This window comes from Homalodisca vitripennis, chromosome 6, assembly GCF_021130785.1.
Source record: "Homalodisca vitripennis isolate AUS2020 chromosome 6, UT_GWSS_2.1, whole genome shotgun sequence".
NCBI lineage: Eukaryota > Metazoa > Arthropoda > Insecta > Hemiptera > Cicadellidae > Homalodisca > Homalodisca vitripennis.
This window is the reverse complement of record NC_060212.1, coordinates 29275763-29419941: the sequence shown is the minus strand read 5'-3', so window position 1 is coordinate 29419941 and position 144179 is coordinate 29275763. Positions and strand designations below refer to the sequence as shown.

General features: G+C 32.9%; 1 protein-coding gene across 1 annotated transcript; it reads left to right on the top strand.

The window, feature by feature from the left end:
- The first annotated feature begins 37436 nt into the window (after positions 1 to 37436).
- Positions 37437 to 86436, top strand: LOC124365334. The gene is made up of 3 exons (XM_046821308.1): positions 37437 to 37449; positions 85618 to 85913; positions 86002 to 86436. The coding sequence occupies exons 1-3, from the start codon at positions 37437 to 37439 to the stop codon at positions 86434 to 86436; spliced, it is 744 nt and encodes a 247-aa protein (XP_046677264.1).
- Positions 86437 to 144179: the final 57743 nt, after the last annotated feature.

Genomic DNA, 144179 nt, shown 5'->3' with positions numbered 1-144179 from the left:
AGAACTAAAACTTGTCCAGCCTCTCAAGTGGTAGTACCTTTTGGTCTGTGTTATTTTAAAATTTAACAATGTTCTTTATCACATGGAAACAAATGTAACAAATCAATGTGCAGTTGATAGATACATCATAATCGAATATAGGATATTGCTGCACGGAACAAAGTGATATGTTCTTATCTACATATAAGTGTCACCGTTTAAGAAGTCTAGTACAGTGACAGTCCTCAAGCTCCTTTATAAGGTCGCTCGTTTATTATAATTTTGTTAAATATTACTAAAGTTGTTAGTTATTTGAAATACCTACGTGTATAGTTGAAGTGTTATACTTACAACTAAATTCTCAATATAGGGAGTGAGTAATGCATGAAGTACTAAGCTTCTCTTCCAAGTTACAACTTGTTCAACTTTATTCATATATTTAAATACATTTTCATTGGAGTACCCAATTACGTATATATTTTTTACTAAAATGTTATGCAATAACTGATTTTTTAGTTACGTAGCTATCTATGGTGGAAAGGGTTGACTTTAGCTCAATTTCCCATTTCTATTAGTGTAGCGTTTGTAATTACTACAATCAGTGAGCTAATCTGAACATCCACATTGATTCAACCCTTCCCACCATAGCTACGTTGTATGGAGAAAAGTAGGTTCCTACCCCGTGCTTAGACATCGTGTCTAAAACATCGTAGTACTATCAATTGTGCGTGCACCTGATGAGACAATGAGAATGAATCTTCAATTAGATTACATTACATCTTGTAGTCTAGGTGTCTCTGATGACGGAAAGATGTAAAGAGTTTATCTTGAACTACTTCCTGGCTGATTTAAAAAAAATATATTCAGACAAATATATCTCCAGATGCCAGGAGGCTAGTCTATTACAGCTTCAGAGTGCAGACGGTGCACTAAAAGGAAAGTCAACTCAAATTGATTTGGTTGACTTCTTGTAAAAATATCATTTTTACATATTGTTCAAACAATTTAAGATGTAACTGCTATAAATAATATATTTTTGATAATTTATTTAGTGAAGTATTTTGGTTTGCTACCAATTCTATAAACAAATTTTTTGCTGGCTAGAAGGTAAATATTACTGTTTTCTAGGTGATTTATTTAACTTATTTTTTTTAAGTTTTAAAAAGTTAGAAAATTTATCTAGTTAAAATTATACAAAAACATGTAATTTACGTAAAAATTACAAGATCTGCCGATAAAACAATTTAGTCCGCGCTTCCAGATGGAGGATTCAATATGGCGCTGGTAGTTTATCAATTCAAAAACTGTATTTTATTGTATTAGAGTAAAACTTTTTTGTAGTGAACCTCCCGGTTTCTTCCAAATGAGTTACACCATGAGCGGGCACAAACTATGAACAATATGAAGTTTTGTTCATATTGTTCACAATATTACAGAATATAATAATAAATTGCACAAACCCTAATTTGATAATTAGCTTCCTCGAGAGGAACCAATACAATCGCATGATTATACAAACGAAATGAACATTGAATTTGCTGAGACGGCCTTTGTGAAATCATTGCTTTGTGGTTGTCCTTTCAGTTGAAGAAAGGCGTTCATGCATAAAGCCGTCCTTTGCCAATGAGGTTTCTTAGATCTGCATAGTACCAGTGAGTCCAATCTAATTGGCTATTCATCTCTCAAAGACTTCTGGTGCAAAAGGGATCTGCACATAAAGCAATGTGAGATTTATACGAGTGTCAATTATCTTTATAGGTGGTTGGTCAACGAATGCAAACATACTGTGATCTGAATTCTGTGGTTTAGTTTTAATAATTAGTGTTGTGTTTAGTTTTTTATTAAATGCATGTTTTATGGTTTAGTGAAGTTGACATACAACATAGTGGTTGTGATTCCTGACTTACGCGTGTCACAACGCTCTGATATGATTTGTTTATTTTAACCTAGTTGGTAATTATGTGTTAGATTAGTTATTTACCTGAAGAAGAGATCAGATTGCACATCTCGAAACGTAGTGTTACTGATATTTTGCATCAGTGGACGATGGCAAATGTCCTGAAAATCCTGTTCTCACAATCCTAAAAAACAAACTTCAAACAAAGAATAAACAAACTTTTTTATTTATACCAATGTATTTAACTATTTCCCGAAATTTGAAACTTATTTCAGAATGATCCTGTGTACAAATCCTATTTTTTACTCACGTTGAAAAATTAAAAATGCTTGCAGTGTGTGTGGAAAATGTTTTTAAGAACTGTAATTCTTTATAAATTGTATTATACGATTACAATGTCAATTTTATGAACTTAATATTTAACTAGTACACAGAAAGAATTTCATACGCAAATACAAGGTTGTGGTTAAAAAAGAAGTATCCTGAATTTCAGCATGTTTTTCTGAGGAAGTCGGTAAAAGAGGCACTCTAAGAATATATTTAACTATAGTCTTTGATTATAGCTCTGACAAAGGCAAAGTCATATGTGGCTAAACGACACTTCCAACATATCTTTCGGAAATTGAAGATATCGATACTATTTGCATAGTTATGATACATTTAAAAGTAACAAAAAAATAGTTAACTGGCTATAAGTAGAAGTGTGAATTATTCAAGCACTTTGAGAATTAGTTGCTCATTATAGGTAGTCAGAAAAAAACTCTAGCTATTGAAATAATATTACAATATATGTCTCTGCTGAATACTTGGGTGACGTGAATGAAGAATAATTAAAGGGTAATATTAAAACCTACCAGGCCGAACTGACCGCGTGATGTGGCATTTGATTCGACCTGAAGCTTAATTTTCTTTTCTTACCGTTTGAACCGATAACTTTTTCAAATTGAAAATTTAACGGAAAATCTAAAAATGATGCAGTTTGCTCACATACTTTGCTGAGAAATATCAGATTTACGTACAAAAACACGGGTTTTTTTTAGAAAAACTGAAAATAATTAATTTCAGACCTAATTTTTGGAGTTAGACTTTTTTATAACCACCATTGTATCACATTTACACTGCATTATAACCCAAAAAATGTTGTCACACCAAGAGCCACTCACCCTGTATACTGGATTAGATGCAAAATGAATTAAATGTCTCTAACATCTTTCTTCAAATTTTGGAAACAACTCATTTTAGTTATAAAAATACAATTTCTATTACCCTCATTACGCAAAAATATTAATGTTGCATTGAAATTAATAACACATACGGACCTATCTGTTATATTTAATTGTGTAGTTTGTTTTTTACCACTAGTCTCCATGACTGTAAGGGATAATATAGGTATACATGTGAATTAAATGAATTACTATATCAGTTGTTCTCAGTGGCGTAGCGAAGGGGGGGGTCCAGGGGGTCCGGACCCCCCCCCGAAATTTTAAGACATATTAAAAAATAAAGCATAGAGTAGGAGAAAAAAGGAGAGTTATCATTACTCTTGTCTACAAAGATTAAATTGATTGATTTAATTGATTAAATTGACCGCTGTTAAAAATATAATTGTCCTTTCGTTTAAATCATAAAGTATCAAACGAGTAAAAGTATAAATCGCAAAGTAACCTGAACCGTAACACGACGAACAGTTTAAATTAGCGACCACTTCGTTCAAATTCGTCTTGGGGACGTAAAATGACAGCTTAGAATTAAGTTACGACGTTGATTTTAGGTGTCATTAAACTGTAGACGTGTATATAATTATCGAAAAAATATAGAAAATCACTTTCGGTCGGAAAATACACTTGAAAAACTCTACTGATTAGAACTTCAACTTATTTGGACTTCAGTGTTTGAGGTAAACGTGGTGTTTTCAATTGAGTTAGGACGACGATTTTTGTTATCATTAAACTGTACACTGTACCTATATAATTATCGAGAAAAAAATCACTTTCTGTCGGTAAATACCGAAGAAAAGCTCTCTATAGATTAAAGTTTTGACGATTTTGGATTTCAATAGTTGAGTGGTTGAGGTAAATAAAAGTGGTACTTAGAATTATGTTAGGACGTTGATTTTATGTATTAATTCTACGCCGACTAATACATATATAATTATCGAGAAAAAGCATTAAAATCACTTCCGGTTGGAAAATACCGAGGAAAAGCTCTACTGATTCAGATTTTGGCGATTTTGGATTTCACTGGTTGAGTCGTTGAGGTAAAAGTGGTACTTAGAATTATGATAGAACATTGATTTTGGATATCAATTGAACACCGACTGATACCTATATAGTTATCGAAGAAAAATTGAAAAAATCCCTTCCGGTCGGATAATACACCGGAAAACCTCTACTGATAAGAAGTTCCGTCTACTTTGGATTTCATTGACTGAGGTATTATTTCATTTTCCGAGGTATATTCCGTTCGGAAGTGATTATTTTTGTTTTTTATTCGATAATTATATATTTATTAGTCGGCGTAGAATTATTACATAAAATTAATGTCCTAACAAAATTATAAGTACCACTTTTACCTCAACCACTCAACCAGTGAAATCCAAAATCGTCAAAACTTGAATCTGTAGAGAGCGTTTCTTCGGTATTTACCGACCGGAAGTGATTTTTTTCTCGATAATTATATAGGTAGTCGAGTACAGTTTAATGATAACAAAAAATCGTCGTCCTAACTCAATCAAAAATATCACGTTTACCTCAATAACGGAAGTCCGAAATAGTTGAAGTTCTAATCATTAGAGTTTTTAAGGTGCATTTTATTGCACTGTTATTTAGTCTGTCTCTCACAGGAAGCCCTCGAGGGTATCTTGGGTTAACTAGTTCTGGCAATATGCATTTGTAGTAAAAAGTGGAATTTTAATTAAAATGTTCCTTTATTTTATAATGGGTAATAGCTGCTCATGTAATGAGATTTGTTTAACAATCAAATGAAGCAATCATACATTAAGTCAAATAAAACCTATTATATTTAGACTATAATATTGCACTAAACAAAATACCTCATAATGAGGTATGTCACTCATATTTTGAAAATATTGACATTATTCAATAATTTATTGTTCCCCAGGAGGTAGAGGTAGTTGTTAAACGTTACGAATTTATTGTTACGGAAAGAGTTCGCCAACACTATTTCGGTGATATGAAGATGTACGAGGGTCGTCCATAAAGTAACCGCCGTTTGGGCGTGGCGCGATAAGTAGTGGGGGTAGCGCCGCCATTCTCACATCGGCGTGCGCAGCCGTTCAGTACGCTTCTAGCTGTGCAAAGGAGAGCATCGTGCAATCACGCGTTCTTTTGTTACAACGTAAAAACATGAGCGCCGTGATAGAAAATCCCGCCAAGTGTGAAGTGCGTGGTGTAATAAGATTTCTGTAGTCGAAAAGTTACATAGCAGCTGAAATTCATCGTAAATAGAGTGCGGTGTATGGCCCAAACATTATGAGCGAAGGTGTAGTCCGTCAATAGGTTCGTTTTTTTTTTTTAAATGGAAGAACGAACGTTCACGATGAAGACCGGAGTGGTAGGCCATCTCTCGTCAGTGATGACTTGGCGAACAAAGTGGATGAGAAAGTTCGCGAGAACCAGAATTTATGGAGCGTGGTACGACCATTACAGCTGCAGCTTACTGTGAAACCTTAAAGCGGCTACGACGAGCGATTCAAAACAAGCGTCGTGGTCTTCTGACATCTGGTGTTGTGTTTGTCCATGACAACGCCCGCCCTCATATAGCTCAAAGAACAACAGAATTTTTGGAAAAGTTCAAATGGGACGTTTTTTGACCACCGTCCCCTACAGCCCGGACTTGGCTCCCAGTAATTTCCATCTTTTCCCGTACATGAAGTGGTGGCTTGCATCTCAGAGGTTTGCGAGTGATGAAGAGCTTCAAAACGCTGTGACAGATTGGCTACGTTTTCAGGTGGCAGATTTTTTTAAAGACGGAATTTCAAAAACTGTTAAAAGATATGATAAGTGCTTGAATTTGTATAGTGAATATGTAGAAAAGTAGTGAAAAGCTGTAGTTTTCAAATTTATATAATAAACTTTTTGTATCTCAACTGGTTAATTTTTTATTTCAAAACGGAGGTTACTTTGTGGACGACCCTCGTATATGAGAGCTTCCACACGACACGATCATTCATAGCATGGGCGCGCAACGGTGGCGCGTAAGTAGTGTTTCGTCCATGGCCGTTGGAAAGACCCGACGCCGCGCGGGGTAGATATTATAAATCAACAAATTGAAGGAACACCAACACTGAAAGGCCACACGTTATAACCTAGCGAAAGCGGGTGAGGGGAAATATCCAGCAGGTAGTGGTGGGAGAGTTGCTTAATGTTTCCGGTTGTAGCCACCACGCGCGCCACCTGACAGAGCGTTGAATAGGGCTTTGCAGACCTTTCATGTCTGCCTTATTGTACCTTAACTTCAGAACTTTTTAATAAACCGTTTGCAGTTTTACCCTTACTATATTCCAATCTACGAATGTCTGTATTTTATTCTTTAATAAAAATTCGCGTTTTTATTTTATGAAACGTTGAAAATACCCTTTTTTTTAAAAAACTTTCCACTTGATGTGCAGCTTAAGTTGAATCGAAATTGAAATTTCAAAAACTAATACACCTATACAAATATTTAGTTACTTAAATGACATCAATATGTTTGTAATAGCTCAAAAAATGAACCTACAATGAGGCAGATTCAAAACCCTTGCATCAGCGTTCACCAGAGTGGTAGAGCGCACCCTTAACCCATTTTTAGAAAAATGTGCTATTCTTTAACCACACGAATACATACAGATTATGATGGAAAGATTAGAGTAGCTATGCCAGAATTTGCGGTGATGTATCTTCTGATCACAAGACCTAATAAACTATAAACTTTCTTGGTGAAAATAAGTTCAGTCAAAGGGCTAAAACAACTTAGTAAAACACCTCACATTATAGGTTACAAATTCAAATTGGTATATATAATATTTTAAAATACCTAAGTTTCATGATTAAGCAGCTTTGGTGTTCGGTTAGTGAAACAAAATTTCATTCTAAATTAATTTGTAGAGGAATGTTTGAACATTTAAACCAGACAAAGTAATATAAGCGAATTTAATTACAACCATTTCAAATGAAAATGTCTGTAACAAGTGCTGAGTCGGTCAGACGATTAATCACAATAGAAAATAAATTGAGCCGAAGAAGTGACGGATTGTCGCTTCCATAATAACTCTTTCTAAACAAGTCTTCAGAGTGAATGTTACAAAGCTGCCGTCTTCAAACTAATTTAGAGTTCAATTTCTTAACAAGCGCTGATGACACAGCTCTTCGATCGCAGTAGAATCTGAAAAGTCTGGAGGACTGTACTGTTATTAATTTGTTGTATTGTTATAGTCTAAGTACTTTCTATTTTTCTTTTCAGAGAATAGGTCATAGACAAATGACATGATTTGTTCATTTATCTTTTTATGTGTCTCACAGATATTCACTTTAATCACTAAACATATGACTTGTATACGATTACATATAAACTTCCAAAACAAAAAACGCAACATTAGCAATATATAGGTATTTTACTGAACGATGTATTAAAAACGTAATATAATTTTATATTTATTTTTAGATAATTAATTTTTGTTAGGAAAGACTGTTTAATTGTATAGAAATTAGCTTCATTTATTCGGAGTTAATTGATATTTTAAAAGATATGTCCCTGTATAAATTAAAGTCTAGAAAGTCTTATTTTACCAGACGAAATTAGAGCTAGGGAACCCCTCTGTAACCTGGGGATTAAAGTCTTTTAATTTTGAACATTTTTTAAATGCCTCCAAAATCAAGGAAAGGTTTCCCATTTAAATTTCGCAGTCAGATTTATAGTTCATAATATCACAACTGTAGCCCATTAAAAAAAGCTTTAGCGTCGAATGATGAGAGTAAATATTGAATTGAATTATTAATGGTCAAGACATTAATACGTGACATAGCCTATAATGAGAATGAAGTGAGCTACTCACTTGAAACGCTGCATGTAACTTAAGTGAAGCCTGTTACGTGACACCTAGTGCTGCTATAGTGACTGAATGTTGAGAAAGTTTTGTAGTAGATGTCTCCGCTGGGGTTTATTTAATCTCTTTTGATAATCCAATAACAATGAAGCCCGAGGCGAAAATCTTGTCTTCATTGTCCAGTCATCTGCTTGTTGATCGCATTACCATGGATATTGAATAAATCAACTAGTTTATTTCATAAAAGGAAGACTCTAAGAATATTTCGACGTAAGTATGATGAGACAACCTGTATTAAATGTTATTGGAATTCCTAATATGCCCTAATATGAGATACAAAGATTACTTAGGAAATCATAAGAATGCAAACTTCATGAAAAGATAAAGTAATATACTATTATAGGCAGAGTAACATTGTACAAACGTACTAATAAGAACTAGTTAGACACTTTTATGGATGTTTTCTTACAGATATGGTCAGTATTTCTAAATTATAACGTACAGATATAAAGATACATAATTTTATATATATATATATATATACAATAATTGAAACATTACATGGAAATACTACAATGACAGCTTTTTCAACACACTGTAGAAAATAATTCAAATATAATTGAATACTACTCTAGCACAAAAGGAGAGTTGATGAATAACGAAGGGGATGACAATATTTGTTTGAAAATTCTGGATCCATCCACTCCATCAACGCATGTTATAGCATCACAAGCTGTCAATAACAGCTGATGCTGATCGGCTCATCATGAATACATTCTGTGGCAATTATTTATTGTTTTGCCAAAGGCGTTTTATATAACCTGTTTCTATTATTTTTAATGAAACTCGCCGTACAACAATAATTAAATCGATAACAACAAATAGATTTTCCACAAAGATAGTCGAACAAAACATTGCATTAAAATACTCCATGTATCGATTCTACTAGAGAAATTGAAAGGACACCAATAAATATTTCGTTAGAATAATCATTAACAAACATTTTACATCGGATTTTAGCAAGCATTATTTTATATAAGTACCAAAAGTAGGAAAGTCTATTAAAATCTAATTTTAATAATGAATAAAATAAATGTATAATAATTAAACTGTTTTATTATTCCTACAATTTTGCGAGGTACAAATTCCTCAGGTTTTGTTATTGAAGTGTGCTTGGTGTGTTTGAATTAAACATGATATACTATGAACACGATGATGACTAATAATTAAATTACATGAAAAACATAAAACCAATATTTAAGAATTTTATTGTTTTGTTTACATTACAAAACAATAAAAGTCTTAAATATTGGTTTTATGTTTTTCATGTAATTTAACAGTGACCAATATAAGCTCCATCTACAGTATGACTAATAATGTTCCGGCAAAACAATATTTGATGATTTGACCTTATATCGTGATATCCTGATACCAATGTCTGCAAGTATCCGTTCGATAGCATGTAAAATGTATAGGTACCCCTTGTGTGGAGCAGGGATTATCCTAGGCATTGGAGTCACCTTTGAGCAGCCTACAAGAACCCAACATCTGATTTCCCATAGTTCGGAATATACCTAACACTGTAAGACTTGGCTGTATTCACTTTTGGGCAATTAATTAATAACACACCTCAGAAACATTGGATTTTTGAAAATAGCAAATCTACTCAGTAATCACCCATTACACTCATCTTATTCATCTATTATTTTCTAAGATTGTTAATATGGCAACATTTTGAACATACAACCTAGTTTTCGTTAAACCTGGTATCAATTATATCCGTTAAAAGTTTGTTAATGATCAACGAAGAGCAATCGATCTAATTTTACTCATACGTTTGATTACACTAGTTGCTCAGTAGATAAAGCATTGACAAGGACAACTTGTGCTGGTGTTCCGAGCATCATTTCAGATGATTCTCAGGGTCGAGAATTATAGTATATAGTTCTATATAGAAACTATAATAGTTTCGCAACTGTAAGGGTTTCTATTATAACATGATTAGTATCTTAAAAAGTAATAAATTAAAGCTTTCCAAATTTGGGTGAGGTATCTATGGTAACAAGGCCAGCCAATACAAATAATATTAAGACATTATCTTTCATACTTTCAAAGTAACGGCCATTAAAACTTTGTAACCTCTAATATGTTCCAAACCATAAATTTTACTGAAGAATGACCAAATTACCATTTCTTGTGTGGATTATACACAAAATCTAATGACACAAAAGTAATTTAAATCGAAAAATAACTGAATTGCAGCCGATTTACTGTGACAAGGCTTGGCCCACAATGAGGTTTTCAGGGAATAGCCAACAATAAAAAATGAATAAACGTCAGCTCCAGAATATATACCTATTTGGACCTTTGTCCAGAGTTACGGGACTCCCGTGTTATTAACCTTAATACTGTTAAGAAAAATACTGTGTTGGTGGCAAAACTCAGTATCATGGACAATGTTAACTAATGATACTCTCCATCATATCTCCTGTTGGAGACAGCAACATCACGTATATCAGAGATGAAATTTTTCTTATATTTGACTGGTCGTCGCACTCTATAGGTGGAATAAAACACTATAAACAATACCACAGTAAAAAAAAAAACAGTTTTTACCGATCCTTATTAGGAATTTATGGAACGAAAATTGGAAAAAGTGGACTTATTCTTCGTTTAAATTATCTGATAACTGTTTAAATCACCATATATTTAATGACATAATTAACTTTACGGGAATTGAATTGAAGTTCTAAGAAACCGCAATAAAAACTAATTTCAATTTAACGTTTGATTTTTCGTTATTAAAATCAAGTATAATAATTCTTTATTCATTTCCAAGTCTATTCAATTAGTACTTATAAAACAATAAACCATGAAACTGGTAAGGAGGATATTTCAAGATTGAATTATATTTGAGGGGTTTGATTACCTTATGAGATTTATTTTTTTGAGAATTATGTTTTTCTTCCATTATGGAATAAAGACCTAGCAAATTCTTTCACTCATATAAAGTGGGTTATATAATAATCTATCGCATATGTTTGAGATTACCAGACATGATAGCCATAGCTCTTATTAATTATTTATACCTCTTTGTACCAGTGTAATATAACTCTTTTTATACAAAAGACCCCGTTGAAATTCTAATAAGTGAAATCTGTTATTCCCATCACAAGCTGTCCATCTGGTATGTCACAATGACGTCACATGTCAGCTAAAACTGACGTCGACCGATAATGGGTATGATAAGAAGGTCCATGTGTCAAGCTTGTGTCAGATTTAATTTGAGTGACAGTGAAGTGCGTAGTAATGCGTATTTGTTTCATAACCTACCACTTGAATTATCCTTGCCATCTACATAATTTATTATACTGAATAATGGATTTCTCAAAGGTACATGTCTATAAATTATAAAAGGAATAAATACCCACGTATTAACAAAATTATAGTAATACATTTAATTAATGTTTTTAATTTACAAACAATATACACTGATGTACTGTAGAAATTAGAATAAAGAATTTGTATCGTCAAATAATGAGCCATTTTTTTTTTTTATTTGAGACTCAAATGATTACTTGATAGCCTGTAAAAATGTATCGGCATACCTGAATCGGCATTTGATCCTAAGTCCTTGGCGTGATAAGCAGATATGATATCTCTGTTACTTAGTTTTCTTAATAATTGCAATTTGTATTTATTCCAGTCCTAACGATTCTGTTTTTATAATTTCCTGTTTTTTGTTTTTAATAATGTTATTGTCAACAACAGCAATATTTAACAATAATATTCTTATACTTGAATTACCCTTTTAGTGATTATTTCATTTTAATTTATGAATTGTGATTTATCTCAAAGGTGCAGGTTAGCTTATTCCAGTTTTCACTGTTTTTTTTTCTTTTCATTAATCTTTCTAAATAACCGTCTGACGTATTTAGTTTTTTTTAATAAGATAATTTGTTAAAATGAGACACGTTGTTCAATACAATTTCAATAGGAATTTCTTTGTAATAGCAAACTATTAAATATAACCGTGTACTGTATGTAAATTTGATCCAAAAAATTAAACTTATGTTTGAATTATTTAAGTAATAGATTGCTAAAGATATAATTTAGGCTCATCTAGATCAAAAATATTTTTTTATTTTAAAGACATTTTTTAACGTGAAGAGGAGAAAAATAGTAAAATAACTTTTGTAGTCAAGTAGTCTAAATAAGCAATTTACAAAACCATTTATGATTAGATTGAGTTGCAATTAAGCCTGTAGTCACTCTAAGTGTCCTAGGACAATTTCTTTAAAATTTCAATAAACTACGAAGAAATAATGATAATTTCTATAAGATTCTACAATTTTTCCTAACACATTTAATTACTTAAACCTTAAATGTAATATGATATAACTTTTTAATTCATAGTTTAGTAAAAAGCCTATAGAACCTTAAAGTTGCGTTGCTACTTTTTGGAGATTTGTTTTTAACCATATAAAAACAATTAGACAAGTAAGTGGTCATTGAAATAATTATAGAAGCACATAAAAATTAATAAACAAATTATGCTATTTTTCCGTGACCCATTCCCTGAAAGGAACGAAAATACTCAAACTGTAACAATACGACAAATTAATAACAGCAGAGTCCTCCAGACATTTCCGATGCTAATGCGATCCAAAATCTGTGCCATCAGCGCTTGTCAAGAAATTGATCTCTAAATTAGTTTGAGAACAGCAGCTTTGTAATATTCGCTCTGAAGACTTGTTCAGTAAGAGTTATTAGGGAGGCCACAATCCGTCACTTCTTCGACTCAATTTATTTCTATTGTGATTAATCGTCTGACCGACTCAGCACTTGTTACAGACATTTTCATTTGAAACGGTTGTAATTAAATTCACTTATATTTCCTTATCTGGTTTACGTTTTCTAATACTCTTGCAAAAAATTAATTTTGAATGAAACTATTCTTGATTGCCTTCAAACAAAAGCTACTTAAACCCGAATTTAATTTTTTTAAATATAATACACTAAGTTGTACTTTTAAACTACAATGGGAGTTGATAATCTTGTTTTTAGATTACATTTGTTTGTAGTCTAGGCGTCTCTAATGACGAAACGATGAAGAGTTCGTTGTGAACTTTTTCGTCGCTGACCGTATTCGATCTACTCAGACGGATTTTGATTTGAAAGACTTTGAAAAATTAATACCTTATTAAATTGGATTAACCGGTATTATGCAGATCCAAGAAACCACATTTATAAAGGGCGGCTTTTTGCATGAACGCTCTTCTTCAACTAAAAAGACAACCACAAAGCAATGATTTCACAAAGGCCGCACAAAAGGAGTAAAGGTTTTAATCTTAATAAGTACATTACTCACGTCCTATATTAGGAACTGGTTTTAGTTGTATCACTTAAATTATACATGTATGTATTTCAAGTAATCAATTACTTTAGTAATATTTAACAAAATTATAATAAACGAGTGACCTTTTAAAGGAGTTTGAGGACTGTAACTGGAATAGACCACAAACTGTGCGATTAACCATTCGATACAAACATATCGCTTTGTTCTGTGCGATACATTGTATTCGATTGTGATGTCTCTATAAACTGTGTGTATACTTGTTATATTCATTACCAGATCATATAGAACAGCGTTCAATTTTGAAGTAACAGATATCAGGAGTCATACATATGAGTTACTTTACATTTTAGTACAATATTTCGTTGATACACTTATTGGCTGAACATTAGCAATGCCTATCACTCGAGAAGTCTGTCTGTATTCTGTCCGTATGATATAATGAAAACGAACTGAATAATAGACTAGACGTTTTGCTAGAAGTCCATTTCAATAAAGGTAACACTGATTTGGCTGAGAGGTAGTAAATGTATTTACATCGGTGTTACTGGTAACCATTTTGGTAAAGAGAGGATAGTAGAATAAATAAATTTGGAAATAAATTGTATACTGTAATCATATGAAATTTTAACATGTGGCATTATATAAAACTTTTATTTGTGGAGTAAAATAAAAAAAGGAGTCTAAAGTGTGAAGGGCTCATGGTTATTTGTGGTGTGGAAAACATAGAAATACGAACTTCTCCAGCCTAGTAGTGGAGAACCCACTTAGATTCATTCACTCATTTCCATAAATGTAAATGTAAACATTTCAGGTTTCATATTGCAAAGTGTACTACGAATGAATTTTGATGCCATAGTGCGAAAAAGCACTAACTGTTTGCTTCTTGAAATTATAAGGTTTAACCAGTGTGTAACTGTTGATACATAATATTTCCCTATAACAGATTCCTTGTTGTTACGTAGAAATATGAATCTTGAGTGGAACATTGAAAAATCTTAATACCACTTTTCATATCCCTTATCAATAATTTATAGTTGCCTTTCAATATGTGTTCACTTATCTAACCGGTAATACGAAATTATGAGATAATTCTATTTTACAGCAGTTTCCCTGTAAAAGCTTTAGATCCAATAGCAATGTTCTAAAATATGTTGTACATTTATAAAGAGTGTTTGCACCGAGCCGTAGTATTCAAAGAAGCATTCTTTGCCCACCTGGTAAACAAATCTTGAACAGTAAAGAGGACGGGTGACAGTAAGTGATCCTTTTAGGTCACATCCTGCAGGATTACTCTCGTTTGTAGCAGCTGTGGAAGAACATTATTCTTAAACCACCAAGAAGAAAGAATATCCAATAATGGACTGAAAAGAGTGAGTACGTTCTGCTTCGAGGGATTAGAGAACAATTTGAGAGTAAAGTTGTTGGTTAGGAAGATTATTCTATGTGAAATAATATGTTAAGCAAGTTTACTCTATAATCACTCTCTTCTAGTAATGAGATAGGTCCGTTCTTAGAAAAAACAAAACATTAGATATATTTTCTAATAATGGGATAGCTTTCTAAGTTAGTAGATCTATAAGATACTAGCTGACCCGACAGGACTTCGTCCTGTCAAAAAAGATTTGTAATATGGCAGTTTTTTTGCCTACGTATTTAAAAAAATTCTCCTGAACAGAACCGTCACCCTGGTGATAGGGCGTTGTGAATAAAAAATAATTAAATAAAACATATATAAGGATTTAAAAGTAAGTAATCGCTTTATTATTAATCATGTGAATCATAATTATTATTATTATCATTGTAGTGCTTTGTGGTATACGATGTTTTTTGTTTGATTACCTGGCGCATAGATAAACAAATCTGATGGTTTTTCCAACACGGGAACAGGCAACATACAATTGACCATGTGAGAAACATGGGTTTTCTAGATTAATACCACAAACACTTAATGATTGCCCCTGGGACTTGTTTATAGTCCATAGCAAAAGCAAGCCGCACTGGAAACTGTAGTCGTTTAAACTCATATGGCACATCAGTCGCAATCATTGGGATGCGCGGTATGAGAACATCCTCTCCTTTATACTTTCCTTTGAGTATAGTTGCTTCTATCACATTGTTTAGTAATTTTTTTTATCGCTAACCGTGTACCGTTGCAAAGACGCGGTTGGTTGATATTTCGCAACATTATAACCACCGATCCAACCTTTAATTGAAGATTGTGAGGTGGCAATCCTGGCAAATCCAGCGAGTTTAAAAATTCCGGGTGGATAGTTGACTACATCATCTTGATTAGTAGCCGAATCAACTGATTTATATATCCTCAATTCGCCTGTAATTTGTTCTTGAATTTTGAAATTTAATTAATTTACATCTATGTTTTTTGCAGCCAGTATAGCTCGTTCGCTCAACCAATCATGGTTTCTGTAATTTTGAGAAACATCTGGAAACACCTTCTGAAAAAGTTCATCTTTTGATCGAGTTAACTGACAAAAACTTTGAGGAAAGTTAATGCAGCCAGTCAACATGTCTATAGGAAATTTGCCATTACCCAATGTCAATGAGTTGTTTAGAGAATATGTTTCCAGATTGGTCATTTTGCAACTCGACACGCATATTCTTGCTTAAATGAAGTACTTTGACATGTTTTCCACAAATTGGAGGACTTTAGACATGCATTGAGTTCATCACTGGCGTTGATCGTGGAATCACTGGCAATGTTTGACGAAAATCTCCTGCTAATAAAATCATTGCACCACCAAATCGGTTATTATTGCTCCGTAGATCTTTTAAAGGTTCTGTCTAAAGCCTCCAAAGATTTTTTATGTGCCATCGTGCATTCATCCCAAACAATCAATTTACATTGCTGCAAAACCTTTGCCATTGCAGAGTTCTTCGAAACGTTGCATGTTGGAGTTTCATTGCTTTGCATATTTAATGGCAATTTTAGTGCTGAATGGGCTGTTCGACCACCTTCAAGCAAAGTTTGCTGCGATTCCCGACGAAAGCGAGTGCAAGTGCAATTTTATTTTGTGAGCGAATTGTTGCTAATATTAATGAAATCAAAAAAGTTTTTCCTGTACCACCAGGTGCATCTAAGAAGTAAATCCCTCCAGTTTCATCATTTGTTACTTTCATAAGAGTTTCAAATACATACTTCTGTTGTTCATTTAACAGTGGAAGATTTGTTTGAATTAATTCTTTCAAAGCGTTGAAATCATACAGTTTTTCTCGATGCAACTCTTGGTTAAAACCGTCATGCATTGGACGATTGGGCGCGGTCAGGCCTAATTGAATTAATAGTTTTGTTTGACATTATCAAGCACATGTCCTCAATTGAAATCAATGGCTTCATTGTAAATTTCTTCACTGATTTGTATATTTGGATTTCCCATTCTATTCCGTATTTGATACAAAATACATCACACACATATATTCTTTGTACTTGATCCACAAATCAATTGGGTTTGATGGGAAGCATGTAGATATGATTATAGAAAACAATGTTCGTATTTGATGAGCGTGTGATATTACAGCATCATTGAGAGTTTGATCCCAATGAGCGTCATTTTCAAGCAATTGCAAACGTTGACAGGCTTCTCTGTAGGATCCACACAATTCACCATCAACAGTTCGTAACTGTTGGAATGATGTTGGGCCACGTACATTGACTAATAGCAGTCGTAAATAAAAACATTCATCATTGCTTGGATGTACTGAATAAATCCGGCCAATCGCATCGGTGGAATATACATCTGTATATCCTGGAACTGGTTTTCCTTGTCTCCGTCGTATAAATCTCCTTGAGGATTGATTCCAGGTATAATATTTTGGCATTTCAGAATATAGCAATGTTTGTGCGAAATCATCGTTTTGGCATGTCTCAAAAAAACTGGTTAATGTAGTAGATGGTGGCTGAGCAGCTCTTTGTACTGCGTTCTGTGCTGTAAAATACACTCTTTGTCCATTTTCTAAATGCACAGCTAAGTGAACAACAGAAGGGTGTCTCTCATGAATAGGAAAAGAAAATATTCGCCAAACTGCTTCATTACTACTGACATAGCGGCCCATTTGGTATTGGGTAACTTCATCATTGGAATTCTCTGCACCAATTCCAATCACAGCCATATCACTCCCTTTGGTTACATATTTGCAAATGTATTTAATAGATTTCACTGAATGGCAAGATTCAACGTTGATGTGTGCTTTGAATGTCTTTGATAAAATGGGTGAATATGGAACAATCCAACGATTATCTATTTCAATATCTTGTTGATTTAATTTGACAATTGTTGATTTTCCATTGTCTGCTGTCGATCTGCGACGATACAATGGATAACCGTCATTACAGTAATTGTTTCCGATATTAATGTCCGTGGATATCGTTTTGAACATTTACCATCCATCATACACGGTGAATTTTGATTAAGAGTTCCACAGGGACCATGTATCATGTTTTTGATAACTACCTTCATGCAATCCAGGATCTACTTGTACATTAGGGATTTCAGCTGATATCACTGCATCAACTTCATTTGGCCTTATCTTTTCAACCAACCAAATCAAAATGTGTGCATGTGGCAATCCTCGTTTCTGCCACTTCCACAGAATACATCCAGCAGCGTGTCTCACCAAACACATTATGTTTTACGATGAAATCCATTAAAGATTTCAATTTTTGTCTAAAGACTCTGGCTGTAATATCATGACGATCAATGGGTGATTGCCCAGGGAATAACTCCTGCTTGATTTCTATCCATTGCGGATTGCATGTAAAATGTGATGAACAAATCTGCTGTACCATAATGACGAACATACGACATGGCATCTTGAGCATATTCGTGCATATGCCGAGGGCTTCCGATGTATGTTGCTGGAAGAATAGTCATCCGACCGACATTCTGTGCATTTCCATCAGTATTAATCGCATCTCGAAGGTGAATATACTCTTCAGATCGGAGTTTTGGTTTGATTCAACCTGATGAATGTTAATCTCTCCGTTTCAATTTTAACATACATGTCAACAAACATATTTGTGATATAATCGCCGACATTTCAATACGTGATTTTCTTCATTTTCCCGAATCATTAGGCGGTATGAATAATAGTTCATTGAACTTACTTTTTTGTTGGTTTCATAACCTGTAAATATATTTTTGTTTTAATAACATTCAAATATAAAATTAAAATATATATAATATAATGACTGAGATATTATCGCCATAGATAAACTAATATTTTAGTTACCTGTAATGGGATTTATCATTTTTATTGAGAAATCGTAGCCATCTTCACCTTGCCAAAATATAATGGGATATTGCAGTGCATCATATGAGCATGTGTGTTTCCTTTATACGTTGTAATTGATCATTCCGACGATGTAAAACAATATCACGGGATTCCAAGTTTTCTCCAACTACAACGATAGCAACTTCAATCAATAGTTGGTGCATTAAAACGTCTTGTATGTTGACCTGCAGGTGTTTTATCAGCTCTGATTACAATTTTGTGATTTATCGGATGGCATCAGATCCAGGGCAGTTTTAAACAATATAAATCAATTTGATTGTGTTGATGAAATAAAGTTTGTAATTGTTCTACAATAGACCTCTTTACTAAATTGTTATGTGCACAACGCAGATCAATTTCTTGTGGTGAATTGCCCATAAAATAAATTTGCAGGAATTTGTTTGTCGCTATCTGACACTGGTAACAGTGAACCTGCTCTGTGATATATTTGCCTTGTATCTGTAAATAAAAAAAAATATTATGGTGTGGTATAAATTAATGGATTGTCAGTGATCAAACTTAAATAATATTTTTATCTTAAAAAGTATATATTTAGTTTTAACTAATATCTATCAAATATAAAATAATAATAAAAGTGTCACTGAAACTGAATCACCATATAATATGATGACTAAGTGATATATAAGTGATTAAGAAATTAAAGATTATGACACATCTTAACTTTGGTGACAGAAAATTTTGTTCGCTAAAAATAATTATGAGTAACTGCTATAATACATACCTTGAAAGTTGGGCGTAAAATTTTCCCGAACTACATTTGTTGTTCCAAATGAAGTCATTTGAAAGCAATTGTTATATTGTTGGATATGTGTCAAAAAGTGTATATAATCTGTTCCTATTCCTGAAACCAATGAGTACAATGGTTCTGGTGGTGGATCCAATGGTATCAATTTTACTTTACCATTTGCGCAACACAATCCATTGGCTTCGTTTTTGTATTTTAATTGCCTTACAGTGTGAGCAAACCGAGTTCATAGAACCAATAACAACACATTGGTAGTTACTGTAGTCAATTGACACATCGTAACTGAAAGCAGCTCGATTCAAACTTGCGCGATTATTAGTTGAATGTCGCGCTCGCGATTCACGCGTTTGTAATATCCGAATTCTTTCACGTTCATTTTCCGTCGTCACGTTCTTGTGCAGTACGATTAGATCGGTAATTAGCTTGGTTTGTAGCATTTCTGGTTTCTTCTACCTAAATTGCTTCGTCTTATAGGAGGCATATCAAATATAAATTATTTTTTCACTAATCACGAACTAAAACAAACACTAACTAAGTAAACACTCTGCATAAAAACACACGATATACGAATTTGTTTCGTGTATCAGTTGACAAAAGCAAACTCAATAGATTAGGTCACAGATATATTAATGTTTTATTTACTATCTGCATTACACGATCACGCACTGTTTTATTTATTATTTATTGGTAACATTTAAATGTAAGCAGATGTTTCAGAAAGTTTGTCGAACTATAGCTGTCAACAGCTGTTTAGTGCCAGTTTATAATTTTAAATTATGAAACGTGCAAAACTACAATTTTTCCTGAATTCCAAAATATTCCAGATATATTTTCTTAACTTTTTCTTCATAAAACCTTCCTCGGATTTCAATGAACATTTTACAAAAAGAATTAACCGAATCCGTCCACCCGTTATCGAGTTTAGCGCTTACCAACACATTTCGACATTCATTTTTATTTATAAGAAGATGTATTATTAAAACTCAAAAACCCGAACAAAAACATATAAAAGTGTTACTAAGTGAAAAATTGTGATTGTATTTCACCTTTGTTAGCTACTATCTCACATACTGATACTGCCCATATGATACTGGGGTAATAATTTTAACTTACATGTTTTGTTTCGTATATAAATGTCCTATAAATATGTTTTTTTGTAACTAAATACAAACAGAATTAAAACATTCTTGAATAATGGAATGAAATTTGAATTAATGCTGAGTTAAAATAAGGCTTAATACTGATTATGATTGTACAATATATTCTTGATATCTTTTACAGTATTTATAGGTACTCAAATGGAACACTATTTTAGCAATCTTAACTAAATAAACACAAGGTTTAATATTATTTTTGTCTGTTCATATATTATATTTATTGACACAACTAAAAAGAGTAGATTTTAATCCTCAAAAATTGGTGTTATGGTACTAGTATAATAGTAACATATAACGATGCCAAACTATTTCGAAATCCTATTATTCTTTCAAACCATCCATCGTCAATAATAAACTTAGAACAAAGAATGAGCGCAATAACAAATGTAACACCACGTTATGTATAAAATTATATGGTCGTGAAATGTACATAACCAAATCCATTGTACATAAAATAGGATATTCCAATTTGGTAAGGATTAAAGGATACTTATCATCATCAAACTTTAGGACACTACTATTTAGAACTTTGTTAACATTTAGAGCGGAACAAAGTAAAAAAAGAAGTTTATTTTTTTTTGTTGTAAATAAAAAATTTATTAATTTTTTGTAAAATAATTTATAATTATAATTTTTTTAATAAAAATTTAAAATTTTTATAATGTTTTCCGCTCTAAATGTTAACAAAGGTCTAAATAGTAGTGTCCTAAAGTTTGATGATGATAGCTTTAAAGGTTTCTGAGAAAAAGGTACATAAAATTGGCCAAATTAACATGGGAAGGATAGGGCATACCGAACCCCCTTAATGAAATAAACAGAAGGTTTAATATTATTTTTGTCTATTCATTTATTATATTTATTGACAAAATTAAATAGAGTAGATTTTAATCTTCAAAAATTGGTGTTATGGTACTAGTAACACATAACGATGCCAAACTATTTCAAAATCCTACCATTCTTTAAACCACCCATCGTTAATAACTAACATAAAACAAAGAATGAGCGCAATAACATATTTAACACCACATTATACATGACATTATATGATCGTGAAATGCACTTGACCAAATCCATTGTATATGAAATAGGATATTCCCATTTGGTAAGGATTAAAGGATACTTAGATAGGCGATAATAATTAGCCGAGCGTCATTGAATGTAACTCAGTTTAAATTAAATTTTCTTTAAAAATATATCATAAAATATATTTTTAAATTAAAAATAGTAAATTTTCTGAAACAAATTTAACGTGATTATCATTAAATTGCAAAATGATTGATTGGTTTACTTACATTTATAATAATTAAAAGTCTACTTATTTTGAATTTGTATTTACTGCAAGGTGTGGTAGAAGTAATCTCATTTGTTAGAGAGCAGAGTACGTGAGATAAGATTCAAGCAGATTTACGAAGTTTGTGGAAGTTGGTAGCTCACAAACTGGCAGGAAAACTGGCAAACTTATAAAGGTCAGGACTGACTCTATTTGCTCCGGGCGATATCTTTATACAGGTGGTAACCTCTGACTTTGGTATACAGAAGTTGGATGTTGTTGGTTTGAGTTCCTCACACGTACGAACTAAAATTTCAATACCTTTAGAATAAAAAGTGATTCCAACATCCCTTTTAAAGCTTAAAATTTTACACATATTACAGAACACACAATAAAATAAACAACTAGTGAACTTTGAAGAAAATGTTTGGAACAGTTCTTTTAAAATTAGTGTGAACGTATGAAGAAACGAACTTTGCTTTCATTTTTTATTATTAACAGTAAATTGATTAAGGCAGCAAGTTGAAAAATCAAATATTTGAATCTCTAGAACTTTTGAGAATTCTATAACACCTTTTCCAGAAAAGTATCTCTACCAAATTGCTGAAACTGTTTCATTAATCGTATTTTTGGTCTATTTTGGGATATTTTTATGTAAACAATAATTGCAGGTTAATATGTTTTTTACAAATGCGAACAACAAAATAATATCTTAATTCCTTTATAGGCGGGAACATCAAAACTGTTCCACTCTAGCACCCGGTCAGTCAAATTCTGTGGCTTACCAGTGGTGCAAAATGAATGCGTCTGCGCTGTAAAATGATTTCGAAATCGAAGGCATTTTCAGGTGAGCTTTAAAAGCCATAAAGCACTAGGGCATGCTTGTATATTTGCGGATCATGATGGTGATACATATGAAAAAACTTTTATTGCAGACCCTACATGGAATATCCTTAAAAACAGCAGCAATTGCTAGTAATATAATGTCTCAAATTTATATTTTATATTCTGGAAACCACTTCAAAAACTAAAGATAAATTTTATTAATATCCAAATAATACTACATCCTGGGCTGAACTGAAATCATAATTCATATACTCTATCTATATCATATAATTATAGAGCTATTGTGAAATTAGCCATCAGTAACTCCGGATTACGAAGCCTTACGGCCGATATTGTACCGTAATGTGTATAATCCTCAGTCCCAGAGGAGTGTAAATTCAGTTAGTCCTGTACTAAGATCAACAAAATATTGTGTTATTTTCGCAGGTAAACCCACAAAAGCTCTCTCATTAACGTCACGTGAAGCCCTTGGAGGCCCACAAATCCTGGAAAAAGTATAGATAAATAACGTGCTTAACATAATGTTTAGTAATACCTTTAGGTATTTTACCTGTTTTTTAGCTGTTTTTGAAATTATTACTAGTGCTGGAGTAAATTAAAATACATTATTTAGTAGAAAATAAGTACACAAAGTTGTGTAAAATAGTGGACTAAGTCGGTTTAAATTATCATGCGTAATGACATAATAATAATTATTGACCTTTTGTAAACTTTTAATTAATTGATCTCTTGAATCTCATGAGACGGAGGTTTGTGTACACTTTCCCTTTGCCATAAAAATAATAATCTTTCAAAAAAATACATTATTACTTCTTTTTGTAGTTTTTATAGTAGTAAAACACATAAAAAATAGTGTTATCTAATTTTCCTTTGGTATTTTGAGAATTATTTGGCCAATACTCCTATAAAAAAGAACTCTTGTTTAAGACAACGATAAAATCAGAGCTGGTGCTTAATAGGAGTTTCAAAAATATTAAATAATTCGTTAGTGTAAGAGAATTTTAAATAATAAGAGATGGGGGACACGCCCTAAAGCGTTAAATTTGCTTAGGTACACTATTCAACAATATTCATTATTTTTATTCTTTATAATTAGTTGTAGGCATGATTTAGTATGATCCTTTATTTATTTGCACTATATTTGGTATAAAAAGTGTATATATACAATACTATATAAAGAACCTTAGAGCAACCCTTGATATATCTATTTTGGCAGCAAGGTGGCATAACTATTATTTTTATTTAAGAACTAGAAGTGGTGCATATAATTTACACAATTAAACTTGCTTGTAAAATTTGAAATAGAGTATGTATTAACTACGACCTCAGAAACCTCCACCAAAAGTGTCTCGTCTATTTGGTACAAGTAGTACAAGTCTCGGACATGTAGAGTAGAGGCCACAGAAGTCAGAAAGTCGCAAGGACGAGAAGACCATTACATATAAGAGATCCAAGTATCTAGCAGTTAAAGTCTTTTAAGATTTGGTTTCAAAAAATCCCATCTCATACTCCCGAAGCTTAAAAACAATAATTTTTCTTTGCAAATTATATTAAAGGACACAATGAAAAATTCATGACAGGCCAGAAGATCACCTATTCCCAGCCCCTAGAGCCTTAGTCCTTATTCACTCAAGTAGCGATGATGAAAGGCCTTAGCATAACATTTGGTTGGGAAAATACTTTTAATTTTACATTCATAGCACATTTCATAGACAGAAAATATGGCAACAAGTATTTTATTATTTCAAGAAGAACATAGGTGTTTAAGACAGAAAAAATAGAAATGTTTTAATTAGGTCTAAAACCGTCTGAAGGAAAAATTCCATTTAGTTAAAGGGTTAATGTTCTTAGTTAGAGTATTTAGTATGGATTTAGTAAATAAACTAAACTTTAAGTTAATTATGGTTAAGATATTTAAGGCTTGCATTACATTGGTAATCACAGAGTTTCTCTATTGAAGGTCTGAGAGTTGTATGAAGAATAGGGATTCTATTAGGTCCAAACCGAAAAGGTTTTGTAAAGGATACAGGATATATTCTAAACATTTCCTTTTGTTCAATGATATTGAATCTTTGCTTGCGTTGAAAAAAACTTTAAACATAGAACTGACTCTCCTATATATTTAATTAGCTAGAACTAGACTACAATAAAGTTTCACAGAATAAGAATAAGGCCATAAAATTAAATATATCGTATTACATCGACTCATATATTTAGAGTCATAGATTAAAGAAATTCTAAATAGAAGATTATTTAGTTAAGTATATATTAAACTGCCATCGATATAAAGTACTTTATCTATACTGGTAATTGAGGAATTTAATTCAAATTAGATAAATAATTTCTTCTAACTAAATAATTTAATAACAAAGTGAATAAAATTGTTTAGAAACATGACTTTATCATCAAGGAATGTTTTAATTGTTTCTGAAGTAAAATAACATTTGTACAGCTTGTCTTTAACAACCACACTCGTATTGAGGCTTTGTAAGGTTAAATCTGATTAGTGCACCAATTAATTAGATACCCTTTGGTTGACATAACGAGATGAAATGATTGGTGGACCGCAATGATTAGATTGTGGTGTGACAAAGGAAACATGAACGATTCGTAGTAGTTGAAACTTGTGTTGGTATGCAGATACATTGGTAATGGATAATGAAGCATTCCAACTTTGTTATTAAAAGCAATAACTGGTTTTTAATGTTATAAAACAATTTGCAGCAAGTTATCTATAAATCACTCTTAACAATTTCGCACTTAATTTTTTCATATGAAATGTGCCAAAAAAAGTGAAAAAACTGCTTTTGTATATTAAATATGATAGTAAAAAATGAATATCTGCGTGGTTTTAAATACAATTTTAATTTAGAAGAAGGACGGGAATGTAAGCTTAGAACACATTTTATTCAAAACCAAGAATACTCGTAATTAAAGTCTGGATGATTTCTAAATAAACAGTTGTAATAAACAATAAAGCACTTATACAAATATGTTTACTTTATAACATTTTTTAATTCACCTTTTTCCTTGTTAAACTTTTCGTCATAAATGAGCAGGCCTGCCCCCTAAGTGTGATTCTGGATACGCCCATGCTTAGACCATTTATCATTACTCACCGTTGTTGGATAGCACTATACGTACGTAATAAAAAACTCTGTGTGTGTGTGTGTGTGTGTGTGTGTGTGTGTGTGTGTGTGTGTGTGTGTGTGTGTGTGTGTGTGTGTGTGTGTGTGTGTGTGTGTGTGGATTTGTGTCTATGCGTGCTTGTAAATTACTTATCGAACATTTAAGTCAAGTTTGGTTCTGGCAGGGATAAATAAAGGCCAATATAGTCGTAAACGTACCATACGGACTTATCCACGAAATTAGTGGATAATTTAACAAAATTTTTTATGTAAAACTATAAAATCTCTCCCGTAATTTTATAAGATCCTGCATATAAAAATTATATTTTCGTTATCCTTAAATTGAAATTTCCTTCTAAAAGAAATTGTTGTCTAAGGAATGGTTATTTTTTACAAAACCGTCATATCAACCACCCACACCATTTTACAGGCTTCAAACTTGGAGTCTTGTTCACAAAGACGGGATGTAGAACTGGTAATTTTGTACATAATAAATTAGCAGCAAGGTTGTTACAAAATATTGATAAGTAAATGCTTTTATAATGGTCAACGTTACGCTCAAGTAAGTAATCTGTTATTAAAAATCGGGTGAAATAAGTACTTTTTTGAGAAAGGTATAGACTTACATACAAAATTTTATGTTCATACAGACAGTTGTAAGCTTTAATTATACAATTTGCATTTAAAGCTCGAAATAATTGATAAAATCGCTTTAATTTTAAGTTCTGTCTAGTTTAAAAAAATCATTGACAATCACAAATATATTTCCAAGTTCTAAGCGAAGTGTTTTTATAAAGAGTTATGAAGAATTACGGAAATATTCCAGTTTAAAACAGAAATAACAACACATATTCCTTGTATTATAAGATCTGCTGCCGGTTTTGTACAGTATAAAACAATAGGAGACTCGAACACTAAACGGATAGTCCTCTAGGGAATAAGGAGATTAAGTGCTGAGCAACCTAATTATATCCTATATCGTTAATCGCACACTAGTAGTGATACAAAGAGTATTTGAGGACAATCTTCCAAATTTTGTTTATTACAAATTATGTTTTGTACGTGATATATCAATCTAATTTCTTTGTAAGTAAAAAAGTTTTCATAAATATTTTTAACATCGTAACGGCTCAACTCTAGTGGAAAAGGATAAGAGTATTAGATGAATATAAATATTACTTAAATAATTAAAGAAATGTTGTGTTTTCATTATTTATACTAGATGTATAACGAACTAACTTCAATGAGACTTATTTTTGTCTGAAAAAATAAGTACACAATCTGACAGTTAAATATCTATTACAATATACGTAACTATCCATCATAAAGCCCAGTTTCATGATGTATGATGTCCTTTTGGAAGGAGCAGATTGCACGAAATTCCTGCAATGCATCTCACTAGAGGAATTTCAAAATGGAATGTTCGCTCGACCTACTGTAGTCTACCTAGCCTTCTAAAGTCCCAAACATGCAATAAGTACATTATCTTTGGGACTCGCATTGGGCTAACCGAATCATGGGCTGAGAGAGTTGTGCCTAAAAATAAATCTGACCGAATAAATTTTAAACTTACGTTTTGGAGAGTTATCTATAAATGAGTTTAAGAGACTTGGGTTGCTGGTTTTCCCATGTAATTGTATTTTTGATGTGATACTGTGCTTCATTATTACCAGTCTGGTATGGTGTAGGGTGTAATGTTTTAGTGTATTCGCAAACACGGTGTCAGAAATAATCAGTTCTGGAGCTCTATCCATGTTGTCACGAAGTTGATTACAAGTCGTCTATTGGTATTAAGCTTTATTCCGTAACCAAATACATGAAGAACTGGTGCACAGATATCAATTAGTTGCTCATTCAGTATGTACTCAGATAGCCAATTGGTAATTAGAGAAGCGGAGTTTAATGGTAAGTAAAAGTGTATCATTTCTGACGAAGCAGCACAAGTGTTAAAGTGAGTGAATGTGAAAGTCCAACAATTATGTTAATGGATATGCACTTTAATCCTATAGCAAGAGAAATAAAAATGTATTTAATGGGGAATTGTATTTGACCCTTTTTCGCAACAGTTCTAACTTATTATTCTGTTACACCGCTCTTTAAATTTACACATGCACTTTAAAATTAGTATTGGAAAATGCGTATTTATTTACCGATGATATTAAATTAAACTTTTCCAGTGCTCCAAGATTCTTCATTACACATTCACTGATTATAAAGTAGATCTGGAGAATTCTTTGTATTCCACTTTAATAATAAATCTCGATGCCGCTCCTTTTATATTACAGTATATTGTGTGCAGTCAAGTCAAAAGTATTGAATAGTTTTAATTACATAAATAAAATATTATTTGTAAATTTTGTTCCCAACTCATATTAAGCACTTAGGAGAAGGTATTAATTATTATTTTATATTGTTTTGTTCTAGAAATAAACAATTTGAACGATTAAAAGAAACGTTAATAAAACTACAAGACAGACTGCATTGTTTTCATTCCACTGTTTTTATGTTAATTACCTTACTAACTAATCTTATAAACTCTGAATCTATGAAAGGCAAATTTAAACTGCACCTTCGATGAACCGTACTATAGTTTTGTTGTTTTACTTCAAAGTTATTACTTACTTTAATTTACTGGATTTTAAACCTTATCGTTATACTCATTAATTTAAATAAGATACAGTTATTTTTGCTTATCACTTTTATTTCTAAGACAAAGTAAGAACTAATAAGCAAAATTGAAATAATCAGTTACATTTACAACTTTAATGAATTTGTTCTAGAAGACACATTTTAAAATATATTGACTCAAGAAAATTGACTTTGTTTGTGTAGATTAAAACATTCTCCGTTAGAAAATGGCCGTTTATATATTATTAAGATGAATTTTGCACCCTCTTGACTTTTGCACTAATCTCCCTTATCAGATTAAATGTAATGTAGAAAATACACTTATAGTATTCTCAATACGATATCTCCTCATATGGATTTATATTTGATGGAGGTGTGGGGTGAAGCTTTGGTACTTAGGCGGTGGATATTAGACGAAAATTTAGTAATTTTGCCTTAGAGTTCATTAAAAGTTGTTCTAAAGAATTTATGCCGAATAAATTTCAACAATAAACGTCTCAGGGGGAAGTTAGAAACTAGAACCGTCAACAGAATTCTTTCCTTGTGTTCCAAGGAATCCCTTCCCTCAATATTTGCAAGTTTTTCAGTTTAAAGTTAAGTTCAGTTAAGTACTAACTTACACAAACATTCTTTCATGTGAAATGAAAACTTAGTTTGTTGTTGCACAGGCTCCATTATTCGGCTCATTGTCTTTCTTGTTTATATAAAACATTTGACTTTATCAAAACACATTTTAATGATAATAATTGAATTTGCTGAAAAAATTACTCTTTTTAATACCGAAACATATTTTTTCGTAAATATTTGAATATTTGATCTACAATTATATCTGTAATACTTTTTGTATTGTAACCTAACAATTCTTTGCAACATTGAAGCTTCAAGGACATCCTTTTTTGTCTTGTATATTCTTATTTGGATAATGAAATTACAATTTTTAAGATTTTTGTCTGAAAAGAAATCTGTTAAAATAATCTTAAATATACAATTTAGAGTATCAAGTGGAAATACAATTAGAATATTTTGGTTTGCTGATTTTACTCTGCAGTTTGTTTTTGGTGTCTGCACTGAAAGTAAATCAAAGTATGCTTTGGTGTAGAAGAGAAACGTGTTTGTGTAGGTATTTACAAACACCGGGTCAGAAATATAAATTACTAACTACTAAAGCTGTTACTAAGGTGATTACAAGTAGTATATTTGTATTAAAGTTGTATTCGTTAGGCGAATACTTGGAAGATTGGTACAGAGACATCAGTTTCATAAATCTTATTTGATGAAGTAACACATGCGCCAAATTGAGTCAATGTGAAAGAAAGGTAATTATGTGAATTAAATGACAAGAGAAATTAAAATGTATATTGCTTTGTTATCTATATTGTAAACTGGTTTGAAATACTTACCGAACTCAATGCTCCAACACCACTGATCTTTAAATTTACAACATTAATTATTTGTAAAATAGCTCCAATTTGTTCTTTATAAACACTCAAACTAATTTTGCTTGGAATCGAAAGAAATATTTCATGTAAGGAAAAAATGAATAACCAGCCACGCTAGTTTTTGTGGTAGATCGTACTGGTTAGTTCTTAAAAATATTAAAGATAATTTGTTATTATATCACATTTTTTAAACTTTATATACATAAATAATAATTTTATAATATTAAATCAGCGTCAGCTGATTTAAGTGTATCAAGCTTAAAATACATAATATGAGATAAATAACGTTTCATGTATTCACCCTTCTTATTCATATTCGAAAATGGTAGCGTCAACAGTTGTTTTATTTTCGTGAAAACCTTATATAGTGATTTAAAGAAAAAAATAAGTTGAGTGTTTATAAAGGGAAAATTGGCTCTCGGCTCTCAAAGTAGGTCTGGATATTTGAATTTCTTCCGGAAACTAAAAATTGCTTTAAATTTCACTTAAAAGAAATTATGATCGTGACCCTTTAATATTAAAGATAATTGAGCACAATGGTGAAATCTATAATGTATTAAGGACTACTTCGAACAAAATATTTTTGTGTAAGTATTTAGTATTTTTTAAATAATATTATTTTTAAATATTGATCACTATCTCATGTTTTGCTTTAAAAGAAGGTACATTTTACTATTTTATATTGTTTCTGAAGTGAAACAATCTGAAAAATTGCAATGAAACTTGTTAAAGCTACAAGACAAAATACATTGTTTTCATTTAATTGTATTGAAATTAATTACTTTACTAACTAATCTTATGAACTCAGTCTATGAAAAGCAAATTAAAAGTGCACCTCCGGTGCCATTATTTTGTTGCTTTCCTTCAACTTCATTACTCCCTTCAGCATAAAAGAATAAAACTCTTATCCTTATGTTCATTAATTTAAATAAAATATTGTATTTATTGTTTATCCATTATATTTTCAGGAACAATGTAACAACTAATGAGGAAATTAAAAATTAAAATATTATAATTATAATATTAGTTACAATTACCACTTTAATGAGCTTATTAATTAGAGTCATTTAACTTGGTTTACATAGATAAAAACGTTCTCTGTTTCAAAGATGACCATTTATAAGTTTTTACGATGTATTTTGCATCCTTTTTTTAAAATTTTAAAAATCTCTTTTCTCAGGTAAAACGTAACGTAAGAAAGTACGTTTTTAGTCAATTAGTCAATTAGTCAATTTTGTCAATATGACATCCTCTCGTTTAAATTAATTTGGTGAGATATGGTTGAGATATGGATTGGCCTGTGACCGTTTTTATCAGTTTAGTACCGATTCTCCTCCTTATTCTGTTTGATCATCGTACAGGTTTAACATGTGGATTTGGCTTTCATTTTATAAATATAAAAACATTTCTACAGTATAAATTTGTGTTTTAGATTCAATTTCAAACAAATCCTAACAATTAATGATGTATATGGAGAATGTTAGGGATGATAAATTTCCCAGAACGGTCATCAACACCTGTTACAAACTTCTAGCTTGGAGTCTTGTTCACAAAGGCAGAATGTAGTACTGTGGCTGTCTCCATTGATCAACAATGACGTCAGTGTTGCTTGGGGAAAGTAAAGGCAATTAATTATTAGCGCGCCTGGTACACAATATTGACGAGCAAAGAGTGAATGTTTCCTTGTGTAATGACTACCCGGATAATTTACTGTCCAGTACACAATCCGGTGGAACGTTCAGTTTGTTTTGGAAAAGATATCCAAATAAATAAAAAGCAATATATTCATATATGCGAATTTAAGGTTTTTCAAAAGTAGTTACGTAGTATGGCTAGAGAAGAACTAAAATAATTGCTTTTATTTGTCTTGGTCAATTAAAGGGGTTGCTTGCTACTTTAATGTACTTTTTCTCAGAAATTACTAGATATGATGGTAACATTTATGCTTTTATTTCACCAGCAAGCCTATTTTGCCCACTAACGTGTTTGATACTATAAAACTTTTATGTCTATGATTAAAATGGTTTTGAAATTTCAAAACTATCTTATTTATTTATAAAACATTTTTTTAAACTTTGGCCAACTATAAAGAAACCTAGTAAACTGCCTCTAATTAAATAAAAATTTATAAAACCCTTGCTTAAAAGCCATCTGAGAAAAGACCTATTAAGAATTAAAATTGTAAAGTTTAAAGAATCCTGTATGTGCCAGACGGTTGATTTTAGGTGTACTAGATAATATAATTAATTTTTTTTATTTTAACGCCTTTTAACCCCTTTTCGAATTCATCCATAGGCAGCGAGGCCAACAGTAATTTTTATTTAAAACCAATTTCAAGATTTCAAGAAAGATAAGCAAAATAGTATTTTTATAAAAGCCAAATCGGCTCTTATTTACTAGAGTAAAACTGGATTTATATTTTTGAACTAGATTTGGAAGATTTGAATATCTTTAAAAACTAAAGAATACTAAATATGCCATTCAAACAGAAATTTTGAGTACTATCCTTTAATATTAAAGCTAGTTGCACAAAATGCCTGCAGTTACAATTTGTTTTAGACTACGTTGAACATAATATTATTGTGTAGGTATTGTTTAGTATTTAATTTTTATTATACACCTTGGCCAAGTTATTAATATTTCATATTGTTTATGAATGGAATCAAATAGTTTACACAATTCTTCAGGTACATGGCAGACTACATTGTTTTGTTCCCACAGTTTGGAAGTTAATTAGTTAACTAACTAATCGTATGAACTCTTAGCTTGACAAAGGCAAACTTTAAGCGAACCTCCGATGAACCGTACCATTCTCTTGTTCCTTCTTCCTTCAAGTTTACTACTTCCTGAAAATATACAAGATTTAAAACCTAACCGTCCTATTCATCAATTTAAACGCGCTACACAATGTATTGTTTATTTCTCATATTTCTTGGGACAACTTAAAAATTATTGAGCAATTAAAAATATTATGAGGAAAAATTACTACTTTAATTTACTTATTCTATTTATAGTACACATATTTTAAAGTATACTGAATTGAGGAAATTGACTCGGTTTATTTCTAACTAAGCACTCAGATTAAAAAAATACCCTCTATTCGAAAGTGATGGTTGTATATATATATATATATATTACGAATATGAATAAGAAATATAAAGCAAGAATTATTTTTATAATGAATATCTGTGATTGAAAATAACGTAAGAAAAAGTTTCGTTATCCCCATTTGAAATATCCATATAAGAATTTAGTCTAAATTTTATTACGATATGGGAGTGCCGATTGCCTAGTGGTTTAAGACCTCAGACTTTGGGTCTGAGTTAGAGATAGCGCAGATTCAAATCCTGTCCTGTAACTGTTACAATTGTTGTCAGTATGGATTCTTGTCCTTATTCTGCTTGATTCACACACAGCCCAGATCCCCGAGAGGGCGTGATTAATAAGGATATAAACGGGATCGCAATTCTATTTATAAAAATATAACCGATTCAACAGCATTAAATCGTGTTTTTCAATTCAATTTCACATCAATCCTACTGAACGTGTTTTCTCTTTTTGGGCCATTTATTGCGTAAATGCTGATACATAATATTTCCCTATAATCCCTAGAGATAACGCAGGTTCAAACCCTGTCCGTGACTGTTGCAATTGGTGTCAGTACTGACGAACTTGTACTGCTTGATTCTCACACAGCCCAGCATCCCGTGAAGACGTGTTTAATAAGGGTATAAAAAGGATTGAAACTCCATTTAAAAAAAATAAAACGAATTAAAAAGTATTAAACTATCTTTTTCAATTCCATTTTACACCAATCCTACCGAACCTGTTTCCTCTTTTTGGGACATTTAGGGTCTTAATATTTTGATTCATGAAATTGAACATCTCAGTGTTTTTAAACGAATGTTTATTTTAAACAAAGTGAGTTAGGCAATAAAAACGTTATAATTAAATTCGTGGTTTGCAAATATCAAAATCACTGCTGACTGAAATGTCGACGAACCGGTGATTGATATTTATATGATGCGTTGACCGCAATCGTCACATTTGGGTGATGGATAAATCATATCATATAGGGTGTGACAGAAGTATACGCTGAACATTAATTCATAACCTGATTCATTTATTAGATTGTGACTTAAGTAAAATAAGATTGCAACTATCAAAACAGTGGATGCCGTCTTTATTAATTGACGAAGCAAGACTAGACCATAGGCTAATTTCTTTACTAGTGATGTTTAATTAATATAAAAAAAAACAGTTAATTTTGGCATCGAATATCCATCGACATATATGTAATTATCTTACAATATAAACAAAAATCATAGATTGACACAAAAGCGACAGTAAAAAAACTGGCAAAAATAGTTCTATGTGTTGCATTAAGATTTTAAAAATTATAAACCTAGTAATGCAGTTAACAATGATGTCTGGGATTGTACGAGAATGAGATATATCTGACTATTTCAGCGAGAATCGTCATGTGAATGAAGTCATTGTTCTATACAGAATTAATCTTCCTAACATCATTGTAATAATACGACTATTGAAACTGCAGTTCTACTTTTAATTTATTTATAAAATTGGATTTCATTAATTTAATAGTTTTAAGGTTGATTCATAGTTTTGTAATGTTTCTGTATTGGACTATAAATACTTATCTAACAGATATAATATACTGTTTATTACTTATTTTATTGTTATTTATAAATAGGCTGATATGAATATCAATGCTTTGGTTTTAGAATTTTATTTATACTTATCTAAATAATTTAAACATCAAAAGTCATGAACCAATATTTTTCTAGTATTTTGGAAAAACGCTTTCCAGAAACATACTTTCAAAACTTGTACAAATTGTTATTTAAAATTTATGTCTTCTAATAAGGTCATATTATTTTAATAAAAACAACTATGAAATTAGTCTTTATAAACTTCCTTACGTACACAATTTAATACGCCAGCTTTCTGTGTAAACAAATACAAACCACATGTGAAATAAATATTTAAAATATATGAAATCTCTAAATTCATAGATAGTAACGTATTTAATAAATAATCTATATTATCAAATAATTTATTTACATAGTCAGCTGTTCCTAAAAGGTATCCTAAATGCTGTAGAAAAAGTTTTGGCACAGTAGTCTATGAGATAGTGATTTGAACGATTTCATGCTTTTTTGATGCCCTATGAGACAAAGAGAATTAAGTAACTTTGGAGACTAAAAAAAATGTTGATAATGTTGCAAAAGAAGTTATTTGAATTTCATCAGAATAGAGTTATAATTCTAATAGAATCGGCAGCGGAGACTGTTCAGGCAGTTTAATACCTCATAAATACTGGATTCAATTTCATTTCTTCCTTACGCAAATTTTGAATCACTTTAATGCTTCTCTCTGTTTATTACATCCTGAATAATCGAACTTATTTAGAAATGTTAGAACTTATGATGTATAGCAATGTTTAATTGTGAATAAAAAATAACACACAATTAAATTCTAATTATTTATTTACACAATTGAACATTACAATTATTTTGTGCAATTCCTGTTTCTATCATTCCAATATAAACATTTTATTATTTTTAATATAAAGTAACATAAAATATTAGTACTGTATAACGAGTGCTTTCAAAACCTTTACTTGAAAAGCTTGTAATTAAAAAGTTAACATCACAGTAATATACACATAATATTAAACGCGAACCGTAACAGCGTCATCGTGAGTGTAAGTTACCCGCTCGGCGAGATGGTATCCTAGTCGTGTTATATAAATAAATGTTGATGTAAAATAAATCTTTCGTCCTTGGAAAGTATAATAAAAAAGTTTATATTAGAAAAAAAAGTGCATTTTTTGTAATAATTTACTTTAAAACTACTGGTCGATAAGTTATTTTCATGCTGGGCGGACTATCCAATTTGTAATGAGGGAGGAAAATTATGAAAATATAAATAAATGGAATGGAAAAAAAGAGATAGCGGTGAAAACGCCATCCCTTCAAAGTGCTTTCGACAACCGACCCTCCTATTTGGGCCCCAGACGATCCTTTGGTAGAACAAACACCTTTTTAAATTTACAGCGTTAGAGATTAAAAACCTCAAAATACGCTAATTTGAGGACATCCTATGAGACAAAATCATTCTGGTAACGATGAACATAAAAGTATTGTTGAACTGAGATTTACTATTTTTGCGTATCAATAATTGCCCACGCTATAAAATTTCCACTTGTGTATAATATCTCACAGTGAAATTTCATGTGTAAAATTAAAAAAATCAAACGTTGTTCAAATAATGAATAAAATAAAAAGATAATGAATATTTACTAATTTGTGATTAAATCAAAATAAACATTTGGCATAGTGATGAATTTTTTTTTTATAATTTCCTGATATTTAACAATTTTCAACATGATACTTGTTATTAATACAAAAAAATATCACATAACACAAGATGTCCCGTAAACTCAATTGCAATATGTACAGATGCAATTTTGTAAGCATTCGGGCCTGGGCAGACTAGATATTTAACAATACACATATTTAGGTAGCTCCTGCAGCCCTGTCGGTCATATTATTCTACGCTGCCTACTCAAGTCCTCATGGCGACACACGAAAGTAACATTCTAGTCCAGTATTGATGTTCATAATTTCAAAACAAACCTTAAAGATTAAAAAAGCAGCACAGGCATCCAGGTAATCCTGCAAATATTAATAATTATTATTAGTTAATATTATATACAGTAGAGTCCCGGTAATCCGAGGTGAATGGGACCGAATGTACCTCGAATTGTGAAGAACTCGAATTATACGGAACACTTTGAGAAAAATTGGGGTTATAATTAGAACTGAAGGCAAACAAAAGAAAATATGCTTTTATTACAAATACCAGCATTAAGAAATTACTTACAGAGGTCCAAAGAATGCAATCTTTACTTTAAAAAACTGTCTAGAGTTTTTTGTTTCACCACACTGCAGCGTTTGCGGGCAGCAATGTCTCTCCACCCGCCGAAGCAATAACGTGTCTGTCTGCCGCTGTCGCCTTTGCTTGCTGCTCTACGTAGCGCAGGGCCGCATCCAGTGCCGCGTAGCGTCGTCGCTGTGAGTCATTGCCGGGTCTGTCTCCTGCACACCTTCTTCTTTTTCACACCCGTCAGCTGTCATGCCTGTGACCATCTCAACTATGGTGTCGTCTGTTGTCCTCTAACTGTTCGTCCCCTACTCATCCACTCTCCAATATCAGTTTGATTTGTCCATTGCAACCAGGAAGTCTGTTTATTAAATTTATTAACGGTAGATCGTCATCTTCATCATCATTTTCAATTTTACACTCTCCGATTTTCTTCCATGATTTCTGGATTGTTTCTGGTTTAAATTCGCTCCAAGCTTCATCGATCCAATAAATTTGATTGTGACTCTTTCAGGAAATCTTTTATGGTTGCCTCTCCTTCAATTGTTTGAAATATTGCAATCAATGTCAACAAACGGCGTCTGTACTTTTTTTTTCAAAGTTTCAAGTACGCCTTGGTCCATAGGCTGAATGAGGCTTGTCACGTTTGGTGGCAAAAACATCGTGCGTATGCCATCGCATTGCAGTTCCCCTTTATCTGGGTGTGATCCTGCGTTATCAAGTGTTAAGATGGCTTTAGAGGGTAGGTTGCTTGCTTTCTTCAACAACTTTTTGGTTTCAGGAACAAATTCACTAAAAAAAAAACCAGTTTTTAAAAATTTATTTGTCCATCCATGCGTTTTTTTTTGGTTTATATAAAGTTGCTGGAAGCGGTGAGAAATAGACATGTTTTTTAAACGCACGAGCCTTAGCAGACTTGCCAATGACAGTTAGTTTTAATTTATGGCTTCCCGACGCGTTTGAAGCGGCTAGCACAGTCAGTCCTCTCTTTGCTTTTTTTGTGACCCGGAGCAACTTTTCCTCCCGTGAAGCTAGAGATTTTGATGGCAAAGTTTTAAAATTCAAACCAGTTTCATCACAGTTGTAAATCTGATCAGGTGTTAAATTTTCACTTTAATAATATTTTTTAACTTATCACAGAACTGAACAACTGCCTCGGAATCCGCCGAGAGTTTCTCCCCACAAATTTCTAACTGCCTCACACCATAACCTTTTTTCCAATGGTCAAGCCATCCTACACTTACCGTAAAATCTTCCTCACCTTCATTGATTTCATTGCGAAAGTACAATGCCTTTTCCTGTAAAATAGGTCCGGAAATAGGACAAACCTTTGTTTCTTTGTTGACAAAACCATAAAAAATAGGGCCCTCGCTAGTTTTTTCATACTCTGCTTTCTTCATAGACTTCCGCTCATTAGTACACTTTTCCGAGCACTTTTCTGATGCAAAGTTTTCAATTTTATCGCGATTCCTTCGCCAGTCACCAACTGTCACTTCACCAAACTCCGTACTCGGTAGCTAATTTTTTTAAACGTTTCACCTTTATCAAGTCTTTTTAAGAGCTTCTAGTTTTGTTTTTATCGGTACAAACTTTCTTTTACTTTTTGAAACTCATAGTTCACTGTACAATGAACACATAAACACTTCAGAAAATACTTTTTTACTAAAAACTTAATATTTAGACAAGTACTGTACGTTGCAAATAACAGACGGGTAAGCGCACTGCGATCGTAATCTAGAACAACCGTACCGCAGTCGAACGTGATGAGCAACGGACTGATTTATTTTTAGACAATACGGGGCGCGATGTTCCGTGGCCTTGATAATAGGGTGGGGGTGGGGCGTTGCAAAAGAAGTGGCACTGATGAGTCAGGCTGCCGGCTTCTCTAAGTAGCCTAGCACTCAGTTTACAGACATGCGCTCGGGTGTTTAGAACAAATATGTCTATATCACATTAGATTTTTTTTACATGTGTTGGCTCGGATTTAACGGAACCCCGGACTATCGAGACTCGAACTATCGGGACTCTACTGTACATCATAAATATTTTATTAAATGCATTGACAACGCATTCGATTGAATTGGCTTATTTATTGTGACTAAAATAATCCACTATTTAACTAAATTTGTTTTGTATTATTTTCTGGCATGGAATTGCAATATTATTAATTAAAAGCCCTTTATTGTTCACAGGGTGTTCACAAAAGAGTGCAAAAATCTTCTATAGATGATGGTAATCATTATTCAAAACAAAACCTGTCTTTTAACACTAGGTGAGATACAAGCCATTTAGCCTATTTATTTTTAATAATTTACTGTATATCTACAGAACAAGTATAGCTGCAGATACCGAACTTTGCACATGGGTAGTATCATAAGAGAAAACTAAAATAAATAATGTTGTGATTTGCTTTAATATTAACAAAATGGCACGTGTTGAAACTGTTCAAAGTCAAATTGTTATAAAAACCAGTAATGTTATAAAAAATTAAAAAGATAGCACCTATTTAGTAAGTCTTATAAAAGTTCTAATGGTACCCCTTTCAACGAGATCCGTCAACATTTATAAGCGAGCAGGATTACTTAATTAAAAGGCACGGTTGCACAAGCCGGTAGTAACAAGTAACTGATACCTCTCAACTGCGACATGGAAACACCCTGTTTGTTCTTTGTCCCTTAAAAAAATATTGTTCTTAAGTTATGAAAATAATTTTTGTCAACAATTATGTAATAAAGATGCCATGAAGTTTTTATTAGCAATAATACATTTTTAAATTTATATAAAGAAAGTAATAATCTTAGAAGGTCGAAACTTTAAACCAATAGTGTAATTTAGTTCAATCATAATAAAAAGTAATGTTTGTAAACAACTAAGTAAAAATCATACCATTCAGTTTGTATTAGAAGTGTTACATTTTAAAAATTTAGATAAATAAAGTAATAGTCTTAGAAGGTTAAAACTTTAGAGATTTGCATTAAAATCACGACTACCGGCACGAGATGCTAAACCATCATTACCCGCTTGTTACCTATGCAATCTTGCAAACATGTTCCCTTCTTCACAATAAAAGTTAACTTGTTGGCTACAATTCCATAGTTGGATCATTGAAAAACTTCATGTTACTTTGCGTTTGATATTTTGTTTCTATTTTGAAGAAGAGTTATTAACGTTATTGCCAAAAAAATGTATTAGTAATCCATGTCATCCGTTCAGGGTTAAGTAAAAAAGTAATAAATAACGAAACGAAATTAATGGCGCTCTTTCCAATTAAAAATATGGGTTTTTAAGTTATGGAATGTTAAGGAAGGAGTATAACATATTACATAAGATTTTTCATAGGTTACTGCTATATTCTTGAGAAGGTGGTACCGTTATTTAGTTACATTACAAATAAAATATACTTCTTTAACTCTGTTAATATTGCTGATAAGTAAATTTTCCTGCTATATTCTTGTAACTAGATTCTTGTCAGAATAATAACCTAATTGGCACGCGTAGTCATATTTTTAATCTTAAACTCACCGGTTACAACCTCACGCGCCTTTTTCATAAGTAAAATTTACATTCTTCGATATTATAAAATAGCCCTGTCATGTGAGCCATTAATTTGGAATGTTATACTAAGTTAATTTGTCAATACAGTAGTAAAGTAACTTACCTATGATGATGTTTTATTTGCTAGAGTAACACAGATATAGTGGTGATGTCCTTTCACGACACCTCGTTATCATTACTATAAGATATGTCTCGAAAACCCTTTGGGATATTGTTTTAGACGAGTTCTTGAGTCCTCGAATGACTCTTGTTTGAGGACTACTTTGATCTAATTTTCATTTTTGTGACTGCAGCTGCAATGCCGAGCCGCGAAGCTGACGCCACGGTGTGTGAGCCTTCGTCAACGGAGCGGGAAATTATTTTTTTATTAAGGGGCAAAATGTTCGTAGACAAACTTCCAATGAACATACGAACCACTAGGTCCACCCCAGATATAATTTTAGCTCGATTTTGGCAGCAAAGAAGCAAGTCAATTTTTATTTTAATATCTTAAAGTGGTGCTTGCAGGTTTTAGTCGGTATGATTAAACTTATATGTAAGCTTTGGAATAACGAGGTTAGAATAAAGGATTGTGCTTTAAGTTAAAAAAAAACATAGTTTATTAATCTAGATAAAAATTTTAGTAATTTTATAATTATTAATTATACTAGTTAATGTACAATTTTAAAAATTTTATATCAAGGATGATATTGCTTGGTTACTTGATGACAAACCCAATATAGATGCTAATGTGACGATACGAAGCAGATGTCTTAACAATCTAGTCAAGATGTTCCCTTATTAAAATCACTATCCCGCTGTATAATGAAATTGCAAACTTCCACCACAAGTGCTTGGGTAATATTACAATTAATGTAAGATCTTAACTGGCTTTTCCTAGTCTGGTTGTTGCACACCCAGTAAAGACTATTAAAACAATACAGGGCACTTTTGGAGTTGTCTAGAGTTAACAACATCCACTCTATTAATTTCCGTTGATCTTCAACTCAGCTTGGACGGTTTTACAATCTCTAAAGTGTTTTAAGATAAGTTTGCATATTTAGTCTTATGCTGTCTTAGTTGGCTTGTGATATCGGGGAAAATCTCGAATGAAGGTGTCGCTCCAACTACAGAACTGCAGCCATTGACAATCACAAGAAAATATCATTTCATTGAAAGACACGCGATGTCAGCTCTCTGTCAAGCAATGCCAGACGTAAATTGGGTTATCAAATGAAAAACTCTCACTTTGCTGGCAGAAAATGGCCATGATCTTGTGGTAAAATTCCTAGGTATAAAACGACTGATATCCTATACTATGGGAAAGATATAACTACCAAAATCATCAACACAGAATGACAGCTAATGCACGTTTGTCTCTTCATTGTCATTTCAATTAACTGTCTAAGCATGGTGAAGTTACCGAACTTTCTACACACAATGTACCTTTTGTGTTAAGGGTTGAATCAATGTAAATGTGCGCGCGCGCACACGCACACACACACACACACACACACACACACACACACACACACACACACACACACACACATGGTTGTGTATTAAAGTTGTTATTCCTTTTAGGTTGTATACGTTTACACAGTAAACATTCATAGAACAATTAATTAACTTTTTTAAATTTTGCAACATCTTCTACATCACTTAAATTTCCATGGAAATCGAGTATCATAATTGAATTGGCTCTTAGTAATGTTTAATTAATGAGGATTGTGATTAAGGCTATCCGTTGTATACATTATTAATTATAACTGAACTCCATGATGAGATTACCTCTATTAATTACCTTCAGCGCTAAGTGGTTATTAGTTAATTTAAACTACGTAATTACGGATGTCACCTAATGAATTTATTACAGTATCTTTTGCACTGATAATAAATATAATTTATTTAATTGATAAGATAATTGAGTTTATTTGAAAAGAAGTAGATACTTTCTAACGAGTATACTGCCATAAAAATATATATGTATTTACGGTATCATACTACCTTACAGTTGCTCTTGACCTGGTATTTTACTCACTTACAGGTCATTAATATCAGATTTTGATTGCAAGCTACAGGGTGTAATAGCAGTTTTTGTCCACAAGATCAGTATAAATAGTTTATTTTTTCACCTTCCAAAAACTAAATTGAAAAAAGAATGGTTAGTGAGAATTAACAAAATTATGTAATAGAAAATTATTTATGGGTCCTTCATGAAGAACATTTTTATTTCAGACGCGTTTACTTAAATCATACAATCCCCTGTGTGCTCTTTGCGAGAGTGGGTCATCTACAGCGTGCTTCTATTTTCTGCTTAGACCTTACTTTAAAGCTAATCAAATGGTTCACCAGGATAATAAAAAAATATGGATACTCTGATCGTCTGTTTCTTTGCAGGATCATGCTACCCACCTTGTTTAACTTCAGTGCTCCATAAAACCCAAACATGTTGACAATACCAACAGCTGTGGTACAAAAGAAGTCTCCAATCTGACACTTTATGCACATTTATAATGTTTTATTCTGAACACCTGTTTATTCACTAACTTGCCTAAATTTTTTTTCGTAAACGGATGTTCTATTATTTAACCCTACTAAATTTGTCTTTTGTCTAACATATATTACAGGAGTTGCGCAATTTTTGTAACTTACAGAAAAAAAGATGAAAGAGGCGAAACAGTGAATGTTACACGTTTATAACAGCATAGGAAAATTCAAAACTTTACTGAAAATTTAGCAAATTAAACTACTCTGTCAATAAAACGTCTTTTAAAAATTATATTCAACCGCAGACATTGAATTAGTCGTAGGATATATCACAAATATCCACATATTAGTAGAAGGAAATGATGTCAATCGCCAAGCCACAGATATTTAAAACTCCACTAACTTCAATATTACCGGCTGCAATATGATGTGGAATAAAGTGGAGTGAAATGTTTAACTTATTGCGAATAGTGACATAAAATCGGAATCTGTCACGTTTTATTGCGATTTACATAAAACAATATGTCAGACCAATTTTTAATTTTTAGTTTAAATCATAATATATTAAAATTTCACAATTTAAAATAGACGATTCAAAATGGACGAATGGTTAAGTACTGCGATGATACGACTCTCTGTATTTCATCTAAAACTTTTCCAGATTTGAATCTAAATCAAAAGTTATGAAGTTCACTCTAAACCGTCAGAAAAATTCAACAAAACCTTGTGTGTTTGTGGAGGATGTGTTATAGACTCCACAACATTTCTAGGAATGTACTTTGACCAAGGTCTGACTTGGAATGATCACGTTGACAAAGTTTGTTATGTACAATGACAACAACTGTGTTTATTATCTCCTATCTGGATTGCATCCTGTTTTCGGGTATGTTTGATCCTCCTTTTTTCGCTTTATGTTATTTCTCTTTGTACCTGATGAAGAGGGTATATTTCTATCCTCGAAACGTTGTGTTATACATTTTGCAACATACAAAAACGGTAAATCTACAAATTCTTATAATCCGTTAATTAGTAGCACTGATATCTATGAAATAGTTTTCCCCCAATTCAATATAAAAATGTTTAAATGTAATTGAAATGAGCACTTGTGAAAGGAGAAAACGTCACACCTGTCAGGTTGAGTGTGAACGAAAATAGTTCCGAGCGGGGCGTATCTAGAATTATGTGCTTAGCAATTAAAGGAGCAATAAATCTTCGAAAACGGTATTGTGACAGTAGCAGTTTATTGTTGATATTAGAGCTCTGCCTCATGCAGTCACCTTAAAGGAGCACGTAATGGTTGTTTTATTACTAAGATTTATTACACAAAAACTTCTGCAGCAGCTGCACTTTGTAACGTACTGTCGAAGTAAACCAGTTTGGAATGGTCACAAACATATAAACCTTGAAACGACAAGTTCATATCAAACATATAGCATTCAAAGTAAAAATTATAAAAACCCACTGAGAACCTTAGTAATGGTTAAGTAATAAGTAACTGTATACTAGCAATCTTCATTTATAATTAATGGTCGTTCAAACTGTATTATTAACAAGATACTCTTTTTTATCCTTTTAATTTAGGGGTGTATTTTAATTATTTTTTTCTGCTCAAATTAATACATATTTATTGTAGAAATAGCCCAAACTTTTTAAAATTTGTATACGATTAAATATTCTAGCAGCCTCCTTATACCTATGTCATAGGTAAAATTCTTTTCGAAGGAAAAACTTATTAAATAAGGATGTAATTAAGAGAAATACAGAAAAAGGTCAGGTACCTACAATTTATATTATGATTATATCTATTACAGTTTTAGTAATTGGAAAACAAATTTTATCAACCTCTCAATAAAAATAATCCAGGACACCAACCATCACAGTTAAATGCCCAAAATGAATACTTTAAAGCGACAAGAAATATTCTCCTACCGGGCAGACGGATGTGACTGTCAGAAGGCGGACATTTTTACGAGTCACATTCTTTTCTGTATTTGCCGGAAAACTTTGTCAAAAGATATGTTCATAATACCTAGAGGAACAAAGTGAAAAGTTTTTCATGTCATTTCACAGTAAGTTATTGTTGCTACACAAATATTCATCTTAGACATTAGGAAGTTAGTTGTAATATAATAATTAACTTTATGAACCACGTGAAACATTTTCTGCGGACACGAAATTTAAAGTAAATTTAATTATCTTCTTGGTTTTATTGTTCATAACTGGGAACATTGAGATTTTAAGTCATTCTTTATTAGCTCCTGTACTGCACTAGGTGGACAAAACTGTGCCATAAATTAAATGATTTATGGCATTTTCAAGTCATTCAAGCCAGTCCTTCTTATTACTCCTGTAGAAATTGATTATTCATTACAACTGACCAAAGTTGAACATTTCGGTTTTCGCCACTAATGTTTGTTTTACATACGAATGTATATAATGTATGGGCCATCGTACCATAGATCGTTTACTCGAATAACATACACTTTTGGTCCCCTCTCGGTAAAAGGCGACATAAATAAAATTTTGAGATTTGATATCCCAGTCTTGACTGGCAATTTTAAATTGTTTCTAATGTGGTATTTCCATCAGTTCTCCACCAAAAGAGCCGCAAAAAAAGTAGCATTTGTGGTGATGATGTTACGATCTTTTGTTTGAATTAAACGTTAAACATTAAATAAAAGTATTAGTTTTGTTAATAATATTATAATAATGGTCCTTGAGGGCTACTAACGTTAACTAGATTTGTGTTATTATCAACCTGTGATACAAATTACATTACTCATGAATGTATTTAAGTGGTGGCTGAGAGGATTCAATCCTTCCCCTCAATTCTGAAATACAAACGTTAACTTCCACCAAATAGTTTTTTTTGAGCTAGAACACTATCGTGATGTCTTAAATCTAAAAAAATTCCAGAGAAAGATTCAGAGCCTCTGCTTTTTCAGGATAATGGGTTGGGTTTTATTTCTCCAAAACCAACCCATGAGTAAGCTCCTTCCGAAAATAGTTTTCTATATACAACACTGCATTAATTTAAATTTAATTGTTAAAGTCGAAATGCTCGTTTACTACCTATATGTACACGTATGTTTTAAAACGCCTATTGATTATAATAGTTACAAAAGCCAGCTATGAAATAGCGTGTTTTACCTCTTTCGTAACATAATGGTTCTGTTTTATTCATAGTTTTGAAAGTATAAAATCCTTTAGTAAACCAGGTAAAACAACTCTTTTAATGAGCCATATAAAAAATATAGAACTAATAACTAATTTTTGATTCCGATTTTACGTTTACAAAGTTTAATGGCTCCTATACTTGTACAGTATATACATAATACAACGAGGTATTTTCTATCGTCCAGTTCTCGTCCATTACAAACAGCTGTTTTTAGACACTCTTTGATATAATTTCCTTAGTGTGGGCAAATTTAATGGCAAACTTTCTTTAAATACGGTTGTTTGTGGGTTATGAATTCGGAGTGGACAAATGGGAGGTGAATTGTCACGAGCAATGTTTAATGCGCTAATGTTTTGAAACGAGTACAATTTTTTATGGTATTATTTATACAAGGAATACCTCATTCAATGCTATAGATCCAGACACTTAAAAATAAGTGATAGAACTGCCGTTTATAGAAACATGTCTATGTAGGAAATATTTCAACGGTAACAAGCAATCATGTGGCCCAGCTCTAGTGTCGGACCTCAGAACTAAGTGAAATAATCCCTCGGACCTCACCACACCTCGCCCGTATCAATAATTTACCTTTGGTGACACAATCAAGTCATCGTATACTATCTTTTATTTTCCTGCTATTGCAGACAATTTATTCTTTATCTGAGAAAGTGTACTGACCTTTAAAATTAACAGTAACTTTTTATTAAAGCTAATATCTTGTCCAAGTAGTTAGGATTGGTCACGTTCCACGTTAAGACTCGGCACGTCCTGACTTGTTGCTTAATTAGCAGGATCAGACATGCTCGTCGTGCTACTGGGATATTCACGTTCTGTTAGTGGTCAATAAAAACTAAGTGATTGTAGTTATGTCTCATTACATCTGGGTTATCAAATTGTATGTATTTATACAATGGAATACGGTTTAGTATTCCTCACTAAATAGACGTGAAGGATAGAATATGATATTACCCTGATGGTAGATTGGTTTGATTATAATTTAGTGTAATATTTTCTTTAAACCCGTAATACATCGACGCTACACATAAATTGAAATAGTTTTCAAACAAAAAATTATGTATACATGTGTTTTCACAACCATGTTATATTTTTAATTACTGCAAATTTCAGTGTAAAAGTGTAACACAATGTTGGTAACAACGTAACAGTCCTATTGTGGCCATTGCAAGGTCAACTCTGATTAGTACAACAACAATTAATTAGAAGCCAAAAGGTTGACGTGGCGAGATGAAATGTTCGGTCAGCCACAATAACCAGACTGTGGTGCGATAGACAGAGTGTAAACAATTTGTACTTGATATACCGCATACTGGTATGTACCCTTTCTTGCTATATTGACTAATACAATGTACGAAATTTGTATCAAATACAATTTTAACAGCGTAAACACCTATTTACGGTATTAGTCAACTCCCTATTCCAAAAGCTGTTTCAATAACTTCTTGATTTTATATACTGTGAGATAGAAAAGTCACGTTTTTTAACTTTTTCCTCTCTAATAGATTCCCGGCTTATTTTCCCGTTTTTTATGCGCTAAATTCCCGCCTTTATTCCCGTCGGGTGGCTATCCTGTCGTGGTGTTACGAGATTACATCCTGTCGTCCTTTAATCCCTACTGATCTTACATTTATATTGTTTAAGAGAATATTCCTTCAAAACTATAAACAAGTTAACTTCAAAAGTTGTTACAAGGAAAACTTTTTATTTAAATAAATAAGCTAAATCTTTTGTAAATTATATTTCTGAAAATATTTGTACACGTGTATTCATTTTTAAAATTATTCTCTGAAAGTGAATTCTTTAGAGGATAATAAATTTCAACAAATTAAATTAATTAATAAATGAAAAATAACCATCTTGTTTTACTCAGTTTGTTGAAATCAGAATAATTATAGGTAACTAAAATAACATATAATTAGAAAGACTATAATATTATAGATGAGAGTATACACAACATTAAACAGTAAAAACCTCCTTCAATTTGGTAAAAGAAAAGTAAAACATAAAAGATTTACGAAACAGTAGGTATAATAAATATTCTTGAGCGATTCAGACGATTGCAAAAAATTTTAATGTACAAATGTTTTAATTTTAGGTCTAAGTGTGTGTCATTTACGAAATTGTACGTAAGTGAAGTGTTGTAATTGAATTTGGATAAACACACGCTTAATCTAAGCTTCAACTATTTAACGTCTAACGCTTTAAAGAAATACAAGAAATTCTGCTCAGTCTGGTTTTGCAACATAAGGTAGAGCGCTCTGCTTTTGTGACAAAGCCCCTTTACTAGTGGTATTTTTCATAAAAGGTAAATAAATCTCACATTTAAATTTATCGCATTTTTTTACGTATGAAAATAGCATTTTTTGCAAAGCAATATTAGACAAAATAGTACTAGTAATGAGCTAGTAACAACATTTTACTAGGAAGTAATAACAATGACATCATATTATTTCATTTTCATAGATATTCAAACAAATTATATAATTGTTTCAAATTATGAAGTAATTTGTACTTAAAATAGTTTTTGCGATAAAATTCTTCTATTAAAAATAAGTCGTGTTTGAAGACAAAAACAATGTTTTATTGAAAAACAAAGACTTTTTTCCAATTGTGGCTCTTTCCTGAGAATGAAAGTATTTTTGCATATGAATTATGCAAACTTACCTACTTGTAGTCTGCCCAATCATCACCAACCTTACGGTAGAAACACTAAATATCAAGATCTGTCTGCTTTAGATTTTGATCAAACTGGATCTGCTTTTGTAAACAACCCCATGTTTCATGTAGAATTTTGTAGAATATTAATGCCAAAAGCACAAAATATCATAATCTAAAAAAAAAAACTATCTACCTGTTTTTGAAAGTTAATGATTCATTTAGTGGTAAAAAACTAGAACTCGATCACCACACACGTTTATATTTAAATGGCTTATCTAATAAGGCTTTATAATATTAATAAACAATTAAAATATTACAACAAATTATTTCTTACGAACATCGGAAAACAGTAACTAATACAATAACTTTGGCACAATTGGTGAAAGCAGACAAAGGATAAACGTTTGTCCAATCATTAAGATTATTCTAAATCATGTCGTATTCAATATAAAGTCTCTTTGGAGGTAATATTTCTAGAACCTCAGTCTGTAGGGACACATTTACTGCAGTTATTTCCTCCAGGTAGGCGGCGACTGGCAATGTAAGACCCCATAAATATTGGAATGGAACAATTTATTTTCTTCTTACATTGTCAGATGAAACTTTCCAATATTGCTGAAATGGATTCTTACTTTTGTAAGGTTTAAGAAAAGGATTTAGTAGACGCATTACTAAAATCAAACATGTAATATTTTATGCATACTGAATTATTGCTGATGAGATATGATTATTGTTTGTGTTTACAAATTACAGCATGTCTATCTAAGCGGATCCCATATCTACTACTTCCATAGCTGACGTCTGGTTTCAAAATAAATCGATACAACAGAGTATTGAAGAATTAGATAGTACATTATAAAAGATCTCTGTAAAAAAATACAAGTGATGGGCGCTTTTTGTTGTTTAAACTGCTATTAACAATTGCAAGTTTAAATGAACCTTCGTTTAGAAAAGTGACCAATCAATAAAAATACATTTATCGCTAGTGTTGGTAACCTATTGAAACATGTTATATGATAAAAATACTATATTTATTTTGCGTTTTCATTGTTGTCATCGTAGCAATTGGTAGATCAGAGGATTTTAGAGACCTCAATAGCTGTTATTTGACCATCCAATTTTCGAATATTCAGTAATTGTAAAATCTTCCCGACTTATAACTCTACTTATCAAGAATCAAGAATATTTATTTCCAAAGCATTACAATCATTTTTTAACATAAAAATACATCACAAAAGTTGATAAAAGTACAATGGATAGGCACCGCTGAGCTAATAGATGATTTGAGGTTGCCATCATTAAGGGGAGATGTACGCCCATAAGCCCGCAATGTTAAACATATGCTAATATATAACCCATTATCTCAGAAAGTATCAGAGGTATAAAATTGAAATTTTTACCCTACAATAAACATAGTATTCTAAAGACACCCTACTAATTTCATTGAATTCCATTAACTTTTTGGCATTATTTTTATTTTTTAAATATTTGTAAATTTGTTTCTTATAATTTTGGATTACTATTTTAAAATATGTTTTTATTGTTGAGCTAGAAGTCTAAATCTAGTAGGGGTAGTGTAAACAGACATTCTTAATAACCTGTAAAAATTTGAAATGAATTGGCCTTCTACTTTCTGAGATAATGGGACTTTTGTGTAAAAAAATATATTTTTGGGAAATCGCGAAAACATGATAAACATATATTTACTTACATTTAAAAACATTCCAGCTTCGTAATTCTGACCCTTTTCCTTCTCAGCATCGAGGAGTTTCTTCCTGATCATCCTGGTCCTTTTTCTGGCTAGCTTTGTCTTCTCTTCACATGCTATATCTGATTTTATCATCCGATCTCGATCAATTTCACTAAGGCACTTTGCACAATTTTTGCCAATTTTGACCCCAAGCCCTTTTAAGACTGCTAATCTCCCCTGATTGCCCTCATTTAAATTAATAACTGCATCATATGTGCCTAACTTTAGAGTTTGTAGTCCTACAAAGTTATTTTTTGGCACTCTGGACCAGAGAACAGAATTGAAGCTTTCGTTAATATTTTGAGTGCGGCCGTGCAGACATTTCTCTAAGAACTCAGTTTTTGCCAGGTCCCTGAATATAGGTTTTATCAGATCAATTATGGGCTGGTCCAGTGAATTTTTATGTTCGTATGTTTTAGCATCCCGAATGGCTTGCTTATACCTACACCATGATATGTCGCAAAGCTGATGCTATGGGTTGTCGTCCGTGGACGATTTATGCAAGAAAATTGCCAAGAAAAAATATTATTTTTTATATTATTTAGGATCCGTATATGCATGTATTATATATCATTTTAATCAGAACAAAAAAATAAAAAAATAAATTAACATTTTTTATTTTCGGGCGTACATCTCCCCTTAACTAATTAAAGGCTTATAAACTCACTTTGTTGATAATACTCGTACAAAGATGCGTATTTATATTAAAATGTTGCCTAGGACAAGTCCTATTCCAAAATCTCACATAAAGAATAGAATGCATTTGATACTAAGTAGAGTTTAGATTATAACTAAATTTTTGGGTAGGTGATGGTATTAATTCTTGAGTAAGATAGTTTGTATATCGGACGCTAATGGCTTGTAGTTTGTGGTGTGGACAAGCAGATAAATTCGAAATTCTTCAGCCTTTTAGTGGAGAAGTCCACTTAGATTCATTCAATCATATTTACATAAACGTAAATATAAACAATTCCGGTCTTCTATTGCAAAGTATACTGAGAATGAATTTTGATGCCATAGTGTGAAAATGCACTAACTATTTGCTTCCTGAAATTGTAAGGTTTAACCTGTGTGTAACTGCTGATACTAAAAGTTTTCCTATAACAGACTCCTTTATGATATGTAAGTATGAATCTTGAGTGGAACATTGCAATATTTTAACCTTGCTTGTTAAATTAAAAACAAATTAGTTGGCTATCAATATGTGTTTTACTTACCCAATCAGTAACACAGTATTATGAGCGAAACCTATTTTACAGCAGTTATCCCTGTAAAACCTATAGATCTAGTAGCAGTATTCTAAATGTGTGCTAAGTAAAGGTTTGTTCCATCGGGTCATAGTATCCAAAGTATTCTTTGTCGCATCTGGTAAACAAATCTTGTATAGTAAAGAAGGACGGGTGACAAAGTGATCCTTTTTGGACACATCCAGCAGGATTACTCTCGTTTGTTGCAGCTGTTGTGAACATTATTCTTAAACCACCACGAAACAGGAATATCCAATAATGGGTTGAAAAGAGTGAGAACGTCCTGGTTGGAGGGTTTACAGAGAAATTAGAAAGTAACATTGTTGATTAGGAAGATTATTATATGTGGAATAATATGTTAAGCAAGTGTAATCTAGAATAATCATTCTCTTCTAGTAACGGGATTGGTCCATTCTTAGAGAAAACCAATTAAATATATACATTTTGCTAATAATGAGATAGCTTTCTAAGTTAGTAGATCTATAAGACATTCGTAACAACCAAAACGAAAAAAGAGTTACTAAATGAAAAGTTGTAATTGTATATCACTTTGGTCAGATAATATTCCTCAGGCTGAGCCGTAAGTGCAAATTATATTGTGATCACTATTTGAACTTACATGTTTTTGTTTTCGTATATAAATGTCCTATCAATAGTTTTTTTGTAAATAAAAGGAAAATAAATTAAATCATTCTTGAATGCTGGAATGGAATTTTTATTTACGCTGCGTTAAAAAATGGCCTCATAGTGATTATGATTGTAGAATATATTCTTGATATTGTTAAAAATGTTAATATAGTACTCAGATAGAACTTGTTTTCAGCAATCGTAATTAAATAAAATAAAAGATTAAAAAACACATTTATTATTATTTTTATATTTTTATTTATTATAGTTAATTATTGACATAGTTAGAAGAGTAGTTATAACAATAGTTAGTGTAGATTTTAATCCTCAAAAATTGGTGTTATGGTACTAGTAACATGTAACGATGTAAAACTATTCCGAAATCCTATTATTCTTTCAAAACCATCCATTGTCAATAATAAACTTTAAACAAAGAATTAGCGTAATAACATATTTGTAATTTGTAATACATTATACATGACATTATATGATCGTGAAATGTATATGACTAAATCTGTTGCATATGAAATAGGATGTACCTATTTGGTAAAGGATACTAAGATAGGCGAAGATAATTAACTGAACGTCATTGAACGTTATTCACTTTAAAATTAATTGTATTTTGAACTTAATTATGCAAGATATTTCTAAATTAACAATAATACATTTTCTAACACACATTTAACGTGATTATCCTTAAAATGCAAAATGATTAATAAGTTTACTTACTTTTATAATAATTTAAAATCTAATTATTTTGAATTTGTTTTTACTGCAAAGTGTGGTAGAAGTAATCTCAGTTGTTAAATAGATGAGATTACTAACTCTGGAACGTGAGAGAAGACCCAAGCAGATTTACGAAGTTTGTGGAAGTTAGTAGCTCACAAACTGGCAAGAAAACAGGCACCTTATAAAGGTCAGGAATGACTGTATTTGCCCAATGCGATATTTTTATACAGTTGGTGACCTCTAAGTTTGGTTTACAGGAGTTGGATGTTTTTGGTTTGAGTTCCTCATATATACGAACTAAAATTTAAATATATTTAGAATAACAAGTGCTTTCAAGCCCCCTTTTATAATTTTCAAAATTTAAATGTACATTTTTCACATAATACATATTACAGCGCCCACAATAAAACTAACAAATCATTAAACATTGAATACAAAGTTTGAAATAATTCTTTTGAAATAGGTTTGAACTTATGAAGACACAAAATTTGCTTTAATTTTGTATTAGAAAAAAGTTTCTTTAAAGCAGCAAGTTTAAAAGTCAAATATATAAATCTTTAGAACTTTTGGAGAATTCTAAAACCCCTTTTCCAGAGATTAAAAGAGTGTTTCTACAAAATCGCAAAACTGTTCCAATAATCGTATTTGTTCTATTTTGTGATGTTTGGATGTAAATAATTTTAGGTTGAACATTTTTTTACAAATGCGAACAACACAATAATATCTTAAAACTTTTATAAATCGGAACATAAAAACTTTTCCAGTCTGGCAAAATTCACGGTCAGTCAAATTCTGTGGATTCCCAGTCGTATAAAATGAATGCTTCTGCGCTGTAAAATGATTTTGAAATCAAAGGCGTTTTCAGGTGAACTTTAAAATCCCTACAGCATTAGGGCATGCTTATGCTATATAGGCGGAACATGATGGTGATGCACATTGAAAACACTGCAAATCCCATCTATTATTACGTATACAAAATGTAATTTCATTAACAGAAGCAGTTATTGACAATAATATAATGTCACCAATTTATTGTTTATATTCGTGGAAGCCACTTCAAAAACTAAAGATACATATCATCAATATTCAAATAATACTTCATCCCAGGTTGAATCGTGGTATTGTATCATCTCATTATAGATATATTGTGAAATTAGCCATCAGTTACCTCGGATTACGAAGCCTTACGGCCGATATTGTACCGTAACGAGTATAATCCTCAGTCCCACAGGAGTGTAAATTCAGTTAGTCCTGTACTGAGGCCAACAAAATATTGCGTCATTTTCGCAGGTAAACCCACAAAAGCTCTCTCATTAACGTCACATGAAACCCTTGGAGATTTACAAATCCTGGATATGTATAGATAAATAACGCATATGCTTAACAGAATGTTTAGTAATAACTCTAGGCATTTTACCTGTTTTAAAGCTTATTTTAAAACGAATTCTTGATTTTAGTAGAAAATAAGTACATCAAGTACTGTACAATAGTGGAGAAAGTTGGTTTAACTAATCATGCGTGGTAACTGAATGAAAACAAAGTAAAAATTAGCCTTTTGTAAATTATAAATTATTTGATCTAACTAGTCTCATGTGATGGAGGGTTGTATTAACTTCAAATGAAAATAATCCTCATTCCAAAATAGTTATGACTAATTTTTTGTAGTTTAGGGCAGTATAACGTATAAAAAAGTTACTCACATGCTTTATTCGGAAGTAAAATTAGTATTTTAATATTATAAATGGGCCCATTTCGAGCGAGATGTCTGTTTAAATGTATTATAAAGCAAATTTGTTGAGACTGAAGTAAATTGGATTTACTATCTTTTATTTGCCTTTTCACAAGGCAAATTTTCTGTTATTGTAAGTTGTCTATATAAATTGCTAATTTCGTTGCGATTTTGCTTCAGGCGAGTCCAACCATATTCACTCTTCTTATTACTTCAACTTAGATTATTTTTGGATGCATAAAGTAAAACTCGAGCCAATTCATCCAATTTCGTACTTTGTCAGTCGAATTTTTTGTTTAAGAAAAGTCAATTATAGTGTTTCGATAATGATTATGTTTCTTAGTCACTTCTATGAATAACACTAGAAAAACTAGGCCCACCTTCAAATAACCTTTGTTCACATTTTTGACCGCAAGGTGGAATAATTTTTATTTTTACTTTACACCTATAAGTGATGAGTATGAATTCCATAATTAAATTCGCAAGTAAACTTTGAAATCGAGTATTTATTACTAGGACTCCAGACATCTCCACATCATGTGTTTCGTCTGTATTGTACAAGTAGTTAATATTCATTAGTTAATTTTTTAGATAATATTTCTTCTATTGTCCTCAGACACGTAGATCAGAGTTCACAGAAGCCAGCTACTACCAGGGGTGAGATGACCATTCCATACAAGAGACCCAACTATCAAGCATCAACAGTCTGTTTGGATTTGGTTTCATCAGGTCTAACCTGAAACTCCTGATGCATGTAAAACTATTGGTTTGGTTTGCAACTTATATTAAAGGACCTTATAATTAGCCCTGTAGAACCTAGTCGTTATTCAAGTGATTAAAGGCATTAGAATACCATTCGGTTGGGAAATAATATTTTTAAATTCATACAACTTTAAAGAGGTCGAAAAAGTTAACAACAAATATTTGATCATTCCATAAAAAATATACAATCCTACATAAAAAATAATTCCTTTATAAACGTACGAAGAACATAGGAATTTAAAATACGAAACATTTGAAGATTAAAATTGCATTTAGGTAAAGGATTTGACTTCTTAGTTAGTTATTATGGAGTTAGTAGATAAATCAAACTTTAAGCTAATTATGGTAAAGATATTGATAAGACTTACATTACATTGGTATTCGCAGAAGCTGCCTAGTGAAGGTCTAAGAGTTGTATGAATAATAGGCATTCTATAAGGTCCAAACCGAAAAGGTTTTGTAAAGGATACAGGATATTTTTGACATTTGCTATTGTTTAGTGATACTAAATCTTTGCTCGCCTTGAAAAACTTTAAAGATAGAACTGACTCTCCTAAATATTTAATTAGACAGAACTAGACTATAATAAAGTTCCACAGAACAATAAATAAGGTTCTCAAAGTAAATTTATCGACACACATATATTTAAGTTATAGTTTAAAGAATTTAATAATTTCTTCTAAATCAATAATTTACTAACAATGTGAATGGTAATTTTTAGAAACATGAATTTATATTCCTAGTACGTTTTAATTATATCTGAAGTAAAATAACATTTATACAGATGCCTCTAATAACCAAACTTGTATTCAGGTTTTTTAAGGTTAATTTCGATTAGTACAACAATTAATTAGAGACCCTTTGGTAGACATAACCAGATAAAATGATTGGTGGACCACAGTGATTAGATTGTGGTGTGACAAAGGAAACATGAACGATTCGTAGTAGTTGAAACTTGTGTTGGTATGCAGATACAATGGTAATGGATATTCAAGCATTCCAACTTTCTTAATAAAAGCAAAACTGATTTGTTAATGATATACAACAATTTGCAGCAGGTTATCTAGTAATCACTCTTAACACTTTCGCACTTCATTTTTTCATATGAAATGTGCCAAACAAAAAGTGAAACAACTACATTTGAATATTAGATAGTAAAAAATGAATATTTGAGTGGTTTTAAATACAATTTTAATTTAGAAGAAGGACGGGAACGTAAGCTTAGAAAAAATTTTATTCAAAACTAAGAATACTCGTAACTAATTAAAAGCCTGGATGATTACTAAATAAACAGTAAAGTTGTAATAAACAATAAAGCACTTATACAAATATGTTTACTTTATAACATATTTAATTAATCTTTTTCTTTGTAAAACTTTTCGTCATAAATGAGCAGGCCTGCCCCCTAAGTATGATTCTGGATACGCCCATGCTTAGATGATTGATCATAAAAGGTTGACTCCCCGTTGTCGGATATTACTAAACGTAATGAAAAACTGCGTGTGGATTTGTGTTTACGTATACTTGTAGATTACTTAACGAACATTGAAGTCAAGAATCCGTTGTTTTTCACGGTAATAAAAAAACGGCCAATGCAGACGAAAATGTACCATACGGACTAAGTGGATAGTTTAAAAAGTAAAGTAAAGTAAAGAATGTATTATTTTACCAGGCGAAGTTAGGGCTAAGAAGCCCTCTCTAACACTTAACCTGGGGACCAACGGCTTAAAGGTGACTTCCGAACCACCACCCATGGCCGGGCAGGCGGGCCGCTTGCAAGGACAGGATCGCTCAGCGGTCACCTGTCCAAGCAGCAGCCACGCTCGGCGTTGCTTGATCTGGTTATCTTGCGATAACCGCCGTACCCACTACACTGCGCCACTGGCAAGTTTAACTAAATGTTATTTGTAAAACTATTCAATCCCTCCCATAGTGTTATAAGGTCCTGCATGTAACATTTTATTTTTGTTATCCTTAACTTAAAATTTCCTTCAAAAAAGATATTGTTGCCTAAGGAATGGTTATTTTTTTACAAAACCGTCATTTTAACCACCTACACCATTTTACAGGCTTCAACTTGGAGTCTTGTTCAGAAAAACGGGATGTAGAACTGGTATTTTTGTAAAGAATAAAGTTGCACCAAGGTTGTAACAAAATATTGATAAGCAAATAGTGAATGCTTTTATAAAGGTCAAAGTTATGCTCAAGTAAGTAATCTGGGATTAAAAATCCGTTTAAATATGTAATTTTTGACAAAGGTATACAATTACATACAACATTTTATGTTCATACAGGCGGTTGTAAGCTTTAATTATAAAATTTATATTTAAATCTGGAAATAATTGATAAAATCACTTTAATTTTAAGTTCTGTCCAGTTTAAAAAATCATTGACAATCACAAATATATTTCAAAGTTCTAAGCGAACAGTGTTTTTATAAATGAATAATTACGGAAATATTCCAGTTTAAAACAGAAATAACAACATATTACTTGTATTATAAGATTGGCTGCCGGTTTCTACCGTATAAAACAATAGGAGACTCAAACACTAAACGGATAGTCCTCTAGGGAATAAGGAGATTAAGTGCTAAAGAACCTAATTACTTTATCGTTAAACGCACACCAGTAGTGATACAAAGAGTATTTGAGGACAATCCTCCAAATTTTGTTTATTAAAAATTTTGTTTTGTTCGTGATAGATTAATCTTTTTATTTGTTAGTAAAAAAGTTCTCATACATATTTTTAACATCGTAACGGCTCAAATCTAGTGGAAAAGGATAAAAGTAATAGATCAATATAAATATTACTTAAATAATGCAAGAAATTTTGTGTTTTCCTTACTTATACTAGATGTAAAACTTCAATGTGATTAATTTTTGTCTGAAAAAATAAGTACGGAATCTGACAGTTACATATATATTACAATATAATTATGTTTTATCCAATATATTTAGTCCAGTTACATGATGGACGATGTTCTTTTGGAAGAGGGAGATTGCAAGGAATACCTGGAATGCATCTACCTAGAGGAATGTCAAAGTGGAATGTTCGCTCTAGAGCTACCTACTGTAGCCTACTTAGCCTTGTAATATTGAAAATTTAAGTACAGCCTGTTTTGGACCTGTATTAGGCTAATTAAACCATAATTTGAAAGAGTTGTGCCTCAAAATAAATCTGATCTAATCAGTTTCAAATTTACGTTTAAGACAGTAATTTAGAAATGGCTTTAGGAGACTTGGGTTACTGGTTGTACCATGTAATTGTATTGTTGAGGTGATCCTGTACCGCATTGTTACCAAAGTCTGGTTTGGAGTAGGGTGGAACGTTTTAGTGTATTCGCAAACACGGGGTTAGAAATATAAATGATTAGTTCTGAAGCTCTATCCAAGTTGATTGCAAGTCCTCTATTGATATTAACGTTTTATTCGGTATACAATTACTTCGAAGATTGGTACACATATATAAATTAGTTAATTTATAATTGGAGAAGCGGTGTCTAATGGAAAGTAAAAGTGAAATAATTTCTGACGAAGCAACACAAGTGTCAAAGTGAGTGAATGTGAAAGACCAACAATTATGTTAATGGATATGCACTTTCAACCTGTGTCAAAAGAAATAAAAATGTATTTAATGGGGAAATTGTATTTGACTTTTTTTAGCGATAGTAATAACTTCAATATTCTATTACACCGCTCTTTAAATTTACACATACACTTTAAAATTAGTATTGTAAAATGCGTATTTATTTACCGATGATATTAAATTAAACTTTTCCAGTGCTCTAAGATTCTTCATTACACATTCACTGATTATAAAGTAGATCTGGAGAATTCTTTGTATTCCACTTTAATAATAAATCTCGATGCCGCTCCTTTTATATTACAGTATATTGTGTGCAGTCAAGTCAAAAGTATTGAATAGTTTTAATTACATAAATAAAATATTATTTGTAAATTTTGTTCCCAACTCATATTAAGCACTTAGGAGAAGGTATTAATTATTATTTTATATTGTTTTGTTCTAGAAATAAACAATTTGAACGATTAAAAGAAACGTTAATAAAACTACAAGACAGACTGCATTGTTTTCATTCCACTGTTTTTATGTTAATTACCTTACTAACTAATCTTATAAACTCTGAATCTATGAAAGGCAAATTTAAACTGCACCTTCGATGAACCGTACTATAGTTTTGTTGTTTTACTTCAAAGTTATTACTTACTTTAATTTACTGGATTTTAAACCTTATCGTTATACTCATTAATTTAAATAAGATACAGTTATTTTTGCTTATTACTTTTATTTCTAAGACAAAGTAAGAACTAATAAACAAAATTGAAATAATCAGTTACATTTACCACTTTAATGAATTTGTTCTAGAAGACACATTTTAAAATATATTGACTCAAGAAAATTGACTTTGTTTGTGTAGATTAAAACATTCTCCGTTAGAAAATGGCCGTATATATATTATTAAGATGAATTTTGCACCCTCTTGACTTTTGCAATAATCTCCCTTATCAGATTAAATGTAATGTAGAAAATACACTTATAGTATTCTCAATACGATATCTCCTCATATGGATTTATATTTGATGGAGGTGTGTGGTGAGGCTTTGGTACTTAGGCGGTGGATATTAGACAAAAATTTAGTAATTTTGCCTTAGAGTTCATTAAAAGTTGTTTTAAAGAATTTATGCCGAATAAATTTCAACAATAAACGTCTCAGGGGGAAGTTAGAAACTAGAACCGTCAACAGAATTCTTTCCTTGTGTTCCAAGGAATCCCTTCCCTCAATATTTGCAAGTTTTTCAGTTTAAAGTTAAGTTCAGTTAAGTACTAACTTACACAAACATTCTTTCATGTGAAATGAAAACTTAGTTTGTTGTTGCACAGGCTCCATTATTCGGCTCATTGTCTTTCTTGTTTATATAAAACATTTGACTTTATCAAAACACATTTTAATGATAACTGAATTTGCTGAAAAAATTACTCTTTTTAATATCGAAACATATTTTGTCGTAAATATTTGAATATTTGATCTACAATTATATCTGTAATACTTTTTGTATTGTAACCTAACAATTCTTTGCAATATTGAAGCTTCAAGGACATCCTTTTTTGTCTTGTATATTCTTATTTGGCTAATGAAATTACAATTTGTAAGATTTTTGTCTGAAAAGAAATCTGTTAAAATAATCTTAAATATACAATTTAAAGTATCAAGTGGAAATACAATTAGAATATTTTGGTTTGCTGATTTTACTCTGCAGTTTGTTTTTGGTGTCTGCACTGAAAGTAAATCAAAGTATGCTTTGGTGTAGAAGAGAAACGTGTTTGTGTAGGTATTTACAAACACCGGGTCAGAAATATAAATTACTAACTACTAAAGCTGTATATACTAAGGTGATTACAATTAGTATATTTGTATTAAAGTTGTATTCGTTAGGCGAATACTTGGAAGATTGGTACAGAGACATCAGTTTCATAAATCTTATTTGATGAAGTAACACATGCGCCAAATTGAGCCAATGTGAAAGAAAGGTAATTATGTGAATTAAATGACGAAAGAAATTAAAATGTATATTGCTTTGTTATCTATATTGTAAACTGGTTTGAAATACTACCGAACTCAATGCTCCAACACCACTGATCTTTAAATTTACAACATTAATTATTTGTAAAATAGCTCCAATTTGTTCTTTATAAACACTCAAACTAATTTTGCTTGGAATCGAAAGAAATATTTCATGTAAGGAAAAAATGAATAACCAGCCACGCTAGTTTTTGTGGTAGATCGTACTGGTTAGTTCTTAAAAATATTAAAGATAATTTGTTATTATATCACATTTTTTAAACTTTATATACATAAATAATAATTTTATAATATTAAATCAGCGTCAGCTGATTTAAGTGTATCAAGCTTAAAATACATAATATGAGATAAATAACGTTTCATGTATTCACCCTTCTTATTCATATTCGAAAATGGTAGCGTCAACAGTTGTTTTATTTTCGTGAAAACCTTATATAGTGATTTAATGAAAAAAATAAGTTGAGTGTTTATAAAAGGAAAACTGGCTCTCGGCTCCTAGACTTAAAGTAGATCTGGATATTTGAATTTCTTCCGGAAACTAAAAATTGCTTTAAATTTCACTTAAAAGAAATTATGATCGTGACCCTTTAATATTAAAGATAATTGAGCACAATGGTGAAATCTATAATGTATTAAGGACTACTTCGAACAAAATATTTTTGTGTAAGTTTTTAGTATTTTTTAAATAATATTATTTTTAAATATTGATCACTATCTCATGTTTTGATTTAAAAGAAGGTACATTTTTACTATTTTGTATTGTTTCTGAAGTGAAACAATCTGAAAAATTGCAATGAAACTTGTTAAAGCTACAAGACAAAATACATTGTTTTCATTTAATTGTATTGGAATTAATTACTTTACTAACTAATCTTATGAACTCAGTCTATGAAAAGCAAATTAAAAGTGCACCTCCGGTGCCATTATTTTGTTGCTTTCCTTCAACTTCATTACTCCCTTCAGCATAAAAGAATAAAATTCTTATCCTTATGTTCATTAATTTAAATAAAATATTGTATTTATTGTTTATCCCTTATATTTTCAGGAACAATGTAACAACTAATGAGGAAATTAAAAATTATAATATTATAATTATAATATTAGTTACAATTACCACTTTAATGAGCTTATTAATTAGAGTCATTTAACTTGGTTTACATAGATAAAAACGTTCTCTGTTTCAAAGATGACCATTTATAAGTTTTTACGATGTATTTTGCATCCTTTTTTAAAATTTATCTCTTTTCTCAGGTAAAACGTAACGTAAGAAAGTACGTTTTTAGTCAATTAGTCAATTTTGTCAATATGACATCCTCTCGTTTAAATTAATTTGGTGAGATATGGTTGAGATATGGATTGGTCCGTGACCGTTTCTATCCGTTTAGTACCGATTCTCCTCCTTATTCTGTTTGATCATCGTACAGGTTTAAAATGTGGATTTTGCTTTCATTTTATAAATAGAAAAAAATTCTACAGTATAAATTTGTGTTTTAGATTCAATTTGAAACAAATCCTAACAATTAATTATGTATATGGAGAATGTTAGGGATGATAAATTTCCCAGAACGGTCATCAACACCTGTTACAAACTTCTAGCTTGGAGTCTTGTTCACAAAGGCAGAATGTAGTACTGTGGCTGTCTCCATTGATCAACAATGACGTCAGTGTTGCTTGGGGAAAGTAAAGGCAATTAATTATTAGCGTGCCTGGTACACAATATTGACGAGCAAAGAGTGAATGTTTCCTTGTGTAATGACTACCCGGATGGTTTACTGTCCATTACACAATCCGGTGGAACGTTCAGTTTGTTTTGGAAAAGATATCCAAATAAATAAAAAGCAATATATTCATATATGCGAATTTAAGGTTTTTAAAAAGTAGTTACGTAGTATGGCTAGAGAAGAACTAAAATAATTGCTTTTATTTGTCTTGGTCAATTAAAAGGGTTGCTACTTTAATGTACTTTTTCTCAGAAATTACTAGATATGATGGTCACATTTATGCTTTTATTTCACCAGCAAGCCTATTTTACCCACTAACGTGTTTGATACTATAAAACTTTTATGTCTATGATTAAAATGGTTTTGAAATTTCAAAACTATCTCATTTATTTATAAAAACATTTTTTTAAACTTTGGCCAACTATAAAGAAACCTAGTAAACTGCCTCTAATTAAATAAAAATTTATAAAACCCTTGCTTAAAAGCCATCTGAGAAAAGACCTATTACGAATTAAAATTGTAAAGTTTAAAGAATCCTGTATGTGCCAGACGGTTCATTTTAGGTGTACTAGATAATATAATTAATTTTTTTTATTTTAACGCCTTTTAACCCCTTTTCGAATTCATCCATAGGCAGCGAGGCCAACAGTAATTTTTATTCCTTCTGACTTCTTTAATCTTTAACCTTCTGATTTCAAGAAAGATAAGCAAAATAGTATTTTTATAAAAACCAATTCGGCTCTTATTTACTAGAGTAAAACTGGATTTATATTTTTGAAACTAGATTTGGAAGATTTGAATATCTTTAAAAACTAAAGAATACTAAATATGCCATTCAAACAGAAATTTTGAGTACTATCCTTTAATATTAAAGCTATTTGCACAAAATGCCTGCAGTTACAATTTGTTTTAGACTACGTTGAACATAATATTATTGTGTAGGTATTGTTTAGTATTTAATTTTTATTATACACCTTGGCCAAGTTATTAATATTTCATATTGTTTATGAATGGAATCAATAGTTTACACAATTCTTCAGGTACAAGGCAGACTACATTGTTTTGTTCCCACAGTTTGGAAGTTAATTAGTTAACTAACTAATCGTATGAACTCTTAGCTTGACAAAGGCAAACTTTAAGCGAACCTCCGATGAACCGTACCATTCTCTTGTTCCTTCTTCCTTCAAGTTTACTACTTCCTGAAAATATACAAGATTTAAAACCTAACCGTCCTATTCATCAATTTAAACGCGCTACACAAGGTATTGTTTATTTCTCATGTTTCTTGGGACAACTTAAAAATTATTGAGCAATTAAAAATATTATCAGGAAAAATTACTACTTTAATTAACTTATTCTATTTATAGTACACATATTTTAAAGTATACTGAATTGAGGAAATTGACTCGGTTTATTTTTAACTAAGCACTCAGATAAAAAAATACCCTCTATTCGAAAGTGATGGCGTATATATATTTTTATTATATGAATAATAAATATAAAGCAAGAATTATTTTTATAATGAATATCTGTGAGTGAAAAATAACGTAAGAAAAAGTTTCGTTATCCCCATTTGAAATATCCATATAAGAATTTAGTCTAAATTTTATTACGGTATGGGAGTGCCGATTTCCTAGTGGTTTAAGACCTCAGACTTTGGGTCTGAGTTAGAGATAGCGCAGGTTCAAATCCTGCCTGTAACCATTACAATTGTTGTCAGTATGGATTCTTGTCCTTATTCTGCTTGATTCACACACAGCCCAGATCCCCGAGAGGGCGTGATTAATAAGGATATAAAGGGGATTGCAATTCTATTTATAAAAATATAACCGATTCAACAGCATTAAATCGTGTTTTTCAATTCAATTTCACATTAATCCTACTGAACGTGTTTTCTCTTTTTGGACCATTTATTGCTTAAATGTTGATACATAATATTTCCCTATAATCCCTAGAGATAACGCAGGTTCAAACCCTGTCCGTGACTGTTGCAATTGGTGTCAGTACTGACGAACTTGTACTGCTTGATTCTCACACAGCCCAGTATCCCGTGAAGACGTGTTTAATAAGGGTTTTAAAAGGGATTGAAACTCCATAAAAAAAGAAAATGAATTAAAAAGTATTAAACTATCTTTTTCAATTCCATTTTACACCAATCCTACCGAACCTGTTTCCTCTTTTTGGGACATTTAGGGTCTTAATATTTGGTTTCATGAAATTGAACATCCCAGTGTTTTTAAACGAATGTTTATTTTAAACAAAGTGAGTTAGGCAATAAAACGTTATAATTAAATTCGTGGTTTGCAAATATCAAAATCACTGCTGACTGAAATGTCGACGAACCGGTGATTGATATTTGTATAATGCGTTGACCGCAATCGTCACGTTTTGGTGATGGATGATTTATATAATATAGGGTGTGACAGAAGTATACGCTGAATATTAATTCAAAATTTGATTCATTTATTAGATTGTGACTAAAGTAAAATAAAATGAGATTGCAAATATCAAAACAGTGGATGCCCACTTTATTAATTGACGAAGCAAGACTATACTATAGGCTAATTTCTTTACTAGTGATGTTTAATTAATATAAAAAACAGTTAATTTTGGCGTAGAATATCCATCGACATATATGTAATTATCTTACAATATAAACAAAAAAATCATAGATTGACACAAAAGCGACAATAAAAAAATTGGCAAAAATAGTTAAATGTGTTGCATTAAGATTTTAAAAATTACACACCTAGTAATGGAGTTAACATTGATGTCTGGGATCGTACGAGAATCAGATATATCTGACTATTTCAGCGAGAATCAACATATGAATGAAGTCATTGTTCTATACAGAATTAATCTTTCTAATATCATTGTATTAATACGACAATTGCAACTGCATTTCTACTGGTAATTTTATTTATAAAAATTGGAGTTCATTAATTTAATAGTTTTAAAGTTGATTCATAGTTTTGTAACTTTTTTGTGTTTATAACAAACCTGATATGTATATCAATACTTTGGTTTTAGAATTTTATTTATACTTATCTAAATAATTTAAACAAAACAAATCATGTACTAATATTTTTCTAATATTTTGTAAAACGCTTTCCAGAAACATACTTTCAAAACTTGTACAAATTGCTATTTAAAATTTATGTCTTCTTATACGGTCATATTATTTTAATCAAAACAACAATTAAATTAGTCTTTAAATTTCCCCACGTGCATAATTTAATACGCCAGCTTTCTGTGTAAACAAATACAAACCACCTGTGAAATAAATATTTGCAATATATGAAATCCCTAAATGTATAGATAGTAACATAGTTAATAAAATAATCTATATACTGTCAAATAATTTATTTACATAGTCAGCTGTTCCTAAAGGGTATCCTAAAATGCTGTAGAAAAAGTTTTGGCACAGTTAGTAGTCTATGATAGTGATTTGAACGATTTCATGCTTTTTTGCTGCCCTATGAGTTAACAAATAGAATTAAGTAACTTTAGAGACTAAAAACATACATTTTGGTAATTTTGCAAAGGAAGTTTTTTGAATTTCATCAGAATTGAGTTATAATTCTAATGGAATCGGCAGCAGAGACTGTTAAGGTTGTTTAATACCGCATAAATACCGGATTTAATTTATTTTCTTCTTCACGAAAATTTCGAATCTCTTTAATGCATCTCTCTGTTCATTAGAACCTGATTAATCGAACTTATTTTGAAATGTTATTACCTATAATGTATAGTAATGTTTAATTGTGAATAAAAAATAACACACAATTAAATTCTAATTATTTATTCACGCAATGGAACATACAATTATTTTGTGCAATTCCTGTTACTATCATTCTAATATAAACATTTTATTATTCTAAATATAAAGTAACATAAAATATTAATACTGTATAACTAGTGTTTTTAAAACCTTTATTTGAAACGCTTTGGAATTAAAAAGTTAACATCACAGTAATATACACATAATATTAATCGCGAACCGTAACAGCGTCATTGTGAATGTAAGTTACCCTCTCGACGAGATGGTGTCCTAGTTGTGTTATATAAATGTTGATGTAAGATAAATCTTTGTTTATTTTAACCTAGTTTGTAATTACGTATTAGGTTAGTTCTTTACCTGAAGAAGAGATCAGATTGCAGATCTCGAAACGTAGTGTTACTGTTTTCTTGTTTCACTGAACGATGGCAAATGTCCGGAAAAATCCTGTTTCCTTCAAAATCCTTCCATCGTCAAAAATAACCTTCAAACAAAGAATAAATCTTTAGTATTAGGAACGTGAAAAAAGTTTATGTTCGAAAGAAAAGTCCATTTTTGTAATAATTTATTTTAAAACTACTGATCGATAAGTTATTTTCGTGTTGGGCGGAGTATCCAATTTGTAATGAGGGAGGAAAATTTATGAAAATATATAAAACGAATGGAAAAGAAAAATAGATAGCGGTAAAAAGGCCATCCCTTAAAAGTGCTTTCGACAACTGTCCCTCCTATGAGGGCCCCAGAAGATCCTTCTGTAGAGCAAACACCCATTCAAAACTACGTCATTCGAGATTACAAAACCTAAAAATATGCAAATTTTAAGGACATCCTATGAGACAAAATCACTGAGGCACCAATGAACAAAAGATTGTTGATATGAGATTTTACTGTTTTTGTGTATTTAACACTTGCTAGATTACTATCAAATTTCATGTATGATATTTAAAATAGTAACAGTTCTTAATATAATTAATAAAATAAATAAATTGATTGATTAAATGATATGTTTACCTTTGAAGTAATGTAAGTAATGTTTACCTGTTTTATTAATGCCATTTGCCAAAAAATTTCAGTAGTCCCATGGCGTCCTTATATTCAATATGGTTTAGTAAAAGATAGCGTATTTTAATATTTAGCTATAAGCAACTAAACGAAATTAATAGCGCTCTTCCCTCTTTCGAAATTTGGGTTAGTTAGGTTTTGGTATGTTAAGGAAGAAAGATATCATTCTTAATCGATTACTGCTATATTCTTGTAACTAAATTCTTGTCTGAATAATAGTGTACTTCGCATGCCTAGTAACTCTTTCTTTCTTGAACTCACCGGTTATCACCTAGCACAACTTGTCGATAGGTAAAATATATATTTTTTGTTTTATAAATTAGCTCTGTCTTGCGAAAATCTTGTTTAAATATAATAAAAAGTTAATTTGTCCATACAGCACTAAAGTAACTTACCTATGATGATGTTTTATTTGCTAGAGCAACACAAATATAGTGGTGATGTCCTTTGACGACACTTCGTTATCATTACTCCCATTACACCCATTATAATATGTCTCGAAAATGGTTAAACCCTTTTGTATTTTGTTTTAGACGAGTTCTTGAGTCCTTGAATGATTCTTGTTTGAGGACTAATTTGATCTAATTTTATTTTTGGGACTACAGCTGCAATGCCGAGCCGAGAAGCTGACGCCACGGTGTGTGAGCCGTCGTCAACGGAGAGGGAAATTATTTTAAATATTTATTAAAGGGCAAAATGTTCGTAGACAAAACTCCAAAGAACATTAGAACCACTAGGCCCACCCCCAGATATAATTTTAGGTCGATTTTGGCAGCAAAGATGCAAGTAAATGATTTATTTTAACTTCTTAAAGTGGTGCTTGTAGGTTTCAGTCGGTATAATTAAACTTATATGTAAGCTTTTGAATAACGAGGTTAGAGTAAAGGATTGTCCTTAAAAAAAGATTATTAATCTACATACAAGTTTTAGTAAGCATTTTAAATTATAATAGTTAATGTACAATTTTTAAAAATTTGATATCAAGGATGATATTGCTTGGTTACTTGATGACAAACCCAATATAGATGCTAATGTGACGATACGAAGCAGATGTCTTAACAATCTAGTCAAGATGTTCCCTTATTAAAATCACTATCCCGCTGTATAATGAAATTGCAAAATTCCACCACAAGTGCTTGGGTAATATTACAATTAATGTAAGATCTTAACTGGCTTTTCCTAGTCTGGTTGTTGCACACCCAGTAAAGACAATTAAAACAATACAGGGCACTTTTGGAGTTGTCTAGAGTTAACAACATCCACTATATTACTGTAATTTCCGTTGATATTCAACTCAGCTTGGACGGTTTTACAATCTCTAAAATTTTTTAAGATAAGTTTGCAAATTTAGTCTTATGCTGTCTTAGTTGGCTTGTGATATCAGGGAAAATCTCGAATGAAGGTGTCGCTCCAACTACAGAACTGCAGCTATTGACAATCACAAGAAAATATCATGAAATACACGCTTGCTGGCAGGAAATGGCCATGATCTTGTGGTAAAATTCCTAGGTATAAAACGACTGATATCCTCTACTATGGGAAAGATATAACTACCAAAATCATCAACACAGAATGACAGCTAATGCACGTTTGTCTCTTCGTCATTTCAATTAACTGTCTAAGCATGGTGAAGTTACCGAACTTTCTACACACAATGTACCTTTTGTGTTAAGGGTTGAATCAATGTGAATGTGCGCTCACACACACACACACACACACACACACACACACACACACACACACACACACACACACACACACACACACACACACACACGGTTGTGTATTAAAGTTGTTATTCCTTTTAGGTTGTATACGTTTACACAGTAAAATTTCATAGAACAATTAATAAACTTTTTTAAATTTTGCAACATCTTCTACATCGCTTAAATTTCCATGGAAATCGAGTATCATAATTAAAGTAGCTCTTAGTAATGTTTAATGCATGATGATTGTGATTAAGGCTGTCTGTTGCATACATTATTAATTATAACTGAACTCCATGATGAGATTACCTCCAGCAATTACCTTCAGTGCTAAGTGGCAATTAGTTGATTTAAACTACGTAATACTGATGTCACCTAATTAATTTATTACAGTATCTTCTGCACTGATAATAAGTATAATTTATTTAATTGATAAGTTAATTAATTTTAATTGAAAAGAACTAGATAATTCCTAACGTATATTACTTTTTTACTTCCATAAAAGGATATACGTATGTTCGTCATTGTATTACATTACAGTTGCTCTATTTTGATCATTTATAGATCAATAATATCGGATTTTTATTGGAATCTGGATGATTAAAACAGTTTTTTTTATAAGATAAGTATAAATAGTTTATTGTTCCACTTTTCAAAAGCAAAATTGATAAAAGAAAGGATAGTGAGAATCAACTAAACCATCTAGTGGCAAATTAGTTATGGAGAGTAAAATTCAGGTCGTCCTTGAAGAACAGTTTTACTCCAGACGCGCTTGTAACCTATATTAAAGAAGCCCCTGTGCGTTCATTGGTTGAGCGGGTCATCTACAGCTTGCTTCTATTTCCTATTTCAACTTTACTTTAAATGTAATAAAATGATTCACAAGGTTAATCAAACATCTGGATACCCTGATCATCTGTTTTTTTTGCAGGATAATGCTACCCACCTTTTCTAGCTTCAGTGTTCCACAAAACCCAAACACGTTCACAATACCAGCAGCTGAGGTACAAAATAAGTCTCAAATCTGACACTGTGTGTAAATTAATAGTGTACTATTCTGGAAAATGTTTCCTTCATAAAAGTAATCTAACGCTAAAGAAAAAAAGTTTACCAAATTGCCTAAGACTATTTTCGTAAACTTGTTCTATTATGAAATATACTAATTCCTTCCTTGGAATTCTTCCTTGAAATATACTAAATTCTATCAAACTTGCATTTGGTCTAGGATATATTACAGGAGTTGCGCAAATGTTGTAACTAATAGAAAAAGAATAGATAAAAAACAGTGGATATATTATATTTATAATAGCTTAGCAAAATTAAAAATTTTACTCACAATTTAGCGAATTATACTACTTTGTCAATAAAACGTCTTTTAAAAATCAGTCATAGGATATTTCACGAATGACCACATATTAGTAAGGAAATTTTTATAAAATGTCACTCGCCAAGCCACAGTATTTAATACCGACTAACTTCAATATTACCATTTGCAATATGGGGTGTAATAAAATGGAATGGTTTTTTTAAACATATTGTGAAAATTGGCATTAAGTCGGAATCTGTTACGTTTTACTGTGGTATACATAAAATGATATGCCAGACCATTTGACAATTTTTTAATTTATATCAGAATATTTAATTGGTAATAGCTTTTATAAATTTGAGTTTAATAATAGCCATAGTAAAGATTTATAAAGACACTGATCTATTCAGGGAAATTTTGGATGACTAAGTATACATCACATAACAGGTGACCAAAAACGTGACCCATATTAAAAGTATACAAATCAATATACATAAGGTATCGTTATAAGGCTAAAAATCATGTTTTTCTTGGGATATAAGAGACATTGAACCCCCAATCCTAAATGGAAGATTGGATTATAACTTAAGTTTAAAAGTTTGAACTACCATCTCAGAATCTTGTAAAAGAATAAACATACCGTAGACCTGAGGTCTATATCTCTGATAAATTTAGAGATTTTTAGACTACCAGATGTTTAAAACAGACATATACGGAACAACAGGATGGACTTGACATTGGAATGTGTTCAATTTGATAACCAACTATTAAGAATACATCTTTTAGATCACTATATTTGTGTACAATGGACGGATATAAGCAGGATTTAGTTTTGAAAAAACACACTACTCTAATATTCCTAAGAGGGTGATTGAACCTCTCCAACAACATTAAAATTAAAGTGAATATTCGAATGACATTAGTCCAACATGTCGGAAATAAAGGTGTTGAAAGTGTTACCTTGAGTTAGGCTTATTTGAACTAATAAAAATGTAGATGCATTCACATTTACTCCATACTACACGGTGTAGTGTGCTCGTCAATCAGATTCATTCTCTACTTCTTCAAAATGTAAATGCTAGTTACGGCATTGGTGTAAACAAATACATAGTTCTGACAACGAGTAGTGAAAAGTGATAATCTAGACTTATGACTGGTGGTGGATTATGTAATCTCTTGCAACATGCATTGTTGCAAACCATATCAGTTTTCAAGTTCTTCAAGCCCAATTTCTCTTCATATTTACAAGTAGCAGAAAATAGAAAAGCACAGCGTCTGCAGCTTTAGTAATCACAATTTAAAATAAATACATACAATTGCTAAAAGTGTCCATCGAAATATCTAAAAGGTCTTATATAAGAGATATATAGTTTCCATGAATTTCTTTGTTTGAAGTTTGATAATGACGATGGACGGTTTGGATGGATAATATGATTTCGAAATTTACCATAGTAATATGTTACAATATGTATAACACATCGTTTTGAAGATTGATATCTATCATCTTCATCAGGTGCGAACATAATTAGTACTTAAAAAAAAGAAAGAAAAAGGAGAAAATGGACCCAGGTATTACACAGGAACCGAGCCACATAATTCCACTTTTGCCTGTGTTGGTGTAACGTATGATAGTGCTCTTCACTTATCGTGATCGTGACTTTTACATAAAACTTTTGATAATGTACGATGACAACACCGTACACACAACACAACACCTTGTATTTATTTTCTCCTATCTGGATTGCTACCAGTTTTCGGGTATGTTTGATCCTTTTTTCTTTTTTTTTTGTCCCTTTTATGTACTAATTCTCTTTGTACCTGATGTAGAGGGTAGATTTATATTTTCGAAACGTCGTGTTATGCATTTTGTAACATACAATCCGTTAATTTAGTAAGCACTGATATCTGTGTAATTGTTTCCCCCCAATTCAATATAAAAATGCATAAATGTAATTGAAATGAGCACTTGTGAAATGAGAAAATGTCACACCTGTCAGGTTGAGTGTGAACGAAAATAGTTCCAAGCCGGGCGTATCTAGGATTATGCAGTTGGCAATTAAAGGAGCAATAAATCTTCGAAAACGGTATTGTGACAGTTTATTGTTGATCAGCTTTGCCTCATGCAGTCACCTTAAAGGAGAACATAATGGTTGTTTTATTACTAAGATTTATTACGTAAAACCTTCTGCAGCAGCTGCACTTTGTAACATACTGTCGAAGTAAACCAGTTCGGAATGGTCACAAACATATAAACCTTGAAACGACAAATTCATATCAAACGTATGTATTCGAGTTAAAAATATAAAACCACCGAGAACTTTAGTAATGGTTAAGTAATAAGTAACTGTATGCTAGCAATCTTCATTTATACTTAATGCTCGTTTAAAACCTTATTATATACAAGGCACTGTATTTTTATTCTTTTCATTTTGGGTGTATTTTAATTATTTTTTTTCTGCTCAAATTATTACATATTCATTGTAGAAATAGCCAAAAGTTTTTATTTTCGTACGTTTAATATTCAATCAATCTCCTTATACCTATGTCATAGGTAAAAGTATGAACTTTTCGAAGGAAACACTTATTACATAAGGATGTAATTAAGAGAAATACAGAAAAAGATCAGGTACCTACAATTTATATTATGATTATATCTATAAGAGTTTTAAATGGAAAACAAATTTTATCCACCAATCGACCAAAATCAATCCAGGGCACCAACAATCACAGTTAGAGGCCCAAAATGAATACTTTAAAGTGACAAGATATATTTTCCTACCGGGCAGACGGATGTAGCTGTCAGAAGGCGGACATTTTTACGAGTCACATTCTTTTCTGTATTCGTCGGAAATCCTTGTCAAAAAATATGTTTGTAATACCTTGGGGAACAAAGTGAAAAGTTTTCCATCTTTACCCTACAGTAAGTTATTGAAGCTACATAAAAATGAAGCTTCAATCTCGTGGAAAATGTTCTGTGAACACGAAATTTAATGTAAATTTAATTATCTTCTTGGTTTTATTGTTCATAACTAGGAATATTGAGATTTTACGTAATTATTGATTAGCTCCTGTACTGCACTAGCTGGACAGATCTCTGTCATAAATTAAACGAATTATGGTAATTTATAGCCAGTCCTTCTCATTACTCCTGTAGAAATTGATTATTCATTACAATTTCCCAAAGTTGAACATTTCGGTTTTCCCCATCAATTTTTGGTTTACATACGAAAATGTATAATACATCACACCATAGATCTTTTACTCGTACAAAATACGCTATTAGTCCTCTCTCGGTAAAAAGCGAAATAAATCAAATTTTGAGATTTCATATATTGACTGGCGATTTTATATTGTTAAAAATTAAACAAAAAATATTTGTTTTGTTTTGTTTTGTTGTTGGTCCTTGAGTGCAGCCCTCATGTTAGCTAGATTTGTGTTATTTTTAGCCTGCGATACAAATTACATTACTCGTGAATGTATTTAAGGTTCAGTACTTCCCCCAAAAATTTAAAAGACAAACATTAAATTCCACCTAATAGTTTATTTTAAGCTAGAACACAATCATGATGTCTTAAATCTAAAAAAATCAGAGAAGTTTCAGAGCCTCTGTTTTTTGCAGGATAATGGGTTGGATTTTATTCCTCTAAACCAACCCATTAGTCAGCCCCCTCAAAATCTTTTTCTATGTACGCCACTGCATTCATTTAAATTTATTTGCTAAAGCTGTGATGGCTATTTAATACATACACGAATATTTTAAAAAGCCTATTGATTATAATAGTTACAAAAACCAACCATAATAACGTGTTTTACCTCTTTCGTAACATAATGGTTATCTTTTTTTTCATAGTTTAGAAAGTAAAAAATCCTTTAGTACACCAGGTGAAATAACCCTTTTAATGAGCCATAGTATAAAAAATATCTAACTAATAACATATTTTGGCTTCCAATTTTACGTTTACAAAGTTTAATGGCTCCTACACTTGTACACCATATACATAATACAACAAGGGATTTTCTGTCCTTCAGTTCCCGTTTATTACAAACAGCTGTTTTTAGATAACGGTTGATATAATTTTCATAGTGTGGAAAAATGTAATGGGAACCTTTTGTAAATACGGTTGTTTGTAGGTTATAAATACTGAGTGAACAAATGGGAGGTGAATTATCACGAAGAGTGTGTAACGCGCAAATGTTTTGAAATGAGCATAATTTTTTATGGTATTAGTTATACAAGAGATTCCCTCAGTGAATGCTGTAAATCCAGGCACTTAAAAATAAGCGATAGAACTGCCGTTTATAGAAACATGTTTAGGTAGCAAATATTTCAACGGTAACAAGCAGTCACGCGGCGCAGCTCTAGTGTCGGACCTCAGAACTAAGTGAAATAATCCCTTGGACCTCACCACACCTCGTCCATATGAATAATTTACCTTTGGTGATACAATCAAGTCATCGTATACTTTTTTGTATTTTCCTGCTCTTGCAGATAATTTTTATCTGAGAAAGTGTACTGAACTTTAAAATTAACAGTAACTTTTTATTAAAGCTAATATCTTGTCCAAGTAGTTAGGAATGGTCAAGTTCCACGTTAAGACTCGGCACGTCCTGACTTGTAGCTTAATTAGCAGGATCAGACATGCTCGTCGTGCTACTGTAGTATTCACGTTCTGTTAGTGGTCAATAAAAATTAAGTGATTGTGGTTATATCTCATTACATCTGGGTTATCAAATTGTATGTACTTTTACAATAGAATACGATTTAGTAATCCTAACTTAAAAGGAAGTGAAGAATAAATATGATATTACCCTGATGGTAGATTGGTTTAATTACAATTAAAGGTAATATTTTCTTTAAACCCCTAATATATCAATATAACACAGAGAATTAAATAGTTCTATACAAAAAAATTATATAAATCATTGTTTTACAACATTTTATTTTTAATTACTGCAAATTTCGTGTAAAAGTGTAACACAATGCTCCTAAAACGTACAGTCCAATTGTGGCCACTGCAACTTTAACTCTGATTAGTGCAACAACAATTGATTAGAAGCCAAAAGGTTGACGTAGCGAGATGGAATGTTCGGTCAGCCACAATAACCAGACTGTGGTGCGATAGACAGAGTGTAAACAATTTGTACTTGATATACCGCATATTGCTATGTAGACTTTCTGCTATATTGACTAATGCAATGTACCAAATTTGTATCAATTACAAGAAATTAGTAGCGTCAACACCCATTTACGGTATTATGCAACTCCCTATTCTAAAAGCTGTTTCAATAACTTCTTGAAATACTCTGAGACAGAAAATTCGGATTTTTAATCATTCTCCCCCTACGAGATTCCCGGATAATTTCCCGTTTTTCCTGATGCGTTAAAATCCTGATTTATTCTCCAGTCGGGTGGCTATCCGGTCGTGATGTTACGAGATTACACCCATTCGTCCTTAATCCCTACTGATCCTCCGTTTATATAGTTTAAGAGAATATTCTTAGAAAACTATAAAGAAGTTAATCAAAAGTTGTTACATGGAAAATTTTTATTTAAATAAATAAGCTAAATCTGTTTAAATATTATTTTTGAAAATAGGTGTACACTTGCATTAATTTTTAAAATTATTGGCTGAAAGTCAATTCTTTAGAGGATGATAAATTTCAACAAATTAAATAAATTAATAAATGAAAATAACCATCTAGTTTAACTCAGTTCATTGAAATCAGAATATTTATAGGTAACTAAAATAATATATAATTAGAAAGACTATAATATTATAGATGAGAGTATACACAAAATTAAAGAGTAAAAACGTCCTTCAATTTGGTAAAAGAAAAGTAAAACATTAAGATTTACGAAGCAGTAGGTATAATAAATATTCTTAAGCGATTCAGACGATTGAAGAAAATTTTAATGTACAAATGTTTTAATTTTTGAGTATAACTGTGTGTCATTTATGAAAATTGTACGTAAGTGAAGTGTTGCAATTTATTTTGGATAAACACACGCTTAATCTAAGCTTCAACTAATTAACGTCTAAAGTTTTAAAGAAATACAAGAAATACCTTTTTTCTGCTCAGTCTGGTTTTGCAATATACGTTAGAGCTTTCTAGTTTTGTGACAAAGCCCCTTTACTAATAGTATTTTCATAAAAGGTAAATAAATCTCACATTTAAATTTATCGCATTTTTTTACGTATGAAAATAGCATTTTTTGCAAAGCAATGTTAGACAAAATAGTACTAGTGATGAGCTAGTAACAAAATTTTACTAGGAAGTAACAGCAAGTAAATCATGTTATTTTATTTTCATAAATATTCAAACAAATTATATTATTGTTTCACATTATAAAGTAATTTGTACTTACAATAGTTTTCCCGATAAAAGGCCTTTATTAAAAATATGACGTGTTTGATGATAAAAACAATGCTGTATTAAAAAACATAGACTTTTCCAATCATAACCCTTTCATGAGAATGGATCTATGGATACATATGAACTATGCAAACTTACAGTCTACTTGTAGTCTGCCCATTCGCCACCAACCTTACAACAGATAAACTAAATATCAAGATCTGTCTGCTTTTGATGTTTATGTCCGTCCATACATTGTAGAATATTAATGCCTAAAAGCACAAAATATCACAGTTTAAAAAAAAAAAAAAAAAAAACGATCTACCTGTTTTTGAAAGTGGATTACTCATTTATTGGTATAAAACTAGAACTCGATCACCACACAAGTTTACATTTAAATGACTTATCTAATAAGGCTTTACAATATTAATAAACAATTAAAATATTACAAATTTCTTACGAACATCGGAAAACAGCAACTAATCTAATAACTTTGGCACAATTGGTGAAAGCAGACAAAGGATAAACGTTTGCTCAATCATTAAGATTGTTCTAAATCATGTCGTATTCAATATAAAATCTCTTTGGAGGTAATATTTCTGGAACCTCACTCTGTAGGGACACATTTACCGAGGCGGCGACTGGCAATGTAAGACCCCATAAATACTGGAATGGAACAATTTCTTTTCTTCTTACATTGGCAGATGAAACTTTCCATTATTGCTGAAATGGATTATTATTTTTGTAAGGTCTTAAAGAAAGATTTACTAGACACATTACTGAGATCGAGAATTTAATATTTGATGCATATTAAATTATATTTTGATGTGATGTTTGTTTTTATTTACAAATTACAGCATGTCAAACTAATTGGATCGCTTACCTACTATTTCTATATCAGACTTTGGATTTCAAAATAAACCTACACAACAGATTATTAAAAAAACCGATAGAACATCAAAAACCAAAGAATCTAAGTAAAAAAAAAAAAAAATGATGGGTGCTTTTTGTCGTTCACGTTGCTATTAGTATGAAAATTGAAATTTTAAGTGATCCATCGTTTAAAAAAACTAAAGAATCAATCAAATTAATTTAATTTAATTTATTTGGTGGCGTTTTAATATTAGAATCAATCAGTTATCTAATAAAATACCTGTTTTGGTAACGTACTGAAAAATGTCATATGATTAAGTTTCAGAAAATATTCAGTGTTTATGTTTAAAGTTAGTTTTTGCCGATGGATGGACTGTGAAGGTAATTTACCGGAAATTTGCATCTGTTCAGCGATACAAGATATCAGTAACAATACTATATTTATTTTGCTTTTTCATTGTTCTCATCATAATCATCGATAGATCAGAGAATTTCAGAAATCTCAATAGCTGTCATTCGACCTTTAAATTTTCGACACACTTTCCGACTTATAACCCTACTTAAAAACTCACTTTGCAGATAATACAAAGATGCTTTATATTAGAATACTGTCCAGGGCTAGTTTTACTCTAAAATATCGCCTAAAGAATATAATACGTTTGATACTGAGTTTATTTAAGATTATATCTAAACATTTTTGGGCAGGTGATCGTATTATTTTTTGTAAGTAAGATAATTTGTAAGTTTGTAAATCTGACACTCGTGTGTGATATCAATGTTAATGGCTTGTGGTATGGACAATAAGAGAAATACGAACTTCTCCAGCCTTTTAGTGGATAAATCCACTTAGTTCATCCAACCAATCATTTCTATAAACTTGAATATGAGCAATTGAGATCGAAAGTATACTGTGAACGAATTTTGATGCTATAGCACGGAAAAGTATTAACTGTTTGCTATTTGAAGTTATAAGGTTTAACCATTGTATAACTACTGCTACAAAATGTTTCGCTATAACAGTTTTCTAGTTGTTACATAATTATGAATCTTGAGTAAAACATTACAAGATTTTAACACTACTTGTTACATATTTTACTACAACATTTTTGGTTGGGTATCAATATCGTTTTACTTATCTAATCAGTAATAAAATATAATGAGCTAAACCTATTTTATAGCATTTTCCCTGTAAAACCTATAGATCAAGAAGCACTGTTCTAAAATTAAACGTTTATAACACCTTTATTCAATAAAGTATTCTTTGTCTCCATGGCAAACAAATCTTGTACAGTAAAGAAGGACGGGTGACAAAGTGATCCTTTTATGCCACGTCCTGCAGGATTACTCTCGTTTGTTGTAGCTGTTGAGAACATTATTCTTAAACCACCAAGAAGCAGGAGCATCCAATAATGGACTGCCAAGAGTGAGAACGTCCTAGTTGGAGGATTTATAGAAAAAATTTTCGAGAGTAACATTGTTGATTAGAAAGATTATTCTATGTGGAATAATATGTTAAGCAAGGTTACTCTAGAATAACTCTTCTAGTAACATCTGTTCTTAGAGAAACCAATTACGTAAATACATATTGCTAGTAATGAGATAGCTTAAGTTAGTAGACCTATAACATTTGATTATGAAAACATGAATCCAAACGAAAGCAAAGAAAAGAGTTACTAAGTGGAAAGTTATAATTGCATTTCACCTTGGTTAGATATTATTCCACAGACTGATTCGTAAGTGCATATGATACTGTGGTATTGTATGAACTCACATGTTTTTGTTGTTGTATATAAATGTCCTATAAATATATATATTTTTTTAAATAAATACAAACCGAATTAGGACATTCTTGAATTCTGGAATGGAATTTGTAATAATGCTGAGTTAAAATATGGTCTAATACTGATCATAGAGAAGATATTCTTGATATTGTTATATGTGTTAATGGGAACTCAGATGGAACTCTTTTTCAGCAATAGTAATGAAATAAAATAAAAGATTAAAAAACATTTTATATTATTTTTGTATTTTGATTTATTATAGTTATTTACATAGTTATAAGAGTAGTTATAACAATAGTTAGAGTAGATTTTAATCCTCAAAACTTGGTGTTATGGTACTACTAACATATAGCGATGTATAATTTCCGAAATCCTATTATTCTTTGAAACCATCCATTGTCAATAACAAACTTTAATCAAATAATGAGCGTAAGAACATATTTAACACCACATTATACATGGCACTATATCATCGTGAAATGTAAGTGACAAAATCCGTTGTATACGAAATAGGATGTACTCATTCGGTAAAGGATAGTAAGATGGGCGAAAATAATTTACTGAGCGTCATTGAACGTAAGTAAGTTTAAATTAATTTGTATTTTAAAATTAATCATGCAATATATTTCTAAATAATAAATGTTATAACAAACATTTGATGTGACTATCGTTAAAATGCCAATTGATTAATAAGTTCCCTTTTATAATAATTTAAAATCTACTAATTTTGAATTTCGTATTTACTGCAAGGTGTGGTGGAAGCAATCTCATTTGTTAAAGAGATGAGATTACTCACTCTGGTACGTGACAGAAGATCCAAGCAGATTTACGAAGTTTGTGGAAGTTAGTAGCTCACAAACTGGAATGAAAACAGGCAAACTTATAAAGGTCAGGATTGACTCTATTTGCTTTGAGCGATATCTTTATACAGATGGCGACCTCTAAGTTTGGTTTACAGGAGTTGGATGTTCCTCACATGTACGACCTAAAACTTAAATATATTTAGAATAAAAAGTTATTGCAACTTCCTTTTTATAATTTTTGAAACATAAATTTACATTTTACACATATTATAGCACACGTAATACAATAAACAATTCAGTAAACCTTAAATAGATAGTGTAAAATAGTTGTATACTTAGTAAGAACATCTCAGCGCTGTAAAAGATTTTCAAATCGAAGGCGTTTTCAGGTGAGCTTTAAAAGACTTACAGCATGCCCCATGCTTGTATATAGGCGGAACATGATACACATTGAAAACACTGAAAATGTCATCTATTATTACATATACAATATGTAATTGTATTAACAGAAGCAGTTATTGACAATAATATGTCACCAATATATATATATATATATATATATTGTGAAATAAGCCATCAGTAACTCCGGATTACGAAGCCTTGCGGCCGATATTGTACCGTAATGAGTACAATCCTCAGTCCCAGAGGAGTGTAAATTTAGTTAGTCCTGTACTGAGATCAACAAAATATTGCGATATTTTCGCATGTAAACCCACAAAAGCTCTCTCATTAACGTCACGTGAAGCCCTTGGAGGCCCACAAATCCTGGAAATGCATAGATAACAACTTATAAGTTAACACAATGTTTAGTTTTGCCTTTAATTTTACCTGTTTTAAAGCTGATTGTGAAATGGGTACTTTTAATGAAATAAATTAAAATAATGAGTGCTCAAGTGTATAAAATAGTGGACGAAGTCGGTTTAAATATTCAGCAACACCTGAACAAAAACAGAATAATAATGGACATTTTGTAAATTTTAAATTAATCGATTTATCGAATCTGTTGTGGTGAAAGGTTGTGTAAACTTCCCCTCCTAAACTAATCCTCATTCCAAAAATATTTATAACGTATTTTTTTAGTGTTTGGGGTAGTAACACATATAAAAAAATCGTGCTATCAAATTTTCCTTTTATATTTAGAAAATTATTTGGGCAATACTTATATCAATATAATAAAATATTGGAGCTGGTGTTTAAGAGGAATTTTAACAGTATTAATAAATTTGTTAGTGTAAAAGAATGTAAAGCATGATTGGGTACACGCGTTAAATTTACATAGATACAGTATTTAACAATATACATAATTTTTAATTCTTCTTATGAGATGTAGCCATTATTTAATATGTACTGTTATTTATTTTACTATATATATATATATATATATATATATATATATAATATACATATATCATTGAATGTATATTTTATGTATATTTGTATATATCACAAATTTATATATATCACATATATAAATTTTAATATATCATTTCGCGACCCTTTTGCTCTTTACTAGTTATTATTATTATTTTTCCGCCGTTTTTTAAAATCCTAATTGGCACGTGTAGTAATCTTTTAAATATTCAACTTTGTTGACGACAGCCTGTCTACCGGAAAGGAATTCGTACGCTTTCTCCGGAAGTAAAATATTTTCGAATCGTAAATTAGCCGTTTCATGTAAGACATATATTTACATATATTATATAGTTAATTTATAAACAGTAACATGATAAACTGTGATAACCTTATATTTCCCTCTGTAAAGACCACTTTGCTGTAATTTTAAGTTTTCTCGATAAATGGCAAATCCCGTCGTTATTTTGCTTTAGGCGAGTCATTATTCACTCTTCTTATTACTCTTAAATTATTTTAGGATTTATTAAAAACATGTTCAGCACCGTAATATAAAGTAAGACTAGCTAATTCTACCGACTTTATAGTTTGTCAATCGACGTTTTTATTTAAGAGAAGTCAATCCTAGTGTTTCGTTAATGATAACATTTCTTAGTCAACGCTATAAAAACATTAGAACAACTAGGTTCACCCCGAGATAACCTTCGTGTCGGGAGTGTGAGTTTCACAATTAAACTTGCACGTGAACTTTGAAATCGAGTATTTATTATTCGACCTCAAACATCTCTACAACAAGTTAGTTGGGAAATAACTCTTATTTTAAATGCATAGAACTTTACAGAGGACAAAAAAGATAACAAAAAGTATTTGATCATCCTATATAAAATATAAAATCATATATAAAAATCGCTTTCTTTATAAAATCACGAAGAACATAGGAATTTAAAATAGAAGACTTATAAATGTGTCAATTAGGCCTAAAACATTTGAAGATGAAATTGAATTCGAATTAATTAGGTAAAGGCTTAGCGTTCTTAGAGCAATTATTATGGAGTTAGTAGATAAACCAAACATGAAGTTAATTATGATTAAGATATTGATAAGGATTCTATGTGTGCATGTAGATTACATTGAAGAACATTAAAGTCAAGAATGCCTTGGTTCTGACTGAGATAAAGAAAGGCCTATAGAGCCGAAAATGTACCATACGGACTAAGTGGATAATTAAGTGGATAATTATGTAATTATGGATAAGTGGTTAATTATGTAAAACTATATAATCTCTCCCATAATGTTATAAGGTCCAGCATATAAAATTATATTTTCGTTGTTCGGGATATTGAAATTTATTTAAAAAAATAAACCGTTGCCTAAGGCATATGTTGAATGGTTTCTTTTGGCAAAACCAATATATTAACCACTAACGCCACGTTACAGGCTTCGAACTTGGAGTCTTACTCAGAAAGACGGAACTGGTATGTAGAACTGGTAATTTTGGAAAGAATAAAGTAGCAGCAAGGCTATTAAAAAATATTGATGAGCAAATAGTAAGTGCTTTTATAATGGTCGAGTAAGTAATCAGGGTTTACAAATCGAGTGAAAGGAGTATCTTTTTCGAACCAAACAATTTTAAAATTCTTCAGATACAAGGCAGACTAGATTGTTTTGTTTCCCCAGTTTCTAAGTTAATTAGTTAACTAACTAATCTTATGAACTCTTAGCTTTAGGAAGGCAAACTTAGATGCGCACCTTAGATGAACTGTACCATTCCATTGTTGTTTTCCTTCAAGTTTAATACTTCCTTCCTTATACAAGACTTAAAATCTTACCGTTCTATTCTTTATTGAAATACGCTACACAATTTAATGTTTATTTCTCATATTTCTTAAGACAATGCGAAAATTAATGAACAATACAACGTATTGCGAGGAAAGATTACGACTTTAATTTACTTATTTTATTTATAGTACACGTATTTTAAAGTATACTGACTTGAGGAAATTTACTCGGTTAATTTATAACTAAGCACTCGGATTAAAAAATCCTCTGTTTGAAGGTGGTGGCTGTTTATATATTTTATGACGAACAAGACATATTAGTGTTATCATACGCAAGTGATATAAAGAAAGGTATTACCTTTGTAATTAATATCTTTGAGTGAAAAATAACGTAGGAAACACAGTTTTACTATTCACATATGAAATATCCTTATACGAATTTAGGATACGTTTCATTGAGATATGGGAGAGCTATAGTGGTTATGTAGTGGCTATACATTGCCTAGTGGTTTAAGACCTCAGACTTTGGGTCTGAGTTAGAGACAGCGCAGGTTCAAACCCTGTCTGTGACTGTTGCAATTGGTGACTGTCAGTATTGTCGACCTTGTACAGTACCGACTCTCGTCCTTGTTGTTTGATTCTCACACAGCCCAGTATCCCGTGAAGACGTGTTTAATAAGGGTATATAAAAAGGATTAAAACTCCATTTATAAAAAATAAAACGAATCAAACAGTATTAAATCGTCTTTTTCAATTCAATTTCACACCAATCCTACCGAACGTGTTTCCTCTTTTTGGGCCATTTAGGGTGTCACTATTTGGTTTCATGAAATTGAACAATCCAGTGTTTTTAAACGAATTTTAATTTGAATCAAAGTGAGTTAGGCAATAAAAAAACGTTATAATTAAATTAGTGGTTTGCAAATATCAAAACCACTGCTGACAGAAATGTCGACAAACCGGTGATTGATATTTGTATGTTGCGTTGACCGCAATCGTCACATTTGGGTGATGGATAAATCAATATAGAGTGTGACAGAATTATACGCTGAATATTGATTCATAATCTGATTCATTTATTAGATTGTGACTAAAGTAAAATAAAATAAGATTGCAACTATTAAAGGAGTGGATGTCCTCTTTATTAATTGACGAAGCAAGACTAGGCCATAGGCTAATTTCTTTACTAGTAATGTTTGGTTAATATAATACAAACAGTTAATTTTGGCATCAAATATACATCGAAAAATAAGTAATTATCTCAAGAAATGAACAAAATTCATAGATATAAAAAACACAACAGCGACATAAAAAATCGGCAAAAATAGTTAAATGTGTTGCATTAAGATTTTTAAAATTATGCACCTAGTATTGGAGTTAAAAACTATGTCTAGGATTGTACGAGAATGAGATATATCTGACTATTTCAGCGAGAATCGACATATGAGTGAAGTCATTGTTCTATACAGAATCAATCTTTGTAATAACATTTTATTAATACGACAATTACAAATGCACTTCTACTTGTAATTTATTTATAACAGTGGAGTTCATTTATTTAATAGTTTTAAAGCTGATTCATAGTTTTGTAATGTTTCTCTATTTGACTATAAATACTTATCTAATAAATATAACATACTGTTTATTACTTACTTTATTATTCTTTTATTTATAAATAGCCTGATATGTATATAAATACTTTGGTTTCAGAATTTTATCTATACTTATCTAAATAATTTGAACATTACAAAATCATGAACCAATATTTTTCTAATATTTTGGAGAACGCTTTCCAGAAATATACTATCAAAACTTGTACAAACTATTATTTAAAATTTATATCTGTATTTAAGGTCATATTATCAGTGCGGAGCTTATCTTATCAGCGGAGCTGTGCTATAATAGTGGCGTGCGTGCTTTTGCCTGTATATAAGTGATTAATAGTTTGATTTTAATTTTTAATTAATTTTAGTAATGGCTAATTGCAAAATATGTTTAGTAATAATTAAGAAAAGTCAGTTTAAAGTGCAGTGCATTGATTGTTCTCAAGAGTATCACGGCAAATGTGTAAATATAGGACAACCGGATGTGGACTACCTGACCGAGCAAGGTACGGGATGGAGGTGTGATCCCTGCAACAAGACGAGAAGAAAGAGCATGAGGTTAGAGTACGCAGCAGAGGGTTTGACCTTGGAGACCATCATGAACACCCTGAAAGAGATGCGTGAAGAGCAGAAAACCAACACGGCCGATTTCAATAGATCTTATGAAATGTTATACAGCAAGGTGGAAGAAAATACTGTAACGTTACGAGATGCCATGGGGAAAATTGAAGACTACCTAAGAGAAATTGAACAGCTTAAAAGCGAAAATGTAGCTCTGAAAAAAACATGTTGTTGTGCTTGAGACAAGAATTGAAGACTTGGAAAATTATTCTAGAAGGAACTGTGTGGAAATTCAGGGAATACCGGAAGAAAAAGAAGAACAAGTTTCAGAGCTTGTTAAGAAGGTAGGAAAAGCCCTGGACGTAAACATCACCGACAGCATGATTGACGCCTGTCATCGTATCGGCAAGAAAACCTCGGAGAGAAACCAGGCTAGAGGGATTGTTGTAAAATTCGTGCGACGGACTGATAAGGAGGAACTGATGAAGAAGAGGCGAGAAAAGAAAAGGGACTTTTCCACGCGACACCTAGGCCTGACCATGGACATCCCTGTCTACCTGAATGAATCCCTGTCACCAGCGCGGAGGAGGCTGCTCGCCCAGGCACGGCAGCTGAGGAAGGAACGGGGATACAAGTACATCTGGCTGCGGAACGGCAACATCTTGCTGAGGAAGGAAGAAAAAGCACCAGTAGTAGAGATAAGAACCCAGGCTGACCTCAATGGGTTGTAGCTTAAATAATGTAAGTAAAATGAAAACATATTTTGCTGTATTGTTCAATTTGAATAATCAATCGATTTAATCTAATGTAATGTCGATCTATTCTAATTTGATGTAGATTTAATCTAATTAAATGTCGATCTAATCTAATTTAATGTTGATGTAATCTAATTTAATTTCAATTTAATCTAATTTGGTATCGATTTTATCTGAATTAATGTCGAATTTTGACAAATCCAACGTTACTTTAAATATTGTACAGCAAAATATCCGAAGTATGAGATCAAATTTTGACGCTTTTCTAGCCGAAATTACAACCTGGGATAGGTACCCGGATATTATAATCTTTACTGAAATATGGATTAACTCTTATGAGACAAATTATTATAACATTCCTTATTATGATTTGATAATAAATGCCAATGATAATAGTCGTTCTGGTGGAGTAGCTATTTACGTAAAAAGTGATATTAATGTATTAGAACAGGGAATACCAAAATTATTATCAGCTGACATGAACAAAATTAGTTTTATGTATTTAGGTAGGGAATTTCATATTTTGGCAATCTATAGATTGCTGCAATTTACAGCGCATTACTTTTTGGATGAGTTACGTATGTATTTAGTGAAAAATAAATTTGACAAACACTTTAAGAATTTAATATTTTTGGGAAATATTAATTTGGATTTGCTTTCTTCAGAGAGTAACGATATAGACAATTATAAAATACTAATGGCCAGTTTTGGCTTTGAATCATTGATAAATGAGCCGACCCGGGTAACCAATATATCACAGACTTGTATTGATCATGTGTTTATTAGATTAGTAAGCAAACGTGAGATTGAATTTGAAGCACAGGTTTTGCAGACTCAGGTAACGGACCATTACATGACGGTACTGCGGCTGGGGTGTGCTGGTACGGGGGGAGGGGTGGTAGGCCGGGCTGGTCTAACAGCTGACTGCCGCCTCGGTCCTCCCCCGCCCGCGCCCCGCGTCATACGGCGTAGGGTCTGTTATGATAAACTGATAGGTATACTTCGTACTGTAGACTGGTCAATCGTTAGATCACAGACTGATGCATCTTATGCATATGATCTGTTTGAAACACAGCTGAACACTTGTATATCTGCTTGTACGGTAGATTCTGAATGTAAATACAGCTTTAATAAAAAACTTAAACCATGGATCTCAACTAATATATGCAGAAGGATTGAGAAAAGAAATTATTTATATAATAAAATAAAATATAGACCTTTAGAGGATAAATTTAGGAAATATTATTTAAATTATAGAAACAAGCTAAGGAAAGATATAAGACTTGCAAAGCTGTCGTATTATGCAAATGAGTTTGAAAAAAATGTAGGTAATGCTAAGGCCATATGGAACACTATAAACAGAATAAATTGTCAGAGTAAATCTAGTAATAAGATATCTTTAAATATTAATGGACAAATTAATGATAATTGTAAGGATATAGCTGAAGAGTTTAATAGGTATTTTCTTGGCGTTGTTCAAGAAGTTGTGGGAAGCTATACGCTAAGTGAAAATATGACCTATTCCAATAGTTTTCCGGCAAATTATCAAGTGAACTCGTTTTTTATAGAGCCAGTTTTAAGTTTAGATGTAGAGAGGGTTATTAAAACCTTAAAAAACGGTAAATCACCAGGATTAGATGGTGTACATTCTAACATGATGAAAATAATATATCCAGCAATATTGGACATTTTAACTTTCATTGTGAATTTAAGTTTCGAAACAGGGGTATTCCCCCAAAAGTTGAAACACGCAGTTGTCATACCTATTTACAAAGCGGGTCCGTCTAATGTATGCTCTAATTTTAGACCCATATTTTTAGTTTCAACCTTTTCTAAGGTTTTTGAAAAGATTATGAAAGAAAAAATGTTGCTTTTCTTAAATAAAAATAATTTTTTTTCAAAGAATCAGTACGGGTTTAGGGCAGGACTAAGGACTGAGTTAGCCTTGTGCAGCTTTATGGAGAAGATTAATGCGGGGATAAACGATGGGAAATTTGTAACTGGACTGTTTATTGATATTAAGAAGGCATTTGACACCGTAGATCATGAGATTTTGATAGAAAAATTGGGTAACTGTGGATTTAGAGGTACAGCTCAAAAGTGGTTTAGTAGTTATTTAAGCAAACGACAGCAATGTGTCAAAGTGGAAAATAGTTTTAGCGAAAGTGGGGAAGTTATTTGTGGAGTGCCACAAGGTTCTGTATTAGGTGCAATCTTGTTTATAATTTTTATTAATGATTTGTGTAATGGAAAATTCAAGGGAGAATTAACAGCTTTTGCAGATGATACTGCTCTCTGCTATAAGGTGAAGACAAGGGAACTTATAACTTCCAATATGAGAATGGATTTAAATGCTCTTAACTGGTGGTTTAGAAAGAATAAATTGGTCTTGAGTACTGAAAAGACTACGTATATTAATTTTTCTTTGAGACAAAATTTTAATGTACAAAATGACTTAGTTTATAAATGTCAAGTCTGTTTAGAAAGTGGAATTGTATGTGATAATTGTGCTAAAGTTCAAAAAGGTACCAGTACAAAATATTTGGGAGTTTTATTGGACCAAGATTTAAATTGGAAGTTACATCTTACAAAATTGAAAAATAAAATTCTACAAAGTATACGTCTGTTCTATTTTGTCCGCGACATGTGTCCCCAGATTATTCTAAGAACTCTTTACTTTGCTCTAGTTAATAGTAGATTAGAGTATGGTATTACATGTTGGGGAGGAACCTACATTACAAATTTGAAACCACTTGTTACTTTGCAGAAAGTGTTTGTAAGAATTATTCTGAAGAAAAGTAGACTTGATTCGTCTTTTCCATGTTTTATCCAGCTAAGAATATTACCATTGAGATCTCTTTTCATATTTAAAACCTTGAAATTCGTATTTAATAATAAAAAATTTAAAAATAATGAAATTTTGCATACAATGAATACAAGAAGCACTTCTAATATTTTTGTTCCGAAACCTAATTTAACTTTTTATACTAAAAAATTTAACGTCTTAGCACCATGGCTATTTAATAAACTGAGTGATGATATTAAATTACAAACAAACTATAGATTATTTGTTAAACTAGTCAGGGTTTGGTTGCTAACTCAGGAGAATCCTGAGACTTTATTGTGTATTGTGCGATGACATTACGTACATAAATAAATTGACAAAATAGGTTTTTGTTTTAAGGAGGCATTGTTAGGTAACAATGGTAGGCATTCATACAGGTTTCATGTGTACCTATGTATGTATGCGGTATGTTTTATAGGTATGTATCTGTATAAGTGTATGTGTGCGAGTGTGCGTGTGTGTGTGTAAAATATGATTGATTTAGGCATTTTGTTAAGAAGAGAAAGTATTTTGTTTTTTGTATGTTGTACTTGATTATTATAATTAGTTATATTTTTAGTAAATAAAAAAGGTATAATGCTTTGTTTTGTTTTTAGGCTATTTAATTAGTTCAGTTGATAGATTAGTCCATAAGGTTTGGCATAGAAGCTCATCTTTTGTTTTTAGTTTTTGTTTGTTATATCACAGTAGAGTTGTTAATAAATTATAAGCTAATGCTCCTGAACTCATTAATTTTCAATAGTTATAATTATTATGATGGAACCCCTAGATGGGCTAATTAGTAGCCTTAGGGGCCCTATTATTTTCCTTTGAGGTAAGCCTGGGTCTTAGAATATGTATAATTGTACTATTCAATTGTTTTGAGATTTAAAAATGCTAAGTATGTTTTGTAAAGTATGACTTCATGAGGAGAATAAAGATATATATTTATTTATTTATTTTATTTTAATCAAAACAACTATGAGATTAGTCTTTAAATTTCCCCACTTGCATAATTTAATACGCCAGCTTTCTGTGTAAACAAATACAAACCACATGTGAAATAAATATTTCCAATATATGAAATCCCTAATTTTATAGGTATATAGTAACCTAGTTAATAAATAATCTATACACTGTCAAATAATTTATTTACATAGTCAGCTGTTCCTAAAGGGTATCCTAAATGATGTAGAATAAGTTTTGGCCATATAGTCTACTATACAGTGCAACTTACTGCCCAATGAGTGACCGAAGTGAATTAAGTAACTTTAACAACAACAAAAAAAAACACAAAACAAAAAGTTTATAACAAAGATAATCTATATTATTGTTGATAACAATATTTTGTTAGTGGTTGTATAATATGATGAAAATGTGTCCCGTGGTGGGGGGGAGGGATCAAAACGAGAGATATTTTCCCGCAGTGGTCACAAAATAAGGCAAGTGCAGTCAACCGCTCATTCGCCATTTTGTTCCTTAAAAATTTCTTGACCAGTTTCAATGTTGATAACGATATTTCAGCATTACATGTCAGTAATATTGAAAATTTGGGGTTGTCCTTCACTGGCTAAGAGTGATGAAACAATGAAGTCAAAACGACTACTAATTTGATCGCGTGAAAATGTAAAAACTTTTCTTGTTGAACCCTTGTGAGTTTAGCCTTTTTGATGGTGGAAAAGTATTTAGCAGAAATTAGCATTTATAAGCTCCACCTCCCTCCCCCATAAACCTAATTTGACTATAGTACCAAAGAAGCCTCTGTAGTCCAGTTGGACAAGATTTCAGGACTAAAATATATCTACAGTATAAGCAAGCATAAGTAAGAATCATATATTAGACTAAAAACTATTTAAAATTTTGTAACTTTAAAACAATGTGCCGCTTAACTGTTGATTATTTACAAAAAAAATAATCCTTTCTATAATACAAAAAATTACATCCGATATTTAACTAATAGAAAACACAATTATCTAATCGTTAAAATAATTATTTTTGTAAATTGAGTTATTCTTGAAAAAGAGTAAAAGATAACTCATATTTATATGAATGTAAAAAGAAAACATCAAGATAAAATGATGCAAAAGAAGATATTTGAATTTCATCCGAATAGAGTTATAATTCGAATGGAATCGGCAGCGGAGACTGTTAAGGTGGTTTAATACCGCATAAATACTGGATTCAATTTCATTTCTTTACGGAGATTTAGAATCTCTTTAATACATCTCTTTGATTATTAGAACCAGATTAATTGAGCTTATTTTGAAATGTTTGTACCTATAATGTATAGCAATGTTTAATTGTGTACAATTATTTTGTGCAATTCGTGTTTTTATCGTTCCGATATAATAAACATTTTATTATTGTAAATATAAAGTTACATTAACTATGAATACTGTATAACGAGTGCTTCCAAAACCTTTATTTGAAAAGCTTGGAATTAAAAAGTTAACATCACAGTAATATACACATAATATTAATCGCGAACCGTAACAGAGTCATCGAGACTGTAAGTTACCCTCTTGACGAGATGGTGTCCTAGTCGTGTTATATAAATGTTGATGGAAGACTTTGGAAAGTGTAATAAAAAGTTTATGTTTGAAAAGAAAGTTCATTTTTTGTAATAATTTACTTTAAAACTACTGATCGATAAGTTATTTTCGTGCTGGGCGGATTATCCAATTTGTAATGAGGGAGGAAAATTTATGAAAATATAGATAAACGAATGGAAAAAAGAGATAGCGGTGAAAACGCCATTCATTCAAAGTGCTTTAGACAACCGTTCCTCCTATTAAGGCTCCAGACGATCCTTCTGTAAAGCAAACACCCTTTCAAAATTACGTCATTTGAGTTTGCATAACCTAAAAATACGCAAATTTAAGGACATCCTATGAGACAAAATCATTGAGGCAACAATGAGCAAAAGATTGTTGATGTTAGGTTTTACTATTGTTGTATATTTAACACTTGATTACTTATTTGCAATATCTAAAAATCAAATGCCATGTATGATATTTAAAATAGTAACCGTTCTTCAAATAATAAATAAAATAATTGATTAATTAAATGATATGTTTATCATTTAATGCTCAACGTTATGTTCAACCTATATGTTTACCTTTGAAGTAATGTAAGTAATGTCTACCCGTTTTATTAACGTAACTTGCCAAAACATTTCAGTAGTAATCCATGTCCTTATATTAAACATGGTTTAGTACTCGTAAAAAATATAGCGTATTTTAATATTTAGCTAAACGAAATTAATAGCGCTCTTCCCTCTTTCAAAATTTGGGTTGGTTAGGTTTTGTTATATTAAGGAAGAAAGATATCATTCCTCATCGATTACTGTTATATTCTTGTAGGAGATATTCCTTCTACGTTCTTGTAACTAAATTCTCGTCAGAATAATAGCGTAATTTGCACGCGTAGTAATTGTTTCTTTCTTGAAGTTACCAGTTATCACCTCGCGCGATTTGTTGGTAGGTAAAATATACATATTTTGTTTATAAATTAGCCCTGTCTTGCGAAAATCTTTTAAAAATATAATACAAAGTAAATTTGTCCATACATGAGTAAAGTAACTTACCTACGTAAATTGATGTTTTATTTGCTAGAGCAGCACAGATATAGTGGTGATGTCCTTTGACGACACCTCGTTATCAATACTATAAGATGTCTCGAAAATGGTTAAACCCTTTGGTATTTAGTTTTAGATGAGGTTTTGAGTCCTTGAATGATTCTTGTATGAGGAATACTTTCATCTAATTTTGGGACTACAGCTGCAATGCCGAGCCGAGAAGCTGACGTCACGGTGTTTGAGCCGTCGTCAACGGAGAGGGAAGTTATTTTAAAACTTTATTAAGGGGCAAAATGTTCGTAGACAAAATTTTAAAGAAAATTAAAACCACTAGGCCCACCCCCAGATACAATTTTAGCTCGATTTCGGCAGCAAAGATGCAAGTCAAATTTTTATTTTAACACCTTAAAGTGATGCTTGTAGGTTTTAGTGGGTATAATTACACTTATATGTAAGTTTTGGAATAACGATGTTAGAATAAAGGATTGTCCTTTAAGTTAAAAAAATAGTTTATCAATCTACATACAAGTTTTAGCAAACGCGTTTAATTATACTAGTTAATGTACAATTTTAATAATTTGATATGAAGGATGATATTGCTTGGTTACTTGATGACAAACCCAATATAGATGATAATAGGACGATACGAAGCAGATGTCTTCACAATCAAGTCAAGATGTTCCCTTATCAAAATCACTATCCCGTTGTATAATGAAATTGCAAACTTCCACCACAAGTGCTGGGGTAATATTAATATAAGATCTTAACAGGCTTTTCCTAGTCTGGTTGTTGCACACCCAGTAAAGACTATTAAAACAATACAGGATACTTTTGTTGTCTAGGGTGATCAACATCCGCTCTATCAATTTCCGTTGATCTTCAACTCTGCTTACACGGTTTTACAATCTCTAAAGTTTGTTAGTTAGATAGGTTCGCATATTTTGTCTTATGCTGTCTTAGTTGGCTTGTGATATAAGGGAAAATCTCGAATGAAGGTGTTGCTCCAACTACAGAACTGTAGCCATTGACAATCTCAAGAAAACATCATGTCATTGAAAGACACGAGATGACAGCCCTCTGTCAAACAAGGCCAGATGTAAATCATAACGACTTGGATTGTAGAAATGAATATTCCAGAATATTAATATTTAAATTATCAATGGGACATCCAAGACGATACAAAATATTTTTCATTAGTAAGCGAGTGAATATTCAGTGCAATGTATTACTAAATTGTTAACTATTAAATATTATCCGGTTTGTCTAAAATAAAATCACAGTTATAAATAAAAGCAATGGATTTATTTTAAACTGGCAAATTAATAAGTTCAACGTTTCAAAATTTTCATCACTCTATTTTTCACAAAGAATTGACAAACCGTTTTACTAAATTTATAAGTTCCTTTGGCAAGAAATAAAAATAATAATCAAATTTATCAAACTAAAATCAGAGCTCTCTTCTAAAATAAAATACAGTAATAAGGTTTTAAAATAAAAATCAAATTCCACTTGGAAATAACTGAGATTAAAATGTTCACTTCTAAGTACACTCACAATTCAAAAATATAACAATTTTAACTTCTCTTTTCACTAGCTGAATCTTAAATTTCAAATCTTTGGAATTCAGATTACAACTTTGTCAAACAATTATTAAAGTTCAATTAATTACCAATTAATAATTCAAAATAAAACAGTTCCAGTTAAATATTAATGAATTACTAAATTTCCAACTTTCAATTAAAGTTATTAACAAAACTCAATTTTAATTCACCTTTCTTGCAAGTTTGAACCAAATGTAACTTGTATGATTCTATTATGCTCTATTGTTAATCGAGAATTAATTATGCAGATTGCTCTGTAGTTACTATGAATTAAATTTTTTCCTATAAAAAAGACAAAAAAATTAATTTAATGTCAGATCAGGAAGACTATTCAATATAACGTACAATAAATTTGGTGCTAACCTCAAAATCCCTCGCGGAAACAATTAGAAACACGGCACATTGTAATCAACGTAATTCACGAAAATAACCAAAATAAGGGCGAAAATTATGAGTTGGCGCTTATATACTTCCCCTTCCAAGTAATTCTGCTGGACATTCGCGGTGTTCTCTCATTGGTCCAGCTATATCAAACAAGGAGAAAAATAGCCGTAACAAGACAAGTCCTATTCAATTCAAGTCAGTCATCCGCCTTCCTAACAATTTAAAACTACCAGTAGTAACTTGCCAAAGAATTTAGTAACATATTCTTTTTTACCCTGACTTTTCACAATCTAATTAAAAATTAAACCCCTATATTTCGTTAGCAAAATTTTAATTTAATTTAAGTTTTAATTAAAAAATTAAACCGATGTAGCTTTATTTATTAATGTAGCTACACACATTAAAAACTCTTAGTTTGCGAGCAGGAACTGGCCATGATCTTGTAGTACAATTACTTGGCATAAGTCGACTGACATTCTCCACTGTGGGAAATATGTAACTGCAAAATTCAACGACACAGAATGACCGCTTTCTTACGTTTGTCTCTTCGTCATTACAAATAATTGACTAAGCATGATGAAGTTACCGAGCTTTCTACACACAAGGTACTTATTGTGGGAAGGGTTGAGTTAATATGAATGCGCACACACACACACACACACACACACACACACACACACACACACACACGGTTGTGTATTAAAGTTGTTATTCCTTTTAGGTTGTATACGTTTACACAGTAGACATTCATGGAATAGTTAATTAACTTCTTAAATTTTGCAACATCTTGTACATCACTTAAATCTCAATGGGAATCGAGTATCATAATTAAAGTGACTCTTAGTCATGTTTAATGAATGAGGATTGTGATTAAGGCTATCCGTTGGATACATAATTAATTATAACTGAACTCCATGATGAGATTACCTCCAATAATTACCTTCAGCGTTAAGTGGTTATTAGTTAATGTAAACTACGTAATACTGATGTCACCTTATGAATTTATTACAGTATCGTTTGCACTAATAATAAATATAATTTATTTAATTGATAAGTTAATTGAGTTTAATTGAAAAGAACTAGATAATTTCTAAAGAATTTACTTCCATAAAAGTATATATGTATGTACGGCATCATACTACCTTACAGTTGCTCTTGACCTGATATTTTACTCACCTAAAGGTCAATAATATCAGATTTGCATTGCAAACTACAGTGCGTAACAAGAGTTTTTGTCCACAAGATCAGTATAAATAGTTTATTGTTTCTTCTTCAAAAAATTAAATTGCAAACGAATGGTTAGTGACAATGAACTAAAAGATCTAATAGAAAATTATTTATGGATGTTAAAATTCAAGTCCATCTTGAAAAACATTTTTCCTTCAGATAAGTTAAGTTTCAAATTTTGAACTACCATCTCAGACCCTTGTAAAAGAAGAATAATGCCGTAGACCAGAGGTCTGTATATCTGTTAAATTTAGGGTTTTTATATTACCAGATATATACGGCAAAACAGAAGATTAAACTTCTATAACATCCCTAAAAGTAAATTAAGTATTCGTATATAAATTCAAATTATCGGAAATGGAGCCGTTGAAGGTATTACCTTAATGTAGACCTATTTGAACTAATACACACGTAAATACATTCAAATTTGTTCCATACTAACCGGTTAGTTGTGCTCGTCAATTCATTTGTTCTCTAGATCCATTATCCACTTCTTCCAAAGGTAAATAATTGTTAATATATTAATGTGAAGAAACAAATAGTTCTGACCACTAGTGGTGGCAAGTGATAATCTAGTGGTTTGAGTGGTGATGGATTATTTAATTACTCGCAACATGCATTCTTGCAAACCATATCAGTTTTCAGGATCTTCCAGCCAAATTTCTCTCCGTATTTAAAAGTACCAGAAAATACTAAAGCGCAGAGTCTGTAGCTTTAGTACTCACAGTTTATAATAAGTACATACATACATAACTCCTAGTAGTGTTTATCTAAGATATCTTATAACACATATACATAACCTAACCTAACCGTTTCCATAGATCTATTGGTTTGAAGTTTGATAATGACGAAGAAATGTTTGGATGGATATCATGATTTAGAAATTCCCCATAGTAATATGTTACAATATGAACAGCAAATAGTTTTGAGGATTGATATCTATCATATTCATCAGGGGCAAACATAATTAGTACTTAAAAAAGGAGAAAATGAACACAGGCATTGTCATTACACGGAACCAATCCACAGAATTTTCCACTATCGCCTGTGTTTGTGTAACGTACAATAGTGCTTTTACTTCTCGTGTTGGTGACTTTTATTATGTACTAGACAACACCTGTGTTTATTTTCTCCTATCTGGATTGCAACCATTTTCGGGTATGTTTGATCCTTTTTTTTAGTTTTTATGTATTAATTCTCTTTGCACCTGATGAAGAGGTTAGATTTCTATGCTCGAAACGTTGTGTTATACATTTTGTAAAATACAAAGACGGCAAAATATACAAAATATTATAATCCGTTAATTTAGTAAGCAGTGATATCTGTGAAATAGTTTTCGCCCAATTCAATATAAAAATGCATAAATGTAATTGAAATGAGCACTTTTGAAGGGAGAAAACGTCACACCTGTCAGGTTGAGTGTGAACGAAAATAGTTCCAAGCCGGGCGTATCTAGGATTATGCAGTTGGCAATTAAAGAAGGAATAAATCTTCGAAACGGTATTGTGACAGTAGCAGTTTATTGTTGATATTAGAGCTCTGCCTCATGCAGTCACCTTAAAGGAGCACGTAATGGTTGTTTTATTACAAAGATTTATTACACAAAACCTATTGCAGCAGCTGCACTTTGTAACGTTTTGTTGAAGTAAACCAGTTAAGAAACGACACATTCATATCAAACATGTAATATTCAAGGTACAAATTAAAAATCCACTGAATACTTTAGTAATGTTTAAGTAATAAATAAGATTACTGGATTTGAGTAATCTTCATTTATACAGTTGTTCAAACTGTATTATTTACAAGGTAATATTTTTCATCCTTTTAATTTTGGGGGTAAATTTTAAGTAATTTTGCTTTCATGTACTTAATACATTGTCGTTGTAGAAACAGCGAAAAGTTTAAATCTTTGTACGTTTAATATTCCAAAAGCCTTCTTATAGCCTGTGTCAAAGCTAAATCGTATCCTATTCGACGGAAAGTCACTAAATTAGGCTCTAATTAAGTGGAATACAGAAAAATGTCAGGCACCTACTATTATGATTATATATATTACAGTTATAGTTATTTCAGCAGTCATAGTCCTCTCCTATGCAACCAACCTAATTTTTTGTCACTTTTTTTATAAATTACTAAAAACATAATCAATTAATATTTTTTTTTGAATAATTATATATTTATTTTTACAGAAATTCTATTTCTGTTTTGTTTTAACTAAGCTACAATTAAATATTGAATAATAGTGCGGTATATTACAAGAGACTCATTTCCAAAACACAAGTTTTTATCTAGTTTGGGAATACATTTCTAAGTATTATTTTATAAAATACAGCAATCTAATAATTTTATTGTAGGATATTTTAATAAACCTAAGGAAACGCATGTAAAGTAAATGTAAATGCTTTTTGTGGGAAGATATACATTTTTACTTTAAATTTTACACACTTTTAACAGTGTTAAATTGAAAACAAATTTTATTCACCAATCAAAAATTAATACAGGGCACCAACAATCACAGTTAGAGGCCCAAAATGAATACTTTAAAGTGACAAGAAATATTCTCTTACCCGGCAGACGGATGTAACTGTCAGAAGGCGGACATTTTTACGAGTCACATTCTTTTCTGTATTTGCCGGAAAAACTTTGTCAAAAGATATGTTCATAATAGCTTGAGGAACAAAGTGAAAAGTTTTTCATGTCCTTTCACAGTAATTTATTGTTGCTACACAAATATTCATCTGAGACATTATGAAGTTAGTTAATAATGTAATAAATTAATATATGTAATTAAGTGAGAAATTTTCTGCGAACCTGATATTTGAAGTAAATTTAATTATCTTCTTGGTTTTACGGTTCACAACTAGGAATATTGTGATATTATTATAACCAGTGTCAGCAATATTTAAACAAATTGTAAATTAAAATACGGAAGATATCTATTAAAATGTGGACGTAAGCGTAAGAACTAAGAATTTAATTAATTATTGACAAAAACTGTGTCATAAATTTAACGGTTTATGCTTATTTCAAGCCAGTCCTTCTCATTACTCCCGTAGAAACGTATTATTCATTACAATTGCCCAAAGATGAACTTTTGGTTTTACCAATGAAAGGTTGGTTGTACCATAGATAGTTTACTCGTACAACACATTGCTTTCTTCCCGTTCGTATAAAGCAACATAAATTAAATTTTGAGGTTTTATATATCATTATTAACAAGTAATTTTATATTATTTCTAATTTTGATATTTCCATTAGTTCTGCACCACGTGACCCCTTGGAAACATAGTATTCGTGGTAACGTTCATACACTGTTTTGTTCAAAAATTCAATGTTAAAAAATTAAATTAAAACAAATTAGTTTTGCTGTTGCTATTAGAATAATGGTCCCCATGAGGGCTGCTAAGTTAGCCAGATTTTCTTCATTCTCAGCCTGGGATATTAAGTACTCATGGGTGTATATAAAGAGGGAACTCATGTGGTTCAGTCGTACCTCTAAATGTAAAAAGACAAACATTAAAATTAATTATTTTAAGCTAGAACACAATCATGAGGTCTTAATTCTCAAAAAAGTCCAGAGAAAGATTCATAACCCCTGTTTTAGGAGGGTATTCTAAACCTCCAAAACTAACCCATTAGTCAGCCCCCTCGAAATAGTTTTATATGTACGACACTGCATTCTTTTAAATTTACTTGTGAAATACGTAGTGTTCGATTACTAACTACACGCATATTTTAAAACGTTAATTGATTATAATGGTTACAAAAGCCAACCTGTTATAACCTGTTTTACTTGTTTCATAATAATGGATCGGTTTTTATTTACATTTTGAATGTGAGATTACCGTGGTGGTAGATTGGTTTGATTATAATTTAGTGTAATAATTTCTTCGAACCCTAATATATCGATACTACACAGAAATTGAAATAGTTTTCACCCATCAAATTATGTATATATAGGTTTTTACAACTATGTTATATTTTTAATTACTGCAACATTTAGTGTAAAAGTTTGACAAATTGTTGGTAACAATGAACAGTCCTATTGTGGCCATTGCAAGGTCAACTCTGATTAGTGCAACAACAATTACCTAGAAGCCAAAAGGTTGACGTAGAGAGATGAAATGTTCGGTCAGCCACAATAACCAGACTGTAGTTCGATAGAGTGTAAACAATTTGTACTTGATAGACCGCATATTGGTATGTAGACATTCTTCTATATTGAGTAATTCAATGTACCAAATATTTATGAAATAAAATTTCATGAACATTTATTATAAGGAAAGCCTTTACTGCACGCAGTGAAAACATCACATTTTACAAGTAATTCTTTTATTAACTTAAAATTGTCTAGTTAAAAACATAGAAATTCCAAATAAAAATAATTTATAGTATTAAAACATTATGTTTAATTTTATAAATTATTTATAACTCATATTGTCAGTTAAAAATAAATTAAAACAAAAAAGTATGAATTGCAATAATTTTTTAAGGCTCCATTATGAATGAGCTACTCGAGAATAAATTAATGGGCGTAGCAAATAATGGGAGAGGAAGACTTTATATAGGGGTAAATCACGATGTAAAATTCTATATACTCAATTTTGGGGTTTGGACTGAATCCAAGCAGGTCTTTCATTTTTAATTGGCAATAATTCCAAAATATTTTTTCTGTTAAAAAACACGATTATGGACAGATCTTTCTCAAATCAATTGTTTTGGAAATGCGATGTTAACTGAGATGTAGAGAGTGGAGTTTTTATTTTGATGACCACAGCTTTATAACATATTATATATTGATTGGCTTTTGAGTTTTTTCTAAAAGTTAAAATGCTTAATCTAACTACAGACAACACTACTATGCTTTAGAGTTGAAGAAGAAGGTATTTATCCCAAAAGTTTGCTAATATATGGTCATAGAGAAGTTATTTTCATTCCATTGTGTTTCTATTGGATAGATCTTTAAAATGACATGTCACAAGGAAGGAGTTGTAATTTGAAAATTTAAAAGTAACTTCTTTTTGATAGTGATTTTATCCTCCAAAACATCCTAAACAGTTTTTTGATGAATATGTCGAATATTGTACATTGGTATCTCACTCCGTTTGTAACATATTCAGGCATATCAGGACTTAATTTACACCCTGTATATATATATATATATATATATATATATATATATATATATATACGTTAAATGTATAAATGGCAATAGCATTATTTAATTTCAATAAACATTGAATCACAAAAAGGACTCGCTCCGCCGGGAGTCAAACCCGGATCTCTCACTTGCCGGGTGAATGTGCTACCATTACACCACAGAGCGCTTACTTTTTCCGATTCAGTTATATTGTATTTGGGCGTATCTGTCACATATGCGTTTAAATAAGCAAACTAACATATGATCGGAAGACCAAATACCTGTCAAATGAATTTTATTTACGTTAAACTGTATAAATGGCAATAGCCTTATTTCATTTCAATAAACATTGAAGCCACCATCCAAATCGATGACGCCTATATAAAAATTAAGCTTCATGAAAAATATTCTTGTCAGCCTGTAGCCTTGAAATATCCTATGGAAAGACAGACAGACAGGATATATAGTACAACATATTCAATTAGAGTTTGATAAGAAATGTTAAGATTTCTGAAAAAAGGAAGCAATGTGCTGTTGGAAAGAGAGTCAAACAATTACGGAGATTTGCCCTAAAACCACGACTACCGGCACGAGATGCTAAACTATCATTAGCCGCTTGTTCTCTCTCTCTCCTTGCTCACCTGTTTCCTTGTTAACAATTAACATTAAATTGTTGGCTCAAGTTCACGTTCCAGTTTATTTATTGAAATGCTTTGTTTTTTATTTTATATTGTTGCCTCACTTTTCAGTGGTGTATTAATTTCGTTCATAAACATGTGTATTATCAGCACGAATAGTAAATAGTTTATTAAAGATTATGGAGAAAACTAAATTAGGATTTGAAAAATGAATACGGGACCTGGTTCTCTATTCCAGTACAATGTAACGTTCATGCAAGCTGCTCAGTACATATGAATTATGTAACTTAGATAATAATTTTTAGCTTAATCATAAAAAAATACTTTTTTCTACCTTTCTGTTAACGTTTTGGAAACATCATATTTTGAAACAAAATTATAGAAATAGAAAATTTCAATCTACGTATGGAGTTGGGCCTCCATACTGAAGTCCTAGATACAACAAACTTTTGTTCTATCCACTTCAATAGTCATCGTCTGAACTATTATGAGGTTCAAAATTTGAAAAACATTGCCACTGAATTTTCATTTACATTTAGAGCGTGAAAAAGCATTAATGGTTCAAATTAATTATATTTCATACGTCATTTTAGTTTGCCTTGTTGCCATGATAAAATAATATACCCATACTCTATCTGAGAAGCCTATTTTAGAAAAAAGCATGGTGTAGTCACTGAAAAAAATTATGCTACTAAAGAATGATTGTAAATAAACCGAGATCAGTATCAAATCAATGTAAAATTAATACATAATCAATATTGCTCGTTATTGGCAGTAATCATGCTATATAATATGATAATAACGGTGGCAATGCATTATGATACTATATTATAATGTAGTATTATAATGCAGTATAATACTACATTCCAATACTGTATACCCAATATATTTTATATTATGAATGTATGAATTATTTAGTAATTTTTTGAGGAGAAAAACAGTCTCCCTCCACCATTTTAAATCTAATTGTTTTGGTGTGCATAGTTTTGGTAAGAAGTATCTTTATATAGGTGGCTTTATAGAAGAATGGTTTATATGACCATCTCTTTTGCTAGGAACATCATAGAGAAGTTATCTTCGTGTCATTGTGTTTTTTATTGCATAGACCTCTAAAATGTCATACCCAAGATAGGTCTGTGAAATTTTAACTGTGCGACCTATTAAACTGATCCTTGCCAGTTACCCTGTCAAAGATCAATATAAAATAATGGCGTTTTTCAAGAGCTGTGGTGTTATTTTTATAAATATCCCGCTATATTCTGGAATAAAAATGAGAAAAAAGGAAAATTAATTTATTTAATCGAAAACGTGTGTGAGTGATCTAAAAGTTGAAATACACGTAGAGGACATTAACCAATGTTAATAATCCAGTTTCACATATAATGAATGATATTTAAAAAAAATACTAGCATAATGAATAGTTGATTAGAAAAAAATAACTGAAACAGTATTGTTTCTAACGTCAATTTGGTGTTATAAATAATAATTTTTAAGTTAGTTTTACTAATTAAATATTTATTATGCTAATATACAATAAATGTAGCTATAGTACATGCAGTTAAATTAATATTTGAATTACACTATCTGTTTTCCTTCCAATTATACTAAAAGAATTTAATTTATTTGACCAATTTAGTTTTTTAAGAAGGTTAAAGTATAATACAAGTATCTTTTATAGTTATCAAATTGTTGATCCCTTGTAAAATAGTATCTGGAAGTAAAAACTACTCCAAATCTTTGATTAAAAATCTAATTTTGTGTGCCTTAGATAAAATTTGAAATCTCTCCTGAGTATTGGATGGTTCTATATTAGCGATAGAAGTGTTATAATAGCCAATACTCAGGAGAGATTTCAAATTTTATCTAAGGCACACAAAAGTAGGTTTTGAATCAAAGATTTGGAGTAGTTTTTACTTCCACACACACACACACACACACACACACACACACACACACACACACACACACACACACACACACACACACACACACACACACACACACACACACACACACACACACACACACACACACACACACACACACACACACACACACACACACACACACACACACACACACACACACCACACACACACACACACACACACACACACACACACACACACACACACACACACACACACACACACACACACACACACACACACACACACACACACACACACACACACACACACACACACACACACACACACACACACACACACACACACACACACACACACACACACACACACACACACACACACACACACACACACACACACACACACACACACACACACACACACACACACACACACACACACACACACACACACACACACAATTCACACACACACACACACAATTTTATTTCAGAGTAAAATCTTTTAGGTGGTTTTAAATTACCTGAAAAACACATTACGAATGTACGGTATACCAATCGTAATTGTAACGCAAATTTGTTAAGGCAAGATAGGTGATGACATAATTGCAAGATCTGCTTTGAAATTTATTATGCTAACTCAGTCACAAACTATTCGTATCTGTTAACTATAATAAAACTAGTTCAAATAAATTCAGTAAAGTCACTGTGAACGAAACTGTAACGTGTCTATAGTAAGGTTAATTTCTATAAACTAATTACAACTATTTTTGTTTAAGTATAAGAGCGATCAATTAGGTTCTGAACTAATAACCCTTCATTTTAAGAATGCACAAGTTCCAATGGAATTCAATAATTAAACTCAGTATAAATTAATAGTAATTTTAATAAAAATTTAAAATCAATAATACAGCAACGCCAAGCTATCCTTTTTACTTTTAATTTATTCTCAATTATTTCGTATTTATAACCCATCAAATGTTCACATGTCCAGCCTTAAAATTAACAATGAATCAAATCATTCATTAATTGTGTCCTTTTAGTTCTCAGTGCTAATATTTTCAACACTAACTCAAAATAAAAATCTTCATTGAATTTCAAAATAAAATAATCTTCTTCTAATATAAAATGAAACAAATAATAAAATAAGACTTCTTCACAAAATAAAAATCAAACAAATTAAGGTACTATTAGAAATTAATATATGCACAAAGACAATGTCCAACCAATTAAACTCAAAGTTGTATCAGTCAACAAAGCACTTATTTCCTGTAAATTTCATATTTACAAGAATATTGAATTATCCAGAATAATCTGCTTGGCTTTGAATATTAAATTTAGGAACTTGTAAAAATATATATAGAATCTCAGAACATAAAATAAATGTTCTTTATCAGTAGGCTATTCCTGATTTAACCAACTTGAACGGGAAAATATCATCAAGCAGTTTTCTATTTAAACGTTAAATTCTAACTTTCACAGTACCTCACACATCTCCTGAAGACTTCACCAACTAAAAAAATAACTGTTATAGATTAATTAATTTAAACTTCAAACTTTAAATTTTGAAAAGAATTTTAATCTTTAAACTTAACCTTCCTACCGAAAAATCGATACGGCAAGAGTAGGCTATCACTTCCACACGAACTTCTCTCTCTGAGCACACAAGACTCCCCTGAAAAACTTACTTGAATCCACCGGAAGGATCTAGAAGTCCCTCCCACCATCTAATCAACCTAACATTGGCCAATCAAAATTGAGCAAACACAATGTCTGAACTGGATGGTACCTATATAATTGTGTGGCGGGTTGCGTTTACGTGCTGAGATGAAGGCGCAACAATCTCTTTAAAGAGTTTAAACTCATGATTTCTATTTACAGATTAGTATTGACAAATACTTTATTTTCAAAAACACGTTAAACAACACTATAACAACTGAAAAACAAGGATAAGTCCCATTATTCCTATTATTTGGTTTTCTCTTATTAATTAATTAATTCCACCACAATCAGCACTATCACAAAACAGACTGATTTTAGCGAGTGTGATGAGTTATTTGGGCCAATACGATTCCTGAAAGGAGGGGTTTACCCGTGAATCACAGGAAACGTTTACGGGACGCAGCGCACAATTCTACCCCGCCACCCCTCTCGCCTATCACCACAAACTCAAGGTCACGCGCGCAGCTAAAGTTCTCGAACTGTACATTACGCCACAATTTCATAAGACCGCAATAATGTTTTTGTTAATACACACGTCCAAACACAGAAATGGATCTTGTTGCTCTCCTGGCTTATTGACGGTTAAATACTTTACCTTAGAAGGTACTGGAGTGTCTCAAACGGGACTGCAGACACTGGCTATTGTTCCCTGGAACTGGAACTGGAAAGTGAGTATAGGAAATAGGCGGTTGAAGTAGGTCGGCTAGGCAATAAACTGATGCATAAACCCTTCAACATTAGAGTAGCCCGCACCAAAATTGTCCGCTGCCATTTTATGCAGTGTGGCCATATCGCTGCTGACCGCCAGCTGTTCCCACTATGACGTAGCTATAACTTATTCTCTGTTAGAATCACATGTTTTCCAATCAATGGAACCAAACCTACGTATATTTGTTTATGGTATTATTGAATGATTTTGTTTATTGCAACGTATGTGGAGACGGGTTATCAATTTTTAATACATACAAAACTGGGAACACTGTTGGCGTGCGGTATGGAGGGGATGTTGAAACTCTTAAGGTACTATTGGCTTTTTAGGTGCCGGCTTCTCTACAAATTATTTAGACTGTTTCTAGTACTACCTGACGTTCAGGGATGATTAGTATTACGAGGCTTAGCGCACAAGTTTTCATGAAACAAAAAATAAAATAAATTTTTTTATTTATATAGTATAAATAGTTCTTTTTCTGTAACCTTATTTGGAATAAGCACACGCTTTATGTCTAACGCTTTAAAGAAATACGTTTTTTCGCTCTTTCTTGTTTTGCAACACACGTTAGAGCTTTTAGGTTTTGTGACAAAGCCACTTATCTATCGGTATTTTCATCAAAGCTAAATAAATCTCACTTTAAATTTACTGTGCTTATATATATATATATATATATATGCTTTTCGTATATATATATATATATATATATATATATATATATATATATATATATATATATATATATATATATATGAAAAGAGGATTTTTTGCAAATAAATGTCAGACAAAATGGTACTAGTAATGAGCTAGTAACAACATTGTTCTAGGAAGTAATAACAAGGACATCATATTATTTTATTTTCATAGATATTCAAACAAATTATATAATTGTTTCAAATTATGAAGTAATTTGTACTTAAAATAGCTTTTACGATAATATTCTTGTATTAAAAATAAGACGTGTTTGAAAACAAAATGTTTTATTGACAAACAAAGACTTTTTTCCAATTGTGGCTCTTTCCTGAGAATTGAAGTATTTTTGCATATGAATTATGGAAATTTACTGTTCTACCCAAGTTCACCACCAACCTTGCCGTAGAAGCAATAAATATTAAGACCTGTCTGCTTTAGATTTTGATCAAACTGGATCTGCTTTTGTAAACAACCCCATGTTTCATGTAGAATCTTGTAGAATTTTAATGCCAAAAAGCACAAAATATGTCATATATAAAAACTATCTACCTGTTTTTTGAAAGTTAATGATTCATTTTGTGGTATAAAACTAGAACTCGATCACCACACACGTTTATATTTAAATGACTTATCTAATAAGGCTTTATAATATTAATACACGGATAAAATATAAAGAAAAATTCTTACGAACATTGGAAAAAAGTAACAAATTTACTAAACTTGGAACTATTAGTCAAAGCAAAAGGATAAACGTTTGTCCAATCATTAAGATTATTCTAAATCATGTCGTATTCAATATAAAGTCTCTTTGGATGTAATATTTCAGTAACCTCAGTCTGTAGGGACACATTTACTGCAGTTATTTCCCCAGGTAGGCGGCGACTGGCAATGTAAGACCCCATAAATATTGGAGTGGAACAATTTCTTTTCTTCTTACATTGCCAGATGAAACTTTCCAATATTGCTGAAATGGATTCTTACCTTTCTAAGGTTTAAAAAAAGGATTTAGTAGACGCATTACTAAAATCAAACATGTAATATTTTATGCGTACTGAATTATTGCTGATGAGATATGATTATTGTTTGTGTTTACAAATTACAGCATGTCTATCTAAGCGGATCCCATATCTACTACTTCCATAGCTGACGTCTGGTTTCAAAATAAAATCGATACAACAGAGTATTGAAGAATTAGATAGTACATTACAAAAGATCTCTGTATAAAAATGGGCGCTTTTTGTCGTTTAAATAGCTATAAACAATTTGCAAGTTTAAATGAACCATCGTTTAGAAAACTGACAAATCAATAAAAATAAATATATTGCTAGTGTTGGTAACCTATTGAAAAATGTCATATGATAACAATACTATATTTATTTTGCGTTTTCATTGTTGTCATCGTAGTAATTGGTGGATCAGAGAATTTTAGAGACCTCAATAGCTGTTATTTGACCTTCCAATTTTTGAATATTCAGTAATTGTAAAATCTTCCCGACTTATAACTGTACCTATCAAGAATCAAGAATATTTATTTCCAAAGCATTACAATCATTTGTTAACACAAAAATGCATCACAAAAGTTGATAAAAGTACAATGGATAGGCACCGCTGAGCTAATAGATGAGTTGAGGTTGCCATCACTAACTAATTAAAGGCCTATAAAGTTACAAAGATGATAATAAAAAGATGTGTATTTATATTATAATGTTGCCTAGGACAAGTCTTGTTCCAAAATCTCACATAAAAATAGAATGAATTTGATACGAAGTAGATTTTAAATTATAACTAAAAATTTTGGGCAGGTGATGGTATTAATTTTCTGAGTAAGATACTTTGTAAATCGGACGCTAATGGCTTGTAGTTTTGTGGTGTGAACAAGCAGATAAATTCTAAATTCTCCAGCCTTTTAGTGGAGAAGTCCACTTAGATTCATTCATTCATATTTACATAAACCCATATATAACAATTCCGGTATTGCAAAGTATAGTGAGTATGAATTTTGATGCCATAGTGTGAAAATGCACTAACTATTTGCTTCCTGAAATTGTAAGGTTTAACCTGTGTGTAACTGCTGATACTAAAAGTTTTCCTATAACAGACTCCTTTATGATATGTAAGTATAAATCTTGAGTGGAACATTACCATGTTTTAACACAGCCTGTTAAATAAAAAAAAAAATAATAGTTTGCTATCAATATGTGATTTACTTACCCATTCAGTAACACAGTATTATGAGCGAAACCTATTTTACAGCAGTTATCAATGTAAAACCTATAGATCTAGTAGCAGTATTCTAAATGTGTGCTAAGTAAAGGTTTGTTCCATCAGGTCATAGTATCCAAAGTATTCTTTGTCGCATCTGGTAAACAAATCTTGTATAGTAAAGAAGGACGGGTGACAAAGTGATCCTTTTTGGACACATCCAGCAGGATTACTCTCGTTTGTTGCAGCTGTTGTGAACATTATTCTTAAACCACCACGAAGCAGGAATATCCAATAATGGGTTGAAAAGAGTGAGAACGTCCTGGTTTGGAGGGTTTACAGAGCAATTAGAAATTAAACGTTGTTGATTAGGAAGATATGTGAAAGATATATGTGGAATAAAATGTTAAGCAAGTGTACTCTAGAATAATCATTCTTTTCTAGTAACGGAATTGGTCCATTCTTAGAGAAAACCAATTAAATTCGAGTAGATACATTTTGCTAATAATGAGATAGCTTTCTAAGTTAGTAGATCTATAAGACTTTCGTAACAACCAAAACGAAAAAAGAGTTACTAAATGAAAAGTTGTAATTGTATATCACTTTGGTCAGATAATATTCCTCAGGCTGAGCCGTAAGTGCAAATTATATTGTGATCACTATTTGAACTTACATGTTTTTGTTTTCGTATATAAATGTCCTATCAATAGTTTTTTGTAAATAAAAGGAAAATTAAATCATTCTTGAATGCTGGAATGGAATTTTTATTTACGCTGCGTTAAAAATGGCCTAGTGATTATAATTGTAGAATATATTCTTGATATTGTTAAACGTTTTAATATAGTACTCAGATAGAACTTGTTTTCAGTAATCGTAAATAAATAAAATAAAAGATTAAAACACATTTTATATTATTTTTGTATGTTTATTTATTATAATTAATTATTGAAATAGTTAGAAGAGTAGTTAGATAACAATAGTTAGTGGTGTAGATTTTAATTCCTCAAAAATGTGTTATGGTACTAGTAACATGTAACGATGTCAAACTATTCAGAAATCCTATTATTCTTCAAACCATCCATAGTCAATAGCAAAATTTAAACAAAGAATGAACGTAATAACATATTTAACACCACATTATACATGACACCATATGATCGAGAAATGTATATGACCAAATCTGTTGTATACGAAATAGGATGTACCCATTCGGTAAAGGGTAGTACGATAGGCGAAGATAATTAACTGAACGTCATTGAACGTTATTCAGATTAAATTAAATTGTATTTTGAACTTAACTATGCAATATATTTCTAAATTAACATTTATACATTTTCTAACACACATTTAACGTGATTATCCTTAAAATGCAAAATGATTAATAAGTTTACTTACTTTTATAATAATTTAAAATCTACTTATTTTGAATTTGTATTTACTGCAAGGTGTGGTAGAATTAATCACATGTCCTAGAGAGCAGAGTACGTGAGAGAAGATTCAAGCAGATTTACGAAGTTTGTGGAAGTTAGTAACTCACAAACTGGCAAGAAAAACAGGCAACTTTATAAAGGTCAGGACTGACTCCATTTGCCCCATGCGATATCTTTATACAGGTGGCGACCTCTAAGTTTTTACAGTAGTTGGATGTTGTTGGTTTGAGTTCCTCATATATACAAACTAAAATTTAAATATATGTAAAATAAAAAGAGCTTTCAAGCCCCCTTTTATAATTTTCAAAATTTAAATGTACATTTTCCACATAATACATATTACAGCGCCCACAATAAAACTAACAAATCATTAAACATTGAATACAAAGTTTGAAATAATTCTTATGTAAGGTGTGAACTTATAAAGACACAAAATTTGTTTTAATTTTGTATTAGTAAAATATTTCTCTAAAGCAGCAAGTTTAAAAGTCAAATATATAAATCTTTAGAACTTTGGAGAGTTCTATAACCCCTTTTCCAGAGATTAAAAGAGTGTTTCTACAAAATCGCAAAACTGTTCCAATAATCATATTTGTTCTATTTTGTGATATTTGGATGTAAATAATTTTATGTTGATCATTTTTTTACAAATGCGAACAACACAATATCTCAAAAATTTTATAGATCGGAACATAAAAACTGTTCCACTCTGGCACACGGTCAGTCAATTTCTGTGGATTCCCAGTCGTATAAAATGAATGATTCTGCGCTGGAAAATGATTTTGAAATCGAAGGCGTTTTCAGGTGAACTTTATAATCCCTACAGCATTAGGGCATGCTTATGCTATATAGGCGGAACATGATGGTGATGCACATTGAAAACACTGCAAAAGCCATCTATTATAACGTATACAAAATGTAATTTCATTAACAGAAGCATTTATTGACAGTAATATAATGTCACCAATTTATTGTTTATATTCGTGGAAGCCACTTCAAAAACTAAAGATACATATCATCAATATTCAAATAATACTTCATCCCAGGTTGAATCGTGGTATTGTATCATCTCATTATAGATATATTGTGAAATAAGCCATCAGTTACCCCGGATTACGAAGCCTTACGGCCGATATTGTACCGTAACGAGTATAATCCTCAGTCCCACAGGAGTATAAATTCAGTTAGTCCTGTACTGAGGCCAACAAAATATTGCGTCATTTTTGCAGGTCAACCCACAAAAGCTCTCTCATTAACGTCACATGAAACCCTTGGAGATTTACAAATCCTGGATATGTATAGATAAATAACGCATATGCTTAACAGAATGTTTTGTAATAACTCTAGGCATTTTACCTGTTTTAAAGCTTATTTTAAAATGAATTCTTGACTTTAGTAGAAAATAAGTTCATCAAGTACTGTAAAGTAGTGGAGAAAGACCGTTTAACTAATTATGCGTGATAACTGAATGAAAACAAAGTGAAAATTAGCCTTTTGTAAATTATAAATTATTTTATCTATTAAGACTCATGTGATGGAGGGTTGTATAAACTTCAAATAAAAACAATCTTCATTCCAAAAAAATTATAACTCATTTTTTGTAGTGTTTAGGGCAGTATAACGTACAAAAAAGTTACTCACACGCTTTATTCGTAAGTAAAATTAGTATTATTCATGTTACAAATGGGCCCTTTCGAGCGAGATGTTTGTTTGAATGTATTATAAAGCAAATTTGTTGACACTAAAGTAAATTAGTTTTTACTATCTTTTATTTGCCTTTTCACAAGGCAAATTTTCTGTTATTGTAAGTTGTCTATATAAATTGCTAATTTCGTTGCGATTTTGCTTCAGGCGAGTCCGACCATATTCACTCTTCTTATTACTTCAACTTGGATTAATTGTGGATGTATAAAGTAAAACTCGACGGATGTCAGTCGACGTTTTTATTTATGGGAAGTCAATTCTAGTGTTTCGTTAATTATTACGTGTCTTAGTCACTATTATAAATAATATTAGAAAAACTAGGCCTAGCCTCAGATAACCTTTGAGTTCACATTTTCGACAGCAAGGTGGCATAATTAATATTTTTAATTTACACCTAGAAGTGATGAGTGTGAGTTCCATAATTAAATTCGCAAGTAAACTTTGAAATCGAGTATTTATTACTAAGACCTCAGACATCTCCACATCATGTGTTTCGTCTGTATGGCATTCTTTAGTTAATATTTCTTCTATTCCTCAGACATGTAGATCAGAGGTCACAGAAGCCAGCTACTATCAGGGGTGAGATGACCATTCCATATAAGAGACCCAACTATCAAGCATCAACAGTCTGTTTAGATTTGGTTTCATCAGGTCTAACCTGAAACTCCGGAAGCATGTAAAACTATTGGTTTGGTTTGAAACTTATATTAAAGGACCTTATAATTAGCCCTGTGGAACCTAGTCGTTATTATCTTAAGTACAAGTGATTAAAAGCATTAGAATACCATTCAGTTGGGGAAATATTTTTTTTTAATTCATAGAACTTTAAAGAGGTCGAAAAAGTTAACAACAAGTATTTGATCATTCCATATAAAATATACAATCCTACATAAAAAAATACTTCCTTTATAAAATTACGAAGAACATAGGAATTTAAAATACGAAACATTTGAAGATTAAAATTGCATTTAGGTAAAGGATTTGCCTTCTTAGTTAGTTATTATGAAGTTAGTAGATAATCAACTAACTAAATCTAATTATAAATCTATTTATGGTAAAGATATTGATAAGACTTACACTACACTGGTATTCGCAGAAGCTGCCTAGTGAAGGTCTAAGAGTTGTATGAATAATAGGCATTCTATAAGGTCCAAACCGAAAAGGTTTTGTAAAGGATACAGGATATTTTTGACATTTGCTATTGTTTAGTGATACTGAATCTTTGCTCGCCATAAAAAACTTTAAAGAGAACTGACTCTCCTAAATATTAATTAGCCAGAACTAGATTAAAATAAAGTTCCACAGAACAATAAATAAGGTTCTCAAAGTAAATTTATCGACACATATATTTAAGTTATAGTTTAAAGAATTTAATAATTTCTTCTAAATCAATAATTTACTAACAATGTGAATGGTAATTTTTAGAAACATGAATTTATATTCCTAGTATGTTTTAATTATATCTGAAGTAAAATAAAATTTATACAGATGCCTGTAATAACCGCACTTGTATTGAGGTTTTTTAAGGTTAATTTCGATTAGTACAACAATTAATTAGAGACCCTTGGGTAGACATAACGAGATAAAATGATTGGTGGACCGCAATGATTAGATTGTGGTGTGACAAAGGAAACATGAACGATTCGTAGTAGTTGAAACTTGTGTTGGTATGCAGATACAATGGTAATGGGTAATGAAGCATTCCAACTTTGTTATTAAAAGCAATAACTGGTTTTTAATATTATAAAACAATTTGCAGCAAGTTATCTATAAATCACTCTTAACAATTTCGCACTTAATATTTTCATATGAAATGTGCCAAAAAAAGTGAAAAAACTGCTTTTGTATATTAGATAGTAAAAAATGAATATCTGCGTGGTTTTAAATACAATTTTAATTTAGAAGAAGGACGGGAATGTAAGCTTAGAACACATTTTATTCAAAACCAAGAATATTCGTAATTAAAGTCTGGATGATTTCTAAATAAACAGTTGTAATAAACAATAAAGCACTTATACAAATATGTTTACTTTATAACATTTTTTTAATTCATCTTTTTCCTTGTTAAACTTTTCGTCATAAATGAGCAGGCCTGCCCCCTAAGTGTGATTCTGGATACACCCATGCTTAGACCATTTATCATTACTCACCGTTGTTGGATAGCACTATACGTACGTAATAAAAAACTCTCTCTCTCTCTCTGTGTGTGTGTGTGTGTGTGTGTGTGGATTTGTGTCTATGCGTGCTTGTAAATTACTTATCGAACATTTAAGTTAAGTTTGGTTCTGGCAGAGATAAATAAAGGCCAATATAGTCGTAAACGTACCATACGGACTTATCCACGAAATTAGTGGATAATTTAACAAAATTTTTTATGTAAAACTATAAAATCTCTCCCGTAATTTTATAAGATCCTGCATATAAAAATTATATTTTCGTTATCCTTAAATTGAAATTTCCTTCTAAAAGAAATTGTTGTCTAAGGAATGGTTATTTTTTACAAAACCGTCATATCAACCACCCACACCATTTCAGGCTTCAAACTTGGAGTCTTGTTCACAAAGACGGGATGTAGAACTGGTAATTTTGTACAGAATAAATTAGCAGCAAGGCTGTTAAAAATGTTGATAAGTAAATGCTTTTATAATGGTCAACGTTACGCTCAAGTAAGTAATCTGTTATTAAAAATCGGGTGAAATAAGTACTTTTTTGAGAAAGGTATAGACATTTTTTTTTTTTCAAATCAAATTTCTTTATTTGCCAAGACATGGTTAACATGTATAGCATGCGTCAAATGACGTTATTGTAACTAAAATTTTTCCATCCGTTCTACATCAAAATCCTCAATCAAACATACAATTTCACCTTCATTCATTTCCTTTTATTCGCCAATCATCCCACCACCAGCGACGGGGCGACATACCTATTGGCTGGTCTCCCAGTTTTTTGCCAAATACTCGTCGACATTATAAAATGCCTGTGTCGCTAAAAAGCGTTTTAGACGAATTTTGAACGCCTTGGGCGTTGGGGCATTTTTTATTCGGTGTGGCAGCTTGTTGATGAAATGAACTCCTGCTTGTGATGGCAGGCGTTCATAAATCACCGTTCTGTGTTGGCCAATTCGGTAGTTTCCCCTGGCTCTGGTCTCATATGAATGTATGTCTTGGCCACTTGTCTTGACGCATTTTGACATACAATACTGTGTTGTTTCGAAAATGTAGAGACTCGGCAGGGTCAACAGCTGCAAACTTTTGAAAGATTCTCTGCATGAATACATACAAAATTTTATGTTCATACAGACAGTTGTAAGCTTTAATTATACAATTTGCATTTAAAGCTCGAAATAATTGATAAAATCGTTCTAATTTTAAGTTCTGCCCGTTTTAAAAAATCATTGACAATCACAAATATATTTCCAAGTTCTAAGCGAAGTGTTTTTTATAAATGAAGAATTACGGAATATTCCAGTTTAAAACATAAATAACAACACATATTCCTTGTATTATAAGATCTGCTGCCGGTTTTGTACAGTATAAAACAATAGGAGACTCCAACACTAAACGGATAGTCCTCTGGGGAATAAGGAGATTAAGTGCTGAGCATCCTAATTATTATATCGTTAATCGCACACCAGTACTGATGCAAAGAGTATTTGAGGACAATCTTCCAAATTTTGTTTATTACAAATTATGTTTTGTACGTGATAGATCAATCTGTTTTCTTTGTAAGTAAAAAAGTCCTCATACATATTTTTAACAACTTACCGGCTCAACTCTAGTGTAAAAGTATAAGAGTATATAAATATTGCTTAAATAATTCAAGAAATGTTGTGTTTTCCTTATTTATACTAGATGTATAACTAACTTCAATGAGAAATATTTTTGTCTGAAAAAATAAGTACGGGATCTGACAGTTAAATATCTATTCCAATATACGTAACTATCCATCAGTTTCATGATGTATAATGTCCTTTTGGAAGGAGCAGATTGCACGAAGTTCCTGCAATGCATCTCACTAGAGGAATTTCAAAATGGAATGTTCGCTCGACCTACTGTAGTCTACCTAGCCTTCTAAAGTCCCAAACATGCAATAAGTACATTATCTTTGGGACTCGCATTGGGCTAACCGAATAATGGGCTGAGAGAGTTGTGCCTAAAAATAAATCTGACCGAATAAATTTTAAACTTACGTTTTGGAGAGTTATCTATACATGAGTTTAAGAGACTTGGGTTTCTGGTTTTACCATGTAATTGTATTTTTGATGTGATACTGTGCTCCATTATTACCAGTCTGGTATGGTGTAGGGTGTAATGTTTTAGTGTATTCGCAAACACGGTGTCAGAAATAATCAGTTCTGGAGCTCTATCCATGTTGTCACAAAGTTGATTACAAGTCGTCTATTGGTATTAAGCTTTATTCCGTAACATGAAGAACTGGTGCATGATATCATTAATTGCTCATTCAGTATGTACTCAGTTAGCTAATTGGTAATTAGAGAAGCGGAGTTTAATGGTAAGTAAAAGTGTATCATTTCTGACGAAGCAGCACAAGTGTCAAAGTGAGTGAATGTAAAAGACCAAAAATTATGTTAATGGATATGCACTTCAAACCTGTGTCAAGAGAAATAGAAATGTATTTTATTGGAAATTTGTATTTTAGACTGTTTCGCAATAGTATTCGTTTCAATATTCTGTTACACCGCTCTTTAAATTTACACATGCACTTTACAATTAATATTGGGAAATGTGTATTTATTACCGGTGATATTAAATTAAACTTTTATAGTGCTCGAAGACTCTTCATTACACATTGACTTATTATTAAGTAGTTCTGGAGAGTTCTTTGCATTCCACTTTAATAATAAATTCTGATGCCGCTCTCTTTATATTAAAGGGAATTGTGTACAGTCAAGTCGAAAGCATTGAATAGTTTTAAATTAAATGAAAAAAAAAAATAATTTTACATATTGATTACTAACTCATATAAAGCACTTAGGATAAGGTATTATTATTTTATATTGTTTGCGAGTAGAAATAAACAATTTGAAAAATTACAGGGAGATGTTTCCAAAGCTACAAGACAGACTACGTTGTTTTCATTCCACCGTTTTTAAGTTAATCACTTTACTAACTAATCTTATAAACTCTGAATCTATGAAAGGAAAATTTAAACTCCACCTCCGATGAACCATACTATAGTTTTGTTGTTTTACTTCAAAGTTATTAGATTCTTTTAAATGCAGTATTTTAAACTGTATCGTTTTATTAATTAATTTAGATAAGATACAGTTATTGTAGTTTATCCCTCTCATTTCTAAGACACTAATGAGCAAAATTAAAATGATCAGTTCCAGCTACCTTTTTAACGAATTTATCTAAATAACACACTTTAAAATATATTGACTCAAGGAAATTGACTTTGTTTGTGTAGATTAAAAAAGTTTCCGTTAGGAAATGACCATTTAAATATTATCATTCTGAAATTTGTATCCTTTTTGAATGAAAAATGTAACTTTACACACCTAAAACCAACCGTCAGAGCTGTAAATAAATATTAGATAATATTAAATCAGGGTCAGCTGATTTATGTGCCAGGCGGCCGATTTAAGCGTATTAAGCTTAAAAATACATAATCCGAGAAAAATATCATTCCATGTATTAACCCCTCCCATTCAAAATTCAAACTAAGTTAGCGTCACAGATTGTTTTATTTTTGTGAAACCGTATATACCGATTAAAAAACGAAGTTATGTGTTTATAAAGGGAAAATTGGCTCTCGGCTCCGAGACTACAAGTAGATTTGAATATCTTCCGGAAACTAACAACTGCTTAATATGCCATTTAGAAAGAAATTATGATGATCACCCTTTAATGTCGAAGATACTTAAGCGCAAGGGTGAAATCTAAAATATGTTTCAGACTACTTCTAACATAATGTTATCGTGCCGGTATTGTCCAGTAATTGTTTAAACAATACTATTTGTAAATATTGATATTATGCATTTAAGAGATGGTGTATTTTATTATTTTATATTGTTTCTAAATATAAACAACTTGAATAAATTACAAAGACTCGTTTTGAAGCTACAAGACAGACTAAATTGTTTTCATTTCATTGTTTTGAAATAAATTACTTTACTAACTAATCTCATGAACTCTTAGTCTATGAAAGCAAATTTAAAGTGCACCGATGGTGCCATTAATGTGTTGCATTCTTTTCTTAAATATTCATTAATTTAAATAAGATATGGTATATGTAGTTTTATACCTTATATTATAAAAAACAGTGTTAAAACTAATGCAATAAAAAATATCACTTACAGTCGTCACTTCAATAAATTTATTCTAATTGAAACTCTCTAAAATATATTAACTACCGTAAATTAACTTTGTTTATGCAGATATAAATTTCTCTCTTTTAAACATGTCCGTTTGGATTTCAGGTAAAAAATCATTCAGAAAATACATTTTAGTGTATTTAAATATGAAATAATCTCATATTAATTTCCATTTGAATGCGATATGGAGAGAGCCGGTGGGCGAGTGGTCTAAGACGTTGAACTCTGCGTCTGAGTTAGAGATAGCGCAGATTCTAATCTTATCTTTAACCATTTTTATCAGTAGTGTACCCACTCTCCTTCTTATTCTGCTTAAACATTGTACAGTCCATTGGCCCTTGAGGATGGGTATCATAAGTTTAAAATGAGGATTTGGCTCTCATTTTATAGAAAATAAAAATACTTAAACTAAAAAATAAATTTGTGTTTTCGATTAAATTTTTAACTAATCCTAAGAACCATGTAGGTTTGCCTAAAACAAAATTTTCAAATTTTTATGTTCAAATATTTATTCTATAAGTCACCTATAATTTTGTAGGAACGTCCATATAAATTATATTTTAGTGACCTCAGAGATTTACATTCCTTAAAAAAAGGACATTGTAGCATGATGGATGTTTTTCATGGTATATTTACTAGAAAGGTCATCAACACTTGATACAGCCTTTGAGTTTTGTTCACAAACACAGAATATAGTACTGATGATTGTCTGCACTGATCGACAAAGACGTCAGTGTTGCTTCGGACAAGTAAAGGCAATTAATTAATAACGAGCCTGGTACACAATATTGAGGAGCAAAGAGTGAATGATTTCTTGTGTAATGGCTATTGTTACTGTACAGTAAATGGCCCGGGATCAAACATTCATTGGACGTTCAGCTTGTTTTTGAACAAAATTATAAAAGTAAATAAAAAATAATGATCTTGTATGGGCGCATTTAAGGGTTATCAAAAATATCTATGTAGCTGGGCTAGAAAAACTAATAATTGCTTTCATTTGTCTTTGTCAATTAAAGGGGTTGCATACCCACCTATCTCGCCCATACTAAATTATGATCTTTAAATGTACTTTTTATAAGAAACTATTAGTTATGATGGTTAAGTTTATGCTTTTATTTCAGCCGCAAGTATAATTTACCCACTATTGTTTTTGATCCTATAAAACTTTGTCTATAGTACCAACTGTTTTCAAATTTGAAAACTAACTTTTTATTTATAAGATTTAGTTTTTTTAATGCTTTAGCCAACCATTATAAAGAAACCGAGCAAACTGTCTCTAATTGACTAAAAACTATAAAAGCCCTTGTTTAAAGGCCTTTTGAGAAAAGGTGCAAGTAGAACGGGCGCCACTTTAGCGCTAACATGGGCTCTTATGGAGTTATTCTGGACCAATGAGAAAGCAGCAATGGCGGCTAGGCCACGCCCCCTGCCCCCCTCCCCTCCCCCCTCCAACACCCCCCGCCCCCTCCTAGACCCCCTGCGACGACCCCCCAGCCAATGGGAGAGCAGCAAGCCCCCCACCTTACGAGAGCGATGGCGGACGAGCGATGGCGGACGGTGTGTCATGGCGCGGATGAACAAAAATTTGTGTCTCCGGCGGCCGGTATCCGAACCCGGGCCCCTACGAATGCGAGACTGTCGCGCTGACCACTGGACCACGGAGACGAGTTGTGCGTGGCGGCGCGATATGGCTGTACGTGCGGCGCGGGGCGCCCGGCGATCAACGGGTTTTTTCCATATCAGCTGTAGTTTCTTAGCTTTGCGACTGCGGTGCTGCTATCTGGTAGAGACGGCTTACAACATGCTGGTAGCGGCAAGTGAGGACGCAAAAGGTATGCCTACTGTAACACTATTTTTCTGAGCGTACGTGTGCGACTGCGGTGCTGCTATCTGGTAGAGACGGCTTACAACATTCTGGTAGCGACAAGTGAGGACGCAAAAAGTATACCAAGCCGCCCAGGATTTGAACCCTGGTCCCGCGGAACGTAAGACGAGCGCTTAGACCACTCGGTTGGCATACCTTTAAGAGCGATGACTGCTCTCTCTCGTGTAGGCGAGCATAATCTCATTACAGCACATGGTGACAGAGCGGATACAGCTGTGCATTTCCAATGACTACAACTGCACATGTGTGTACCAGGCCATCTGTACGTCTTACTCTGTCAATTACTGACCCAAAACGCAAGCGTGAAGGTGAATATGGTACTTTACCGTACGGTTATTGTAAAAAAATCTAAAACCAGCTAGAGTCGGAATCTTCAGCTATTGGTATTTGGTGAACTAGAGACGGAAACATTATCACAGTGAAATGTAGTGATCTGTTAATGATAACCGGAGACAACAATAAAAATAACTCACCCTTTTTGGAAGTCTAGTAGCCTAGTACTCTCTCCAGCCGTTCCAGCCACCACCACGCAAATCGTCTTCTTCTTCTTCTTGTGTTGAATATCCACTCTCGGATTCTGATTCTGAGTCCCAAAAAAACTCCCAACCGCTACTAACACTACCCCAGGAGACTGTTGAAGAGGTGAATGAGGAAGATCTCGAAAGGGGACACGGTGGTGGTGATGGAGTCGACAACAGGTCAATAACACGTAAATACAAAGAATAAGCAGCAATAATTACTGATATCATCTTAACCGAGTCGGCGCGAACACAGTACTGAGTGAGAAGACCCACAATTATGAACACCAGCAACTGCATGTGGTCACCACATGTGACGGTACATCTCCTGCATAGATGCACTATCTAAAAATAGCAGGGAGCCGGGGCGTTGCAGAAATAACACACGTGTTTACGTCCGTACTACGTTTATTAAAAGCGTTCTGATTACATACATTTCCAAATCTTAACATCTACCAAAAGTCCGTTAACACCCGTACATCTAACTTTATACCTTTTAGACGACGTCATTTCTTGTAGATCATTGTCATCTAAAGTCTTTTCAAATCTCACCGGTAGAAATGTGACGGCTGTTTTGGTGCTGTCCACTTCTACGAGTAACATCACTGCCTTTCGGTCAAATTTAGTGTCCACCTTCTTTGCCTCCAGGATCCTGTAGCCAGCTTTCCGTGTCAACTCTTTTATCGCCATCTTTGGTGTGGGCTCACCATGCTTCTCCAGGGACGAAAGCTTTGTAGAAAGTTCCATTTTTCAATCTGTAAAGGAAAACCGACAATCTGTATAGCGAATAATCTTAACAACGAGTTCATTGTAAATCTATTAACTTGGTTAGCGGATTGAGAATAACTATGCGTGAGCAACACACCGCAAATAGAGAGCGCAGTCGAATATCTTAAAGAAAACGGTTAAATGTGTAGTGTAGTCACTTACCTGTAACGAGAGCGTTGACACGTAGACGAAGAGTGACTGTGCCGATCAGCTTGCCACAGGTAGTATATATACCTTGGAGGTAGTCGCAGCTGTGGTCGTGGCAAACTGCCAAGCTGAATATAGACAGGAATGCAGCGTAGTTGACCCACGTTTCCATCACCACGGTAGGCTTTGAGCCAGGCCGTAGGGGTCTCGGCGCGTTTTTTATTATAGTGAGTTTCCCCAGGAGGCCTAATCTCACTTAACAAAGAACACTGAACACGTTCAAGTTCTCAACTCAATGCCGAACCTCTCCGTGTCACCTCTCTTTGCGAGTGGGCCCCAACCATCGCCCACTCTGTCGTGATGGCCACTCCATAACAAATTTGCCACCTCCGAAAAAATAAACTTTTTTTTTGGTGTCCTTGCGAGACCGTTTAGCGAGTCCGTTAAAGTTCTCAACTAAATGCCGAACCTTTCCGTCTCACTGTCAAGTACTCGCAAAAACTTTTATATTTTGCAAGTGTTTTTTCTGCCCCACGTGAGCTTTGAAGTTTTCAACTTAATGCCAAACTCCTTAGCTCTCGCAAAGACATTTTTTCCAGGAGTAGTTCTCAACTCAATGCCGAACTCCTCCTCCTCCTTCCGAGAAGGACATTTTTGTACTAATCTACATTATACTACTAGGCGGACGCGACAAGTCACTTTACTTGGTGAAGCCTTTCAATATGACTTGCCTCATCCAGGTGAAGCTGAAGCATCTCTCAGTCGGTTTCATACAAGCCACTTTACTTGGAGAAGCCTTTCAATGTGACTCGTTGTAACTTACAGAGGATGAGCGAGATCCGATTCTCAGCAAGATTCCTACAAGTCACTTTACTCAGAGAGGCCTTTCAATGTGACTCGTGAAACACAAGCAGAGAATCGGTTGTTGACCACTTTACTCGGTGAAGCCTTTCAATGTGGTCTATCGTAAAACTGGAGTTTTTCTACGGGACACATTACGCTTCATCACTATAATAATTACAATGGTCCTGAAGAAACTTTCCACTAAGGTTTTGGTACAATAGTATGTAATCCCAGTCCAGCTGTTCAGCAAAATCGTGTATAAACTGCTCCGATAGAACCTGGTGACGACTTATTACTATCCAACAGTAAGTGTCAAAGTTCGGCATCATTTCACGTAAAATGAATTCAGGAAGGCGAGAATTTTCCAAAATCGTGGTCCAAATTACTTTATGCTGAAATATTCTCAACATGTCAAACGAAAAAGTATAATTTGCCGATAAAAGCTTCCAATTCAGAAAGCGACTAAATTTCAAAATGAACGCATCAGTGAGCACACCGACAGGCACTTTGGGCTCTCGAGAAATGAGGTCCCATACAGCAGCGGTAGCAGCAGCAGCTGTACTCGCCATGCTGACACGATGTAATCTCAACAGTGACCGTGAACAGAATGACTACTAAGCGGACTGGTGAGTCTGTTTATTCAGGATTTCAAAACGACATCTAGCAGCGTGCATTGCACACCGTACATCTTCATCACGGCCGCTGTGTTGCGGTAGGGAGCAGGAAAACCGATGCGTTCCTTTACAACTGCATAATGTACTACTGTCATAACATGCCAGGTTGTCCAGCTCACAAACGTTAGAGTGAAACCGTCTTAAAAAATTCGCTTTCTCATGACCACGTGTATAAATTATGGTAAACGGCTTGCACAGGTTGCGAATGACACTTCCACTGTAAGGGAAATCGCCTTCTTCCCACAAGATCTTGTGATAGTTCTTCTCTAACCACAGAGCTGTTGTACGCATTTTCTTGTTTAATCTCTCCCTAGGAAACGGAGGTTTGAAAACAATTTGACATTGAAATGAATTAGCCACAATGGCAAACTCTTTGATTATAAACGGTTTTTTGTTACCTTGAAAAGCTTGAAATTCAACTACTGCCACATTCATCGCCGCTGGAATGTGGCCAACGTTTGTAGCACTGGACGTCATCAAAAAGTCTGTCGCAAAGGTGACGTGGTAAAGCCTCAGGCGGATCAACGTAACCCTCGTCCGGACTTCCGTTGTTAGGCAATGCTAACACATCACCGACGTAAGATCTCAATAGATCCTCCGTTAAAAACAACTCGTTGATTTGACGTGTTACGCAGGGCAGACAGTTGGTGAACTGAGTCCACTCGTCTACGGACAGAGTTAATGTATTCTTTCCGTCGTACAGTACAACGTACTGCTGACCAAATACTCTACGTACCACCATATTCTCTCCACTTTCGCTTTTAGAACTACTGAATCTATGCACGCCTGTCGATTCCAAGAGTCCGGTGATTTGGTTCGCGCACCCTAATAGAATGTTGAACATTTCAGGTTTCCAAAACGCAAACGTTCCCCTTTTACCTTTCATCAAGATACCGACACCGTTGTCGTGATCAACAAACAATCCTACAATCAAGTATTTGGAACAATCAGGATTCAAAAAGTAAAGAGACTTTAGAAACACACCGGTAACTAGATTCGGGAGATTTCGTTTTGAGCTTTTACGGACTGATTTAACCTTGTCTATTTCCATTGGTTGACTCACCAGCTGGTCCTCCTCCTCCTCCTCCTTGAACACAGCATCAGCGACAGTAGCCAGTATGTCTTCACTCTTTCGCTCCATGATCACGAATGACTCTGTACACCTTGAGCAAACCATTAAGTACCTGACGTATTAGTCACTGGCTTATACAATTACATACCTCCTCCTCCTCCTCCTCCTCCCCTTCTTCCATAGAGGATATCGTATAGTCACTATCATCTTCTATGACATCGTCGTCGTCGTTTTGCACAGTGTTATCGTAAATTTCATTTAACAGTCTGAATATTTCATCTTTCCGCCTGTCAATCATTACACATACACAAGTGTCTGGTACATCTTGACAATCCGGTGCGGTATACGCACATTCGCAATAATGCATGTAGCCATCACTCGTCCGTTTCATTGTTGTTAACTGGTGATTGCGGATTAGTCTACGGATTTCACCGACCAAATCAAGGACAATATTTATCTTCCGTGAACCTTCCATCGTGGCGTCCAATTTGAAACTGAAAGATTCTGTCATTTGCATCGTGTTTTATTCACGTTACATCATCTTCTTTACCGTGCCCTTGAGCATTGTGTAAACGAAATACGAGTCATGAAGCAGTAGACAGTAGGCTGTGGTGTTGGCCTTGAACGCTTCCGTAGCCTCAAATTCTAGCCGTACATCGACAGGTCCAGACTTGACCGAATCATTTTGGCGTGAACAATCAATCACATACAGAGGTGTTTTATTTTTAAAACGTGTCCAGACTGACGTCAGGCCACCGACGACCACCTAAATCGCCATAATAGGAGTTTTGAAATCTTACAAACATTTCGTAGAATATAGCGGTGTCTCCGTGAATGTTGTCATAAGGGAAATATTGTGTATTTAAATACAGGCGGATGTTCGATAACTTACAACTGTCAAAACATGACATGTCTTTCTTTAAGTTGTTTTTCCTTTCTGTCTGGAAAGCTACAATCACGTATCGTGGTTTCTCCAATTGAGAAGAAGTTTTTATAGTCCATGATTGACGTTCAGTTTGCGGCAGTACAGGGTATTCGTGCAACTCCCACGATCTAAACGGTATATGTATTGGAGTATCTTTTTCAACTAGACGTAGGATTTTAGCACGAAACAAGTCGGATACAGAGATGTGAGGCACCCGCCAGTACAGATTGGTGATCTTCAACGTGTGGGTCGCTGCGTCATCGCTAATAATAGCGTTGGCATCTGTCGCCGACCGCAGCAGTATCAACTCTTGTTTTACATTCACAATTATTCGCTTGTAATCCTCTGCGAATCCCAACAACAACCTTAAAGGCACAGAAAATGAGAATTTGTTCATTTCTTTCTTTCCACCGGGGCCGAACCAGCATGCATTTTCCAGATTATTTTCGTCTTCCGCACGAGCTGATAATATATTTTTTAACGAACTGGCTATACCTACATTCTTTGTGCGATCAATTTCCACACCGCCAATCTCGTATCGGATATCATCAAAGAGAAAAGCGATCGCGTTGTTAACCAGAGACACTTTAGCATCTGTTGTACCGTCAGCTTTCTTACCGCTTACTGTACCCACAACGTGTAGTGTGCTTTCAAAAGGAGCTGTTATTAAATCCTGATAACTGATTGGTATCCTTATTTCATCGTTATTATTAAACGTGGTTGAAGCATACGGATTATGTGTGTGATATTCCAGTCCGGTAATGATTTCATTGTACTCAGCGGGACTCTCTATATCGAGCATTTTCACGAATTGCGCCGGTGTTAACTTTAAAGCCAAGAGAGCGCAAGAAATTTGCGTTAGCAGAAGTTACCACTATCAGGCGCGACGGTCTAATGACCTGAATTATGTTCACACCCTCCTTAAATACTAGACCCATGAGCACCCACTTTCTTTATATGCAACCTCAAAGATAACGTTTCACCTCTGAGATTCACAGGATTGTTGTCTTGATCTTTAAGCTCGACAGTTATGGTGTGCACCTTCTGAACGTTGAGCGGTAAATAAATCACTGTACCAGGTGTCTCGACTATTTTATACCCCGGCTCTACTTGTGGAAAGAACTCGTGAATAACGTGACTCTCTACACCGTTATCAAACGAGCCGCGAACAACGTTGCACTCAACTCTTATGCTGTTCACCTTGAGAATATTCACAGGCAGGTCTGAAGTGTGTACTTTATTAGCTTGCAGCACCTTTTTGCTGAAGCCCAATATCGATGCAATTGTGCCTTTCTTGCTGAAATCAATCTGCACGTTGCTTTTAATCTCGGTCTTAAGAGTATTGTTATTTGCATTCAAGCGGACTGTGATCCCCTCCGGTAGTCTCCCCTGTATATAATTCGCAATATCTTCTACTTCGTAAGAACCTTCCTCAAACGTTATCACTTCATCATGGTTTCCGTAATAAAATTTATCGTTTACATTCTTTTCAATATTGGGAATAGAATTGAACGTGCTCAGATCTATCAATCCAATTACGTAATCGCCATCACTGGTGTCGTATGGAGGAAATACGTCACAAGTTATTCTTGAACCTTTCCCGCTCAGGCAAAACATTCTTTCCGCTGAGAAACTCTAAGCACAGATGTCCACATACAACTGAATCAAACCCCTGACGACTTTGATAATTATACTGTATGTCAGCGGTGGGTCCGAAATAGTATATGAGTTCCCAAGGAGGGCGAAGATTTCCGAAACTGTCAAAATAGCTTACATTATGCCGGCGTTTTCTGTAGCAAACCCAATGAGTACCGTCACCGTAACTTGAGTCCAGATTAACTATAGCTGACTCGTATTTTCTGGGCCCTGTTTGAGGTAACGTGTCACGCATAAACACCCCTCTAAAATTGGGAATGCTTAGTTGTTTAGCGTAGTGGATCAACTCGAAATTTGTCAACGGTCTTATCGGGATCGAGATTTTTTTTTACAACAACTCCTCTTCTTCTTTCTAACACCAGCTCCCCTCTTTGGATAAGGTTTTAGGTAAAGGCCCCTACCTTTCGTCTTTCCGCTCTTCTTCTTAACAACTTTCCTTCGTCTCTTCCCACCACCACCACCACCGAAAGCCGTTTTAGCTTTCATCGCACCAGTTACCGCTAAAGCAGCTGCTCTTTCACCTAAAGTCGCGTCTGACGCTTTTACTCTATCCCAAGCCCGCTTTGCCAACTCTTTGTCTGCTTGATTGCGATGCTCCGAGTCACTGTATTTATCGTAAGCTATATCGTGAATACGGCAGGCATCATCCAATAAATTCACCCCCTTCTCACCCCTAGCGATTCTTTTTTTCAAAAATGTGCCAGGTCCGCAGAAAGAATAGCCAGGGATGTGTGCTTCAAAAGGTAGAAGGTCAATCGCCTTGTTAATAACACTAGAGATAATACCTCCTGCTCCTCCGATGGTTCGCTTTCGTCTGACGGACGACCCTTTGCGCTTTGCCATTTTATCCGCGCCGTGGCCAAAACCAGACTGCAGTGTATGGCTTGCAATCACAGTTTATATAATTAGTCTTCCGATCTCATTATTTTCGTTTTGGCGTTTAAGAAAAACGGATCAACAACGTTTGAACGAATCCACTGGTCTTTAGCGACCGATCTAACACTATCACCAGGAGGAGCGAGACGTATATAGAAACTGTAAAACACTTCACTTAAGACACGAACGAGATAGTTCATTGTCACAGCATCCTGCATTTCGGTAGGGTCTGCAACTAACCCTAACTTTTTGTTTGCAAACTCCCAACCGTCTTGCTTCTTTGTAACTGTGTTTGCGTTGAAATAGTTGAGCGTCACAGCGTCACGAAGCTCGACAGGATCGGCCACTAGCTTTAGCCTTTTGTTTCCAAGCTCCCAACCATCCTGCCTTTTTTTGATAGTGTTATTTTTGAAGTAACCGAGTGTTAACGCGTCATCGTTTTGTTTAGGCTCCCCAATTTGATGTAATCTAAAGCGCTGGAACTTGTAAGATTTATCCTTTAAATCTTTTGACGGTATGTGTTCGGCCAGTTGAGCGAGTGGTAGAGCATCGTATGGTCTTGTAGCTTTACTTATATTGCTCAATCTCTGTTTCCGACAGTCAATTCCATCTTTCCCGATTATCACCGATTTACTGGTCAGCGTTTGTAGATTTACGGCGTCGAGATCATCTTCTGGACTTTTTACATGTCTTAGACGCTTTCCGTTAATGTCGTAGTCACCTTCGGCCGTCAGCTTGAATCCATCTCCTTTTGGTCCCCTTAACCCGCCTTTTCCAAACTGCCTGGATCGCCGTCCAAACTTGTCAACACTCATTGTGCAAGTGATGGCGAGTCACGAACTTTACTCTTTATAAATATCTTATCCCAGTCGATATATGTATGTGCATCAACGTTAAAGTGTGCTTGAAACCTACCAACAGCTACGGTACTGTGTACTCTATTGATCCAATGGAACAATTGAACCGCTAAAAGCTTCATAGAATTTTCTTGTGAATCTTTCAAGCTGTTTAACTTGTCGGTTAAAGTAATCATTTCGGTCTGCAGATCTCCTAACTTACTGATCAACGTCTGTAGATTAACAGCGTCTAGTTCATCTTCAGGGTTCCCTAGATTTCTCAGACGTTTTCTCTGCACGTCATAGTCACCTTCGGCAGTCACATTGAATCCCTCGCCTTTCGGACCTTGTTTAGCCTTTGTACGCTTGAAGCGTCGTCCAAACTTGTCCACACTCATTTTACAAGTGATGAAGACTCCCCCTGTACATTGCTCTTTATAAATATCTTATCCCAGTCAATATATGAGTTTTCATCAGCATCTAAGACGGCGTGGAAGCGACCTGGAGGTACGGTAGTGTGTATCTTGTTGATCCAGTGAAATAGTTGAACTGCTAGACGTCTTATAGCTTCTTCATTTGTATTTTGTAAGCTGTTTATTTGATCCTGCTGAATAAGCGCTTGATTCTGAAGGATTGCAATTTGAGAGTACAATCTTCTTACATCTTTCTTTAGCTTTTTGTTTACAGTATTCATAACTCTCTGGATGTCTTGCTTCTTCAGAGATTGTGGCCTCTGACCAAACTTATTGACGGTCATCTCATCAATGATCTGAATCTCGCGTTACCATCACCTGATATAGTCTTTGATTCTTTCAATTCTTCAATGATATTTATAATCTCGTTCTTGTGGTTCGTGTTTCCAGCTTCAGCGGATGCCACCAACAGCCTAAGACGGTCGCACAACTCATTTGGATCGTTCCAGTAAACCGTATCGGGATCTGATAGTGATTTAGTCACACTATGAGCTTTCCTGTCAGCTCCAGAACCCTTAACTACTTTTGGAAATAAGTCTGAAATTACATACTTATACTTGAGCGACGTGTTGCGATTGATAACTCCATTTGGGTTATAGTTTCTTTTATGAGCGCTAGTTTTCTTCAGTATATCTTTGTAAGCGATTTTGTCTTCGTCATTGTAGATTTCATCATCCGGTATTCGCTTGAAAATCAACTCGTACAGACCCTCTTGTGGCTTATACGCCACATCATCTATTCGAATACTACCGTCCTCATCAAACTGCAATTCCTTATTGCCAACCATTAAAGTATTTTTTTCGTAACGAGGACCGTAAAGATGGTCAATTTTAGATGAACGCCCACCCAAATCCTTCATAAGCTCTTGCATGTACTTTCTGGTCAACGGATGAGCAAAGCTGTCGGCGATATATTGGGACGCCGTCTGTAGACCCGTAGGTGTTGAAAGCATTTTTGTAATTTCGCTGTTTCCACCATCACCTTGGTCGTCTGTCTCAAACACTTCTTCTGCTCCAGAATCAAGTCTAGTGGAGACCGATGGTTTTAAATGGGGAAGATTAGGCGAAGAAAATACATTTGGTAGAAACTCTGAGTTTTCATCATCGTCATCATCTGCATCATCTTCCTCTTTCTTGATTTCCTTCTTGACATCGGTGTGTAAAGTGCGGGTCTCCTTGGTGTCACGCAATTCCTTGATCAACGGCTGGTATTGCTTTTCAAACATCTCCTCGGACTCCAATTCACCCCGCTTAAACCGATTATACTTTTGTTTTATAGCTTTCTTTAATTTTGATATCTCCGTCATAAGCTGCTTCTTGTTTCGCGCCATGATTGACACTGAACCCACAGCCTGCTATCTGTTTATTTATATAGGATTTCCTCATCTGTTCGAAAAATGATGAAGTATCGAATAATCTGCACTCGTCATACCGCGGAACTAGCCTTACCTCCACTCTATCGTCAAACCTTACCCTCTTCATGGCAGTTCTACTTGTCTAAAAAACAATGCCCGCTTCTTGTGTTTTCTAATGTAACGAATCACTTCTTTAAGTGAAACACCAGAGGTCAATGGTAGGCCGTAGTAATATCTGTCTGTCTCAGGATTGAATCTGGGTATGCGTTCTCGTAGCGTCATATCTCTAAAAATAAATGTTCTTTTAATACCGTGCCGCCACTGAGGGATCTCAGCGACCGTATACTGATCGTTTGACACTGTTCTGTCCATATATTCCTTCAAACGTTGAATAGGTCGATCAACGTTAGTGTTGTGCAACAGATATGAGTTTAGAAGAAGAAACTCATCCGAGTTTGCGCCGGTAAATTCATGCCAGCTTCTAAACAGGTTTGGTTGCGTTATTTTATACTCACCGGTTTTCGTTACCAAAGAGATGCCGAATTTTTCGCACTGCAGTGGTACTGTGGGTAATGCAATTTTCAAGAAATCTGCTGTGTACAGTCCTTGACATATGTTGTTCACTGCAGCAAACGGTTTACCCCGCCTTCCCATTACACTACTAGGCATTGGGCCGTAACTTACATTGTAACTTATGTTTAAGTAACACCGCGACCGCAGTGCACGTCTATAGAGTGTAACGGGGGATCTAACTGGTATACTGCGCTCAGTCAACACTATACACTTAGTGGCATAAGGTATATCACAAGCATACTTCAACATCCTTAAGTATATCTGAGTAAAGTTCAAACTACCGTGACTGTTACTGAGTTTCAATATCGGCTTGCCAAAGAGGTCGGGGAACGGTCTAAACCGAGACAGTAGGTTCATGGGTTCACGCACCGTACCGTTTAGCATGTCCTCATGGTAAATTACCAATTCAATAGGTACATTCTTCTCCTGACACTCGGCTATAAACGCTATCCACCTATCTCTGTTGTATATACGCTGGCTAGATGAAATCATCAACAGCACTATTGGCGGTAAGCTCCTGCTGTAGCAACCTGGTCTTCTATGACGCCAACAAAGTCTATTATACGCATGACCGTGTGCACCACGTCTACTGCAATAGTTACCGCAAAACCTTTTCTTATCTGCGTAATACCACGTGCAAAGATTAGAGCTTACCTTTGTAAGTCTCTTGATACCACCGCAACCGGCATCTGCATACCTTCTAACGTCGTTGTAGTAATAGATCCGCGTACTCATAGTGACTCAAGGAAAGTGTCAACCCCAACGCGGTATCTGCCCTTATAAAGGTCGCGATCCTTGTCTATGACAAGAAATCCATGCTTGTCATTCCACGCTAGAGTGCATAGTTTTTTCAAAGAGTCATACGGCATGTCTGTATTGATGTGATCAGCGTACACGTGTTTAAGATTCATGTCATCCTGTTTAAAGAGTATTAAAAAATTTGCATTGTCTCGTATCAGTTGTTTGGGGATCCTGCTGTACGTTTGGCCAAGATAGAAAACATCGATATTGTTGTGACGGCCCATAGTGAAATAAGCGCGGATGTTGTCATGCTTTTCACACGCTATGTCGTCGAAAACCATAATGGAATGCGGTTTGGCTTCGCTAGGACTTATAACGGTGTTATTGTCATCTGAAGGAAAGTAACCAATCTCTTTAGGCAATACCTTTGCAAGAAATTGGTATTTGGGTTGATAAAGTGATTTAGAAAAAACGTACACGTTCTCGTAAACAAGGCCGTTTGGATCAAACAAGTGGTTGAACAGCACGTTGGTTTTACCGCAATTAGAAGGCCCTGCAATAATACAGCGTATAGAGTTTGGTAGGAGAAGACCGTGCTTGCTTTTTTCCAAGTCTCCCCCTCCACCCACATACCGGTCAAAATTAGACACGGGTAGCTCCAGAGACTGCTTCACGACACGCATTCCAGCTGTTACTGACTGCGCATCGTAAATATCTATGTTTAAATATAGCTTGCACCAGCAGTCGCTCTCTCTCTCTCTCTCTTGGACGGAACATTAAGTCCTCAGATAATATGCTTCTTGTCTATCCACGTATCACTTGTTTTATCGAAACCTGTCCATCTAACAAGTACTTTATCTTTTTTTCTTTTTAATACTTTTTCAATTAGATAAACGTCACCAGTTTTTGCTTTGGCTAGTTCCTCTTTGTAAAAACCACCTTTTAACACAGTCCCTCTAGAGTCCATCAGAATGTATGTCTTTGGATTGCTCGGTTTCACGGCGAACACTGTGAATATTTCATTCGTCCAGTTCGGCATGTAACCTTTTTTAAAAACACGCTTGTACTTGCTAATTCTTACTTTATCGTTCACGTTGAACTTTGACTCGATCTGTTTTTTTCCTTTATTTCTTCTCGATTTTTCGATACGCGTCAGAATAAGCTTTACGTGTTTTTCCCTCACATCCTTCGGTTTCATACCGATGCTCCTGTGAACGGACGCGTTGTACTCCTTAACTATTCTCGGTAACATGGAGAGCCACTCGTAATTACCTCTAGCAGTAAACAGTTTCCACATTTTTTCTTTTAGCGTCCGATTGAGCCGTTCTACTATACTTGCTTTAAGCTCTGAGTAAGTGTTATAGTGATTTATTTCGTACGCCGTCATCAGTTTGTTAACATGAATGTTGAACCATTCTTTACCCTGATCGGTCTGAAAGTTCTTCATCTTATGCTTCTTCAAAATTGGTTCTAACGCTCTCGCTACCTCTAATCCGGTTTTACTCTTTAGCGGTACAGCAAAAGCAAACTTTGTTAAGCAATTTATCATCGTAAGTATGTATTTCATACCTTTGTTTTCACCAGCGTACGGTAGCATCTCTACAAGATCCGCTTGGTACAAATCGTCTTTACCTTTCAAGGTGACGCCACGCCTCTTGAAATTGCGACGAGCCGGTCTGTGTAGCTCGTTAGCTATTGCTTGACGCTTGTCCATTACGCAAATGATGAATATCTAAGTAATCTTTTATATTTAACCCCCTAAATTCTACAGCCCCTCCACCGCTGTAGACCGTGGCATGCTCCAAAAGACGCTAGTTCATGCCTCCGTTATCCCCCTGGCATTACCGATGGTTGTCAACACTCTGATCGACTGTCAACACGCCGACCGGGAATACCCATACAGCCCCAACCAACGCTGTATGCTGTGATGGGACAACGAGTTCCCACCTCCCTTCCTTGTCCGTTGAACAAGGGTATTCTCTCGAGCAGCGATAAAGACCGAGAGTATGATACTATATTCCCTTTAGTAGTGGTAGTAGGATTGTGGAAAGAGTTTATATAATCTAGAGTCTGCAGAGGCATAAATCGGATTAGTGGCTGAAATTAGCCTTATTGCATACTTCATATCATTATACACCTGCTGACGTAAACACGGGTTTCCGAGCGCTTTAACAGGGTGGTGGACGCTAGAGGTGCCCGTCCAGTGAAGGTTTCACCCATCTACATGCGTGAGTCCTCGCACCTTACATGGTCACACCTCGTAACGACCGAAGGAAAAGTTTGTTTCTACGGTGTTTAGACCAACCTCCTCGTCACCCCGGCTCTGGAACCGCGAATACAACAGCGCAGGAAGTGCGTCACAACATGTGTTGACCACATGTGCTAGTAGAGGCGCCGTTCTGCCACGTATCCCGCTCTCAGTACTGAGTTCGGCTCCGTGCAAAGTGCTACCAATTATTCTTGGTGCGTATCACCTATACTCGTTTCTCGTTGATACGTTTTTAATAATACCACTATCACGATCATCCTCTGCGTCATCCGTGGTCTCCAGTGCTAGTGATTAGTAGTTTTTTGCGGAATTCGCAATCAGGATATTCGGGTGAGGAAGATGAAGAACCAGAATATTTCCGGTGTCGTGGTGATGGTGGATGGAGTACGACTAAAGGGAATACAGTACAGAGGTAAATTTATTCATTATTTTCTCATTTTCGCTCCAAACTCAATTCGACTGTGACAATAGACTCATTACTTGTTAACATAATTCTGTATTGTCAGCATAAGGTACCATCTAACTGGTTTTTGACATTTTACAATAACCATAAGGCAGGGTTCCATACTCACCTTCGCGTCTGCGTTTTGGACCTGTAATTTTGAAAACCTTTGTCTCTTTGACAGTAACTATTTGCCTGGACTTTGTTCTCCTAATTCTGTTTTCTTCAATATCGAGTGTTACCCAGGTTTCACTAAGAACCATTTCTTTAAGTTTTTCAAAATTTAGATTTTTTGAAGTTTTTAGGTTAAGAGTGAGACCCTTGATTTTGCAGACAGATACAAAATCGTTTTTGTTTGTGGAAAAAAACGCGATAAGCATACGTCTTTGGACCACCGGAAACAAATTCTACAATATGAGATCCGGGACCGTAGTCTTTAGCCAGCTCGTCTGTCATCTGCCCTAGGTAGTCGCCGGTATTTACTCTGTACAAGCCATTTTTGTATACGTACACAACACTGTCTGTATCGTAGTACAATACTTGTTTACCCAGTGCCTCCAGATGATCATAAAGCTTTAAACGGGCTTGACTTGTAGTGTAGGCAGCTAGGACAACGTTTACAGTGGCTAATGACTCGCCCACTTCCTCTAAATGTTGCCAGCTTACCAGGACAACGTCATCGTTGATTTCCTGTATTCTGTTTACGGCAACGCTAGAATCCATACACAGCTTAAACAGTTCCTCAGGGTCTCTGGTGATGAGCGTTTTTGTCTGGTTTTCTCTCTGCCCAAACTTACCCCAGAACGAGTTAAGCATTAACTTTGCTAGAGAGCGGAGGCCTTCGTTTTTCTCTATCTTTGACGGATCGAGCTTTACTCCCTCGTGGTCGTAATAATCCTGCACATATTTTTCCTTTTCCTCGTCTGACCGACACCATGATGGATAGCCGGACGCCTCTTGTTTTATCTTTAGAAATTTGTCGATAAAGTCTGTAAACAATCCGCCCGTTTCGAAAGTGGCTACGTTGTACTCCCACAGCTCGTACATTTCAACAACTCTATAGCCTTTTTCAACTGCCTTCCGTACTTCATCCATCGTCCATGTGCCAATCAACGCCCTTTCCTCGTCACTGTGTTGACAGTCATCGTTGTTGAGCTCTTCGCCACAGACATTGCACAGTACAAACATTAATTTGTCATTCATTCTAGCTGGAAGCACTGGATGATAAAGATCTTTTGGAGGTAGCATTTTGCACTTTAGCAAGCCCTCAACCTGCATTCCCCTCTCTCTGCACTCTTTGTCACCAATGTAGATGGTAGGATGGGATATCGGATATTTTACCATGTTTACAAACGTAGGGATATAGGGAGCATACGTCCACATACTGTATTGTCTCATCTTCCGTACACTTGTAATACGTCATGGCATTTCCGGTTCTTCCTCCGAAAAATGCGTCTCGTGGATTGAGCGGTAAGGTGTTCAACACGGGATGGTTTTCCAAATATGTTAGCTCCTTTTCTGATTTTAGTTTATTAAAGTCACACTGCCACATCTCTACCACCTCATAAGGTGTACGTGACAGCTTCTCGATTTTGGCTCTTGTCCTCTCGTATCTGAGTTCGAGGGTGTCAGAAGGATCTTCTTTCAACGGTTCACCTCTTTTGTACGGGAAACACTTTGGACATCCGTGATAGTAACAACCTTGAAATTCATATATTCTGTCTCCATCAAATCCATCCACCTTCATTCCCTCAATGTTGACCTCTCGCTCTCTTCCTGCGTGCTGTATTCTAACACCTCGCCGCTCTTCTTCCCACGTCAACCATTGTAAAGAAATGCCAGAATGATTGTCCACTAATCTGTATCCTTTCTTTGGCAATATTCCGATTGTTTCAGGCTTTAAGAAATTACGTCTAAACGCTAGGTTACATGCGCTAGCTATGGTGACAGCTTCCAGAAACGGGTCGACATTGCATTCGGCTAAAAATAGGGATCTAAATTTAATACACGCCTTTGCCAGTATGTCAACGTCAGAGATGCAATATTCTATCAATTCCTTCTGAAAGTCAAACACATAGTTATTGCATACCTGTTCATTGTGCCATTTCTCGAAGTCTTTGTAGTTCTTTTCAAACATTGACTCTGGGCAATAGAATACTTTTGCTGGTATCGGTCCCACGTAGTTTTGGTTTGCGATCGTGTTGAACAGATGAGGGAAGTAGCCTTTCTTCATTTCGGGACCAAGATCAAAGGCTTTAGGAAGAGCGGACAGTGACATGGGAAAGTAGTTGAGAGAGTCAATGAAACGTACGTTGTCAAACTCCAGCAAAATTACTTTTGTCCCACGAGTAATGACTTCCGGTGTGAATTTGGTCTCTTCCAGAATATATCTCAAGATGAATTGGAAGTCGAATCCTTGTCCGTTATGAGCTATGACGCACACGTCTTTGTATGGTTTGCGAATTTCCATTACATAGTTCATAAAACTGGATATTGGGTCTTCCTGAAAGATTTTTCTGCGTTGGAGGCAGTTTTCACAAAACTCGTTATTATTTATACATTGGCTACAGAACTGTTCTGAGACGCACAAGTTAGCTTTGTGAACCTTGACGTCAGGCTCGTTCTCTAAACATTCGTCCTGACGAGTCTCCAGGTCAAAGAATATGTACAGAAAGTTATCATTCTTAGTGGGTACTTTGTTTTGGCGCATGTAACATTGATGATTAGCGGGTTTAAATTCTGCGCAAGTGCTACAATATACTTCACCGCATTCATGTTGTGTTTTTTCTATGTTTCTTGTATATGTTTTTCTCACAGTCGAGACACTTCTGTACGTTTTTGCAGAGATCACCTTGGTGGGCAGCAAAGCAGCGCTGGTTTTTAAAGTGACGATTACACTCAGGGCAAGTTATTCCTGAATGCTCGAGCTTGCAGGGAGGTGAGATTGTGCTACAAGCAGAGCAGACATTAGAACATCGGTGATCACCTCTGTGGTCATACGGCACATGACAAGCTTCACAATAGAAATGGCAAGCGAAAGCTGCTGTCAAATTAGTTATCACGTTGAAGTGACCTTTGTGAAACAACAAGTTTATTTTATAAGAGGCTTCCGTATTGTTACCACTGAAGTATACGTCCCGCCCTTTTGCATTATAGCTGAATACTGTTATGTTATATTTCTTCAAGTGGTCTTGAAACTTTTCAAGTTCAGCTATACCAGCCCCCTCTTCTGAAATATTAACTCTTGCCTTTGCCATTAGTTTCTGTGCTCTAAATGTTTGTCTCTTAGCCTTGTCTTCTCGTATAGCTTTAAGTTGAGGATCTTTTTTGGCATAGGCTTTTGCTACCACTATAGCTCGGGGCAGACACAGATTATCGCTATTCTTAATGACTACGATACCTTTTCGTCCTTTGCACTCTTCGCTGAAGCTATTGTATTTACCGGGCCTATTTCTACCTCTACCTACGGGCAGATTGACAACCGTACAAGACACTTGAAACGTATCACTAGAAGTGACAGATTCAGCGTTACTCTGTACAATACCTCCAAATATTTTCCATAACACGTCAAGGTTAACTTCATCAGCTGGTCTAAAGGCTACGTATCCCGGATCTTTATTCTTGAAATTTAAACTGTTCAAAGTGAAACCTAGGTAATCTGTATCTGAAGCTTTAGCTTTCATTTGCTCTACAACTTCTCCGAACCCCCGCTTAATCCAATCCAGTTCAGATATTCCTTCAGGAGGACTGTTGAATTTAAACGTTGTTCTCATACCGTAAAGTCTAAACTTTTTGACATACGTTTCACTGGTGTTTACTAAATATACAGGCTCTAGCATATTTACCGACATGATATATGGCTTATTGAGAAATGTAGTTGAGGTTTATGTTAAACAAATATGACAATGTTATTTTAAATTTGTTTAAATGAACGGCTATCGTTGAGATGGTACAATGTAGCTATACACAATGACAATGACAGAATAGTGTTAAGTGAACAAGTAAGAAGCAGGCTTACCACAGTGAACAGCAGCACGGTTAATGACTGGCCATCGGTCGGCCGCTCTATTTATATAGCGCTCCGGTAATGTTCGGTAACCTGAGCACCTATAAATAGCTGACTCACCGGTATGGACTGAAGACTAATGATCTGCACTTGGCTCACGTAGCTCCCAGGCTGACGCAATATGATTTAATGTTTCATGTTGGTTACTGTGGAATGCACATCTGTGTAGTTATTACTGGAGTCGTTGGAATGTGCACCTGCATCCGTCACCGAGAGAGGGAGAAGAGCCGTTGGAATGCACATCTGTGTAGTTATTATTGGAGTCGTTTAACGCCGGGCGCCCCGCGCCGCACGTACAGCCATATCGCGCCGCCACGCACAACTCGTCTCCGTGGTCCAGTGGTCAGCGCGACAGTCTCGCATTCGTAGGGGCCCGGGTTCGGATACCGGCCGCCGGAGACACAAATTTTTGTTCATCCGCCATGACACCGTCCGCCATCGCTCGTCCGCCATCGCTCTCGTAAGGTGGGGGGCTTGCTGCTCTCCCATTGGCTGGGGGGTCGTCGCAGGGGGTCTAGGAGGGGGCGGGGGGTGTTGGAGGGGGGAGGGGAGGGGGGCAGGGGGCGTGGCCTAGCCGCCATTGCTGCTTTCTCATTGGTCCAGAATAACTCCATAAGAGCCCATGTTAGCGCTAAAGTGGCGCCCGTTCTACTGGTGCATTCGCATTATAAAAATGTACGAGAAAATGAGTATTCACTCTTATTCCTATTACGGTGGACTTAGTAATGAAAATAGTATTATATAGTCATCTGGCAGTGATATAAAGATGATTTATGTGCCATAATTTTGAGATTTTAAATTAATAAAAATTTAAAAAATCTAATCTAATGAATGCTAATTTTTTTATACTTTTAATTTCGGCTTCATCCAAAGGTAAAGTTGCCAAAAGTAGTTGCTATTCTCGTGAAAACCTGATTTGAAGAAAGAAAACAAAATTTTATATTTAAAAGGCCGAATTGGCTCTCAGCTCTTATACTAAAACTAGATTTAAATTTTTTAAATTTATTTAACTAGATTTGGAAAATTTAACTACGTTGCAAAACCTTAAAAATAGTTAGAATGCTATTCAAAGAGAAATTTTAAAAACGATCCTTAAATATTAAATGTAATTGAAAACAATGTCTAAGGTTACAGTGTGTTTCAGACTACGTTGAACATAATATTGTTGTGTAAGGATTGTTTAGTAGTTAAATTTTACTATACACCTTGGCCAATTTATTAATATTTAATATTGTGTATGAATGCAATCAAACAGTTTACAAAATCCTTCAGGGACAAGGCAGACTACATTGTTTTATTTCCACTGTTTTGAAGTTAATTAGTTAACTAACTAATCTTATGAACTCTTAGCTTGAGAAAGGTAAACTTTAAGTGCACTTCCGATGAACCGTACCATTCCATTGTTATTTTCCTTCAAGTTTAATACTTCCTTTCTCATACAAGATTTAAAATCTTACTGTTCTATTCTTTATTTAAATACGATACTCAATTTAATGTTCATTTCTCATATTTCTCGAGAAAATGCGAAAATTGATGAACAATACAACATATTATCAGGAACAATTACCACTTTAATTTACTTATTCTATTCATAGTAAAAACTTCTTTGTTTGAAGGTTATTTTTGAAGATGGAAGGATTGTGAAAGAAACAGGATTTTCCGGAAATTTGCCATCGTTCAGTGAAACAAGAAATCAGTAACCGAACGTGCTTCCTATTTTTGGGCCATTTAGGGTATTACGATTTGGTTTTATGAAATTGAACATTATTTTTTAAAAGAATTTTAATTTGAATAAAGGTGAGTTAGGCAATAAAAATGTTATAATTAAATTCGTGGTTTACAAATATCAAAACCACTGCTGACAGAAATGTCCACATACCGGGATTGATATTTGTATAATGCGTTGACCGTTGGTGATGGATGAATCATATCATACAGAGTGTGACAGAATTATTCGTTGAACATTACCTTCTTAGTAGTCGTGTTAACAATGGCATGTCTATGATTGTACGAGAATGATATATGTCTGACTATTTCAGTGATAATCGACAAATGAGTGAAGTCATTGTTTTGTATAGGATCAGTTTTACTAATGCCGTCGTATTAATAGAACTATTAGAGCTGTAGCTCTTCTCGTAAGTTATTTATGCAAGTGGAGTTAATTACTTTAATAGTTTTGAAGTAGATTCGTGAGTTTTATAGCATTTCTTTATTGGATTATAGTTATGTATCTAACAAACATAATATACTGTTAATGACTTATTTTATTATTCTCTTATTTTAAAATAACGTGATTTTTATATCAATACTTTGGTATCCGAGTTGTATTTATAAACATGTAAATATTAAATTCTGAACAAAAACAATTATAAAACAATATTCTTATTATATTTTGGAAAACGCGTTCAGGAAATTCCACTTTCAAAACTTGTATATATTATTTAATGTAACAAGTTTGTTATTTAAAATTGTTGTTATTTGCGAATTGTATGTATTTACTTAATTAAATACTTACTTTACTATAAAAGAGATGAATTCAATTAAAACATTTAAAACATTGCAGTTATAACAGTGCAAGTTGTGACATTAATTCTCAACATATGTACTATTTATAAGTTTACCTCTTTCTCTTAGAAATGTCGTCAACATAGTTAGCGTAATTGGTTTTGAAAACAAATACTTTAAACAAATTATTAGGTAAGATTATTAACTATTAAAAGTAAATGCCACGTTTTAGCTTTACACGTTCAATTCAAACCCTAACAGTTTTTCCAAAGGCTCAGTTGAGTGATTCTATAATCTTGAGTAGTGTTTTAAACTTTTAAAATTAGTATATTAAATTCACGTAAGAGTGACGAGAACTAAGGAAAATATATGTTAGTAGTTCACCTTGGCCAATTTATTAGTCGGCTCCCGAAAATCCAGCGAAGCTGAAGGGCTCGTAGGCACACACAGCACCGACACAATCCAGTCACTCGCAAGCTTCCTCACTAATCAATCCACCAGCTGTTTTTTATCAGTTCACCTGCCGCAGCGTGTCGTCCGGTCGTGCGGTGAACAGTCCACCGGAGATAAAGGTTACTCAATGGGCTATTCTTTTATGCAGAACAGGCAAGAGTGACGTACGGGCATTGGTATAATTGGTACAATGTCGGCGCGCTACGACATTGATGAATTGAAATTTATATAATGTAGAGTGATCAGTTCTACATTATTTATACCATAACTCACCATAAACTGCACACGTCACAGTGGGGAGTGTTAGACGAGCGATATTTGTCCCAATTGCAGTCTAAAGCTCATTCCCGATTTTGTTCAAAAAAAGTTCTTTTAGTTCAATTTTCAATGTTGAGAACGACATTTCAGCAGTACATGTCAGTAATACTGTATTATTTAAAAAGTAATAAACGTTTTGCTGAAAAAGTTGTTTAAGAAAATGTCCAGACCCCTTTTACACCTTCGCTGTTTACCGTCCTTGTAGGAGTGATGATACAATAAAATCACTTCCAGTATACTATTTGTTGGCCAGAAAGTTTAAAAGAATTCTGGTAGAGCCCTTGAGAGATTAATCTTTTTTATGGTGGAAAAGGACTTTGCAGAATGTAGAATTTATAAGCTCCACCTTCCCCACCCCCGCAACCAATAAAACTAATTTGACTTTAGTTCTAAACACGCCTCTGTAGTCGAGTTAGTCAAGATTTTAGTACTAAAATTGATCTATATGAAAGCTTATGAAACAATCACGTTTTAGAATAAAATTATTTGAATTTTAGAACTAAGAATGTGCTGTATAAATGCAGATTATTCAGTAGGAAAATAAATGATCCCTTTTATAATATAAAAAATGACACCAAATATGTAAATAATAAAAAACACAATTAATTATTTAATTGTTAAAATAATGTGTTTTGTAATGTGAGTTATTATAGCACAAGAGTAAAAGATAACTCATATTTGTATGAATGTAAAAAGAAAACAGTAAGATAAAATTTTTCAAAAGAACATATTTGAATTTCATCTGAATAGAATTCTAATTCTAATGGAATCGGCAGCAGAGACTGTTAAGGTTGTTTAATACCACATAAATACTGGATTCAATTTCATTTCTCCTTTACGGAGATTTCTAATCTCTTTAACGCATCTCTTTGTTTATTAGAACCTGGTTAATTGAACTTATTTTTAAATGTTGCTATCGTTAACGCCTAGGAATGTTTAAAGTAACACATTATATTCTAATATTTTATTTAGATAATGTAACAATATAATAATTTTGTGCAACTCGTGGTTCTAAAATTTAATTATTATTTTATTATCATAAATATTAAGTTGCATACAATGTTAATACTGTATAGCAAGTGCGTCTGAAACCACTACTTGAAAATCTTGTAATTAAAAAAGCTTAGTTTTATAGTAAAAAACCATCGTGACAGTAATTTATCTCTCGACGAGATGGTGTCCGAGCCGTGTTTTATAAATATTGATGGAAATGAACCTTTTGTCTTTGGCTAGTGAAATAAAAAGTGCTTGCTCGAAAAGAAACTGTATTTTTGTAAGCATTTAGTTTAAATCTACTAATCAATAAGTTAGTTTCATGTTGGGTGAATTTTCCATTTTGTAATGAGGGAAGTGCATTTAAGCTGGAACGTATGTATAAACGAATGGAAAATAAGAAGACATGACAGTGTTAGGACGCCATCCTCCGAAGTGCTCTCGACAACTGTCCCTCCTATTAGGACCCCAGACGATCCTTTTGTAGAACGAACACCTTTTTTAAAATTACGTCACTCTATATTAAAAAATATCAAAATACTTTGAAGATACCCTTTGCGTCAACAAAATCAATCAGGCAAAATTGAAAAATTGTTAAACTGTGGTTTTACTATTTTTGCGTATCGAAAAATTTCCATGCTATCTCACAGTCAAATTTAATTTATAACATTTAAAAAGTAACCGTTTTAAATAATTAATAATATAACAGATTCTGCTTCTTTACTAATTTTGTGATTAAATCAAAATAAACATTACATAAGATATAATGGTGAAAAAAATTTCTTAGTATTTAATAATTTTCAACAATGATCATGATTCTTACAGAAACATATTAGATGTCACAGATTTTCGGTAAAATCACTTGTAATACGTACTGATAAAAAGGGGGAAAGTTTGAAATACTCGGACCAGGCAGACATGATATGTAACTAGGGACATACGAGAGGATGTACTCGTAGGTAGCCCCTGCACCCTTGTTGGTCATATTATTCTACACTACCTACTCAAGTCCACATGGGCGATACACGGAAGTAAAATTATAGTCCAATATTGATATCAAGAATTTCAAATGGTACTTAAATATAAAAAAACGCAATTAATAAGGCAATCTTCCAAGAAGAGTTGAAGAGCGGATATTGTTAAATCTGAATAACAAGAAAAGCGTTCTGCATTGTTTTAATAGCCTTTACTGGGTGTGCAACAACTAGACTAGGAAAAGCCAGTTAAGATCTTACATTAATTGTAATATTAGC

What these genes read in the sequence shown, in the direction of transcription:
- LOC124365334 (XM_046821308.1), top strand. An exon ending in AACAGCTTAAAAGCGAAAAT is followed by an intron (nt 85,914 to 86,001) that starts GTAGCTCTGAAA and finishes GTGGAAATTCAG; the next exon opens with GGAATACCGGAAGAAAAAGA.